The 125,000-nt window shown below is 45.5% G+C and overlaps 8 protein-coding genes across 8 annotated transcripts in view; 3 read left to right on the forward strand and 5 right to left on the reverse strand.

Moving 5' to 3' along the window:
• The window catches only part of LOC308157377 (germ cell-specific gene 1-like protein), a gene marked incomplete at both ends in the record, with an annotated part of 13,332 nt that extends 5,973 nt beyond the window's left edge, over positions 1-7,359 (reverse strand). Inside the window, 3 exons of the mRNA XM_080530925.1 lie at positions 2,961-3,008; positions 4,562-4,756; positions 7,164-7,359. Of these exons, the coding sequence (XP_080387051.1) occupies positions 2,961-3,008; positions 4,562-4,756; positions 7,164-7,359 (439 nt within the window). The remainder of the gene's footprint in view (positions 1-2,960; positions 3,009-4,561; positions 4,757-7,163) is intronic.
• An 11,855-nt stretch (positions 7,360-19,214) lies between these two features.
• epn1b (epsin 1b) lies at positions 19,215-29,862 on the reverse strand (the record flags this gene model as incomplete). The annotated part of the gene is made up of 9 exons (XM_080531913.1): positions 19,215-19,351; positions 19,899-20,060; positions 20,647-20,793; positions 22,321-23,071; positions 23,471-23,646; positions 24,322-24,442; positions 26,812-26,940; positions 27,732-27,887; positions 29,794-29,862. 9 exons carry the CDS (start codon positions 29,860-29,862, stop codon positions 19,215-19,217), a joined length of 1,848 nt encoding a protein of 615 aa, XP_080388039.1.
• Positions 29,863-45,201: 15,339 nt separating this feature from the next.
• Positions 45,202-53,487, reverse strand: cdca8 (cell division cycle associated 8; the record flags this gene model as incomplete). Its single annotated transcript, XM_080531914.1, has 11 exons — positions 53,426-53,487; positions 53,061-53,149; positions 52,827-52,964; positions 52,374-52,411; positions 51,994-52,060; positions 51,649-51,719; positions 50,487-50,566; positions 50,290-50,379; positions 46,715-46,844; positions 46,202-46,288; positions 45,202-45,237 (listed from the first exon to the last, which is right to left on the reverse strand). The coding sequence occupies exons 2-11, from the start codon at positions 53,140-53,142 to the stop codon at positions 45,202-45,204; spliced, it is 819 nt and encodes a 272-aa protein (XP_080388040.1). The 5' UTR covers positions 53,143-53,149; positions 53,426-53,487.
• A 354-nt stretch (positions 53,488-53,841) lies between these two features.
• Positions 53,842-55,886, forward strand: airim (AFG2 interacting ribosome maturation factor; the record flags this gene model as incomplete). The annotated part of the gene is made up of 4 exons (XM_080532692.1): positions 53,842-54,110; positions 54,424-54,603; positions 55,036-55,154; positions 55,270-55,886. The coding sequence occupies 4 exons, from the start codon at positions 53,842-53,844 to the stop codon at positions 55,299-55,301; spliced, it is 600 nt and encodes a 199-aa protein (XP_080388818.1). The 3' UTR covers positions 55,302-55,886.
• An 811-nt stretch (positions 55,887-56,697) lies between these two features.
• On the reverse strand, positions 56,698-57,390 carry cldn35 (claudin 35; the record flags this gene model as incomplete). Its single annotated transcript, XM_080530538.1, has 1 exon — positions 56,698-57,390. One exon carries the CDS (start codon positions 57,388-57,390, stop codon positions 56,698-56,700), a length of 693 nt encoding a protein of 230 aa, XP_080386664.1.
• A 10,936-nt stretch (positions 57,391-68,326) lies between these two features.
• On the reverse strand, positions 68,327-93,130 carry ago4 (argonaute RISC component 4). Its single transcript, XM_080530982.1, has 18 exons — positions 93,097-93,130; positions 81,233-81,407; positions 79,349-79,469; positions 78,956-79,137; positions 78,017-78,153; positions 77,288-77,422; positions 76,443-76,530; positions 75,568-75,715; positions 75,224-75,343; positions 73,980-74,108; positions 73,149-73,282; positions 72,840-73,024; positions 71,527-71,686; positions 70,492-70,807; positions 70,072-70,206; positions 69,696-69,797; positions 69,298-69,497; positions 68,327-68,823 (listed from the first exon to the last, which is right to left on the reverse strand). The coding sequence occupies exons 1-18, from the start codon at positions 93,113-93,115 to the stop codon at positions 68,715-68,717; spliced, it is 2,595 nt and encodes an 864-aa protein (XP_080387108.1). The 5' UTR covers positions 93,116-93,130; the 3' UTR covers positions 68,327-68,714.
• Positions 93,131-98,139: 5,009 nt separating this feature from the next.
• Positions 98,140-112,297, forward strand: clspn (claspin; the record flags this gene model as incomplete). Its single annotated transcript, XM_080531915.1, has 23 exons — positions 98,140-98,166; positions 99,179-99,293; positions 99,498-100,009; positions 100,330-100,476; positions 100,680-100,745; positions 101,335-101,407; positions 101,818-101,920; positions 102,248-102,756; positions 103,274-103,468; positions 103,822-103,985; positions 104,489-104,658; positions 104,998-105,050; positions 105,737-105,921; positions 106,258-106,727; positions 107,798-107,876; positions 107,964-108,118; positions 108,274-108,435; positions 108,924-109,045; positions 109,192-109,322; positions 109,443-109,578; positions 109,771-109,853; positions 110,057-110,218; positions 112,178-112,297. The coding sequence occupies 23 exons, from the start codon at positions 98,140-98,142 to the stop codon at positions 112,295-112,297; spliced, it is 3,939 nt and encodes a 1,312-aa protein (XP_080388041.1).
• Positions 112,298-115,259: 2,962 nt separating this feature from the next.
• c19h1orf216 (chromosome 19 C1orf216 homolog) lies at positions 115,260-117,515 on the forward strand (the record flags this gene model as incomplete). The annotated part of the gene is made up of 2 exons (XM_080530547.1): positions 115,260-115,297; positions 116,405-117,515. The coding sequence occupies exon 2, from the start codon at positions 116,430-116,432 to the stop codon at positions 117,513-117,515; it is 1,086 nt and encodes a 361-aa protein (XP_080386673.1). The 5' UTR covers positions 115,260-115,297; positions 116,405-116,429.
• Positions 117,516-125,000: the final 7,485 nt, after the last annotated feature.

The following is a 125,000-nucleotide window of genomic DNA, read 5'->3' on the forward strand; positions in this document are numbered from 1 at the left end:
CTTGCATATGAGTTGACCAGTCTCTCCAGCTTTTCCACCTTTGAGAGAGGAACTTCATAGAGGGTTAGTGGCCACAGGAGACGTGGAAGTAGTCCATACTGCATGCACCAGAGCTTCAGCTTGCCAGGAAGCAGGGTTCTGTCGATGTTCTCCAGGCCGCTGGCTACCTCCTTCCTGAGCTGCTCTACTTGCTCTTTATCTTTGAGGGAGGCATCATACCAACGACCTAGGCTCTTCACAGGCTTCTCGGAGACCGTTGGAATGGGTTCTTTGCCAATGTGGAAGCGGTGGTCTGACAGCTTCCCCTTGACAATGGAGATGCTTCTGGACTTGCTCGGTTTGATCTTCATGCGAGCCAACTCAATGTTTTCCTGGAGCTTTCTTAGTAGCCGTACTGTGCAAGCCTTGGTCGTGGTGAGTGTTGTGAGGTCATCCATGTAGGCTCTGATCGGCGGCAGCCTCAGCCCAGGTCTTATTCGCTGTCCGCCAACCACCCATCGAGAGGCCAGAATAATGACCTCCATGGCCAGGGTGAAGGCCAGCGGGGAGATGGTGCAGCCGGCCATGATTCCCACTTCCAGATGTTGCCATGCTGTGGTGTACTCTGCTGTGGTCACGCAGAGCTGGACGTCCTGGAAGTAGGCCTTGACAAGGGTTGTGAGAGCTGGTGGGATCCTGAAGTAGTCGAAGGCTGTCCACAGGAGGTTGTGAGGGACTGAGCCAAAGGCATTCGCGAGATCCAGGAACACCACGTGGAGATCCGTTCCCTCCTTCTTGGCGACCTGGATCTGATGCCAAATGACACTAGCATGTTCGACACACCCTGAGAAGCCTGAGATGCCTGCTTTCTGGATTGACATGTCAATCAGGTTGTTTCTTTGCAGGTATCCTGCCAGCCTATGAGCGACCACGCTGAAGAAGATTTTTCCCTCGACATTTAGAAGGCTGATCTGCCGGAACTGTCCGATCTGTTGAGTCCTTTTCCTTGGGGATAAGGATCCCTCCGGCTCTCCGCCAGGACGTTGGTATCGCCTTCTTTTGCCACACAACTTTCATCAGCTTCCAGAGGAATCTCAGGACATCTGGTGCGTTTTTGTAGAGCCTGTACGGAACTCCGTTGGGACCTGGGGCTGACGCGGCCCTTGCTCTACGCACAGTGTTGTCTACGTCACTCCACCTGGGTGGACTGATATCTAGTTCGTGCTCTGGTGGATTGACTGGTGGCATGTCAGGTGGGAGCGTGACCTCTTCCTGGTGTCGGTCATCTGTGCAGCCCTTTTTCAGATGTTCTTCCAGGTGGGCCTTTGCCACTGAGAGACTTCCGCTCTTCTCCTTTGTGAAGAGAGTCTTCACAAATTTGAAAGGATCTTTGTAGAAGCGTGATCTTGTTTGCTCCTTCCTCCTTGCTCCTAAAATAAGTAAAAACGTCTTAAAACTAGTGCAGTCAGACAAAAAACAAGTCTAGATTTTGCCTTGATTTAAGATATTTTATCTTACTTAGATTTACTTTTTGCAGTGTAGCACGTCTCTATCCACACTGATCTGTGTGATTAGAGTGGTATAGTAGAAGAGTGGCACCAATGAAGGGGTCCGTTTTCTATTGGCTAACGCTTATAGACTCAAAGAGTTCCTTCATGCAAACTTATGGAGCAAGTAGCCAGTCTGACAAATATCGCTGGCTTAGATTTTAATCTTCACACTGAATAGATACTGCAATTTCATCAGGGAGGAATCTTCTGAACTACGTGAAGTCTCTCCAGTAATTTCATTGGCGCCACTCTTTTAATATGCCACTCTCCTGTCTCTGAAATCGTGGAACAATTCATGACAATATGACAGTTGGTTTTTAAAGACGTAGGTGGGCGGGGCTAACAAAGCTGCAGACGAGGAAAACGGTGGTTGCCTGGCAACTTGCTCCACATGAAGGAACTGTTTGAGTCTCCATAAGCGTTAGTGTTGTGGATTTAATTGATTCTTAGTAGATTGAGTAGAACTTATAAAGCACAAAGAGCTTAAATCAATTGACTCAAAAGAGGCCTTTATTCAGCAAAGATACATGAGCTCAGTGAAAAAGTAGCAGACAAAAAGCTCCCAACGTCGGGCGGGACTCATATTTATACAGCTGTCCTTGGTCATGAGGTCGCTATTCTTGGGAACCAATCATATTATACACATCTGTGATTGCACAAGTTATGGGCACCGTCCACAGTCAGAATTAATTACTGCGCCACAGTTCTTGGCACATCTCTTACAGGAAGGAAATGGGCCTTCCTTGAGTGCTAGATTCGCCAAAATGTAGAGAGACTTCAATTCTCAGTATAAAATGATATAAAACTACAACATTAGCCTTAGAAAATGTAACCCTTCATTGGCAGCACTCTTCTACAGTATCTCTCTGGACAGGCAGTTCAGGTGAAGCAGCTTGAATGACAACACCAAACGTAGGACGATGGAGTTATCCATCAGCACCAGGGGAGGCTGGTGGAGGTAGAAATCGGAGGACGGGTTCAAAATAATCACACATTACCATTCCTTATTCCATTCCATGTATTACAATGAGCCCATCTTCTGATCTCTACCCAGGGTTCCCACACCTTCTGAAACATCAAATTCAAGCACCTTTCAAGCACCTTTCGAGACTCAATTCCCTCAAATTCAAGGACCCAACACGGCATAGTTTGAGACAGAACTAGTTGACGAGCTAAGTAAACATTTTTGAATATATATCTTTTTTTTTGAGAGAGAGAGAGAGAGAGAGAGAGAGAGAGAGAGAGAGAGAGAGAGAGAGAGAGAGAGAGAGAGAGAGAGAGGGGAAATCAAGCACATTCAATGACCCATGTCTATTTGTCAAAACTTTTAAATCATTGATTTCTTTTTCTCAAATTCACAAACTTTCAAGGATTTCAAGGACCCGTGGGACCCCTGTCTACCTCCACCGGCCTCCCCTGATCAGCACCAACCTTGTGTTTCTCCTGGAGTCAGTTCAATGAAGCTGCGGCATTTCTCTTCTGTGGACAAATATAACAGAATTAACAAGATTCAGAAATCTGTATATATTTCCATGTAAAAATCTTTCATCATGGAGAACATTGTATACGCTATGTTTATGGTTACGTTGAGCTGGTATTCAGAGAGTTGAGGCCCGGAGCAGGCACGCGGGAAGGTATTTTGACTGGGGGTGCTGAGGTGCTGTCTATATACGCTACAGGGAAAAAAATTGCCAGGGAAAAAATTATAACGATTTCTCTCCCTCCCTCTCGCTGATTGCTCGTTCGCTCACACGCACACAGTGGCATAACGACGGGCCCCAATGCACGGGCAATAATAGTTAAGCACGCACGCATGCACCCACACACTACAAAGACGTAACGTTAAATATTTTACCAACAATGTGTTGGAATTTACAGTAATTTCCACTCAGCTCACAGTGTCCCACAATGTCCACAAACATGATGTTGACCATTATTACAGACAGCACTCCATGTCGATTGGTATTGCATCTTAACGGAAGCCCTTCGCTGCCGAAGAATCGGATGGATCTGAATATCAGTTCTAATACGTTTCTGGCCGTCTGTTGCTCTTTCTCAACAACGTCCGACAGTAGAGCATTAATGGGAGTGTTGTTAAGCGAAGCAAGCAATCTCACCGATTCTGAATGTATGTCAGACATCTCGTGTTGGCTAAACTTACAAAAGCCTCCTACTGTAAATGCACTTGTCTTTCTGTCGTGGTGACTTAACCCCTTCTCTATATAGCTTTACTGCAAGAGAAGCAAAGAACAGGGTCTCTTTCAGTGACATAATGCAACCATTTCCACCTGGTAAACCAGCTTTTTAAAAATGAAATGAAACTCGAATGTCCCTGTTCCAATTTTCCTCCCTGGAAAACGTATGTCTGGTCGACACGGCTCGTCAAACGGGGGTGGGGGTGGGGGTGTCAAGACTCGGATGTCAAGTCCCTAGCAAGATATGACCATGTGATCACTAACATTAAAACTAACACATTTTTACATTTATTACAAAAAACACATTTATTTTTATTCCCAAAAGCAACAATAGTTATTATATTGTTTTAAATTATTGTTTGAATAATATTTTTATTTTTAAAATTCAGGCAGGAGGAGCTCCTTCTGCTTGCCGCTAGGGGGTGCTGCAGCACCCTCAGCACCCCCCTTCCCGCGTCCCTGGCCCGGAGTTACATAACTGGAACATTTGAAAGCTGAAATTAACATATTTGAACACTCCTGGAACCTGGCTCCTCTGGGTTCCCTCTCCTTACCTCAGTGCCATGGTAAGACGAAGGTACTGTCATGTTAGAAGCAGTATTTTGTGAATGTTGTGCGCACCTGGTTGCTCCATGTATGCATGTGCAACAGCCAGGACGGGCTCATTGTAATGCATGGAACGAAATTAGGAATAGTATCAAACATTGATACAACATTCCTCATTCCGTTCCATGCATTTACGTGCCCCGTTCCTGGCTAAAACAAGGGATTCAAGGACCAGAAATAATGTGAATTCTTTGGGGGTTTATTTTTCCCTGGTCGTCACCCAGCACTGACCATCGATGTGTGCCTCACAGGACTGCCAGAAGCCTGTGTGGAAGTAGCGCAGCATGTACTTGTCCTCTCCCGTCTCCCAGATGTAGTGCACAGCGTTGGCCATTTGCTTCTTCCGAACTCTCGCCAGCTCCTCCTTCTGCAGGGGCGATATGGTGACGTTCGAGGGCGGCTTTTTGGGGTCAGGGGTGGGACTCTCTGGAGAAAGAGAGAGGGAGGGAGAGAACGTTATTAGAGGGGGAATGTCGGTTGGGTCCTCAATGATTCAGGGCCCAATTATTTGATGGTTAATATTTTGTATTGAATTTCACACAGAGACATGTACACAACAGGACATCAGAACAACTAGTGTCCGTGGGGAAGGTTATTGTCCCAGGTATGAGTAGAAAACTAGTTTTGAACTTCCTTATATGCAGTACATTGTCGATAAACAATAAGAGAGCATGTTGTTGTTGTTTTTTTAAACAAACAAAAAACACAAACACAAACAAAATAAAATATTTAAAAAAACAGGTGGGGGGGAGGCCATGTCACATATCAGAAATAAACAGAAAACAGAAAATGACACAACAAATGCCATAGATACCCTAATATATGGGGGGATCACCCCCATCGTTTAGGATGGTAAGACAGGGCCCAGTATTTAGAAACGTTTAATCTGGATCCTGGAATGATCCCGAATCTTTTGTGCTATCCAGGATCAGATCGAGCTGGCTGATTTCCCCCAATGTTACTCACAATCTGCCAGAAAGATTTAATCTTGGAGAGAAAAGAATACAGATCATTCTGATCTAGATTAAACTTTTTGAAATACTGGGCCCTGGTGACTGCAGAGATGGCTGTTAATCCTTTATTTCTGTTTCATTTAATTTTGGAGGCCCTTCGAGGACATGCAACATAAACCCATTGGAATCACTTGAACTCAGCACTCAAATTGAGGGGGGATGAGGGGGGATGGCATACTAAAACTGCCATCCCCCCTTTCCATCCCTTATGTCATTTATCAATGAATGTGGTATTATGAATGAATGAATGAATGAATGAATGAATGGTCTTTATTGTCATTGCAGGTACCAAACAACGACATTTAGGAGGGGTGGCTCCCCTGGTGCTAGGAAAGAAAAAAAACTAAAAAAGACAAGAAGGGAAGGAGCTGGTTTACATAGATAAAGGCTATGTACACTATCCACTATACTATACTGTACAGATAGACGACTAGGGTTGTCATATTGCACATAGTGTTATTGCACATTCATTTAAAGTGTCGCAGTTTGCAGGCTTGAAATGTACATATTTGTGCCTCAGCACTACACCTGATTTTTTTTTTCTCAGTCCAGCAGCTGCCATCAATCCGTCCAGACTGTCCAGGGCCTAGAACCTAGGTCTTTGCTGTGTTCAGGGCCTGGATGGCCCTGGGGTAGAAGCTGTGCTTCAGTCTGTTTGTCCTTGCGGCCATGGTCCTGTACCGCCTTTTCGAGGGCAGCCGGGCAAAGTGTATTACTGCTATTTCAACATTTAGTTTTGCGCATATTTAGTCAAATACTGTGGGCGAGGGGGCACGCACACATGCAATGACATTTTTACCAAGTCACTGACACTGAAGTCACTGACGCTGTGGGGATGCTAAAACTGTCCCCATATGATAAAATCCACCATCCCCCCTGATGTTCTTTTACAACTTGAGTACTGCTTGAACTGTAGTATCAGGCATTTCAGCAACATCACTATGTAAGGTATGTACGTTTAAATATTACTGTGCGTCTTTTGTGTAAACTCCATAAACAAACACAGGGTCCAGCCATGTTCTTCTAAGACATTACAATACCAGGACTGTTGGGTTTGGAGAGCATAACTATGCTAAGCTAGCTGTCAATAGCCACACCACGTTTAATCCTCGACAGTGACCTAGCTCCAGTGTTCCCATAAACCCCCAATCCCTAGTGTGTTGGAATTAATAGGCTCCAATCGCTCGCAGAATCTTCCACAAATCAGTGTTAATCCCCCTATACAGTATGTAGGAAAAATTGCATATTACACAGCGGCTTAAACCAAACCATAACACAAGTGTTGTAATCCTGACCGTCGGCTGCAGAGGTTACGTGGGCTTACGTTACGTTGCATTATGTGGACTACAGCATGTAAACAAAGGCTGTAAGCATTACGGTTTAGGCTCCTTTGAATGCTTTACAATGCACTGGCAGCAGAAGTATTATTTATAGTATATTTAGGACCCCCTCGAAAACGAGATGGCTCATCTCAAGGGGTTTTATCCTAATAAAAGAAATGTACAACAAGTGTGGGGGGAGGTGGGCAGCATTGTTTAGATAGTAGGGCCCCACGTACCCTCTCTCAGTCTTTTATTTACATTTTATTTGACCATTATTTAACCAGATAAAATCGTTTGAGAACAAATTCTCATTTTCAATGACGATCTGGCCAAGAGTGTGGGGGGGAGGGGCATGCATGTGTGTGTGTGTGTGTGTGTGTGTGTGTGTGTGTGTGTGTGTGTATGTGGGGGGGGGGGGGGACAGTCAGCAGGAACAACAGTCAACTATGATCTGCTGAAGTTTATTTTTGAAAGTGGTGAGTCAACAGTCCTCCTTACCTGTGGTGTACGGCTGGCTGTTGTTCTGCCCGCAGTTCTTCATCTTGACAGGGGAGAGACAGAGGGGCTTGACCACCTTGTGGGTTCCTTCACACCAGTAAGAGGTGCAGAAGGCCAGAATGGACAGGGCCAGGGCCAGCGAGGTCAGGGACAGGGACACCAGGGACCGGTTACGCCGGGACATGTTCTCAAGCATGGTGGGTTATGGGTAAAGGGGGCTGAAAGCCCCCCCGAGGAGAAGGAGAGGAGACTAGAAGATAGCTAGCGGCAAGGGACAGAGGGAGGGAGGGAGGGAAAGGAATATGTGAAAGAGACTGGGAGATAGTGAGTGACCAGGGAGGGAGGGAGGGAGGGAGGAAAGAAGTGAACAATGGGGAGAGATGTCGACTATATCAGTAGTTTGGAGCAAATTATGATAAGTGGTGAGAAGGCTGGTGAGAAGGCTGGGGACTGAGAGGATGGGGACGGGGATGGGAGAGGATGGGGATGGGAGGTTCGGTAACGATGGGGGAAAGACACTTGGGGAACTCAATGACGTAGGGTAGGATGTAGAGAATAGAACGGGCGGGACAGAACAGCAGCGGGGGTCATGGGGGAGGCATGGGGGAGGGGGGGAGGCAGATTAATACGGTGGTGGGATTAGGAGGAGATGTGAGGAAGAGAACGAGAGACAGGGAGGGCGAGACGAGGTGGGTCAGGGGGCGGGGTCGAGGGCGGGGCGGACGATGGAGATCAGTCAGGGGTTCAGGGGTCAGTGAAGCGGAGAGAGATGAAGTTGGGGGATTTAGTCGCCAGGGAGGAGAGAGAGAGAGAGAGAGAGAGAGAGAGAGAGAGAGAGAGAGACAGATGGGAAGGCTAAGGGATAAGGACTAGCCCTGCCCCTGTCTCTGTCTGGTAGGTTAGGCCTCTCAATATCGACCTTTCTTCACACGCACGGCAACGTGGCTCTTCGTCTTTCTGCGGGAGCAGTCGTGGAACTGAGGCGGTGTGGCAGAAACCATTCCAGAACTAGATCCCGGGACTCCGTGGGGAGATAGTGTTCCGTTCATTTTCCATTTCCCGTGAGATTGTGATCTCACTATCCCATGTTTTGAGTGTATCGTGAATGGGATCTGAGCCTTCGATAGATAGATGTGTTTTCGTGGTACACAGTTGTCCTGCAAGATACAAATGCTTAAATCTTACGACGGCTTATGCGACTAATCTGTGTTCCGTCTCCTCTGTGCTCCCGGGACTCATTCCGTTCCTCCCGTGTACCTTGCGTTCCTCTAGGAAGATTGTGATTTCATGTAATGATTAGTCCAATCTCTCTCTATCCTTATTAATCTGTCTTAATCTCCTTGCGCTAGGTGAATCTGGTTAATCCCCCTTGATCTCATGCTCTCTGTGTCGGTCCAACCGCCTAGAGCAAAGACAAATAACATTAGGAAGAGTACTGTCTGTCGTCGTCGTCATCATCATCATCATCATCATCATCGTCATCATCATCATCATCATCATCATCAACTCACTGGCCTTGCGGTTAGAGTGTCCGCCCTGAGATTGGGAGGTTGTGAGTTCGATCCCCAGCTGAGTCAAACCAAAGACTATAAAAATGGTACCCGATGCCTCCCTGCTTGGCACTCAGCATTAAGGGTTGGATTGGGGGTAAGACCCTGCGACATACCAGCGTCAGATACCCCACCATCACCAGAGATACCCCACCATCACCACAGAGATACCCCACCATCACCACAGAGATACCCCACCATCACCAGAGATACCCCACCATCACCACAGAGGTACCCCACCATCACCACAGAGGTACCCCACCATCACCACAGAGGTACCCCACCATCACCACAGAGATACCCCACCATCACCACAGAGATACCCCACCATCACCACAGAGGTACCCCACCATCACCACAGAGATACCCCACCATCACCACAGAGATACCCCACCATCACCACAGAGATACCCCACCATCACCACAGAGGTACCCCACCATCACCACAGAGATACCTCACCATCACCACAGAGGTACCCCACCATCACCACAGAGGTACCCCACCATCACCACAGAGATACCCCACCATCACCACAGATATACCCCACCATCACCACAGAGATACCCCACCATCACCAGAGATACCCCACCATCACCACAGAATTACCCCAGAACCACCAACATGAATTGGGGCATTCACACAGTTACCACGTACGTTGATAACTAGTTGATAATTGGGGCATTCACACAGTTACCACGTACGTTGATAACTACATCAGCGATTAGTTGAAAAGCCTGGTTCGAGCTAATCTCGACTGTGATTTAAGACTCAACTGATTCCAATAATCCAATTCCAGCTTGTCTCCTCAATGATAACTCAGTTCTCGCTTGGACATGATGGCTTTGGGCGCATGTACAGAGTAATAAGCAGGCCAGAACAGCAGATTGTCGAAAAGAAGATACTATGGCCCGATCCCAATTCACCCCTACAGCTCAAAGCAAGAGACAGGAGCACTCATATCTGCGCGCTTGTCACAGGGTGACAGTCACCCTGTTCCTCTGCAACAAACGCAGAGATTGTATGAGGGCCCCGGCGTCCCAGTCCAATGGAAGCGCCAGGCACAGCCTTCCCATAGAAATACACCATGTCATCGGAGCGCGATTCACATTTCTGAGATGTACAATCCTGTAGGTAACCAGGCTAGTTCTGAGGCAAAAGTTGCCATGGTAACTCAACAGCAATTTCTTTCAGCCACATTCAGGGAACGGAATGAACTCGGAATGAAATTATCGTGAATAATCAAAATAAGCCTGATTTTCCTTTATCAGTGTTCATGGAATACTTCCCTGGAAGATCAGACGATCACTGTCTTTGTTTCAGCCACATTTAAATCTACTTAAATCACATAGCTGGAGCCAACACATCTGTCTACAGCTGCATTTGTATTCATATGATATTATGTTATTATTAAACCCCCCTGAGCACGTTCTACTATTCATACCATGTGTTCTATGACTATACTTACACATGGATCATAAACTTGACTTGACTCTTAAACTTTGACTAAATACTTTCATTGCATCAGTGTTACTAACACAGGTACATAAAAACATCATATTCCAATTGAAAAATACAGTCGTTCTCTCCCATTATCCTGACTACATCCACAACCGCTTGCGTTTTTTTATCTTAATGCTGTCCTCACAACTGTGCGTGGATAGGATAACTATGAAACAGATACCTGCGACTGATTGATTGAAGCTGGAAAAAATCCATTTAAGACACAACTCACCGAATATGGATCTTCAAAGACATCTACCCTCTCTACCTCTTCATTCCCCCCATCTACAGTTACTCTACCTTTCTGTTCTCTCTCTCTCTCTCTCTGTTCCTTTCTCTTCTTCTTGGGTCAGTGTCTCTCTCAAGCCCATCCAGATGGGGCTTAATCCTCACATGTCCATCTGCTGTTCTTACTCCCTGTTGCTGCCTACATCTGTCCATCATTGACATACAGCGTGCTCTCTCTCTCGCTCTGCCTCTCTCTCTCTCTCTCCCTCTCTCTGTCTCTCTCTCTCTCTCTCTGTCTCTCTCCTCTCTCTCTCTCTCTCTCTCTCTCTCTCTCTCTCTCTCTCTCTCTCTCTGCCTCACTCTTTCTTGTGTTCTACCACACAGGAAAATCCATGTCCCTGGCCTGTGTCCAATATTGATTAATGTTGTGGCATGTGTCGACCTCTGACCTCTGACTGCTGTGTCATGTCCTGTAGTATGGTATGGTGTGGCGCGGTGTTGTGTTACCGTGATGCACAGTGAAGTATGACGATGCCCTGGCTGTTCTGACGATCTTCGCCTTTGAAATCGCACCCGGCCGGCACACCATGTGCTAATCCACTGCATTGATCAAGTTTCAGGGGGTATTGTATCACTTGTCTCGCAGAATAAATATAGTCTAGATTACTATATTATAGATTACTTTAGAGTGGGGGGAAATTAGTATTTCACCCCCTGCTGATTATGTGAGTTTACCCCCTTACAAAGAAATGAACAGTCTATAATTTTAATGGTAGGTTCATTTTAACAGTGAAAGACAGAATATTTTTTAAATCCCAGAAAATCACATAATATGAATTTTGAAAAATGATTTGTGTTTTATTGAGTAAAACAAGTATTTCACCCCCTAGCAAAACATGAATCAGTACTTGGTGGAGAAACCCTTGTTGGCAAGCACAGCGGTCAGACGGTTCTTGTAGTTGGTCACCAAGTTTGTGCAGATCCCAGGAGGGATTTTGGCCCACTCCTCTTTGCAGATCCTCTCCAAATCCTTACGGTTTGGAGGTTGTTGCTTGGCAACTCAAAGCTTCAGCTCCCTCCACAGACTTTGTTAGGGAAATCGAGCCAAAATCTAATCTCTAATCTAATCTGTCCGGTTTTGGCCCGATTTCCCCCCTTCCGAACAAGGACAGCAAACGCCCGATTATCAGATGGCTCTAAAGATTATCCTACAAGATTATCCTGTGGTGTGGGGTGTGTTATGAGTCAATTTCTCCCGAACAATCTGCTCGGAAAATGGTCGGGGCAGACGATCGTAAATGTTAAACGTGTTCAATATTTACGATCAAAAGTCCTCTCGTGTGTGGGCGGAACTGACAACTTGCGAGTCCGATTGTGACATCATGGAATGGAATGTAGCCTGTCCTCTCTAGTCTCCCTCTGGAGAATCCCCCGTCCGTCCCTGATGAGGTCACAGCCTCTTCCAGCTCCAATCCTTAGTAGTGACAGAATGACAGCTGTTTGAAGGGGATAAACAAACCTACTGTAGACAATTGACTATCATCCCCAAGCACAGCCCATGTATACAGACCAGTGGCGGCTGGCCAATAGAGGGCGCTAGGGTGCCGCCCCCACCTTCCAACGCGGCCCCACTTCCTAGTTGCTACTTGTAAAATATTTTTTTAAATAAACATTGTTTATTCATAAAATGCGGCTGATATTCTGTCGGCGCCTATCAGCATTCATTAAAAATCCTCCAATACAATAAACATTTTATCTGTGTGTGTGTAAAATTCACTGTGAAAATACATAGGGTAGGGAGTCGGGGACGCCGGCCGAATGGGACTCTATGGCAGTCCAAATACTTTTGGCTTACACGTGAGCTGGAGCAGCGCTCCAATTGGCTGTCTCCTATTTCCCGGTCGGGGCGCAGAAAAGTGCGCCCTGAGCATGCGCAGATTATAGGCTTACCTAGGCTGCAGCCTAGGGCCACTACCACTAGGGGGCCACGACGGCCACCTAACATTGGATACAAAAAAATGGGAAAATGCGTGAGACTTGAGAGCCCTGAATATCCGGTTGTTAAGTCTGACGTCAAACGTGACGTTTTGCAATTTCCGGGTCCAAACCAGAAATTCTCCGCACCAGAATACCAGTGTACTACAGCGGTAGAATGACAGTTTAATCGAGCAACAGAGATAGTTCAGGATGATAACAAACAGTTCAGTATGACAGAGACAACTAATAGAAAGACAACTGTATGATTATAGAGTTTACATGTTCAAGGAAATATTGTATGATAATAGAAAGGTACACTTTAATTTAATTAAAGAAGTAACAAAGAACACATTTATTATCAAAATTGCATTGTGTTCCATGTCTTTCTCCATTGAATAAATAATGCCTAGTTGAATGGCTAAACAAGACAACTGTCTGGACAGTACTGCTAGAATTATTCACCTTACCGCTGCACAGATAGACAAAGGGTATAAGTCCATTCTGTTAACATTAGGTCTACTCTGCTAACAAAGACTATTCCAGTTGATTTGTCAGTTGTTGTGCATTATATTTTTGTTGTGTTTGCAGTTTGCCCTTATATAAGTTATATATAAAAATAATTAAGTTATATACAGTATATATTCTCATGCTAAAATCGACTGTAAATCCAGATTTTAAAGTTGATATTCTTCCCCGTGGAGCATGCCCCCATAACCTGTGCCCCACCCAACATTTTTTATCACCAGCCGCCACTGATACAGACTACCTAACCTTCAGCTCACAGTCACTTTACTCAATACTATCTCTCACACCCACTGCCACCAAGTGCAACACTCATGACATTCTACTTGTACTATTTTATTTATTTTACTCTTCGCACTGCTAATCGTATCCTGTCTATTTGTCTCCCACAACTGTCACTTGTCCAAATGTTTCACTTATGTTTTATACTATTGTCACTCTATTTTATCTTGACTTGCCTATTGCCTTATGCTGCAATGTCCCGAACCGAAGCCTAAGAATTTTACTCTCTTACATTTGTAATGTGACGTAACAATAAAACTTGAACCTTGATAGAAGGAAGAGGATGGCTGACAATCATGGGACACAACTAGGGGCGGGTGGTGGAGGTAGAAATTGGGGAATGAAACCAGAGGAATGTATGGACAGAATGAGGAATGGTATCAAACAGATAGGAGACCCTAACCCGTTGTCCTCCGATTTCTACCTCCACTAGCCTCCCCTGGTACACATGTGTACATGGAGCAACCAGGTTCACACACACACAAATGAAATTAATGAAAGGCTTTAACTGCAGTCTTCTTTGAATGCATCTTGTTGGTCTTGTCATTACATCATCATTTATATATACTCCATAAATGTCTAAAACCTAATTGGTTACAAATTAGTTACGTTTGGGTTAGGGCTGGGGTAGTGGTTATGGTTAGGGTTAGTGGTTTCAGCTCATGTGCCTCAAAGCGTTTTGGTGTGCTGTATATCTAGCCCTCTAGTGGCCATTTCCTGTAGGTACAGTGTGGCCCAAAATCTTGAAAACAGTCTACAACTCACATTTCTCTGGTTGTAATTCAGGCTAACCGTTACGGCCTCTATCTGTGATATTTAATGATAACTAGTAATACTTTTCAGCTCTTAATATACATAAACATGCCTAACCTGTGCTGTCAGTTTCATTGAATCCCAAAGAACTGAAATAAATGATTCGGTAGTTAAGATATTTATAATGGCCATTTTACAATGCAATTTCCTAAATGCAAGGTAAATAGCAGGCTGTAGAAACTAGAACAAGAACGAGAAAACTAGAAGAAACATACTGGAGGCAGACATCAAACTCGATTGAATAATTGTATTTCTCAAATGTGTACAGTTTACAACATAACCTTGACATACACAAGAAAATAAAGATTTATTTATTATACAAAATTAAAGTATAATAGTAGCTACGATAACAAATATTATTGTAATAATAAATGTCCTATATAATTCAGATAAATTAAACGTGTGTCTTCCAGTCCATTTTTCATTTCGCTTCCTTTACATTTTTGCGCACTCCGTTTTCTCTTGCGTTTGAGGACAAAGAGTCAAGCATCAAATATGGTTGATGGCCCATCAATAAATACAAACACGATACAATATCAACATAACAATACAATGAATGGAATACAGCATTTAAACACACGTTTTTTTGACAAAAAAATTAAGACTCTCAACCCACTGAGTTATGATATGTCAAATTCAGCTTTCCATACATTGTGCTTGCAAATAGTTAAGTAAATAAATAAATGGTCAGAATATGTTTGTATACAATGAAAAACAGGAAATAAAGCCACTATTGGTTATTATGATAATAATATGATAATGACTGGGGTTTATCCAATCCAATCCATGTTTTATGATTATTATTTTTTATAGTTCTCAACTCAAGTGATGTGTGTTCACCACAAGAAGTCTGGGTGACAAGTAAAGCAAACTATCAAATATCTTTATCAATGCATTGACTAATGTTAACTCAAACTATGATGGTGTGTACAGTAATAAATATAAATAATAAATTAATTAATTAAAAAAGAAAGTTAAAAAAACTATACATAAATAAATAAATAAGTAGAGATATAAATAGAAAAAAAACATTTTTGGGGAGTATTGTGTTGTTAATACTTTTCTTCAAGGTGTTGTAATACTACCTTAAGCATTGACACACACACACACACACACACACACATCAAGAACCTTCAACTGATGCCCTCTATTTGCCTTAAACCTGGGCTCTGAATGCACTCTTGTAAATCTACAGACCACTTCTCTATGAGTCTGTACAAAAAGGACTGGAACGGCACATCAACCACATCACATCAGGAAAAAGGGCTCAAATCTGCTTGCGCAAATGGTGCGGAGCAGAACGAAAAATACCTAACAACTCTCAGAATACTCCCATTGGATTGTGTCTCATCGTGTCTATTAGATATATTACGGTTAAGATGGCCGACTTTGCTCATTTCTTGGCACTTTTATTGCACATGCAGATTGGGGCCCATACTGAACATAATCCTCTCAATTTCTCACTCTCGAAATAATCTAAATGAAAATCGAATTCACGAAAAAAAAGAAATCAATATTTTTCCAAGAATATACAAAGAAACACTTATTGAGTCTCTCGTCATTTTCTTTACATATTGTTGCATACGACCAGACGTTATACTGACAGCTGGAGAGAGTTCAAGGAGGCGAGCTGGGTGCGTTGTAGGCTTTCATAACAGGAAAGGATTGTCGCTCTGAGTACACTCAACTAACCCACTCAGGACCACGGGTGGTTGCAAAGGAACCCCCTCTCCCATTGGACGATCAGACACTCCCAAGGAGGCCAACCCTCCCATTGGTGGAGGAGCAGACACTCCCAGGGAGAGCCCCCCTCCTATTGGACGATCAGACACTCCCAAGGAGGCCAACCCTCCCATTGGTGGAGGAGCAGACACTCCCAGGGAGAGCCCCCCTCCTATTGGACGATCAGACACTCCCAAGGAGGCCAACCCTCCCATCGGTGGAGGAGTAGACCCTCCCAAGGAGGCCAACCCTCCCATTGGTGGAGGAGCAGACACTCCCAGGGAGAGCCCCCCTCCTATTGGACGATCAGACACTCCCAAGGAGGCCAACCCTCCCATCGGTGGAGGAGTAGACCCTCCCAAGGAGGCCAACCCTCCCATTGGTGGAGGAGTAGACCCTCCCAAGGAGGCCAACCCTCCCATTGGTGGAGGAGTAGACCCTCCCAAGGAGGCCAACCCTCCCATTGGTGGAGGAGCAGACACTCCCAGGGAGAGCCCCCCTCCTATTGGACGATCAGACACTCCCAAGGAGGCCAACACTCCCATTGGTGGAGGAGGAGACACTCCCAAGGAGGCAAATCCTCCCATTGGTGGAGGAGACACTCCCAGGGAGAGCCCCACTCCCATTGGTGGAGGACCAGACACTCCCAAGGAGGCAAACCCTCCTATTGGTGGAGAAGGAGACACTCCCAAGGAGAGCCCTCCTCCTATTGGTGGAGGAGCAGACACTCCCAAGGAGGCCAACCCTCCTATTGGTGGAGGAGGAGACAATCCCAGAGAGGCAAACGCTCCCATTGGTGGAGGAGCAGACAGTCCCAAGGAGGCAAACCCTCCCATTGGTGGAGGAGGAGACACTCCCAAGGAGGCCAACCCTCCTATTGGTGGAGAAGCAGACACTCCCAGGGAGAGCCCCACACCTATTGGACGATCAGACCCTCCCAAGGAGGCCAACCCTCCCATTGGTGGAGGAGACACTCCCAAGGAGGCCAACCCTCCATTTGGTGGAGGAGGAGACACTCCCAAGGAGGCCAACCCTCCTATTGGTGGAGGAGGAGACACTCCCAGGGAGGCAAACGCTCCCATTGGAGGAGCAGACACTCCCAAGGAGAGCCCTCCTCCTATTGGTGGAGGAGCAAACACTCCCGAGGAGAGCCCTCCTCCTATTGGTGGAGGAGCAAACACTCCCGAGGAGAGCCCTCCTCCTATTGGTGGAGGAGTAGACACTCCCAAGGAGAGCCCTCCTCCTATTGGACGATCAGACACTCCCAAGGAGGCCAAGCCTCCCATTGGTGGAGGACCAGACACTCCCAAGGAGGCAAACCCTCCTATTGGTGGAGGAGGAGACACTCCCAAGGAGGCAAACGCTCCCATTGGTGGAGGAGCAGACAGTCCCAAGGAGGCAAACCCTCCCATTGGTGGAGGAGGAGACACTCCCAAGGAAGCCAACCCTCCTATTGGTGGAGGAGGAGACAATCCCAGGGAGGCAAACGCTCCCATTGGTGGAGGAGCAGACAGTCCCAAGGAGGCAAACCCTCCCATTGGTGGAGGAGGAGACACTCCCAAGGAAGCCAACCCTCCTATTGGTGAAGGAGGAGACAATCCCAGGGAGAGCCCCACACCTATTGGACGATCAGACCCTCCCAAGGAGGCCAACCCTCCTATTGGTGGAGGAGGAGACACTCCCAAGGAGGCCAACCCTCCCATTGGTGGAGGAGGAGACACTCCCAAGGAGAGCCCTCCTCCTATTGGTGGAGGAGCAGACACTCCCAAGGAGGCCAACCCTCCTATTGGTGGAGGAGGAGACACTCCCAGGGAGGCAAACGCTCCTATTGGAGGAGCAGACACTCCCAAGGAGAGCCCTCCTCCTATTGGTGGAGGAGCAAACACTCCCGAGGAGAGCGCTCCTCCTATTGGACGATCAGACACTCCCAAGGAGGCCAACCCTCCCATTGGTGGAGGAGCAGACACTCCCAGGGAAGCCAACCATCCTATTGGTGGAGGAGACACTCCCAAGGAGGCAAACCCTCCTATTGGAGGACCAGACACTCCTAAGGAGAGCCCCCCTCCTATTGGTGGAGGAGCAGATACTCCCGGGGAGAGCCGCCCTCCGATTGGTGGAGGAGACACTCCCAAGGAGGCGAACGCTCCCATTGGTGGAGGACCAGACACTCCCAAGGAGGCCAACCCTCCTATTGGAGGAGCAGACACTCCCAGGGAGAGCCCCCCTCCCATTGGACGATCAGACACTCCCGGGGAGAGCCGCTCTCCCATTGGAGGAGGACCAGACACTCCTAAGGAGGCCAACCCTCCCATTGGTGGAGGAGGAGACACTTCCAAGGAGGCCAACCCTCCCATTGGAGGAGCAGACACTCCCAAGGAGAGTCCTCCTCCTATTGGTGGAGGAGTAGACACTCCCAAGGAGAGCCCTCCTCCTATTGGTGGAGGAGTAGACACTCCCAAGGAGGCCAACCCTCCTATTGGACGATCAGACACTCCTAAGGAGGCCAACCCTCCCATTGGTGGAGGAGTAGACACTCCCAAGGAGGCCAACCCTCCCATTGGTGGAGGAGTAGACAGTCCCAGGGAGAGCCCCCCTCCTATTGGACGATCAGACACTCCCAGGGAAGCCAACCCTCCTATTGGAGGAGGAGGAGACACTCCCAAGGAGAACCCCCCTCCCATTGGACGATCAGACACTCCCGGGGAGAGCCGCCCTCCCATTGGTGGAGGAGCAGACACTCCCAGGGAGGCCAACCCTCCTATTGGTGGATGAGACACTCCCAAGGAGAGCCCCCGTCCCATTGGACGATCAGACACTCCCAATGAGAGCCCCCCTCCTATTGGAGGAGGAGCAGACACTCCCAATGAGAGCCCCCCTCCTATTGGAGGAGGAGCAGACACTCCCAAGGAGGCAAACCCTGCCATTAGAGGACCAGAAGCTCCTAAGGAGAGCCCCCCTCCCATTGGTGGAGGAGCAGACACTCCCAAGGATGCGAACCCTCCCATTGGACGATCAGACACTCCCAGGGAGGCAAACCCTCCCATTGGTGGAGGAGCAGACACACCCAAGGAGGCAAACCCTCCTATTGGAGGAGGAGACACTCCCAAGGAGAGCCCTCGTCCCATTGGACGATCAGACACTCCCGGGGAGAGCCGCCCTCCTATTGGTGGAGGAGACACTCCCAAGGAGGCAAACCCTCCCATTGGACGATCAGGCACTCCCAGGGAGGCAAACCCTCCCATTGGTGGAGGAGCAGACACTCCCAAGGAGGCAAACCCTCCCATTGGTGGAGGAGCAGACACTCCCAAGGAGGCAAACCCTCCCATTGGTGGAGGAGCAGACACTCCCAAGGAGGCGAACCCTCCCATTGGACGATCAAACAGTCCCAGGGAGGCAAACCCTCCCATTGGTGGAGGAGCAGACACGCCCAAGGAGGCGAACCCTCCCATTGGACGATCAGACAGTCCCAGGGAGGCCAGTGCAGAGAGTCCAGCCTGAGGAGTCTCCACCCCAGCCCCATAGGAGGGAGCACCCTGAGGCCACACTGCAGGCATACCCAGACCCGGCGGAGGCATGGTGGTACGGGGGGATATCTGGGATAAAGGAGCGCCCCCTACAGGACGGGGGGATCGGGGGGATCCCAAGCCTGGGCGGGTAACACTGTAGGCCGTAGGGCGGGAACCAAAGGGGCTGGAGGAGGTTATGGGGGTTGTGGTGGTAGGGGACAGTCCTGCAAGGGAAACGGATGTGCCCTTGAGCCCAGCCAAACCCAGGCCTGGTAAAACCCCTGGGAAGTTAGGAAAAGCAACAGAATTGGAGGGGGGGAGTTGGGGGGGAGGAGGGATTTACACAGAGCGAGCATTTCAAGAGAGAGAGTGTAGAACAGAAAGAGGTGTGAGAAGATTACATGTTTGAAATCTTTGAGGGTAGACACTAGCCATGACAACAACTACAGATGCTCACACCCATACAACAGTTACTCACTACAGGGAAGTCTAACTACAGGGAACTAGTCATAACACTGAATCACAAGCACGGCTTTAAATGAACGAATAATATAATACATACTTCTCATATTTATTATCTCATTCTCGACCCACTCTCTCTCTCTCTCTGTCGCTTTGATTTAACCCTCCTTACCCATGGCAGGTGTTTGCGAAGTAAGGGAGTTGAGGGAGTTGAGGGGGGGTTGCTTAGGTTTGGGTTTGGAGGAGAGGAGTGAGTCCAGGTCCACCAGCGAAGCCCCAGCTCCCAAGAACGACGCCGGAGATGTCGGCTCCTCCCCCGGAGTCGTTACTCTCTCTGCAGAGAGATGAAGAGAAATAAATTTCAGTGGCATTGACGTCAAACCACACTGGGATGTTATATAACTTTTTTTTTATTACCACCTAGGGTGTCAGTACTCCAGGGTTTATTGAAATACATGGAAGCAACATTGGGGATGGCTACATAGAACTATTAACTCTATTCCTTACACTTTACTGTATTGCTGTAAATACTGCTACTTATCACTGCAACATAAACATAATTGCTATTTGTTGCACTTCTGGTTAGACGCACAATAATTTTGTTGCATTGTCTTGTACTATGTAATGACAATAAAGTGAATCTAATCTAATCTAATCTAATCTAATCTAATCTATCCAATCCTCTGAGATCGACAGTGGAGCCTGAAGGACAAGAGGACTAGGGGTTGATTGATGCAGGCGAACACACAAACAACCAACCAACCGACCAAACAAACACAACATTGCGTACCGCGGTGGAGGCTGGTGGAGGTAGAAATCAGGCTCATGTCATGGAATGAGCCATTCCTCATTCTGGTCCATGCATTACAATGAGCCCGCCCTCTGATTTCTACCTCAGGTCTGTAGACAGGTGTACCTACCTGTACCGTTGCTAGGCGTTCCCCACGGGTCGGAGCTGGCAGCGTCTGTCGTGGAAGCCCCTCCCCCCCAGGGGTCGTTGGTGGAGGCTGTGTTTGAGGGGGCTGCAGGCGCACCCCAAGGGTCATTGCTGCTGGGTGGAGGTGCACCTGGAGGAAAGAAGGAGGGGGTAAGGAGGTTTACACACATTTACAAGAGGAACTGCAATGGACCTATCGCTAAGCCACAAATAGAAATTGTCCAATCATATCACAGCAAAAGTCACTACAGGCAGAAATCTTGGACAAGCAACTCACTAATATATTATGGTGAAAAACTTCTAGATTAAACATTCTTGTCATCTTTAAAAAAAACATGTCTATTACTTGCTGTGGTAAATCAGAAATTTGCCAACTCACACCATTGAAGTCATTGAAGTCAGTCAGTCAGTCACTGTCAGTGAAGCGTTGTTTGTTTGTCTGAGTTTTCAAAGGGGGTGTGGCTTAGCGATAAGTCCATTAATAACAATAACAATTTGTCATATTGTTCTTGCCTTTGAGAGTAGATTAGATGACATTGTAATTTGTTTTGCCTCACATGCTCCAACAAGAATACCTCATATGTCTATTCTGTCATGGTTATTACAGTTTTTTGGGTTATTTGTGCAGTATCTGGCCGAACCTTTCCTTGGACTAATGCTGGTGGAAATGTGTAGGGCTGGTGTAGGGCTAGCTCCATGTTTTAAAAGGCATGAAAATGTGCTTCAAGCGACTCCAAAGTGACATAGCAACATTATGTTGTTGAGGGTTATAAGAAATTATATTGTACATCCTGTAAGCAAGTTGACAATGTGACTTGACAATGATTTCATAAACCTTCTGATGGAACTGTTTTCCTTTACAAAATAGTTCCACGTAAACAGTTCCATTAAAAGACAGTTGAATGTCAAAGCACGGGTCAGCTTCACACCCCAAGCTTGGTTGCTTGGTTGCCAACACATCCAAACATCCAACACACACTAGAGGGCGACGTTTGATAAGAAAAGCAACTCTGGAAAACATCTATCCTTGAAACTCTATTTCCTCTCCAGAGGTGTCAATTACACTGGTTGCCAGGGTGATTGCCGGTCATGTGACATACCGACATGATGCTCAGAGCCTGGCTGAGCAGGGGGCAGTTATAAACATTGACATACAGAAGACCTAAATATTTGTTTATCTGAAAAGCACTATTTTACTGTAATAAATACATACTTTAAATGCCAGCACGATCCTCTCCACGCGCTCCATGGCTCTCTAAAACCCTACATGCTTGTAGGGTTCTCCTGAGACATCTACTAACCCCTTGTACTGTTTCTCCGGGTTTGAGAAACGACTGCCAATGGCCCCTGGCCTGAGCTAGATTACTTTTCCTGCCAAGATTGGTGGATAGATGATTCACCTACTTAGTCAAATGTATTGATTGTAAGTCGCTTTGGAATAAGGTGTCTGCTAAATGTAAAAAAAATGTTTTTAAATGTAAATATACAGTATAGATACTGCATATATGATCACAATACATTTGATCATGTCGCTTCCGTCAAAGTAATATCAAGCAGCCTCAAATCTGTAACAGGGTTGTACAGTGTTGTAAACTTTTAAATGTAGGCAGTGGCATTTTTACTTCCCAAATAATCTACAAATACATAAATCTCTCACCTGGTGATCCCCATGGGTCATTGTCTTCCTTGGACTCATCTCCAAATGGATCTGGGTCTGAGGCGGCTGTTGTCCCCTCCCCTCCCCAAGGATCCGGCTTCTTCTTCTCAGGCAGGGGTTCAGACGGCCCCCACGGATCTGAGGCGGAGGCAGGGGCATCGGTCGGGGCACCCCATGGATCTGAGCCGTCTGTCGGAGGACTTGAAGGGGCCCCGAAAGGATCAACCTCCTCTTTTGACTTGTTGGAGGGCGCCCCGAAAAGGTCTGCGCCATCTGCTGTAGCTTTGGACGGTGCTGAAAAAGGATCGGAACCATCTTTTGGTGCTGAAAACGCATCTTTTGGTGCTGAAAACGGATCGGAACCATCTTTTGGGGCTGAAAATGGATCTGAACCATCTTTTGGCGCTGCAAAAGGATCTGAGCCATCTGCCTTAGCTTTGGACGGTGCTGAAAATGGATCAGAAGCATCTTTTGGTGCTGAAAACGGATCGGAAGAATCTTTTGGTGCTGCAAAAGGATCTGCGCCAACTGCCTTGGCATTGGATGGTGCACCCCAGGCATCTGTTTCCTGTACTGGAGATTTGACTGGTGCACCCCAAGCATCTGTTTCCTCTGATGGGGGTTTGGATGCACCCCATGGGTCTGGGGCGGCCTCAGATGATTCCTCAGTGGAAGGGGCACCCCAGGCAGCAGAGCCCTTTTCTGCTTTCGCTGCATCCTCCCATTGGAGCTCATCTTCAGTTAGCTTCCCCTGAGAATCAACAGAGATCAGACACTTATGACGACACACACACACACACACACACACATTTCCCAAATCATTAAAGTCGGACTGAAATGGAAATCCCGAAACGATGCTCATAGTAATGCCCTAACCAGTTTTTTTCTATTGTAATTGTTGACTTTCAATGGCCAAGTTATCACACTCGAAAACAATCAGCTTGGCGGAGGTGAATGTCACCGGGCCCCTCCACAGGCCGTTTCACACGGCTGTTACTGTCATTATTCTCCTGTAACAACATACCTCCTCGTTCGTCATCCCTGACTTACTACAAGTGCACAGTGGTGTGTCGAGACGAGGCATCTATGAAAGTCCAGACAAATAGAGGAACCTGATAACTGAGGATGGCAGTGAGGATGTAGTACCCACCCTTCTCTCTGCCTCCTTCTTCTCAGCCACTACTCTTCTCTGTTCCTCCTTCTTCTTCTCGAAGCTCGCAGCCAGGTCAGCCACGGAGGGGATGTTGTCCAGGGACGGGAGCCCGGTGGCTCCCGGGATGTAGGCAGCTTTGTAGTTGGGGTCCATTACCGGGTCAGTGGAGGAGGCTGGGGGGGAAATACGGAACCTGTGTTAGGAAGCCATCAGTCCCCACACAGAACTGCCTCATCACGAACATTCTCATTCTCACAGAATCATGACGACTTGTCGCCTGTAAAACAAAAACTTGCACTCACACAGATTAACAACTTTACACTATATGGACAAAAGTATTGGGACACCAGAACATCACACCCATATTTTTGTTATTGAACTTCTCATTCCAAAACCATGGGCATTAATATGGAGTTGGTCCCACCCACTGCTATAACAGCTTCCACTCTTCTGGGAAGACTTTCTACTAGATTTTAGGATATGGTTGCAGGGATTTGCTCCCATTCAGCCACAAGAGCATTAATGAGGTCGGGCACTGATGTTGGGCGAGAAGGACTGGCTTGCTGTCAGCGTTCCTATTCATCCCAAAGGTGCTCGATGGGGTTGAGGTCAGAACTCTGTGTGCAGGTCAGTCAAGTTCTCCCAGACCAAACTCGGCAAACCATGTCATTATGGACTTCACTTTGTGTATGGGGACTTTGTGTACGGGGACATTGTCATGCTGAAACAAACCATTAAAACAGCCTCAGACGATAATTGTGTCCACATACTTTTATCCATATAGTGTATATCAGATCACTAAAGTGTGTGTTTTGTGGGTTATGGTGCGAGATTACTTTGTTGCTCACCAGTGGCGTTCTTAGTGACCTTTTCTCTGGTCTTGAGTGTAAAAGCTCGCTCTTCCTTGAGTTTCTCATCATCTTCCATAAGAGTGAGTACCACCTTGGCCTTCTCCCTCACATTCGCACCCTGTGTAGGACGGCATGGGGAAGACATCGTTAGCACTGCGAGGCATCTCTGCCAGCAGCATAGTGCTTCTCCGCACTGTCGCTACTGTTACACGGAGTTAGCATTGCAAAGCTCAGTATCAAAGACAGGTCAGAGTTAGCTTAGCTTAGCTAACTCTCGCCCCTGGGGTTAGCATAGCACATACCGTATTTTCCGCCCTATAAGGCGCACTTAAAAGTCCCCAAAAAAAAAAAAAAACGACAGTGCGCCTTATAACCCGGTGCGCCTTATATATGGATCAAAATGTAAAAATTACATGACCAATATTTTTTTTTTAATAATAATACAATGTTTCAGTACGACTGGTAAACTACAAAGCCGCACCGCTTGCAGCATTACGGTAATCAGTAAACGACGGCCGCCATCTTGGAATCTCCGCGAATGCTATGCTTGTGGTGGGTTAACATAATTCACCCCCGGAACTAATAGTTGGGAGTATTGTTCCGTACGGAGGGTTAAGTGGGTGGTACTGAGTTTTAGTTCCTGTTTTAAGTGTGTGATAACAACTGGTTCATGTCTGTCAATAAACGTCTAGCTGTGACATTTAATACGCCGCCTCCGACTCCCGTCTCTCGGCACTACATGCTATTGTTATTCTATCATGTGCTCTGAATGGATGCCGTACTCACCCAACTGTTCAATTCGGACACTCACACCGCTTGCAGCATTACGGTAATCAGTAAACACCGGTGTTGTGCTTACTTACAGTCCCACACCACAAGACCCCAAGTTAAGAAGACTAAACAGAGTTTCCGAGGGAACAAAGTGAGATTCTTGGTGCTTTCAACTTGAAGTTTTAAAGTACCCACTCGATATAATAAACAACAGTTTAACGATCACTAAACACTTATCATTTGTGTATTGGATTCATTATTCTCGTTTGCCGGAGGCTACCGGTAAGGGAGGGTTGATTTGTAAACATACTTTCGTTTTAGCTCGTGTTCAAAAGCAAGAACTGTGTGTTCATCTAGTTATGTGTAGTTATGTGTTTTTAGCATGTCGATGTTCTCCCAGTATGTTGTCATGTTATTAAAATACAGTTTAGACCTTCGTAGCGATGTGTTTTGTTAGCTGTTAGCCGCTAGCAGCGTTTGTTGTGGGTGTTTGAGATGAACCAATTCAGTGTTTGAGATGAACCAACATTCAAATACGCCTGTCGTGTTCAATCTTTCTCTGATTTGAATGTATGACACATCATTTGAAAGCTTACAATCTGTAGTTTAAGCATGTGTAAAAACTGAAAAAGTACGTTGCACATTTCACCAGGAGCTGTCACATATTGGTTGTTGGTTATAATTGTATAGCCTATTGGTTGTTTTCTGGTGTTGTTTTGCTCTGTTTGTAGTCTACTTGATGTATTTTTATCAGCTGTTAAATCACCACAGCGGTTAATCCACTAATAGAGATAATAGCAGATTGAAAATGCTTGTAGCTAACTACTCTATATCTCGTGGTTGCAGCTATTGCGAATTGCTATTCACGCGAGTCAGCTGTGAATCACCGCAGGTCCTTGACGCTTGTTGCAAAAATGGATGACGAACGGCTGATACTTGAGGTGGAAAAATATATATTTTTGACAGTGGAGCAGGTAGAACGTTGATGGTGACAACGCTCAGGTGGAGCTTGGACAACGGGAAGTTGACACAACACCGATGGAGAGGTGACGCAACGCAGTAGGTGGAGCTTGGGCGTAACGCAACCCCAGTCAAACGTTTGACTGCAGTATCTATTCTATGCGCCTTATAAGCCGGTGCGCCTTATAAGCCGGTGCGCCTTGTATATGAAAAAATTTCTAAAATAGGCCATTCATTGAAGGTGCGCCTTATACTCCGGTGCGCCTTATAGGGCGGAAAATACGGTACTAGGAAAATATGAAGAGGAGAAGCTTTAAAAACAGTACTCTGGAGATCAGGGGAGACTGGTGGGTAGAAATCGGAGGACGGGGCTCATTGTAGTGCGTGGAATGGAATGAAGAACGGTATCAAACATTCATTCCTCAATCTATTCCATGCTGTGACGGCCCTCTGGCCTCGTCTGGCCTGTTAACCTGTGTCTGTCCAGGTAGGCTATACCTGGTGGGCGGGGCTGGAGCCCAATCAGGCGGATTAGGGGCAGCTGACGCGACCTCCTCGACCTGGTTTTGCTTAAAAGAGGCTCCAGTCTCCAGCTCTCTCTTAGGGCTTTCACACCGGCAAAGAACCGTGCCGGTTCGCGTTCGCCTTTTTGTTATGGCCCAAAGCCAGGTCGTAACAATGCATTATAATGAACCCATCCCTTTCATTTCTACCTCCGCCCAGCCTCCACTTGCTGGTAGATGTGGACTTGAGTACCTGATCCTTCCCGTCCTTGTCTGTGCATCTGAACTCTGTGAGCGCTTTGACGATGTAGACGTTGTCATTCAGGTTCTGGAGCACACGGTCCGAGCCGGTCTTTAACAGGTACTCTAGCAGGGTCAGGGACTAGAGCAGCACATTAAAAAATAAAATAAAAAAAATATCTAGATAAGCAGAATGATCCGGATTCTTTTTTCTCTGATCCAGGATCAGATCTATCTAACAGATTGAGTAGTATAGGGGAAATCAGCCAGCTCGATCTTATTCTGGATAGCAAAAAAAGAATCCAGATCATTCCGATCCAGATTTTGAATTACGGGGCCCTGCTCCTCACCTACATTCTAAGTAACTTGATCACGTCCCGCTGCAATCAGCAGACTAGTGATGCATAATTCATGATAATGTAAGCGTACACCATAGTGACATCCATTGCATGTTTAATAGGAAATGGCATTTACAAATACAAGAAATTAGAAGAGGGTTATAAATGTATAATGTTTACCATGAACATTATGCAGAAACCCAGAAAATATGATTGGCAATAGATAGACACAAAGCTAACTTTGAGAATATGCTGAAATGTGAGATGAAATAAAGATGAGATTTGTAATACCAGATTATTAATGTTTGTGAAATAAGATTTTTGTTTGTCAAAGTAAACTATTACAAACTTTACTGAACCAAATTCACCAATCAACTTCAATAATTCCACTGTAGTATGACTTGTTCCATTGTAGCACGACTACCATCATTTATTACTTTATCACTTTATTACATTATTATTACTTTATTATTACTTACTTTACTTATTTTACTTTACTCTATTATTGTGATTTTGTATCTTGCTGCAATGCCAATGTTGAAGAACCTCCCCATCTCTTCCCCTTCTCCTCCCCTTCTCCTCCCCTTCTCCTCACCTTGTGGACGTGCCTCCAGTTCTTGTCGTCTTTGAGGCGTTTCCAGAGCATGGTCATGATCTCGTTGCAGGCCACCACGTTGTAGGTCAGATCGGAGATGTCGGCCATCTGAGAGCTGGAGGGGCCCCAGGGGTCGTTGGAGGTGGCCTCTCTGACCTGGGAGGAGGGACACAAGGGTGTTAGACAGTTAGAGACGTATGGGTGTTAGAGTCAAATGGGTGTTAGAGTCAAATGGAGTCAGTTAGAGTCATATGGGTGTTAGAGTCATATGGAGACAGTTGGAGTCATATGGAGACAGTTAGAGTCATATGGGTGTTAGAGTCATATGGGTCTTAGACAGTAAGAGTCATATGGGTGTTAGAGTCATATGGAGACAGTTAGAGTCATATGGGTGTTAGAGTCATATGGGTCTTAGACAGTTAGAGTCATATGGGTGTTAGAGTCATATGGGTGTTAGAGTCATATGGGTCTTAGACAGTTAGAATCATATGGGTGTTAGAGTCATATGGGTCTTAGACAGTTAGAGTCATATGGGTCTTAGACAGTTAGAGTCATATGGGTCTTAGACAGTTAGAGTCATATGGGTGTTAGAGTCATATGGGTCTTAGACAGTTAGAATCATATGGGTGTTAGAGTCATATGGGTCTTAGACAGTTAGAGTCATATGCGTGTTAGAGTCATATGGGGGCCTCAGGGAGTACTGTGGACCGGAGAGATTAGAAAGACACCGTTTCTGGAGGCAGGATAAGGACATTATGAAATATAACGAAATTCGCCACTGGCAATAACTGTAACAGGGTTTCTGAGGATTGTGTAATGTTTTTAGTCCATAGGCGTCTTTATAACTCCTATAACAATTTTTTACTATAACTCCTATAACTATTTACTATCAACATATTGTTGGGCAGACAATGAAAATTGAGGAGGAGGAGGAGGAGGAGGAGGAGTCAACAACCTGCCACCTGCCCCCGGAGACCAGTATGAACTTTGACCCCGACTGCTTCCTGAACAACCCCAAGCAGGGGCAGATGTACGGGGGAGGAGGAGGAGGAGGGGGAGGGGGGAGGGGCAGGTCTGGGGGGAGGGGTGTAACGGGGACACCACCGGCGGCGGCGGGGGGCTGCTACACTGCCCTCCTCAGTCGCTAGCCGCGGCTAACAACGGCTATGTCAGCTACAACGCGGCGCTCATCAACAACAGGAGTAGGAACAATGGGGATTGAGAGAGAAGAGACATGCATGACAAAGGACAGAACATGAGAGATGTTGGGTCACTGGTCTCCGTTACCTTAACCTCAGCCTCAGAGAAGTTCTGTTACCTTAACCTCAGCCTCAGAGAAGTTCTGTTACCTTAACCTCAGCCTCAGAGAAGTTCTGTTACCTTAACCTCAGCCTCAGAGAAGTTCTGTTACCTTAACCTCAGCCTCAGAGAAGTTCTGTTACCTTAACCTCAGCCTCAGAGAAGTTCTGTTACCTTAACCTCAGCCTCAGAGAAGTTCTGTTACCTTAACCTCAGCCTCAGAGAAGTTCTGTTACCTTAACCTCAGCCTCAGAGAAGTTCTGTTACCTTAACCTCAGCCTCAGAGAAGTTCTGTTACCTTAACCTCAGCCTCAGAGAAGTTCTGTTACCTTAACCTCAGCCTCAGAGAAGTTCTGTTACCTTAACCTCAGCCTCAGAGAAGTTCTGTTACCTTAACCTCAGCCTCAGAGAAGTTCTGTTACCTTAACCTCAGCCTCAGAGAAGTTCTGTTACCTTAACCTCAGCCTCAGAGAAGTTCTGTTACCTTAACCTCAGCCTCAGAGAAGTTCTGTTACCTTAACCTCAGCCTCAGAGAAGTTCTGTTACCTTAACCTCAGCCTCAGAGAAGTTCTGTTACCTTAACCTCAGCCTCAGAGAAGTTCTGTTACCTTAACCTCAGCCTCAGAGAAGTTCTGTTACCTTAACCTCAGCCTCAGAGAAGTTCTGTTACCTTAACCTCAGCCTCAGAGAAGTTCTGTTACCTTAACCTCAGCCTCAGAGAAGTTCTGTTACCTTAACCTCAGCCTCAGAGAAGTTCTGTTACCTTAACCTCAGCCTCAGAGAAGTTCTGGACCAGATTCTTCAGCTGTCGGCGAAGCATGGAAGACGTCATGGCTCCGGGTGGGCTGTCTCAAACCACACGGGTCGGGTCAGGAAAGAGACTGCGTCCACACACACACACACACACACACACACACACACACACACACACACAAACTGTCAAATGCTCCTTGTTTTGGGGTGGATAGTGAAACATGCATTGTAAGACGCTGGCAGGTTAGACTATAATACAGACTTCAACAGACTTCCGTCGGAGACTGAAGACCCATCTCTTCAGGTTACACCTTAACTGCTCCTCCTGAGACTTCTACTGCCCCCCTTGTACTGTTTCTCCAGTGTCTATATAAAAATAAAAAATAAAAATAAACAGGCTTTTTCCTTCTATCACGGAGACTGCCAATGGCCCCGGGCCTGAGCTAGATTACTCTCCCTGCTGCAGCTGGTGAACTGATGATTCACTTGCCTAGTCAAATGTATTGATTGTAAGTCCCTATGGAATAAGGCATCTGCTAGATGCCAAAAATGTAAATGTCAATGTAGTAGGCCCTTTACCTTTTTAGTATAGCCCTTTCACCAACTGTCTTTTTGTATTAATTATAGAGATGTTACCGGATGTTTGTCTGGTGATATAATGTTAATGCATTTCTTATCTCATAGACCACACAGTCCTCAGTTGAAGGCCAACAGACTTTAGCAAGATACGCTTTTGCTCATGGGAGCGGGGTGTGCCCCTCTCTGTCCAATTACCTAATTTCTTGACAATATTTCGGCCTATTTCAGGGCAGTTTTGGGCTTGTGAGCGCTATTTAGTATAGAACTCTTTTACGCGTTATTATAAAATAACCCTGTAGTAGTATATCTTTTACATTTAGTCCCCTACACTAAATGAAGGCATCTCCAGAGTGAACAACCATACCACCCGTGGTTCAGTTCTGCTGTTGCCCTGGCTTACTAGTCTTACCTGCTGAAAGAAAACTACTGCTGGTGCCGTCAAGGAATTCTGTCTCTCTTTTGAACTGGTCTCACTGACTACTCATTCTGGTCGTCTCTCTCTCTCTCCACCGCAGCATCGGGTCCCAGCACCTCGAGATAAAAGATCCTATAAAGAAACAAAACAATGACATGACATTCATTCATCCTACGGCTGCTGTAAGATACAAGTGCAGACTATTCTTTTTTAGGCTTAAAGAACCGATCAGGGGATTATGAGAAATGAACACTCATCTCGAGATTAGATTAGCCGGTGTTATTGTGAATAAGAACTGGGTCTCAATATAGACTCAGACATAATATAGACATAGTCTGGTAAAGAATGATTAAATAGCATTATGGATAGAGACAAATAATGTATGATTTGGACAGGGGTGTGAAGAACCCTGTAATGAAACAGTCAGAGAGATGGAGAGTGTTGTTGTCTAGTATTCATGGACACGCTGGTGAGCTAGCTGCTGACTATGCTAAGCTACTCTCCAGTCCTCCACATTACAGCCAACATGTAACGTCCTGTTAAAGACCTGTTAAAGTCATGTAACTACATGTTAAAGACCAACTAAATGCCTGAAGGGAGCCATGACATTACATGATCGTGTTTAATTTAATTAATTTAATTGCGACAAATGTCAACAACACCAGTAATGTTTGTTAGCACAGGCTAGCCAGCCAGCCAGCTAGCGAAGAGAACCGATCCAGTAGTACAGCTGCTTTAAGATCTGCAGTGTGAGACCCCAGGGCACATTTAGCAAGCAATCTAGTGTAAAACTAAATAAAAATAAGGATAATAAGGTTATCACGCAAGCCTCAGTTGTAGTACCACCTCAACCAGGACCGTGGACAGTAATAATAGGATAGCGACATTCAGACTCAGACATCAGGACCTTGGACAGCGACCGTAGCTTAGCATAGCTTAGCTTAGCACCATCTCCACCATCTCGACCGTAGCTTAGCTTAGCACCATCTCCACCAAGGCTACATATTCATTGTCGTCCAAATCTGCCCAGGCTGTGGGATCTAACTTAATGCAATTGAAGTGATATAATAATACAGCCTTTCGTATACAATTATCCCCACTGACCAGTCGTTAATTCATATGATTAATGCTGGTGTTTCAACCATACAAATTGAATTGTATTACTAACCGTTTGAAGCCTTCAGAGATGGTAGACAGACCACAGTGATGTTCAGCTCCTCCTACACCTGTCGCACAGACCCCTCCTCCATCATCACATGGACTTGAATAATCATGTAAAATGTTGCAGCTGTTTCATCTTTACTGTGAATACTAGCAAGATTCTCGTGGCTCTGAGTGTCTATTCACTTAAATTGTTGTTATGTTGAAATGATGAATGTTTCTTTTGTTAATTGGTCTGATGGTGCGTTCGTTTGGTTCTCGTGAACTCGCAGGTCCCAGTTGGTGAAGTTTGAACTCCGGCATGAACTATTCAGCCAATTAGATTTCGTTTGTAATTCATAATGAACGTTAACAAATTACACACATACATTATAGATACACGTGTGATTGTAAACAGTCACGTGTTGAAAGTGTACAGAACAATGAATACTGTTTATTAATTTATGATTTGATGAATGTGTAAAACTAGTTTTGAATATCTATGAATGCTGGTGGGTTTGAATACTGTTAAGTATGTCCTTATGTATGGATCTTATGATTGACTGGACTTACAGAACTTAATTAATTGCTATAGCCATGTAAAAGAGATGTATTTGTGTATCTTTTCTATCAATTAGTAATTAGCAGACAGTCATTTCAAATAAGTTTTTGATAGAGGTTTTTGAAAAAGTTTTGTCTAGCTAGCACCTTTACCACAGAAACATTAAACATTCCAAGTAAAAAAAATAACATTTGCAGAAAGACAGATAGTTTCTATTACCATTCTTGACTAGATCTGACAAATTTTGAGGTTGGGATGATGGTTGGCCGTTTGACAGACAAGACACGGTTTCTTGGCGGTCTCAGACAAGACTAATTCTAGCCTAAAAAGCATTTTAACCGACCCTATAAGTAACAAAACCTCTAGGTGTGTGAATGCCACTGCCTGACTAACACCAGACTTTAGTAAGCACTTTGATTGGCCCAGAACACAGAAGCTCTCTTCACTGAACATTCTTTATCATGTGATCTGACTCCTTGATGGCTGCAGATGTATCACGGCCATGAAGCATTGATTTTCACGAGATAATGACAATGATGGAGGTTTATTCACTGTTTTCATATGTACAAAATTGAAAAAGTATAAAATCTAAAGCCATCATTGGAAACAAATATTGCTGCATGTTTGGGCATCTCTGAAAGAAAAAAAACCAACCTCTTCAACACAGACAAAAAGTATGCATGTAACATCTTTGAAATATGTTTTTTGTTTTTTTAAAAAAGAGAAAGAATAACCTACATTCACTTTTTACCAATCCCAGAGAAAACACCTAATGATACAGACTAAACACCTAATGATACAGACTTGACATCTATAAACATAACTAGATCAGAAATATACAATTATAAAATATCAATGTTGAGAGAAATGTGTATAGAATAATGTACAAAAAAGGGGAGGGTCTGAAGAGGGTCACTCAGATGTCCCACACAGAGTTGTGAGTCGGGTCTGTGGAGAAGAAGACAAGAGGAACAGTGAGTCTGATGGGAGCAGCAACTAGTCACTGCCTGACCAGGCTAACGTCTGGTTTAGAAGAGGTAGGAATCTAAACCAGATATTACACATACAGGAAGTTTACAGTCATGCACAATGAAGTTCATGGTTTACGGAAAAACCACTAACTACTTGTGAGCCAACTAATACATCATACAAACAGCAACAGTAATGACAATCAACCAGCAGATTAAGGCCCCATCCCAACACACCCCTTGCCCCGACCACTTAGCCCTACCCTTCCATTTTGTACGTTCACACGTAGGGGAAGGGTTTCCCGATTCTTGTTGGGATAGAGGGGTAGGGCCAAGTGGTAGGGCTTACATGGCCCTCCAAACTGAGGTTTTCCAGAGGCACACTCAAAATCGAGTGTTATGAGATATCTCCCAGAATGATGTTGTGGCGAAAACCACAAATGTAATTATTTTCTTTGTTATTAAGATGTTAATATTATGATAACCATCGTATTATCTTAGTTTAATGTCGTTTCAATGTATTATAGTCCTTTTCTTTATAACAAGCATAACAAAAAAAATTACAACATGGTTTTAAGGCTGATTTGTGCACAACAGTCCCTCATTTTAAGATATTTCCACGTTGCATTTCCCCCCTTTGATGGAATATGACGCCCAAAATTTCGTCCAGCAGTGAAGCTGTTACTGCTCCCTAATATTACTGCAGACTGGCAGGGTAGCACAGGTTGCTAGCCTACAGAGCACCGCTCTGTCATGAACTGGCCTGATAATGAAGAATAGTTGTTTTTTATTTGATGACTTATAAGCGCCCCTTGACAACACTAACCTTCTTCACTGTAGTCTGACTGTTCTCATCAACCTCTGAGCTGCTCCCGGCTTCACCCTGCTTCTTCAAGGCTGAAGGGAAAAGCACAATTCTGCGTAAATAGATAAATAGTGGTCGGGCTGATTTCCTTGCAGGATCTAATTTGTAAGACCTAGTACCTCATTTTTGGGCCGAATAACTGAAATGGAAGGCCTTTTTAGGCCTTATAGATCAGATTACTGGATTTTAGACTTTAGGGCTTTTTAAGACCAGCGTGGGAACCCTGTATATAGATGTAGTATTGTATAAGTATACAGAGGTGGCACTGTGTACGTCAGTGAGGAGCACAGCGGTGTTGTGACTTACGTTTTTTGGCAGGAATGGTGTGGACTTCAGCCATGACACTCTGAACCTTAGCAGCTTCCGCTTTAATCTACAGGTGAACAGACAGAAGCATTGAGTCACTGTGGGCAGCTGAGGGACGGAGGGACTTGCACGGCTCCTACAACAGACTGTCACTCACGTAAAAGCTGAAGAGAATTGTTTTTATTTCTCTGATAGTATAGTGTCTTGAGACCTTGGTGAAAATGTACTTTAAAAACTAAAACTTGAATGTGATTTTGTTGGAGCATGTTGTTTGGAGCATCATTTCTACACGGTCAGTGTTGGCAGCCAACATAATATATTATATCAACAAATAGAGTGAATTGTGTCCGCTTGCAGAATGTCATGCAGTATGCACCCACCTTGTCGTCCTCCACAGGGGCCTTCTCTGCACAGGGGCCTTCTCTGCACAGAGGCCCTTCTCTGCACAGGGGCCTTCTCTGCACAGGGGCTTTCTCTGCACCTGACGGGGGAAAGAAGGAGAGGAGTCAGTGTGCCTGTGAAAAACAACCTCCAGCCTCCTGCTGGATGTAGAACTGTATGGATATGGATATGGATAACAGGCATTATTTCAGTGGAACCTCACTCACTATAACACTGTATTTACATCCCAATTATGATACCAAGCTCACTTATTCTGAGTCTGTCAATGAAAGCACTTCATATCTAGCATTGTGTTGATGCCAAAGTAATTAATAATTATCAACAATAAGATGTAAATAAATAAATAAAATGTATAAAAAATAATAATAACAAGTTATCATTTCTAAAGCACGTTTCAACTAAACACTAGCTATACATAAAGGTGATTAGATCTAACCATAACACTGTTGTGTTATTATTAACAGCCTATCTTTTCCACTTATAATGCAGGAGCATGACACAATCTGTCTCAAGTATTGCCATTGGATTCTACTCACCATTGTTGCAGTGCTGCAGCCAGTTCATCTGTCTCTCTGCCTTCGGTAGTTTGATCAAGGCCATGTTGTATAAATTGTCTACATCTTTCAGCATGCTGTTGGTCCTCTCCTTCAGCCTCTCGATGACGGTTTCCACTACACAAAGAACATCGTTTATCAATACGGGTCTTGCAAAAATGATCACATCGATCGGTAAACCTTACGGGTAACTTTGATAGCCTTCCTGTTCACGTACCCTCACTGTCGAAGTCCGCCAGGAAGGCCTCCAGCTTGTCCATCTTGGGGTTGTTCTTCTTGCGCTGTTTTCTGGGTGCCATGGCGACTCTGTGAATTCAGATACCAAACGATTTGTGGCATAAACGTATCTTATTAACGCTGAATATATAGCTAAGTAACTACTAACTAGCTAAGTAACTACTAACTAGCTATGTAACTACTAACTAGCGAGCTAGCTAACAAGTGAAGTAGCTAGCAGCAGCCTCGACGTAACTTTCTAAATGTCAACGGTTATCGTTCTAAGATAGTTAGTAGCTAGGTCTATTACGACAAAAAACAACAATGATACATTCCTGTTAGTTTATGTAACATTAATTATAAATTATATATATGATTTACCTGTAGTGATGATCCTTTTAATGAGCTAACTGGCTTACTAGTCTTACCTGCTGAAAGAAAACTACTGCTGGTGCTGTCAAGGAATTCTGTCTCTCTTTTGAACTGGTCTCACTGACTACTCATTCTGGTCGTCTCTCTCTCTCTCCACCGCAGCATCGGGTCCCAGCACCTCGAGATAAAAGATCCTATAAAGAAACAAAACAATGACATGACATTCATTCATCCTACGGCTGCTGTAAGATACAAGTGCAGACTATTCTTTTTTAGGCTTAAAGAACCGATCAGGGGATTATGAGAAATGAACACTCATCTCGAGATTAGATTAGCCGGTGTTATTGTGAATAAGAACTGGGTCTCAATATAGACTCAGACATAATATAGACATAGTCTGGTAAAGAATGATTAAATAGCATTATGGATAGAGACAAATAATGTATGATTTGGGCAGGGGTGTGAAGAACCCTGTAATGAAACAGTCAGAGAGATGGAGAGTGTTGTTGTCTAGTATTCATGGACACACTGGTGAGCTAGCTGCTGACTATGCTAAGCTACTCTCCAGTCCTCCACATTACAGCCAACATGTAACGTCCTGTTAAAGACCTGTTAAAGTCATGTAACTACATGTTAAAGACCAACTAAATGCCTGAAGGGAGCCATGACATTACATGATCGTGTTTAATTTAATTAATTTAATTGCGACAAATGTCAACAACACCAGTAATGTTTGTTAGCACAGGCTAGCCAGCCAGCCAGCTAGCGAAGAGAACAGATCCAGTAGTACAGCTGCTTTAAGATCTGCAGTGTGAGACCCCAGGGCACATTTAGCAAGCAATCTAGTGTAAAACTAAATAAAAATAAGGATAATAAGGTTATCACGCAAGCCTCAGTTGTAGTACCACCTCAACCAGGACCGTGGACAGTAATAATAGGATAGCGACATTCAGACTCAGACATCAGGACCTTGGACAGCGACCGTAGCTTAGCATAGCTTAGCTTAGCACCATCTCCACCGTAGCTTAGCTTAGCACCATCTCCACCAAGGATACACATTCATTGTCGTCCAAATCTGCCCAGGCTGTGGGATCTAACTTAATGCAATTGAAGTGATATAATAATACAGCCTTTCGTATACAATTATTCCCACTGACCAGTCGTTAATTCATATGATTAATGCTGGTGTTTCAACCATACAAATTGAATTGTATTACTAACCGTTTGAAGCCTTCAGAGATGGTAGGACCCCAATTGAAATAAGCCAGTGGCTTTCTTGGGTTTTTATCCTGTTAGTTGACCTTGTATGTAATATGTACTTTCATGTACCTACTTCTGCAAATCTTCTAATAAAGTTTTCAATCAATCAATCAATCAAGACAGACCACAGTGATGTTCAGCTCCTCCTACACCTGTCGCACAGACCCCTCCTCCATCATCACATGGACTTGAATAATCATGTAATATGTTGCAGCTGTTTCATCTTTACTGTGAATACTAGCAAGATTCTCGTGGCTCTGAGTGTCTATTCACTTAAATTGTTGTTATGTTGAAATGATGAATGTTTCTTTTGTTAATTGGTCTGATGGTGCGTTCGTTTGGTTCTCGGGAACTCGCAGGTCCCCGTTGGTGAAGTTTGAACTCCGGCATGAACTATTCAGCCAATTAGATTTCGTTTGTAATTCATAATGAACGTTAACAAATTACACACATACATTATAGATACACGTGTGATTGTAAACAGTCACATGTGTTGAAAGTGTACAGAACAATGAATACTGTTCATTAATTTATGATTTGATGAATGTGTAAAACTAGTTTTGAATATCTATGAATGCTGGTGGGTTTGAATACTGTTAAGTATGTCCTTATGTATGGATCTTATGATTGACTGGACTTACAGAACTTAATTAATTGCTATAGCCATGTAAAAGAGATGTATTTGTGTATCTTTTCTATCAATTAGTAATTAGCAGAGTCATTTCAAATAAGTTTTTGATAGAGGTTTTTGAAAAAGTTTTGTCTAGCTAGCACCTTTACCACAGAAACATTAAACATTCCAAGTAAAAAAACAACATTTGCAGAAAGACAGAGTTTCTATTACCATTCTTGACTAGATCTGACCAATTTTGAGGTTGGGATGATGGTTGGCCGTTTGACAGACAAGACACGGTTTCTTGGCGGTCTCAGACAAGACTAATTCTAGCCTAAAAAGCATTTTAACCGACCCTATAAGTAACAAAACCTCTAGGTGTGTGAATGCCACTGCCTGACTAACACCAGACTTTAGTAAGCACTTTGATTGGCCCAGAACACAGAAGCTCTCTTCACTGAACATTCTTTACCATGTGATCTGACTCCTTGATGGCTACAGATGTATCACGGCCATGAAGCATTGATTTTCACGAGATAATGACAATGATGGAGGTTTATTCACTGTTTTCATATGTACAAAATTGAAAAAGTATAAAATCTAAAGCCATCATTGGAAACAAATATTGCTGCATGTTTGGGCATCTCTGAAAGAAAAAAAACCAACCTCTTCAACACAGACAAAAAGTATGCATGTAACATCTTTGAAATATGTTTTTTGTTTTTTTTAAAAAAAGAGAAAGAATAACCTACATTCACTTTTTACCAATCCCAGAGAAAACACCTAATGATACAGACTAAACACCTAATGATACAGACTTGACATCTATAAACATAACTAGATCAGAAATATACAATTATAAAATATCAATGTTGAGAGAAATGTGTATAGAATAATGTACAAAAAAGGGGAGGGTCTGAAGAGGGTCACTCAGATGTCCCACACAGAGTTGTAAGCCGGGTCTGTGGAGAAGAAGACAAGAGGAACAGTGAGTCTGATGGGAGCAGCAACTAGTCACTGCCTGACCAGGCTAACGTCTGGTTTAGAAGAGGTAGGAATCTAAACCAGATATTACACATACAGGAAGTTTACAGTCATGCACAATGAAGTTCATGGTTTACGGAAAAACCACTAACTACTTGTGAGCCAACTAATACATCATACAAACAGCAACAGTAATGACAATCAACCAGCAGATTAAGGCCCCATCCCAACACACCCCTTGCCCCGACCACTTAGCCCTACCCTTCCATTTTGTACGTTCACACGTAGGGGAAGGGTTTCCCGATTCTTGTTGGGATAGAGGGGTAGGGCCAAGTGGTAGGGCTTACATGGCCCTCCAAACTGAGGTTTTCCAGAGGCACACTCAAAATCGAGTGTTATGAGATCTCCCAGAATGATGTTGTGGCGAAAACCACAAATGTAATTATTTTCTTTGTTATTAAGATGTTAATATTATGATAACCATCGTATTATCTAAGTTTAATGTCGTTTCAATGTATTATAGTCCTTTTCTTTATAACAAGCATAACAAAAAAAATTACAACATGGTTTTAAGGCTGATTTGTGCACAACAGTCCCTCATTTTAAGATATTTCCACGTTGCATTTCCCCCCTTTGATGGAATATGACGCCCAAAATTTCGTCCAGCAGTGAAGCTGTTACTGCTCCCTAATATTACTGCAGACTGGCAGGGTAGCACAGGTTGCTAGCCTACAGAGCACCGCTCTGTCATGAACTGGCCTGATAATGAAGAATCGTTGTTTTTTATTTGATGACTTATAAGCGCCCCTTGACAACACTAACCTTCTTCACTGTAGTCTGACTGTTCTCATCAACCTCTGAGCTGCTCCCGGCTTCACCCTGCTTCTTCAAGGCTGAAGAGAAAAGCACAATTCTGCGTAAATAGATAAATAGTGGTCGGGCTGATTTCCTTGCAGGATCTAATTTTTAAGACCTAGTACCTCATAGTTGGGCCGAATAACTGAAATGGAAGGCCTTTTTAGGCCTTATAGATCAGATTACTGGATTTTAGACTTTAGGGCTTTTTAAGACCAGCGTGGGAACCCTGTATATAGATGTAGTATTGTATAAGTATACATAGGTAGCACTGTGTACGTCAGTGAGGAGCACAGCGGTGTTGTGACTTACGTTTTTTGGCAGGAATGGTGTGGACTTCAGCCATGACACTCTGAGCCTTAGCAGCTTCCGCTTTAATCTACAGGTGAACAGACAGAAGCATTGAGTCACTGTGGGCAGCTGAGGGACGGAGGGACTTGCACGGCTCCTACAACAGACTGTCACTCACGTAAAAGCTGAAGAGAATTGTTTTTATTTCTCTGATAGTATAGTGTCTTGAGACCTTGGTGAAAATGTACTTTAAAAACTAAAACTTGAATGTGATTTTGTTGGAGCATGTTGTTTGGAGCATCATTTCTACACGGTCAGTGTTGGCAGCCAACATAATATATTATATCAACAAATAGAGTGAATTGTGTCCGCTTGCAGAATGTCATGCAGTATGCACCCACCTTGTCGTCCTCCACAGGGGCCTTGGGTTTCTCTGCACCTGACAGGGGAAAGAAGGAGAGGAGTCAGTGTGCCTGTGAAAAACAACCTCCAGCCTCCTGCTGGATGTAGAACTGTATGGATATAGATATGGATAACAGGCATAATTTCAGTGGAACCTCACTCACTATAACACTGTATTTACATCCCAATTATGATACCAAGCTCACTTATTCTGAGTCTGTCAATGAAAGCACTTCATATCTATCATTGTGTTGATGCCAAAGTAATTAATAATTATCAACAATAAGATGTAAATAAATAAATAAAATGTATAAAAAAGAATAATAACAAGTTATCATTTCTAAAGCACATTTCAACTAAACACTAGCTATACATAAAGGTGATTAGATCTAACCATAACACTGTTGTGTTATTATTAACAGCCTATCTTTTCCACTTATAATGCAGGAGCATGACACAATCTGTCTCAAGTATTGCCATTGGATTCTACTTACCATAGAAGTTACAGTGCTGCAGCCAGTTCATCTGTCTCTCTGCCTTCGGTAGTTTGATCAAGGCCATGTTGTATAAGTTGTCCACATCTTTCAGCAGGCTGTTGGTCCTCTCCTTCAGCCTCTCGATGACGGTTTCCACTACACAAAGAACATAGTTTATCAATACGGGTCTTGCAAAAATGATCACATCGATCGGTAAACCTTACGGGTAACTTTGATAGCCTTCCTGTTCACGTACCCTCACTGTCGAAGTCCGCCAGGAAGGCCTCCAGCTTGTCCATCTTGGGGTTGTTCTTCTTGCGCTGTTTTCTGGGTGCCATGGCGACTCTGTGAATTCAGATACCAAACGATTTGTGGCATAAACATATCTTATTAACGCTGAATATATAGCTAAGTAACTACTAACTAGCTAAGTAACTACTAACTAGCTATGTAACTACTAACTAGCGAGCTAGCTAACAAGTGAAGTAGCTAGCAGCAGCCTCGACGTAACTTTCTAAATGTCAACGGTTATCGTTCTAAGATAGTTAGTAGCTAGGTCTATTACGACAAAAAACAACAATGATACATTCCTGTTAGTTTATGTAACATTAATTATAAATTATATATATGATTTACCTGTAGTGATGATCCTTTTAATGAGCTAACTGGCTTACTAGTCTTACCTGCTGAAAGAAAACTACTGCTGGTGCTGTCAAGGAATTCTGTCTCTCTTTTGAACTGGTCTCACTGACTACTCATTCTGGTCGTCTCTCTCTCTCTCCACCGCAGCATCGGGTCCCAGCACCTCGAGATAAAAGATCCTATAAAGAAACAAAACAATGACATGACATTCATTCATCCTACGGCTGCTGTAAGATACAAGTGCAGACTATTCTTTTTTAGGCTTAAAGAACCGATCAGGGGATTATGAGAAATGAACACTCATCTCGAGATTAGATTAGCCGGTGTTATTGTGAATAAGAACTGGGTCTCAATATAGACTCAGACATAATATAGACATAGTCTGGTAAAGAATGATTAAATAGCATTATGGATAGAGACAAATAATGTATGATTTGTACAGGGGTGTGAAGAACCCTGTAATGAAACAGTCAGAGAGATGGAGAGTGTTGTTGTCTAGTATTCATGGACACACTGGTGAGCTAGCTGCTGACTATGCTAAGCTACTCTCCAGTCCTCCACATTACAGCCAACATGTAACGTCCTGTTAAAGACCTGTTAAAGTCATGTAACTACATGTTAAAGACCAACTAAATGCCTGAAGGGAGCCATGACATTACATGATCGTGTTTAATTTAATTAATTTAATTGCGACAAATGTCAACAACACCAGTAATGTTTGTTAGCACAGGCTAGCCAGCCAGCCAGCTAGCGAAGAGAACAGATCCAGTAGTACAGCTGCTTTAAGATCTGCAGTGTGAGACCCCAGGGCACATTTAGCAAGCAATCTAGTGTAAAACTAAATAAAAATAAGGATAATAAGGTTATCACGCAAGCCTCAGTTGTAGTACCACCTCAACCAGGACCGTGGACAGTAATAATAGGATAGCGACATTCAGACTCAGACATCAGGACCTTGGACAGCGACCGTAGCTTAGCATAGCTTAGCTTAGCACCATCTCAATGTCACTTCGACTATGCCGTAACATCATGGTACTATAGAACCACAAAGGCCCATAAAACAAGACTCCAGACAGCCCAAAATAAACTGGTTAGGCTTCTGCTAGGCCTCAACCCTAGGACACATCTAACCGCTGCTCATTTTTTGAGCCTTGATTGGCTACGAGTAGTTGACAGAGTGCAGCAGCTTGCACTGGGCCTGGTCTTCAAGATACGCTACACCACAAAGACACCCAAGTACCTGTCAACATACTTCCAAAAAGTGAACAACGTCCACACATACAACACCAGAGGAAGCTCCACGAACCACGTTCAACCGCGTTGCACCACAAACAAGGGGTTAAACTCGTTTGCAAACTATGCAGTAAAAATGTGGAACGCCCTTCCGATAATCTTAAAGGAGTGCAAAACACTGCCCACCTTCAAAACCACTCTCAAAAAACATTTACAGGGGGCTGCAATCCGTAACTGGACCCTCTCAATCAAAAATCAGATTAAAAGACCCGAACTACCCACTGTACATACTTTGTGTTTTGTCCCCCGCCCCCACCTGTGGTGTATGTCCCCACCTGTCCTACCCGCTGTACATACCTTATGTTTTGTATTGTTCTTCCCATGATGGATGTATGTTTATCTTGTAGATAGTAATAGTTATTTGTCTGTATTATCTTGTAGATAGTACTAGTTTTTTTTGTCTGTCTTACATGTAACGATGAATTGAGAATCAAGGACCCCAATTGAAATAAGCCAGTGGCTTTCTTGGGTTTTTATCCTTTTAGTTGACCTTGTATGTAATAGGTACTTTCATGTACCTACTTCTGCAAATCTTCTAATAAAGTTTTCAATCAATCAATCAATCAAAATCCACCATCTCGACCGTAGCTTAGCTTAGCACCATCTCCACCAAGGCTACACATTCATTGTCGTCCAAATCTGCCCAGGCTGTGGGATCTAACTTAATGCAATTGAAGTGATATAATAATACAGCCTTTCGTATACAATTATCCCCACTGACCAGTCGTTAATTCATATGATTAATGCTGGTGTTTCAACCATACAAATTGAATTGTATTACTAACCGTTTGAAGCCTTCAGAGATGGTAGACAGACCACAGTGATGTTCAGCTCCTCATACACCTGTCGCACAGACCCCTCCTCCATCATCACATGGACTTGAATAATCATGTAAAATGTTGCAGCTGTTTCATCTTTACTGTGAATACTAGCAAGATTCTCGTGGCTCTGAGTGTCTATTCACTTAAATTGTTGTTATGTTGAAATGATGAATGTTTCTTTTGTTAATTGGTCTGATGGTGCGTTCGTTTGGTTCTCGGGAACTCGCAGGTCCCAGTTGGTGAAGTTTGAACTCCGGCATGAACTATTCAGCCAATTAGATTTCGTTTGTAATTCTTAATGAACGTTAACAAATTACACACATACATTATAGATACACGTGTGATTGTAAACAGTCACATGTGTTGAAAGTGTACAGAACAATGAATACTGTTCATTAATTTATGATTTGATGAATGTGTAAAACTAGTTTTGAATATCTATGAATGCTGGTGGGTTTGAATACTGTTAAGTATGTCCTTATGTATGGATCTTATGATTGACTGGACTTACAGAACTTAATTAATTGCTATAGCCATGTAAAAGAGATGTATTTGTGTATCTTTTCTATCAATTAGTAATTAGCAGACAGTCATTTCAAATAAGTTTTTGATAGAGGTTTTTGAAAAAGTTTTGTCTAGCTAGCACCTTTACCACAGAAACATTAAACATTCCAAGTAAAAAAATAACATTTGCAGAAAGACAGAGTTTCTATTACCATTCTTGACTAGATCTGACAAATTTTGAGGTTGGGATGATGGTTGGCCGTTTGACAGACAAGACACGGTTTCTTGGCGGTCTCAGACAAGACTAATTCTAGCCTAAAAAGCATTTTAACCGACCCTATAAGTAACAAAACCTCTAGGTGTGTGAATGCCACTGCCTGACTAACACCAGACTTTAGTAAGCACTTTGATTGGCCCAGAACACAGAAGCTCTCTTCACTGAACATTCTTTATCATGTGATCTGACTCCTTGATGGCTGCAGATGTATCACGGCCATGAAGCATTGATTTTCACGAGATAATGACAATGATGGAGGTTTATTCACTGTTTTCATATGTACAAAATTGAAAAAGTATAAAATCTAAAGCCATCATTGGAAACAAATATTGCTGCATGTTTGGGCATCTCTGAAAGAAAAAAAAACAACCTCTTCAACACAGACAAAAAGTATGCATGTAACATCTTTGTTTTTTTGTTTTTTAAAAAAGACCTAAAATAACCTACATTCACTTTTTACCAATCCCAGAGAAAACACCTAATGATACAGACTAAACACCTAATGATACAGACTTGACATCTATAAACATAACTAGATCAGAAATATACAATTATAAAATATCAATGTTGAGAGAAATGTGTATAGAATAATGTACAAAAAAGGGGAGGGTCTGAAGAGGGTCACTCAGATGTCCCACACAGAGTTGTGAGTCGGGTCTGTGGAGAAGAAGACAAGAGGAACAGTGAGTCTGATGGGAGCAGCAACTAGTCACTGCCTGACCAGGCTAACGTCTGGTTTAGAAGAGGGAGGAATCTAAACCAGATATTACACATACAGGAAGTTTACAGTCATGCACAATGAAGTTCGTGGTTTACGGGAAAAACCACTAACTACTTGTGAGCCAACTAATACATCATACAAACAGCAACAGTAATGACAATCAACCAGCAGATTAAGGCCCCATCCCAACACACCCCTTGCCCCGACCACTTAGCCCTACCCTTCCATTTTGTACGTTCACACGTAGGGGAAGGGTTTCCCGATTCTTGTTGGGATTGAGGGGTAGGGCCAAGTGGTAGGGCTTACATGGCCCTCCAAACTGAGGTTTTCCAGAGGCACACTCAAAATCGAGTGTTATGAGATATCTCCCAGAATGATGTTGTGGCGAAAACCACAAATGTAATTATTTTCTTTGTTATTAAGATGTTAATATTATGATAACCATCGTATTATCTTAGTTTAATGTCGTTTCAATGTATTATAGACCTTTTCTTTATAACAAGCATAACAAAAAAATTGTACAACATGGTTTTAAGGCTGATTTGTGCACAACAGTCCCTCATTTTAAGATATTTCCACGTTGCATTTCCCCCCTTTGATGGAATATGACGCCCAAAATTTCGTCCAGCAGTGAAGCTGTTACTGCTCCCTAATATTACTGCAGACTGGCAGGGTAGCACAGGTTGCTAGCCTACAGAGCACCGCTCTGTCATGAACTGGCCTGATAATGAAGAATCGTTGTTTTTTATTTGATGATTTATAAGTGAACAAATTGCAAGTGTCCATGCTTTTCTATCATACTACTGATGACACATGAAGGGCACTTGAGAAAGAGAGGTAGGGGTAAAAATAAGAAAGCCTTAATTAAAGTACACTACAGCTGTGTGGTCAGAAACAAACCTGCAGCAAGCGGATGCTCCGTAGGGCCGTCTCATCCAACTGGCTGAGGTCCACAGAGTCCATCTGACTGGCCAGCAGCTGAATAGACTGGATCCAAAACAAAAACACCTTGTGAGCAAAGCCTCGTTCCATGTCAGCGAATCAATATCAGACTGGAAATCATTGGACACACAGCTGTTTACGCAATAGACAAAGTCGACACTGAGCTCAGAGGGATCCAGACATATTTCAGACACATCCAAATGGACAGTGAGGGTCCCTATCCAAGTCTACAGACACCGGCTCAGACAGAGGTGCTAGCATAGAGGGGGTAGTATAGAGGAGCTAACATACAGAGGTGGTAGCATAGAGGTGCTAGCATACAGAGGTGGTAGCATAGAGGAGCTAACATACAGAGGTGGTAGCATAGAGGTGGTAGCATAGAGGAGGTAGCATAGAGGTGGTAGCATTGAGGTGGTGCTAGCATACCTGCTCTGAAGGGACCAACGGAAAGGCTGCTAACAGATAACTTACCTCTCCGTTCCCCACAGGGACGTTGATGACGATGTCCTCTCCTTGCCCAGCTATGGGAGAGCCGTTGACAGAGATGCTGTATACCCGCTCCTTGTGACGAGGTACCCTCACTGCAGGGGTCTTTGGCAGTCTGGGATATGACAAGGAAGGAAGGAGTGTCCTCTTAGCTCTGAACTACAGTTTGAAGACTGATTGGTTGATTGATAACATCGTTCAGTACCAGTGTTTCCCCTAGGTTTGCTGCTACCCTCAGGGGGTAAGACCCTGCGACATACCAGCGTCATGTCCAGGGGGTGTACTAACTTGTACATTAAGCCGCCTCACGCTACGGAAACAGGAGATAGGCTCCTTCCCTATGGGCCATTAGGCTCGAGAACCATCGGTTCTCAAGGCTACTTACTTATGTGGTCTTGATTACCTGTCCACTTTCTCACCTGGTTCTTGCTGTCTCTCTCTCTTGTGTGCCGACACCATCCTGCTCTCTCTCCTTCTCTCCCTCCCTATCCTCCTCTCTCCCTATTTTGCTGTCAACCAAAAGGCAAACATAACAACCAGAGTATTTATAATCTAATAAGAGGTATAAATTGATCCATATAAATTTATAACATAAATATATATATATAAATATATAATTGAATTTTGGATTGCTGTGGGCAATGCAGTCAGATAATGTCATTTTGACATTACTCTCTCACCTGAAAAAAAAAACATGTCCAACTATAAAAAACTGACATTTCAAATGCTTCAATCCACTGTCCATGTACTGTAAATATGCCATTATGGTATTACCATGAAGCCCAATTCTAGCAGAATAAGAAATATAGTATATCTAATTTAAGTAAAATAATAAAGTGCATCCAGTTAGCTCTTTAGCTGGCAAGTGTGCAAGCAGACTAGCTCATCTAATCACCTCTGAGCTAGCTAGCTTGCTAGTTCTTTGACACTATTTTCTTTGACACTCTTGGAATTATAGTCATTGTCAAGTGTCAGTCAGACACTTTCTAGTCACAATAATAACGACCAATTTTAACCAACTTTCTCTGTCAGAACACTCAGCAATTATATTTGCTAACGTTTCAACTTGCTTACTTTCTATCTGAAAACATCTCACCCGGCAAAAACTCGCGCGCACAATGTTGTATTATTCTCCAGCGCGGCACAGCGCGAACCGAAGTGTGGAGAGATAGGTCTGGCTATGTGAAGTGTGGAGAGATAGGTCTGGCTATGTGAAGTGTGGAGAGATAGGTCTGGCTATGTGAAGTGTGGAGAGATAGGTCTGGCTATGTGAAGTGTGGAGAGATAGGTCTGGCTATGTGAAGTGTGGAGAGATAGGTCTGGCTATGTGAAGTGTGGAGAGACAGGTCTGGCTATGTGAAGTGTGGAGAGATAGGTCTGGCTATGTGAAGTGTGGAGAGATAGGTCTGGCTATGTGAAGTGTGGAGAGATAGGTCTGGCTATGTGAAGTGTGGAGAGATAGGTCTGGCTATGTGAAGTGTGGAGAGATAGGTCTGGCTATGTGAAGTGTGGAGAGATAGGTCTGGCTATGTGAAGTGTGGAGAGATCGGTCTGGCTATGTGAAGTGTGGAGAGATAGGTCTGGCTATGTGAAGTGTGGAGAGATAGGTCTGGCTATGTGAAGTGTGGAGAGATAGGTCTGGCTATGTGAAGTGTGGAGAGATAGGTCTGGCTATGTGAAGTGTGGAGAGATAGGTCTGGCTGTGTGAAGTGTGGAGAGATAGGTCTGGCTGTGTGAAGTGTGGAGAGATAGGTCTGGCTATGTGAAGTGTGGAGAGATAGGTCTGGCTATGTGAAGTGTGGAGAGATAGGTCTGGCTGTGTGAAGTGTGGAGAGATAGGTCTGGCTATGTGAAGTGTGGAGAGATAGGTCTGGCTATGTGAAGTGTGGAGAGATAGGTCTGGCTATGTGAAGTGTGGAGAGATAGGTCTGGCTATGTGAAGTGTGGAGAGATAGGTCTGGCTATGTGAAGTGTGGAGAGATAGGTCTGGCTATGTGAAGTGTGGAGAGATAGGTCTGGCCATGTGAAGTGTGGAGAGATAGGTCTGGCTATGTGAAGTGTGGAGAGATAGGTCTGGCTATGTGAAGTGTGGAGAGATAGGTCTGGCTATGTGAAGTGTGGAGAGATAGGTCTGGCTATGTGAAGTGTGGAGAGATAGGTCTGGCTATGTGAAGTGTGGAGAGATAGGTCTGGCTATGTGAAGTGTGGAGAGATAGGTCTGGCTATGTGAAGTGTGGAGAGACAGGTCTGGCTATGTGAAGTGTGGAGAGACAGGTCTGGGGCTATGTGAAGTGTGGAGAGATAGGTCTGGCTATGTGAAGTGTGGAGAGATAGGTCTGGCTATGCGAAGTGTGGAGAGATAGGTCTGGCTATGTGAAGTGTGGAGAGATAGGTCTGGCTATGTGAAGTGTGGAGAGATAGGTCTGGCTATGTGAAGTGTGGAGAGATAGGTCTGGCTATGTGAAGTGTGGAGAGATAGGTCTGGCTATGTGAAGTGTGGAGAGATAGGTCTGGCTATGTGAAGTGTGGAGAGATAGGTCTGGCTATGTGAAGTGTGGAGAGATAGGTCTGGCTATGTGAAGTGTGGAGAGATAGGTCTGGCTATGTGAAGTGTGGAGAGACAGGTCTGGCTATGTGAAGTGTGGAGAGATAGGTCTGGCTATGTGAAGTGTGGAGAGATAGGTCTGGCTATGTGAGAAGTGTGGAGAGATAGGTCTGGCTATGTGAAGTGTGGAGAGATAGGTCTGGCTATGTGAAGTGTGGAGAGATAGGTCTGGCTATGTGAAGTGTGGAGAGATAGGTCTGGCTATGTGAAGTGTGGAGAGATAGGTCTGGCTATGTGAAGTGTGGAGAGATAGGCCTGGCTATGTGAAGTGTGGAGAGATAGGTCTGGCTATGTGAAGTGTGGAGAGATAGGTCTGGCTATGTGAAGTGTGGAGAGATAGGTCTGGCTATGTGAAGTGTGGAGAGATAGGTCTGGCTATGTGAAGTGTGGAGAGATAGGTCTGGCTGTGTGAAGTGTGGAGAGATAGGTCTGGCTGTGTGAAGTGTGGAGAGATAGGTCTGGCTGTGTGAAGTGTGGAGAGATAGGTCTGGCTGTGTGAAGTGTGGAGAGATAGGTCTGGCTGTGTGAAGTGTGGAGAGATAGGTCTGGCTGTGTGAAGTGTGGAGAGATAGGTCTGGCTATGTGAAGTGTGGAGAGATCGGTCTGGCTATGTGAAGTGTGGAGAGATAGGTCTGGCTATGTGAAGTGTGGAGAGATAGGTCTGGCTATGTGAAGTGTGGAGAGATCGGTCTGGCTATGTGAGACTACTGGCGGACTCATGTCACCAACGAGCCTATGGTAACTATGGTAACTATGTTACCAACGAGCCTATGGGCTTGCCACTTGCCAGTTTGGGTGCGTTTAATAAAACGTGGATATTTTAGCTCGTCAGATGTTTGGTGTTTATGTCCGTAATAATTCCTCTTTCTTGGGGGGGCGGGTGGTTCCGTTGGGGGGGCGGCCAAGGCAATGGTAGGGGAAACAGTGAGTACTGTCGTTGCGGAAGCCCGCTCACCTGGGGTCGAAGCGCGGGGTGATGAGAGGGGTCATGAGGCAAGAGTCCATGATGCCGCGTGCAGGAGTGACCAGAGGCTTCCTATTGGACCTGAACACAACAAGGGTCACATTAATTAACACCACCTTGTGTATCACATCACATCACACGTACTTCACCACAGTATGAGACGAATAGGACTGCGGAAAACATCTTACTTCCTGACAGAGCTGTTCCGCGCGTTGACCGAGAGGGCCTTGGCTCTCTTGGACGCCATTGGGGGTTTCCTTGATTTGCCCTGTTGACACGAGATGAATGAGGCACTCGTTATTTTCTCCAGAGGATGACATGACGTATGGTCCTTGCCTGTCTTTGATGACCACTGGGGCTGTAGCAGTGGTGGACTCAGGCTGTTTGAAGGGCAGGGGCGAAAAGAAAAAAAGGGCACCTACTGCACAACATGGGACCCCATCAGTGCACATGGTCAAGTTTAGACCATTGGAAGGGCAGCCAATAGGGCACATCCTCTAATTTTGCCACACAAAAGGGCACTTTAGTGCAACGTTTTTTCAACTGTGGGGGCACATGGTCAAGTTTAGACCATTGGAGGGGCACCAATAGGGCACGTCCTCTCATTTTTGCCACTCAAAACTCGAGACGTTTTTCAACCGTGGGGGCACCAGGAGGGGCGGTCGCCCCCCCTGCCCCCCCCCTTGCCCCCGCCAGTGGGCTGTAGTGTAAATGAAACACTAGAATATATATGTCCCAGAAGACACTTTGTGGTCTTGCAGTGTCTTATTTTGGTTGGTTTAAGATGGTTTGGATGATAGACAATGCAATTGTAAACAAACAGTATAGCTTCAAAACATGGTTACATTTTTCTTTTTGTTCATGGATGGTTAGTCCTTGCATCCATAGCTGTCTAGGAAATGACATTTGAAGTGGTTACATTTCTCCAGGCCCCATACCTCAGCTGCTTACCAAAAAAGAGACAGGGAGCCCGCTTTGTTGTTTGTTTGAATTACAGATTGCAGCTTTAAAGGTGTACACAGGGGGGTATTCCATCAATGTCACTAAAGGACAATCCAGGCTTATTTTGATAAATCCCACGAGATTTATTTTAAAATCCATGCTTATTTTGATACGTCTCGCGTATCAAACATTGCAACATAGCAACATTGATGGAATACCCCCCAGGCGTATGGTACATCAGTTGCGATCCCCCGAACGGTTATGACAGTTATATGCCTTATCCAATAGGGTTCAACCACATTGCTTTGATCAATCAAGTACGTTGATTCAGATAAGATGGCACAAAGGAAAGAAGACAGGTCCACATGGTATCACATCTGCACAACAGCGCCCCTTGACAACACTAACCTTCTTCACTGTAGTCTGACTGTTCTCATCAACCTCTGAGCTGCTCCCGGCTTCACCCTGCTTCTTCAAGGCTGAAGAGAAAAGCACAATTCTGCGTAAATAGATAAATAGTGGTCGGGATGATTTCCTTGCAGGATCTAATTTTTAAGACCTAGCACCTCATTTTCGGGCCGAATAACTGAAATGGAAGGCCTTTTTAGGCCTTATAGATCAGATTACTGGATTTTAGACTTTAGGGCTTTTTAAGACCAGCGTGGGAACCCTGTATATAGATGTAGTATTGTATAAGTATACAGAGGTAGCACTGTGTACGTCAGTGAGGAGCACAGCGGTGTTGTGACTTACATTTTTTGGCAGGAATGGTGTGGACTTCAGCCATGACACTCTGAACCTTAGCAGCTTCCGCTTTAATCTACAGGTGAACAGACAGAAGCATTGAGTCACTGTGGGCAGCTGAGGGACGGAGGGACTTGCACGGCTCTTACAACAGACTGTCACTCACGTAAAAGCTGAAGAGAATTGTTTTTATTTCTCTGATAGTATAGTGTCTTGAGACCTTGGTGAAAATGTACTTTAAAAACTAAAACTTGAATGTGATTTTGTTGGAGCATGTTGTTTGGAGCATCATTTCTACACGGTCAGTGTTGGCAGCCAACATAATATATTATATCAACAAATAGAGTGAATTGTGTCCGCTTGCAGAATGTCATGCAGTATGCACTCACCTTGTCGTCCTCCACAGGGGCCTTGGGTTTCTCTGCACCTGACGGGGGAAAGAAGGAGAGGAGTCAGTGTGCCCGTGAAAAACAACCTCCAGCCTCCTGCTGGATGTAGAACTGTATGGATATAGATATGGATAACAGGCATAATTTCAGTGGAACCTCACTCACTATAACACTGTATTTACATCTCAATTATGATACCAAGCTCACTTATTCTGAGTCTGCCAATGAAAGCACTTCATATCTATCATTGTGTTGATGCCAAAGTAATTAATAATTATCAACAATAAGTTATCATTTCTAAAGCACGTTTCAACTAAACGCCAGCTATACATAAAGGTGATTAGATCTAACCATAACACTGTTGTGTTATTATTAACAGCCTATCTTTTCCACTTATAATGCAGGAGCATGACACATCATCTGTCTCAAGTATTGCCATTGGATTCTACTTACCATAGAAGTTACAGTGCTGCAGCCAGTTCATCTGTCTCTCTGCCTTCGGTAGTTTGATCAAGGCCATGTTGTATAAGTTGTCCACATCTTTCAGCATGCTGTTGGTCCTCTCCTTCAGCCTCTCGATCACGGTTTCCACTACACAAAGAACATCGTTTATAAATACGGGTCTTGCCAAAATCACATCGATCGGTAAACCTTCGGCTAACTTTGATAGCTTTCCTGTTCACGTACCCTCACTGTCGAAGTCCGCCAGGAAGGCCTCCAGCTTGTCCATCTTGGGGTTGTTCTTCTGGCGCTGTTTTCTGGGTGCCATGGCGACTCTGTGAATTCAGATAGCAAACGATTTGTGGCATAACGTTATCTTATTAACGTTGAATATATAGCTAAGTAACTACTAACTAGCTAAGTAACTACTAACTAGCGAGCTAGCTAACAAGTGAAGTAGCTAGCAGTAGCCTCGACGTAACTTTCTAAATGTCAACGGTTATCGTTCTAAGATAGTTAGTTAGCGTACTGGTAGCTAGGTCTATTACGACAAAAAAAACAACAATGATACATTCCTGCTAGTTTATGTAACATATATTATAGTGATTTACCTGTAGTGATTATCCTTTTAATGAGCTAACTGGTTATCTCTCTGCTCCCTCCACTTTCCTCGTCTCGAGCTACAGTTGAGAAATATTTTTTAAAATGTACGCGCAGCGCAGGAAGAACAGATCAGCCAATAAGGATTCACGTTTGGTTGAGGTCATCACGTCACCCATTTCAACCAATCAAATTCAATGTTTATAGCAGCAGACCGGAAGTTGAACACAACCGTATGGGCAACGTGTGGTGATGTCGGAGTAGGATTCACAGTTTTTAATGTGAAGTTGGATCATTTCTTTATTTTTTGCTGAACATTTGGTGATGTAAAGTAACCATTCAAGCAAATATTATTCGTTGAAAAATATTTAAAAGTGGGCTCCGTTCTGCTGAGTATTGAGCTGTATCGTTTCTTTTTTTTTTTAAAATGTCCACGCCGGCATTGTTATCACTTCAGCAAGTCTTGAAAAAATGTTTCCATAGCTTGGAGAACAATCAGAAAGTATGGAACTCAGTGTTGGCGGAATGCACTGCCTTGATGGTTTCACTTGGAAACCTCGCAGAGCAGTTACGGGCTCTCCATAACGTGCACATTGTGAACACCCCTCTCCACACCTTCACAGACCTTCAGGAACGCCTACACTTCAAGCTCCTGCAGGCAGTGGATGTCGTCTTGACTAAACTCATGGAGAAAATGTAAGACGCATGTTGTTTAACTTAACTCAACTTAACTCAATTTCAATAATTTTGTCTCTATGAAAATATGTCTCAGCCTACTGTCTATTTTTGTCTTGAAACCATTGTTGTCCATATTTTTACTGTTGAATGTGTGGGTGGTGATGAGGCAGTACTGGTGGCTTAATGTGGTGGTGGTGGCGGCCCTAAAAAAAAGATTTGGGGGGGGGGGATCAAATCATACTCTCGCCTAGGGCACCTAAATGCCTAGGACCGGCCCTGATTGCATCCAATGCATTACAATAAGCCCGTTCTCTCAATTTCTTTCTTACAGGTGTCACCTCCAGTCAGTACGAGATGCCGTCAGTAACCAAGTGTCTGGTGCCTTCCAGTTGTATGAGCAGCACACAGACAGCCTTGACCTCGCGGTCTGCATACAGAGGTCTGCCACAACGGCATCCATAGCTGACATGTTGGAGTGGCTGGAGGACGCAGAGCGATACTATCGCCGACAGTATCTTTGAGCACGGTCCAGGGCACAGGATTTCTAAACTTTTAATCTAGGTCAGAGTGATCTATCTATCTATCCAGGGTCAGATCTATCTTGCATGTTGTTTAGTCATATAGGGGAAATCAGCCACCTTGGTCTGATCTTGGATAGCAAAACAAGAATCTGAATCATTCTCATCCAAATGACGGAAGTTCTGAGATACTGGACCCAGGTCATCGACTGCACTGCCGGATATCAGGTTGCTATGTCATATGTTACGGTTTGGTGGTTAAACACTTATCCAGATGAGATATGTGAGGTGAATGCAGTGTGTTCAACCTAGAATGCTGCTTTTCTATGTCTTTATGGTCAGTTCCTTCTGCGTGCATATCGGTCCACAATAAATTATATAAGAGAGAAAACAAAAGTGATACTTTTCCTCAGCTAAGTGTCCAGATATATTCAGAGAAAGAATCTGCTTAAGACATTGAGGCCCGAAGACTTCACCCATCTGCAAACGGCTCCCAGGAGATGGGAGTCCCTGGAATCAATCAGTGATGAGGAAAGCATCTCAGGTAAGCCCATCTCTGTTTATACAGCCCTCTCACTGTTTTCACATTGCTCAACGTGTTCCTGAGTACAATACATCAAAGTTGGACGTTGTAGTCTTTTTTTTTTGTCTCATTTCAGATACACTGTTTAAAGTGTCATTCATGGAGTGAAACGAGACAGGAGTGTGTGTCAGAAAGCACTGCCTAGTGGATCTGAAGGCGAGAGAGATGGTCTGCAATGACTAGACTCTGCAATGTGTTCAAGATGAAAGATCTCGGTGAGATTTCCATAATAATCGCTGGATGCATCTCGTTTGAAAGAGAAGGCCAGGAGTTGTCCTAACGAAGGAAAACTCTAGGCTCCTCTGATTGGTTCACCTGACGTGACTAGGATAACAAAGGAAAGGACTCAATGGATAGACATCCAGATAATAGACAACAACAATGGCCATATGTGGATTACACTGTTGCAGGGGTGCAAACATGTCACTTATCTGCTAAATTAGCCGCTTTTACCTCAAAATCATCCATGTGAATCGTGTAGATCTGGGGAAAAAAAGTCTCATCAAAGTCACATGATGCTGCTGTTGAAATAACTTTTAGCTTAGTGCTAGCGATATCCATTTAGCACAATTAGTGCTAGTGCTATCCCCCCCGTCAAAAATGTTCTCCTCTAAGGTTAGCTGCACACTGATCATTTTCTTCGTTTTCAGGCAAAAAAAAAAATCACCTTTTTGGGCCATCACCAGTTTGCACCCCTGCTGTTGTGTATTTAAGTTTAATAGTCTAATCTGGAGATGGTCCTAATGAAAGAAAATAAACAGTGTTAAAACATTGGTGGCACCTCTTTACCTTCTTTTACTCACTAACTTATGTTAACAGAAAACTTGTATTCTTCCCTGCGCTACTGAGGATTTGCTGTTTTGAACTAAGGGAGCAAAATACTCTGGCCAACTGCAGCAGGGACCATTTTGATAGGGGCGTCACTTTTTGAACATTAATCAGGTAGAGGTTAAGGTTGGTTATTTATTAAAACACCCTTTGGAAAATGTTTTATTATTTTACAATTTCAAACTCTGTTGAATAGTTGTGACAACAACTTTGTGAAAATAATAAAATGGTTATCTAACAAGAATTGTGGAAAGAAATCACTACAATTTTCACAACACAATTCAAACCAAACGGTAATATGTGAGTGATGACGGACCAAGAAGGCCGCTACGACATTGATTTGACAGTGTGATCAGTCATCATCCAAAGGATGTCTCTGCTTACTACAAACGACCTATTATAGTGCAATAAAGGCCAGTCTAAAACAGACAATAGACAATGATAATGGTCTTGCAGACTTGTCTCAAAAGAATAAATAGACGTGTATATATATATATATATATTTTAAAAAGTTGAATTGAATAAATACATTCGGCAAAAAAACTGTAAATCAAAATCCTTCAGGCTCACAATCAAAGAGAGGTAACTGCAGTAAAGAATCAAAAATCCACTTTTTCATATTCTCATAACCTTCAAGTGACAACCTCCCCTCCCTCTCCGTCTTCCACTTTCCTGACTACACATACTCCTTCATGGGCAGGCTGCTGGAGGAGATGGGTTTAGGAGGGTCGTGCATGGAGGGCCGCGTGTTAGCGAAGCTTCGGCCCATGTAGCCCCGGCGGTAACCCCCCCCTCCTCCCTCCATGTGGGGGCAGGTGCTGCTCAACACGGCCCCGCTGATCATGAGTATAACCGCGGACGCCCAGCCCAGGTAGATGGCCTGGCCCAGCTCCCGCTTGTGCATGATGGGCACGTTGGGGTTGTAGAAGTCCTGGACGACCGTGTTGGCGGTCCAGGAGACGGGCACCAGTACGCACAGGCCCGTCAGGATGAACAGCACCCCTCCTGACAGGGCGATGCCTGCCTTGGCGCGACGGTCGTCCCCGGCGCAGGTGGTGCACTTCATGCCGCAGCAGGAGACGGTGCAGGACAGCCAGCCCAGGAAGATGGCCACGCACATGAGGGCGCGGGCGGCCTGGATGTCGGGCGGCAGAGCCAGCATGGAATCGTAGGTCTTGCACTGCATGTGACCCGTGGTCTGGTAGATACAGTTCATCCAGATGCCCTCCCATTTGATCTCCGAGGTGAGGATGTTGCTGCCGATGAAAGCGGTGACCTTCCACTGAGGCAGGGCCGTCACGGCGATCGCCATGACCCAGCCGGTCACGGCACATGTGAAGCTGATCAGCTGCATCCCCGTGTTCACCATGACTGACCCTCCCTGACGTCTAGGATCCCTACTGGAACAAGACTAGACTGTAGCTACTAGTAGTTACTACTGTAACTAGACTAGACTGTAGCTACTAGTAGTTACTACTGTAACTAGACTAGACTGTAGCTACTAGTAGTTACTACTGTAACTAGACTAGACTGTAGCTACTAGTAGTTACTACTGTAACTGTCACTAGACTGACTGGACCACTTCTTGCTTTACTCTCGGAAGTCGAGTCTTCCTTCTCTACGTGTCCCCTTCCCTCTGCTCTCTCTCTGGGCCTTTCACTTTCCTGTTTTGGTAACCCCCAACTTCTTAGTCACCCCCCAGACTTTGGAAACCACTTGCCCTTCTTTTTTCGGGGTGTGTTTTTCTGTCTAACATCCAGCCAGATGTTTTCAACTTCACAGACCATCCAAACACTCACTCCGCTTTCCAGTGTCGTAGTATCCTCTCCTCCTCCAACATCCGTCACTCCAAGCTGATTTACTTTCTCCCTCTTTCTCTGTTCAACTGATTAATTATTGAAGAGCCAATAACAGCGCGGCCACTTGTGGCAGCTCACTCATGCCGTTATTGATCGAGCTTCAAATACGTTGGCACCACCGGGCGCCGAGTCTGTCAGCAGTACTGGCGCTTTAACCTCACGCTAACCCAAACACTGGGCTGACCGGGAGGATGGGTGTCTCAGTTACTCTCCAGGTCTTTGGTGTAGCCTTACCTAGATGGATCGGGCCGATAAAATTTGATACCTTGATTCAGAGCCGGTGCCGTTGTAATCCTAATCCCTGGGTGGAAAGAACTGTAGTCCGCAAAATATGAACAAAGAAGTCCACGAGAGATATAAGACATACAAACGAATTTCCAATGAAGCACCCAAAAAAATCTGCCAACTGATGGAAGTACAGTCAATAAAGGATGTTGGTATTTGGTCAGCCTTCAAAATTCACCTCCGTTCACAAGCCATCGTGTCTCTGCCGGTGCTCCGGCGTTGTTGTACCACCAGCTACAACGTAAACGGCGGTTGGTTGTGTCGTCCGAAAGACACTCACCGTCTCAGAGAGTGATGGATGGAGGCAGACCTCATCAGCCGCGGCCGTCGGTTGAAGTGTCTCGTCACAACGAGCACAAAGGGGTCCGAGCCTGCAGAGGCCACTTCAGACTCCACGCAGGTTCAGCTTCCCTCCCCCTGCTCGCGCCAAACCCAAAGGGTCAGACCAGCCCCTGTTTAGACAGTAGATAACTTAAGATAGTTAAGACAGTCAGAGAAGTAGAGCGGCTGTGTCCCTCCTATCTTCACAACAACACCCGTTCACGGACAACCTCAAGTGCTACACTGTGCCTGATGAGAGAGAGGGGGGGTGAGAGAGAGAGAGAGAGTAGAGGGGGTGAGAGAGAGAGAGAGGGTGGGGGGGGGAGTCAGACAGTGGTGTCTGTAGGTGGAGCAATTAACATAAAGACAATCTAGGGGGCCTCGACAATAGGGATTTAATGCTCTAAATTAGCTTTTACAAAAAAAATCTGCTTTCACTCTGCTTTTTGTCTGCGACTGCAATGAAAGGTAGAAGTGCTAAAGCGCGGGCTAGGTGGTGTGTTATGTTTGTTTGTGGGGAGTAGGGGGAGCAGACTGGCCCTGACTACAAAGCCGAAAACAACACAAAAAACATTGCAGGTAAAAAGCAAATTCCTTCAAGTGACAGAATGCAGCAGGGACACCTCATAACAGACTTATGAAATCAAGTCAAAACTGTTAAAAAGTACAAGTTCACCATGAGGTAGAGATTTCTGGTTTCGATCAAAATGAGAGATATATCCAAATAGTTGTGAAAGAAAGATCTACTTCACAGTAGCACGAGAGTGCTGTCCATCCACGTGAGGCGTCCGATGGCTCGACACGTCATCATTCACTGGGGAGTGACTGGCATCAATTATCAATTACAAAGTTCTATGCTCTCAAATGACCACTGTCAAAACAGACTTCCACTCTATATTCTGGAGCATCAAGAACATCTCACATCCAAGTTATGCTTGCATATAGGGTATTGTATGTAAATATTGAGCAAAAATGTGTTTTCGGTTCGTAATTTATGTGAAAACAATGAGAACACGTTTTTGTTGTGAGGGTTGTGTTATTGTAAGGGGGGAGGGGTCTTTCTGTTACCAACAATGTGCCAAAAAAACACCTGTAATTTTGTGACTGTGAGCAAGCTCTGTATTTTGCTAACAATGATATGTTCATCCGTTGTCCCTCTCTCACTACATGGAACTTTGGTGTCTATGGTAATGAATTAAATATTATGGCAACAAGATCTATGGTTCGGGTTTCCTTTCTTGTGTGGCCTCCTCTCCTTGGTAACGGTGGCCATGACAACAGGACGGGACACAGGAAATCAGAGAGGAGGGGTAAAGACACAAAGAGAGGGGGGGCGGGGCCACAGGCAGCCATCCATTTTGATGAATAGACATGTCTGCTTGTTGTCAAACAGCACACAGGTGTAATTGACAGCCAGAAATCAGTGGTATGCACTCAAAAATGCAAGAAATGTGTGACACCCAATTATATAGTTTTTTTTATTTGTTTACATTATATAGGCTTTGTCATCTGCTGCTCCTTGTCTATGGAATGTTCACTTCCACACTGTCAGAGCTACTGCTACTTAAGCAATATCACACGAGAGGGAGTGTGTTATACTGAATATCAGCACGGCTGTGATTCGGTCATAGGTACGAGGCCGCAGGCCTCACAGCCGTGCTGATATTCAGTATAACAGCACGACCTCGAGTGTGATATTGCTTTTATACAACAGTTCTACAGCCCGATTTATTAGTTAACAGTAATAAGCGACAACAGATAATGATTTGTTTGTTTATTTAATCATAAAAATAAACAAAAAATAGTTCCGCAACTGAACTTCAAATGGACTGTTGCCTAGTAACCTGAACACAAACATGTAGTCTAATTAACGGTCATTTAGTAGAACATCTGTGCGGCGGAGTGATACATATAGTTAAAGGTCCCAGTGCTGTTATACTGTATATCAGCACTCATGGAATGCCTCTTGTCCAATCAAATTACTTGGTCTGAACTAACTGTTGTATAAACTCTTTTAAGACCTTGCTAAAAAGTCACCTGTTCAGGCAGGCATTGAATATACAGGTCCTCCTATATTTTATTTGTTATTTTAAATGTTTTAATATTCATGTTAAGCGCTTTGAGTCCATGAGAGAGTGCTATACAAAGGTAATGGTATATTTTCTATAGATTATACAATTTTAGTTCAGCTTAATCTGTGTCTGGGAAAGCAGACCCTATAGCATTATCATGAATCACATATTCATATAGGTCATTATCATGAATCACATATTCATATAGGTCTGTATCATGAATCACATATTCATATAGGTCTATCATGAATCACATATTCATATAGGTCATTATCATGAATCACATATTCATATAGGTCTTTATCCTGAATCACATTCATATAGGTCTTAATCATGAATCACATATTCATATAGGTCTTTATCCTGAATCACATATTCATATAGGTCTTTATCCTTAATCACATATTCATATAGGTCATTATCATGAATCACATATTCATATAGGTCTTTATCATGAATCACATATTCATATAGGTCTTCATCATGAATCACATATTCATATAGGTCTGTATCCTGAATCACATATTCATATAGGTCTTTATCATGAATCACATATTCATATAGGTCTATCATGAATCACATATTCATATAGGTCTTTATCATGAATCACATATAGGTGACACTATAGGTCAGGGGTCGGCAATAGGCGGCCCGCGGGCCATTGCTGGCCCATCACCAATAATATTTGGCCCAGCAGAATATTTGGAGAATCCACTTTTTTTTTTTTTTATTTTTTTTTTTTTTTTTTACAATATCCGACCGACAGTCCCACATATAGCGCCTATAATGTCCGAATAGAGAATCTACCTCCACCTGAATAATGCTTATTGTACTTTTATCCATGTTGAGAGTGAATGACACAGGGACAGATAATCAGGCAGCGGGGTGCACCGAAGCGCACTGACGCTGAACCCCTCATAGTGAATCATAAGTAGGTGGACAACGTGTAGTGCTGAAATAGCCGTGTGTGGTTTGAAAAAAATAACACCAGCTCAGTAAATAATTCAAACGTAATGTTTACGTATATGTGACTGCAACACACATATGAACAGTAACAAAGCAAATTCAGTTTAATATTCTGAAAAACATTGACAACAAAATCGGTGAAAAAAAGAAAAGAAAGAAAAGTAATCCGCTTATGCGAGGGGTGGTGGTGCATAGGCCTATGCTCCTGAAAAGACAGAGCAAACACGCTATTAGGGATAATAATTACAATGAGCCATTCATTCAAAATATACAAAATACAATTAGGTTATTAAATACAATAACGACAGGCTTGGTACTCACTTAATGTGAAAAGTGGCATCTCCCATCGGTCAGTATTTGCTTGATATCTGGTTATATGGACGTCACTTTAATCCGCAGGCAGTTCTCAAGGTTTTTTTTGCATCAATCGATTCCTCTCGTGCGTCTTTATCACATTCATTGAGGAAAAGGACGACTCGCATGTAAAGAAAGGGAACATTGTGAGCACGGAAGATGTGAGTCTCACAACGGCTTTGCGTTGATGAAACCAGGTAGGATGAACATTATAGTTCGCTGTCCATTCCTCTTTAAATGCCCTGTTTTCACCGTCAACTTTCCTCTTTACACCTTTGGAGAGTGACATGATGTTTCTCTTGCTAGTTAGCAGGTTAAATGTTTAGCTAACTTCACCCGGCAGGCAAACAACCAATCCAATAATAATGTGACCTTGTCTGGGAGGAGGGGGGAATCATTCAGAATGAAAGTATGTTAAATAATTATTAGAATAAGCTAGGCTGCGCTACATCGTCAGTCCACACATTTATTATTCAAAACTATGGAAAAGGGTGAAACTACGTTTCAACGTTGTTGAGAATCACAACACAAACTTGCTAGTCAAGCCAAAATACTGCAACGTAATGGATTGGACTGCTACCTAGTTAACTACAACACTACTTTACATTGTTACCTAGTTAACTACAACACTACTTTACATTGTTACCTAGTTAACTACAACACTACTTTACATTGTTACCTAGTTAACTACAACACTACTTTACATTGTTACCTAGTTAACTAGAACACTACTTTACATTGTTACCTAGTTAACTACAACACTACTTTACATTGTTACCTAGTTAACTACAACACTACTTTACATTGTTAGCAGGCTCACAAAACAAGCTGTGTTAGTTGACTAGCGATGTGTACATTTTTCGAAAGAAAAGTCAAAGCATTAGAATGTGTCACATTTTTTAACAATCAATTACTTATGAATGAATTAATGGAATGAATGAATGGTCTTTATTGTCATTGCTACAGTACAGGTACCCAACAACGAAATTTAGGAGGGGTGGCTCCCCTGGTGTTAGGAAAAAAAAAAAAAAAAAAAAAAAAAAATTCGGGCCCGCCATCTAGTGGCTCAAAAAAAAATTGGCCCGAGGCCAAACCTAATTGCCGACCCCTGCTATAGGTCTTTTGATAGTTCTTCCTGCTTCAGACTATTCTCACGCATACTTATCACTGTGCTTATTTCAGTGAAGATTGTTGTTCATCATCATACTTGTTCAGATTGTTTACTATTTATTAACAATAACATCTGTTATAGTATGTAGTAGTACATTTGTTTTCATTGTGATAGTGGCCAAGGCGGCCATTGGGAGCTTTGTGGTCTCTTACTCTTCCTGCTCAGCTGATGAGCCAATGGCTCTCTTCCCAATGAAACAACGCCATCTAGTGGCACGCATGTGGCAAGAGCTCCTGTTGAAATTGAAAGGCAAGTTCCCCCTACTCTGTACATATCTAGTAGGCCCTTTAACCATCATCATGTGTTAACAGAATTGATTATTATTATTATTACACAGAACAAAAATATAAACGCAACACTTTTGTTTTTGCTCCAATTTTTCACGAGTTGAAATCAAAGATCTAAGACTTTTTCTATGTACACAAAAGGCCTATTTCTCTCAAATTGTGTTCACAAATTTGTTTAAATCTGTGTTTAACTCCATTGCCGAGATAATCCATCCACCTGACAGGTGTGGCATATCCAGATGCTGATTAGACAGCATGATTATTGCACAGATGTGCCATAGGCTGGTCACAATAAAAGGCCACTCTAAAACATTCAGTTTTTCACACAGCACAATGCCACAGATGTCACAAGTTTTGAGTTTCCCTCAAAACTTGCGACATCTGTGGCATTGTGCTGTGCTGCACATTTTAGAGTGGCCTTTTATAGTCAATAAGCATGCTGTCTAATCAGCATCTGGAAGTGCTCACTGACACAGATTGTGAATTTGTAAACACAATTTGAGAGAAATTGGTCTTTTGTGTACATAGGCCTTGTGTACACAAGTTGCGTTCAGATTTTTGTTCAGTGTATTATTGAAACATGTTTTTTTCCTGGGACTAAAATCTAGAAGTAGCCCAAGTCCTTTGTGTAATGCACAAACCTGTGTATAAAGGTAACACATACACACACACACCTGTGTATACAGGTAACACACACACACACACACACACACACACACACACCGCCTTGTGTATACAGATAACACATACAAGGAATGATGAGGAGAACCACCAGCGTAGATATAGGCATAAAATACCAATTTATTACTTTGCACGATAACACAAATATTCCCTGCAGGCTAAAAAAACAAAAAAAAGAAGTATTTAAACGTCACGTAGCAATACAACAAGTGATTGGGCACCCTTGTAGGAGGGGCCAGTGGAACCCCCACCCCTCCCCAGCAGGTCAGACAGGGTACCTTTCTATTGCTATCAGACAGTCACACAGCTCAGACCACTAGCAGAAAACAGCAGAGCTACACACCAGAAATAGGAACTAAAAAATTTAAATTACACTTACACAATGTCAAATAACAAAGTCTGTAGGTATATATATATAGATATATATATCAAAAGAGGAATTAAAAAATAAAATCATGCTCTCTTTCAATCGGGGGGACACAGAAAAGAATGGATCTTAAAAAGGTGAAAAAGGAGGTAATCCTGAAGCCGTGGTCACCTTGGGCCGAGGCCCCTCACAGAGGAGGAAGTGCGCTTGTGTGGGACCAGCAGGTGGCGCCACAGGACAGGAGAGCCCCGAGAGGCGTGGCAGGGGCACAAACCAGGGAGTGGCGACTGAACAAAATGGACGCCACCACCCTGAGCTGCCACGGCGGAGGGGGGGTCGGGTCTTGGCGGGCTCACGTTTGAACAAAGTACCTCGTTTGAGTTTGAACACGACGCCAAGACTCGACCCCCCCCCCCGCCGCAGGCTGCCCTGTGCCCTCCGTTTTTTACTGACATTTGTGTAGGAATCTTTAAAATACGTCTTGAAGAGACTGGACAATATTGCTAAACCTAAAAACAGTCTCACTAAAAATTAATAAACATTTACCCAAAAGTGTATTTTTTTTTTTTTTTCTCTCTCTTTCTGTCTCTTAATAAATATGACTAAAGAAGAGAGATTTAGGACAATACTCTGGCATGCAGGCGGGAAAGTCTAAACGTTATTAATGTTTTTAAAAAAAAATCTCAACAGAGCCTAAAGAGCTAAGAGAATGCACATACCCACTGATTGATACAAGCAAAAGAAAACAAGTACAGAAACACAAAACGGCGATATAGAGAGCAGACCAACATCCACATCAACAAGACGAATTATAGCTTTTTTTTCCTCATTCGAAAACTGGATTTGGGTTAATATTGCTTTGCAATGATAATATGTTCAAAAGTGGGAGCCACCGTCTCTGTGTCCCCTGTTAGGAGCCACACCTGGCCTAGGAGCCCCACCTGGCCTCAGTCTAACCCAGTAACACTCATCCACACCCACGGGGACGTAGCCATACCCTGCTTGGGGCAGAAGGGGACATGGCCCCTGGCTCCGTCTCAGAGCCTAGCTGTGCTCTGAAGCCCACACACCGTGTTTTTAACATCGGCTAATATAAAGGAATCTGTTGAAAAGAGAGTTGTGATTTTCGGCCATTGGTTGATTGAATGATCTCATTTGACAGTTAACCGTCACGGCGATGGAAAAATCACAACTCTCTTTTCAACAGATTCCTTTATATTAGCCAATGTTTAAAAACACGGCGGACGGGCTTTCAGAGCACAGCTAGGCTCCGAGTCTGAGCCAGGTCATATCTGCCGACTGCTCCATACTTGGACTAGAAACACAACAGGTTGAAAACAGTCACCGTGGGAAAACCAGTGCACAGCTCTGCCCCCAAACTTATTGCATCCAATGCCTGAACCTCTCACCCCCTCCCCACTGCTGCTCCCCCTCCCCCCCCCACCCCCCCTCCTCCTCTCCCACAGGTAGCGCCCACGCCCCGGACAGGTAAGGCGCTCAAACTCATTCATAGCAAACCTGCTGCTTTACCGATGGTTTATTACAAAAGGGTTTTTTCTTTGAGCCGCCCCCCCCTGACGAGGCGTGTGCGCTTCCGATCCCCCCCCCCCCACCCCACTCCCCGAGCTTTCAGGACGCAGCCTTGCACAGCCATGACCATGACTGTAATGACCTAAACTGAGACATTATCCAGGACAACCACCTGTCATAAGTCCGAGGGCAGTGCTGATGCTTTTTATCTGTTCAGGTCCGGAGTTAAAACCTTTTTATCTGTTCATGTCCGGAGTTAAAACCTTTTTAATCTGTTCATGTCCGGAGTTGAAACCTTTTTATCTGTTCATGTCCGGAGTTAAAACCTTTTTATCTGTTCATGTCCGGAGTTAAAACCTTTTTTTATCATGTTCATGTCCGGAGTTAAAACAAATTTATCTGTTCATGTCCGGAGTTAAAACAATTTTATCTGTTCATGTCCGGAGTTAAAACAATTGTATCTGTTCGTGCCCGGAGTTAAAAAACCTTTGCGTTATATATAAAAAAAACTAAAACAGAAACACCATAAGTAGAGACTTAGATAGATATACTTGTTCAAATACACACAAAACATTAATAGAAACACATTTGAAGTCTAAAAAGTCAAACTCGTTGCCTATTGCATACCTCTTTTACAACTCCCTCCACCCCAGTTTCCTCCTCCTCCTCCGAGCCCTGATTGTCGCCACTCTTCCACTGGAACCACGACCTTGCTGCCCGCCATGCCCATCTGATGAACACAGACACACACACACACACCTGTTCTACCTGTCAGGTGGTGGTGATGACCACAGACACACACGTCTGTTCTACCAGTCAGATGGTGGTGATGAGCACACACACACATACCTCTGTTCTACCAGTCAGGTGGTGGTGACGACCACACACACACACACACACACACACACACACACACACACACCTGTTCTACCAGTCAGGTGGTGGTGATGACCACAGACACACACACACCTCTGTTCTAACCAGTCAGGCTCCACACCACCATCTCACTAGACACCCCTTCTCCTTAACACCAGAAATAACGACTGTTACTGAGAAGCATCAGGGAGCATCCTAACACCCTCATCCTAACACCTGGGGCTGCCTGGGGGGGTCTACACCTGGGGGGTCTACACCTCGGCCACTCATGCTACAAAAGTGTCTCCGACCTCCAGAAAATCTCCTCACAGCTCCAACCGCCGTCGTGTCCTGGTCTCATAAACGACACACATAAACGTCGCTGCCGGTCTGGTAATCATCGTTGCAAGAACAACATTAACAACAACAATAACAACAACAACAACATCATCATCAACAACAACATCAACAACAACAGTAAACTACTCCTCTAAAAACAACAGTTTAAGATAGCCACAAAATGTTTTTATATTAAACTCTTACAAATCTGCTTTTTGATTCTTATGTATAAATGCATAAAGGTAAGAGAGAGAGTGCCCTCAGTTGCTTGCCTAGCGTCCCGGGTCAGTGCAATGAATTGGCCAGTAGCAAAGGAGACCTCAAAAGTAAGCTCATGTTGACGGCCCCGCCCCCGCCCCAAATATCAGACGACTAGCGCCTTGCTAAAAAAACGTGCTACGCCCCACAGTGTCATAACCGTTCAGACCATCCAGACCACACCCCGCCCCCCCCCTCTTCTTCTACACGGACCGCCAGGCGGATCAACGTCCACGTCAACGTCCACGTGAAGCCCCACAACCCCTCCGACAGCTCCCGACACCGCGTCAGTCACCCAGGCCCCCCCCAACCACGGTTGCTACTGCTACACAAACACACCCCCACCGGCCTCTGTGAAGCCTGTATATTCATCTGTTCAAAGTTGCTTTTTATAGATGTAAATATTTATATATATGTATGTGAGAATATAAAAACATCCAATCTGAGGCATTTACAGCAGTTATCTCCTTGATTTCCCTTTACAATTCAGTGGCCTGCCATGAAACACACTCTCGCACGCACGCACACACAGACACACACACACACACACACACACACACACACATATATATACAAAGACACACGTTTAAGCACTTAGTCTTCGCTAAATGGGAGAAGAAGAGTAATGGGTATGGATACCCAGGTCACCTCGCTTTGTAAAAGACCGAAAAAGGAGAAAAGGTTAAAACACGATCATAAAAACAAAACAAAAATATATCATATATCATTCTCAAAAAGGTCGAACCCCACCCCCTCCCATCCCCTCCCACCCCACACCTGTTTCCATGCAACCTCCCAACCCCCCAACCCCCCAAACCCAAGACCTTGTGACAGATTTTTCGCCCAAAGGGGCTTTGAGGTAAAAGTAGACAGAGTCCTGCTTAGCTGGGAGAGCCGGAGCTGGGTTCCGGCGGTGGGCGCCAGTCCTCCGCTCCAGGCTCAGTGTATCTTACAAAAAAAACAAGAACCCAAAAAATAAAATAAAAAGACATTCAAACTGAAAAAACAAACTCAAAATAATGGCTCAACTTTTGTGTGATTATTTTTTTTCTTTTTTCTCTCTTGTTTTGTTTTTCTTCTTCTTGGTGCACATTGGGAAACCCCCCCACCCCACGACGGGGGTCTCTCCAGTGCCGGATTGCTGGTTAGGAGGCGGCTGGACTGGGAACGCCGGTCGTTTGCCGAAACGGGACTTGACGACTCGGCAGACTCCACTGGCTTCTAGCCGCTTTGGTGCAGATTCAAGACGCAAAAGAGAGAGAGAGAGAGAAAGAGACTGGCAAAGACAGAGTGACAGATAGAGAGAAAGAGAGAGAGAGAGAGACAAGTGCGCCCTCTGCTGGCGTCCTCAGGCGAAGTACATGGTGTGCTGGGTGTCGTAGTGAATCTGGACCGCCTTGGCCAGGGCCTGAGGGTCCCGACCGTTGCTCTGGCCAGACACGTGACTGCCCTCCGCGCTGCAGGGGGGAGACAGGGTTAGAACAACAACAACAACAACAACCACCCTGCAGGGGTGAGCCGGGGTTAGGCTGGAGCTGCTACAACAACAACAACAACCACCCTGCAGGGTGGTATTCCATCAACGTCACTAAAAAGTCTCGCAATACTTAATGCATACTAGCCACCTCCAGGTGAGTTGGCATACGACACATTAAGGCCCACATTTTAACCCTTGTTTGGAGTGTGCCTCTGAAACAGCCTCTGTTTGGAGGGCCAAATAGCCCAACCACTTGGCCCTACCCACTTAGGGATAAGTGGTCACAGAGATGTCGTCAGTGGAGCTCGATGTGCCCAACATAAACAGGCAAGTGAACGTTCAATGTTCCATGTTCCATCCAATCTATTGCATTTGTACTTGCAACAACATCCCATCTGCCTGAGCCCTTCAGCCCCCCCCCACCCCCCCACCCCCCCGGTACGGGTGGTCTCACCTGTCGTGGTCTTTGTCCACCAGGTGGTAGCGGGCGCGGAAGGCCACCAGCCGGGCGTAGTAGGCAGGCGCGGGGATGGAGACGGAGCGCGTGCAGCGGACGTAGGTGTGGCACAGCTGGTAGGTGAGCAGCTGCAGCTCGTCGGCCGTGAAGCAGTTGTCATCCCACAGGACGTGGTAGTGGGAGGGCCGGCTGGTGCCCTGGAGGGGGGGGGGGGGAGGAGAGGGTCAGTCATGATAACCTTCAACAGCACATGTACAATCGGTGGCCAGCGATATATATATATGAAAGACGCTATAATACAATTGAACCTGTGAACCAAGTATCGGAGGGAGATGTGGTGCAGCGTGAGGGTGTGTATGTGTGTGTGTGTGTGTGTGTGTGTGTGAGAGACCTACCTGGATCCCTGCATGGCTACACAGGTAGAAGTCAAACTCGGAGGGGTGTGTGATGGTGCTGTCCACCGTGGTGCCGGCCGGGACGTTGCCACTCTTCCCCACCTGCGTGTCGGAGGGCCAGAAGAAGAATGAGGAAAGGGACTAGCAGCTAGGCTAACGACGCCAGCAGATAGAAAAACACTAGCAGATAGAAAAACGCTAGCAGATAGAAAAACGCTAGCAGATAGAAAAACGCTTAATGCTTATGAGGGGGGGGGGGGGCCTGTGAGGGTGGGGGGAGGCTGGGAGGCCCTGTGAGGGTGGGGGGAGGCTGGGAGGCCCTGTGAGGGGGGAGGGGGGGAAGGCCCTCTGAGGGTGGGAGGAGGCTGGGACTCACCCTCTCGGCCTTGTCGGAGCAGAAGAGGCGGGTGTGGTGGCGCTTCTGCACCACGATGTAGGTGATGCCTGGCCGGTAGTCCTCCTCCAGGCTGATACACGCCTTCCTGATGGCGATCAGCTCCGGCCACGCCACCTACACACACGCACACGCGCACACACACACACACACACACACACACACACACACACACACACAAAATGAGGGACAGAAATAATTAGATTCACTTTGCAATGAAGATATACAACTACAACCTTTGTACTTGGTTGAGACAAAAGTTGAAAATGTCTAAACCAGCCTCCCCTGCCCAACACCCATCAGTGCCAGTGACCCCCCCCCACTCCACCTCCCCCAGGTGTAACCACCCCCGGCCCCCTCACCTCCCCCAGGTGTACGCCTCCGCCCACCCCGGCTACTCACCTGTTTCATCTGGCCCTCGGACACGCCCCCGCGGTAGTAGATGATGCGCGTGGGCTTGAAGCGCGTGGACTTGTAGAACTGGATGAGCAGCTCGCGCACCATGTTGGTGAGGTCCTGGATCACCTCCTGGCTGTACAGCTGCTCCTGGGACAGGTCCTGGCGGGACGTCTGCACGCGCACCGTGGCGCAGTAGCGGCTGGGGTGGCCGTCCATGCTGCCCACCACCGCCGCGATCGACGGCTTCTTCCCGTCGCCCGCCGGGGGGTGCGTCACGTCCGCCCCCAGGAAGATGACGGGCTGCTGGAACACGGAGGGTCTGGGGAGGGGAGGGAGGGAGTGAGGGAAAGAGGGTGGGAGGGAAGGAGGAAGAGAGAGAGAGAGGGAGGGAGGAAGATAGTTTAAACAGGGATTAAATAGTTTAATCAAGGACCAAACACGGCATAGTTTGAGACAGAACTAGTTGATGAGTTAAGTAAAACATTTTTGAGTATATATATTTTAGAGAGAGGGGAATTTAAGCACTTTCAATGACCCATGTCAATTTCCACCTTGATTTCTTCTCAAACTTTCAAAGATTTCAAGGACCCATGGGAATCCTGTTTAAAGCACGATAACATACAGCAGAATACAAAAACCTATACTAAAATACTTTACTAAATAAAACACTCCCATAGCCCCTCCCACCACTGCTATAGAATAATTAAAATAATTTTGCCATTTAGCAGACGCTTTTATCCAAAGCGACTTACAATTACGAATTACAGGGACATTCCCCCTGGAGTAACTGAGGGCTAAGTGCCCTACCCAAGGGCACACTAGTAGTGGTGTGGCTTCAGGCGGGATTTGAACTCACAACCTTCCGATCACAAGTCCAACTCACTATCCACTAGACTAGACCACCACTACCCCTATAGCCCCTCCTACCACTACTATAGCCCCTCCTACCACTACTATAGCCCCTCCCACCAGCCCATAGCCCCTCCCACCAGCCCATAGCCCCCTCCCACCACCCCATAGCCCCTCCCACCACCCTACCTCTGATGGGGCACCAGCACGTTGTTGATGCCGCCCAGCTTGGCGTTGATCTTCAGGCAGAGGTTGGAGAGGGTCTGGGGGGACGTCTTCACCACGTTCTTCACCTGGACACACTGGGTGGCCATGCCCAGCAACGTGTCCCCCACCCGCTTTACCTCAGCTGGAGGGGGGGAGAGGGAGAGAGAGACAGAGATTGAGAGAGATTGAGAGAGAGAGAGGGGGAGAGAGGGGGAGAGAGGGGGAGAGAGAGAGAGAGAGAGAGAGAGAGAGAGAGAGAGAGAGAGAGAGAGAGAGAGAGAGAGAGAGAGAGAGAGACAGAGAGAGAGAGAGACAGAGAGAGCGAGAGAAATTAAAAATACATAATTGTAATTAGAGGCTATAACTGGGGGTAGCGAACTTATCTGGCATCGTCTGGTCTCACAGTGGCGCAACAAAGGTTATTTAAGGTGACTTGAACTGCAGCCAGATTCACTAGTGTCTTAGGAATAAGTATGTAGAAGTAGTAAGTATGTAGTAGTAGTGCCCGAGTAACTATCGGGCACTTAGGTGGCGTAGTGGATTAAGCGCTGACCATGTACCGCAGGGCTCCCGGTTCAATTCCATCTGGGGACATATCCTGCATGTCATCCCTTCTCTCTCTCTCACCCATCCTTCCTGTCATAATCTCTACTTTATCTGTCATTAAAAAGAAAAATATGAGTGGGACTGCCCCACTCAGAAAAAATAACTTTAGAAAAAAGGAAAAAAAAGAAGTAGAACTGTCTCTAGTCCAGTGGAGGCTGGTGGAGGTAGAAATCAGGAGGACAGGCTTGTAATGCATGGGTTAGAATAAGGAATGGTATCACCTCTACTGACACGAACACAAATCTAGTGGATCTGATCGGAACGCAAAAAATATGGCTGCTTGACAACCAGCTGTGTGTACACCAGTAGCCTTCCATGTTGCATCTTGCTAAACTGTTCTGTTTGACTGTTTGAGCTTGCTCTAGTTTGCGATTGTATGGTAATTGTCTGCTGTTGTTAGTTGTTGTCCAGGTTTGGTCATTTGTTTTGTAAGTCATTTTTGTTATCTGTCTTCTGAGTTATTGGTCCTCTTCTTGATATGTTATCTTCTATATTTGGTAGCGTATGTATGTATTTTAATATTTTGAGATTTTAGGTTGCCTCTTAAAATCTGGCCAGGGACCGCAGATGAAAACTAGCCTGCTAGGCTAATCTGGCTCATTTACAGCATGTCTGTTAATCAATGTGCATCGTCCCTATTTTGGATAAATCATAAACACTCTCTCTAAGCTCTGCCCCCCCGGTCTCACCGTAGACCGGCGTTTTCCCCGGCAGGATGACGACGATGAGCTGCAGGCCGACGTAGGACATCTTGAGGTGCTTGAACATGGGCTCCACGCTGTCCGCCCCCTGGGCGTACTTGCAGAAGCAGGGCTGGCCCTGGATGGGCATCCCCGCGTCCTTGGAGATCTTCCTCAGCTGGTCCGTGAAACTCCTGGAGGAAACGGACACAGACACAGACACATTTAGCGGTTTTTAAGATTGTGGACTGTTGGGCTGGAAATTGTCAATCCCATCTGGCAACCCCGAGTCCAGGGCGGAGGCGGGGCGGGACTCACTTGAGCAGGTCCTCCCTGCACTGTTTCTGCGGGGCGAAGCAGGCCACGGCCCACACCTTGATCTCTATGCCGGCGTAGAACTGCTTCCCCCTCATGTCCCACACGCCCTGGTTGGGCGTGGCCACCGTCTTGTTCTGCGGAGAGAGTCCCTACACTCTTAGTGAACCCCCCAGTTTGACCAGCCAACACGTCAGATGGTACTACCCTACCCCCCCCCCCCCTCCCCCACACACACACCCCCGTACGGACAACCCAACAGTGATGGAGACCAGGGAAGGGTGGCTGAGGTAGAAACCGGAGGACGCTAAATAAAATTTGTATTGTAACGGTCTCCTTACTATCAAACATGTGATATCATCCCTCATGCTCCTGGAACAAACTCCCTGAAGAAATCAAACAGGCCCAAACCCTTAAAATATTTAAATCTAAGCTAAAAACCTTCATGTTTTGCAGCAGTTATGATTAAATACAAACACTTCTATCAATGTTTTTTTTCCCCCATTAACTATTGTCTTATTAAATGTTTTATCTATTTACTTCTTATATTTGCTTTTATTCATTGTAATTTTTATTTTCTTACTATGCTCCTCTTGCTGTATTTTTAAATAATGTATGTAAAGCACTTTGAATTGCCCCTGTTGTATGAAATGTGCTATACAAATAAACCTGCCTTGCCTTGCCTCATTCCATCCCATGCATTACAATGAGCCTGTCCTCTGATTTCTACCTCCACCAGCCCCCCTGGTTAGGGGCTAGGGTTGGATACCCCCTGGTTAGGGGCGAGGGTTGGATACTCACCCTGCCACAGTCCCTGCCGGTGTCGGTGCCGACCCGACCGCCGTACTGCAGCATGGGGGCGGGCAGCACCCGGCCCGTCACCTCCGTCATGTCGTTGTGAACCACGATGCCAAACTCCTTCAGGTACGGGTCCGGACCCCCCACCATGCTGTTGCTCTTCACCTGGGAGAGGGGGGGGGGAGACAGAGGGGGTTGATTAAATGTTGGGGAAACACAGATTCACACAGACACACACAGAGATACACACACAGACACACATACACACACACTAGTGTTGTTCCGATACCATTTTTTGATCCCGATACCGATACCTGACCGTGCAGTACTTGCCGATACCGAGTACCGATCCGATACCACGGCGTTTGAAAAAACAAAACAAAAAAACATGTTTTTTGAGCCGCATACTCACCTCGATGTAAAATTATTGCTAACACTTAGTCTGGCACTGCTCAAAACCTTTGTAAAACAGGAAAAAATGCTATAGAACTTTTTTTTATTGTCTACCTGGTATGGTGACAAGAAAATCAACCCCTTATAAAACCTGAAATGTGGCTCTCACAGATGCCAATCAGTGCAATATCCATTTAAGATATAAAACAGTCGTAGTAGTAGTGCAACAGCAAGTGAACATTTACAAACAAAATAACTTTAGTACTTAAAAAAAAAATAATAATAATAATAATAATTAAAAAAATAATAATAAGTTAGTACTCGCCGATACCGATACCAGCATTTTTGGGCGTATCGGTGGCCATGCCGATACTAGTATCGGTATCGGAACAACACTAACACACACACACACACACAATGTGAAAGATTTCCACCCGTGGTCCTCGTTGGAAAACACGCAAGACAGACAAAACCAGAAAATCATATATCATATCCTATAAAAAAAGGATTAAAAAATTTTTTTTTGCCAGAATTACGAACCTTACACAAAAACACACAAAGGAAATAGGGCTATAATAACAGGGGTTAGGGAAAGCGACAACATCTGCTTCTGGCATATCCTAACATCCTAGTAGTGACGCCAGAGGGTTTCAGGGCTAGTTTATTATCATTAAAAAACAGGCGTCTTTTTCTGGACCAGACGTCAAGCGGTTTCAGTCCCGTCTCTGTGCTCTGACTACAACTGTGACATACATGGTGACTCAAAAGAAAAGAACCCCCCCCCCAAAAAAACAGCCACTGTCTGCCACACACTGTCTGCCACACACTTCCTCCCCTGCCACTCTCCTCCACACCACTGGAGGGCGCTGTTACTACAATCTACTCACCAGTCTGCTGATCTCTTCCTGCCTGTCGGGGGCCGAGCGTGCCGTGGCTTTGATCATAGTGGAGGTCTGGTTGTCCGTCAGCTTCTTGATGCAGCGCTGCCCTGCCACGATGTTACAGACCTGGGGACGGACAGACGGACATGACACGGCCGGCGGTTACTGAACACGGTCGTCAAAGAGACACCTCTTTTGGCTGTCATGTGTACTGGGTATACTGTACTTACAGAAGGGTTCAATTTAAAGAAGTGTGTGTGAGTATTGCAGCTCTGTGTGTGTGTGTGTGTGTGCCTCTGTGTGTGTGCGTGTGTGTGCGTGTGTGTGTGTCCTAGTCGCCGCCCTCTCACCTCCAGGGGCAGGTAGGTGTGCTTCTGTTCCTGGCCTACTTGCAGGCAGGGCAGGTGGGGGTATTTGAGCTGCAGGCTGTACTTCTGCTTGAAGTACTGCGCCACGGTGCACTCCATGGCCTGGCCGTTCTCTAGCTGCAGGGGGAAGCTGTGTGGGAGGGCGCACGGAGAGAGGCGTGAAGACATGAGACATCAACAACAACTCACAACCCTTTAACTAACCAGATAAAGTCAGTTGAGAACAAATTCTCATTTTCAATGATGATCTGGCCAAGAGGCCCCGGCAAGAATAAAAACAAACATATAAACAGAAATACTGAGGGTCAACATAGAACAATACATACAATACATGAGAACTGCAAAGACAGTGAAGATACATGAATAAAATCAAATAGTAACAAAGTCAACTAACCTATGTGTGGAAAGAGAGCGGGGTGTGTGTGTGTGTGTGTGTATGTGGGGGAAGAGGCAGGTAGACAGGTAGAGGCAGGTAGACAGGAAGAGATATGTAGACAGGAAATGACATGTAGACAGGAAGTGACATGTAGACAGGAAGTGACATGTAGACAGGTAGTGGCAGGTAGACAGAAGAGGCAGGGAGAAAGAAGAGGCAGGTAGACAGGAAGTGACATATAGACAGGAAATTACATGTCGACAGGAAGTGACAGACAGGAAGTGACATGTAGACAGGAAATGACATGTAGACAGGAAATGACATGTAGACAGGAAATGAAATGTAGACAGGAAGAGGCAGGTAGACAGGAAGTGACAGACAGGAAGTGACATGTAGACAGGAAATGACATCGACCGGAAGTGACATATAGACAGGAAGTGACATGTAGACAGGAAGTGACATGTAGACAGAAGGCACTTACGTTTGGTGGCTGGCAGGGCGGCGTGTGACATTGCACACACGATACTTTCTCTTCATCTGACCACAGTGTGTGACCTCTACTTTCAGACCTGCTCGTGCACGCACAAAAAGACAGAGACAGACAGACAGACAGACAGGGTAGAGAATATCACTGGGGAGGCCATGGAGAAGGGGCGGAGGGGGGGGGGGGTTACAAGAAAAGATAAAACTGACATCTTTAGAACACATAAAATAAAATACAACATTTTAGGAGGGTCAGCTTTTAGACAGTTGGGATGGGGTGGGATAATTCATTGTGGACTATTGAACAACTACATTTGTTTGTGAGGTTAAAATTCCCTCAAATTTGAATCCACACCTTGAGATTGAAGAGCACAACTAAAAGATCTCATGAAAGCATGAGGGAAGTAGAGGTCAAAGTTCATATTGGACCCCCAAATCTCAAGCTGGGATTCAGTCCTAATGTGTGAGTTATGGAGGTACAGGGTTGGGGCCAAATCCAGTTCAATTCAGTCCCAATTAAGAAGATTAATTGAAATTCCAACTCCCGTTTCCTAATTGAAACGTGTCGTTTGTCAATTAGAACTTCAATTGGCTGAATGAAGAGAGTTTAGAAATGATGAGGGGAGGCTGGCGGAGGCAGAACATCGGAGGACGGGCTCAGTGGGAATGGAAACGTGTGCTTTTGATATGCGTTAACAATGAGCTCTGTCCTCCGATGTCTACCTCGGCCGGCCTCCCCTGCCCCCAGTCCTGAAGGTGGTGTGTGGGGTGCGGGGGTGGGAGGGGGGTGCGTGTGTAGAAGCATGGTAAGGACATTGATCTGACCTGCAGGTCCCCACCCACCTCGGATCTCCTTGGTGAATTTGACGCGTTGGGAGTCGGTGAGTGGCTTGGTCTGCTCGTTGATGTTCTGGATGTCCAGGACCTCACACATGAACTCAATGACGGGCTGGGCGCGGTAAAACGCAGTGGCAGACACTGTGGGGCACAAAGGGGGGGGGGGGGGGGGGGTGAGGTCCACAGTCCAGCTTTCACACATACATACAAACGTGCGCACAGGTCTTCCTTCATTGATCAGAATTTCTCTACATGTTTTAGCTGTACATCAACAAGCAACACCCACACATGGAGAAATGTTGTGAGGTTTCTAGACAACGCCTATAAATGTTGTGGGGTTCCTAGACAAACGCGTATAAATGTTGTGAGGTTTATAAATGTTTGGAGGTTTCGAGGCCAACACATAAATGTGAGGTTTCTATAAACATATAAATGTTGTGAGGTTTCTAGACCAACACATATAAATGTTTGGAGGTTTCTAGACCAACACATAAATGTGAGGTTTCTATATAAACACGTATAAATGATGTGAGGTTTCTATATAAACACGTATAAATGTTGTGAGGTTTCTAGACAAACACGTATAAATGTTGTGGGGTTTATACATGTTTGGAGGTTTCTAGACCAACATGTATAAATGTTGTGAGGTTTCTAGACCAACATGTATAAATGTTGTGAGGTTTCTAGACCAACACGTATAAATGTTGTGAGTAAGATGTTTGGACGTCATCGTACCATCGATGTTGAGCATCATGTTCCACATGGCAGGACGGACGGACTGATGGAAGCCGAACCACACCTCCCTCCCTCCCCCCAGGGGGTGGTAGTAGCCCTCCGGAGGGGAGAAGAACGAGCGGCCTACGGGGGTGTACCTGGACACACACACACACACACGTTAGTGATTGGTTGTATGGCATCACCATACACAAAACAAGAGCCAATGTCCAAAGAGATGTCCAAATAGGCTATTACCTGAAAGATTACTCTTTAAAAAGTATTTTTTTATATACCTATGACTGTTTTCTAGTATTTCAGCACAGGTAGAGATTATTGCTAAGGAACTGGAATATATTTTTTAAAATCCCAACTAGTTTTCTTCCTTTCCCGAGCACTGTGACTGCCCACGGCACTTGTCCCTATTGCAGAAGGTGTTACCTTCTGTGACCGACTTCCCGTTGATTCGCTTACTCTGACAGATGCATTTATTGTGAGTCACTCCGGATAGAAGTCAGGGTTCGACATTAACGGTTGCCCAACTGCCCGGGGCAAGTAAAACATTCGCCGGGTTTGTTTGCGCGACAGCGACGACGCTGCTGGATCCTGAATCTGTGTATCGGTGTGCAGGAAGAGCAACGGAGGGCGCAGGCGCCAGACCAGACTAGATGATCGTGGAGTGAAGATATTATTAAAGCGTACACGCCTGTCCACCTGTCTGTGGATCAGCGCGTACGCGATCATCTAGTCTGGTTTGGCAGCTGCACCGTCCGTTGTTCTTCCTTTACAACGCTACACAGATCCAGGAGCGTCGTCGCAGTCACGCAAACAAACAACAACCAAAACCGGCGAATTTTTTACTTGCCCCGAGCAACCAGGCAACCGTTAATGTCGAACCCTGGAAGTGTCTGGCTAAATGCCTTCAGAATGGAAGAGCGATGGGTGGGAGTGTTGCTGTACCTCATGGAGGGCAGGTGGCGTGTGATGACGTCCAGGGCCTGTACGGAGTCCTCGGGGACCTCGTCCAGGTGCCCAGACAGGGCGTCCAGCAGCATCTGGAGGGACACCACCGACACCCACTGCAGAGACACCTTGAAGGTCTGGTCCTTGCCCTCGCCTGGGAGAGTCACCTCCAGGTCCACCTGCACGGCGGGGATGATCAATCAATCAATCAATCAAATATATTTATATAGCACATTTAAACATGACACTTGCCATACTGCTTTACAGTAAAAGTACTCCTAAAATGTAAATAAACAGAAAGTAAACAACCAACAGAAACAACAGAGGAACAGAACACCACATCAAAACAAACAAGGCAAGAGTCAGAGTCAGAGGGTGAGGAGGACTCACCCGGTCTCTCCCGATGGGCAGGGGGTGGGCGGTGTACATGTTCCTCTTCCCATCGTAGCCAGGTTGTCGATCCCCAAAGATCTGCATCTTGAAGTGCCGAACCATGGTGTCCACCACCTCCCTGAGAGAGACACAACCACCATGAATGACGCCCAGGACACACCCAGACCCACCCGGACCCACTCAGACCCCCCAGGACACACCCAGACCCCCCCAGGACACACCTAGACCACCTAGGACCCACCCAGAACCCCCGGGACACACCTAGACCCCCCCCAGGCAGGGTTTCCGTTAGAAAAATTTGCCGTCGGACATCGTGTCCGGGAAGAATTCGATTTACCGGACAAACGTGATATATTCCGGTCATCATATTAAAATATAATAAAAAAAAAAAATTTCAAAATCATATTTCTTTTTTTCAAATCTAATATAGCTGTTTGTCGCGGTGATTACTGTTGTGTAGCGGCCTATATATGCCATTTAATGTCTATTTCTCATCCGATACGATTAGATGCGAGCTATATAATATATAATAATATAACATGATTTGACGCATGCGCGCTATGCCATGCGTCAAATCCAGCGCTGAACGGGCGCCTCACTGGGAACTGAACAGACAGCATCGATCAATGAACGGACTCCACATTACGTTAACTGAAGTTTGTTAAATTGTTTGGGATTAATGTGAGTTTTCTATTTTCTCTTTCCAGTTTTACCCTTTTTTTTAAATCAATAAAACAACGTCATTTCTATAACCAGGTCTCGCTGGTTGGGAAGGCATTTCGTTTCGCTCGGGAGTATGACAATGGGGAGAACATAACTGTTTATTGAGAAACAATTGATAGGCAGTCTGGGATACGTATATAAAGAAATACCACAATGTCTAGATGTATAACATTTTATTGAACAGTAACAGTGCAAGCATGTAGGCTTCTGGCGTGACACGGCTAGCCTAATTTCCGTTCATATGCCTTTTATCAGATAAAATAAAATAGAATAAAACTCTTTGAAAATAAATAGGCTTTAAATTAACTTGCAATGCGTATAGGCTAATTTCCGTTCGATGTTACAGCCTAGGCTATGCCTTTTCTCAGATAGATAGGGGATAGCCCTGTAAGCTCATACGGGTCTGTATGTCGTCCTGAAGACCGGCTGTTAGATCATATCGCTGAAGTTTGTCTCCATCTTAGTGTAAATGTTGTCCGTTTTGTTTGTTATCCTTGTTATTGTGCGATAAAGTTAAAGCGCTCCGCTTCGGGACACCATTTTCAGCTGAGCACCAAACACACACACACACTCGTGTAACACTGCCCGAGAGAGAAGGACCCGCCCCCTTTAGTTAGCCTATAGCCTATAGGCTAACTAAAGGGGGCGGGTCCTTCTCTCTCGGGCAGTGTTCTGTGTGTGTGTTTGGTGCTCAGCTGAAAATGGTTAGAGGGAATTATTTTCACCGGACATTTATGTCCGACGAGTTTTCAACTTGTCGGACTTCCACTAATTTTACCGGACAAAGACCGGTAATTATCGGTTAACGGAAACCCTGCCCCCAGGACACACCTAGACCCCCCAAGACACACCTAGACGCCCCAAGACCCTCCCAGACCCCCCAGTAACCTGTCTCTCTCCCCCCCCCCAATCCCAGTAGTGTTTACCTGTCTCCCTCTCTCCTCACTGTAGGTAACCTGTCTCCCTCTCTCCTCTCTGTAGGGAACCTGTCTCTCCTCTCTGTAGGGAACCTGTCTCTCCCTCTCCCCCCCCCAGTCCCAGTAGTGTTTACCTGTCTCCCTCTCTCCTCTGTAGGTAACCTGTCTCCCTCTCTCCTCTCTGTAGGGAACCTGTCTCCCTCTCTCCCCCCCCCACCCCCCCAGTCCCAGTAGTGTTTACCTGTTGACCCTTCGAGGCCGTTTCTCAGGCTTGATGTCGATGTCGTAGTGATAGACATCGATCTTGGGGATCTGCACCTGGAAGTGGTTGGCCAGCAGGCGGATGGGCTTCCCCACGGTGCCCAGGCCGGGCCGCCGTGGGGGCTGGAAGAGGGAGGTAGTAGGGGCAGGCGGGCCTGGGGGGGATACAACACACACACAACACACACACACCACTGTTAAAACCCATTGATTTTAGATGCTGAAGTGCCTCCTCAACAAAACCCAAAAACGTTAAATGTGTATTTTTGATGGATTTTTTGTATAAACATTTTTAATTGGTGAGAAGCATGAGCAAACAACAATGTTTACATTCACCCTTTTTTCACATTTTCATTTTTTTTTCTTTTCAAAGGACAAGGTTGTAGATCTTTATACAATATTGTCGAGAGGACGTAAAAAATTAAAACCAGTATGTTCTAAGCTTTGGCCTTTTGGTTTTCTTAACCAGCAAATATTTTTTTAAATGTTGGCAGCCCAGTAGTAGTACATACAATTAGGAAGCGCGAGGCCTCCACAATTCCTTGGTCTCTGCAAAATAACGTTGCTGATTCTAGGAACCTCCCCCCCCCCCCCCCCCCCAAATAAACGTAGTGATTGCCTGATCTAAAGTGTGAAAAAAGACTTGGGTAGAAATAGAGGAAGGCATTGAGAAACATACAAAAAGCTTGGGTAAAATGGTCACCTTGACACATTGCACTTTTCCTGAGAGTGAAAGGGGTAGACTGCTCCAACACTGAAAGTCTGACTTCATGTTGGCTACTAGTGGGGCGAGGTTGGATTCAAAGGGAGGGGAGTGTGCGGGTAATCTTGATCCCCAGATATTTAAAGCCCAAATTAGACAGACGAAAGGGAATTGAAGACTGTTTGATTGTTTTGGGCCAGAATATTAACTGGAAAACATAAGAGTCTAATCCCAGAAACAAACATGTGACCAAGTCCACATTTTCATAAAACTGTAAATAAATAAATACTCCCACTCGGGGCGCTTAGGTGGCGTAGCGGGTTAAGCATTGACCATGTAACCGCAGGGTCCCCGGTTCGATTCCGGCCGGGGACATATCCTGCATGTCATCCCTCCTCTCTCTCTCTCTCTCCCATCCTTCCTGTCTAAAATCTCTACTGTGTCTGTCAATGGAATGAAGAATATGAGTGGGACTGCCCCACTCCAAAAAAAATAATACTCCCACTCAACACGGTCGGAGGCCTTCTCTGCATCTAAAGAGGCCTCAGGAGGGAGAGAGGAGCCTGAGGTGAAGATCACATGTAAGAGTCTGTTGGAAAATGAATGCCGTCCCCCCCTCACTTTTGCAATACTTTTACTTTCTGTGTTAAGTAATGAAATTGGGCGGTACAAATGCACTCTGTGGGGTCCTTGTCCTTTTTAAGTAGTAGTGAAATAACTGCTTGAGTGAGTGTATATCATCTTCTATGACTCATTAAACATATCTAATAGAGTTGGTGCAAGCTTGTCACAAAACGCCTCCCGGGCATGCTTGCACTCTCTCAGGGTAGAGAGATCTTACGCCTGTGGAAACTTTTTCCTGCTATGACTGGTGGATAGATGATTCACTTACTTCAGTCAAATGCACTTGTTATAAGTCGCTTTGGATAAAGGCGTCTGCTAAATGTCAAAAATGTAAACGCACACAATAACCTTTCATAAGCAAATCATGGCTTTACTGCTGCTTCCAGCGGAGAAGCAGAGAGCAGCGGATCAACGCACAGAGAAATCTCGCATGTCTTCTCTGCACAACAAAACGTATTTTAAAAATATGGGGCTTTTATGGGGCCCAATTATTGATTATCTCAAAGTTTAAAGAATTGTTGCTTATATCCTGTAGTGATACAAGCCTGTACTCTTTCTTATTTTATTTTACTTTGTATCCTTGTAACACCTGACGATGTTACATTTTGAGAATTGCTTTGAAACAAATCATACTAGACATGCATGCCTGGCAGCTTGTTGTTTGTTTGTTTGTTTTTTGTATAAAACTGAAAATAAAATCTATGATGTGTCTTGTTGTCACAACTTTTTGTGTTTGGTCTGTCAAAAAATATGCAGACGCGTCATACAAGCTATAAGGAAATTAGGAATATCAAGACATAAGGGTCTGAAAACAGAGATATACATACACCTCACCTCAGACCCACTTCAGCCCACCTCACCCCACCCCACAGGACCACTTCACCACCACCTCACCCCACCCCACCTCACAGGGCCACCCCACCTCACAGGGCCACCTCACCCCCACCCCACCTCACCCCCCTTCACCCCCACCTCACCTCACCCCACCCCACTTCACCCCCACCACACCCCACCGGCCCACTTCACCTCATGACATTACATTTCGTTTGACTTTGTTTGTCACATGTTAAATAGATAACAAGCTGCTACTTTATCACCTTTCTCAAGCAAAGTTTGCAAACGGATACCAGGCGTTTGTGGCATAGCCTGAGCGCTTTAATCAGAAAAACCGGCATCGATAAAAGGAATGGATAACCTTGGAGGCGTACGATTCAGATGGATCGAACAATTTGGAACCAGTTCGCCAACCCCCCCCCCCCCCCCAGACAACGACCAGCGCATCCGAGAGAGACAGCAGGAGGGCCAGATGGGGGGCTACGCGGACTTGGATTACCATCAACATCTCTCTCTCACACACACACACACACACACACACACACACCAGCTTGGTAGTGTTGACACTCATACAAAGTCACACACACGATGTAGAAATATCTGGAAGATAGATCCTAAGATCCTACATTACATTTGGGCTAACAGAGGACCAATAAAGGTTTTCAATCAATCAAAACCTGCAGATTAAGCGTTTGTTTAACAGGGTTCCACACCATATGACGGCTTTTTGTCATCCTCGAGGTGATGAAATTAGGGATTTCACTGCCATACAGACAAAAAAGGAAACAAATTGCCTTTTTTTGGGTTCCAGCTTGATTCATTTCCGTGTAAATAGATGTGGTCGGACTGATTACCTTGCAGGATCTCGTTTTTAACACCTAGCAGCACCTAATTTTTAGACCGAATAACTGAAATGTAAGACCTTTTTATGCTGGATTTTCGACTTTAATGCTTTTAACTCTTTGACTGCCAGCCATGTTCAGAGCGGAGAGCTCCACACTGCCAGACTTTTGGGGCATTTTCGCTGAACTTTGAAGACCCACCAAATATTGACTTTTTGGACTACATAAACATTGAACATATCTACCAAAACTTTAGACTCTCTTCTTTCATCAGAAAAAGAAAGTTTGTTTCTAGCCTCTTTGAGTGTTTAGAAATCGGCCGTAGAACATAGGGTGGTTTCAGCAAAAACACCTGATTTTGACCAATAAACAGAGAAAACTAGCTTTTTCTGCAGAACTTAAAAAAAAAAAAAAAAAAACTGCACTTTTTCTGTATCATCCGACTCTGAACTGTTTGAAGAGTCGGGCGATGGCCGCGATGCTCCGCAATGCTCCGCCCCGCAATGCTCCGCGCCGCGTTTGGCACATACCCTGATCCGTTTCGCCATTACTATAACCCACAGCAAGCCACTTCCTTCTCCAGGCTTTTATCGAACTACTGCCCCCATCTGGGACCGAAATACATTACACCCAAGTCTGAAATTCAATCGCTAGGTGTAGAACATGTCAATAACGCGATCCCCGCGGAAAAAAAAAAAAATTCTATAAGACGCCAATTGGCGTCTTTGGCAGTCAACGTTACTATTCTATAAGACGCCAATTGGCGTCTTTGGCAGTCAATGAGTTAAAGACCAGCGCGGGAACCCTGTTTAATGACACAATCAACAGCCTGAGCATGGAGGGGGAGGGGGTGGGGCGTCTTGGGTGGTTCATTAAGGGGGGGGGGGGGGGGGGGGGTGTAAGGATGCTTACTGCTTTTGTCAACTGACAACAAGGGGTCTGCAGGGGTCCTGAACCCGATGCGCCAACATGCTCCAGTTAGCAAGTGAAGCGTAAGAGGCAGGCAGGCAGGGGGCAGTCGGGGGTGGGGGGGGCAGGGGGTAATCAGGACCACCTTCTTACCCACTGTGTCCCTCTGCAGGATAAAGCAACAGGAGCGAAAACAACAACAGCCCTAGAGAGAGCAGAGAGAGAGCGTGTGTGTGTGTGTGTGTGTGTGTAGGTTTCATAGAAAGAGGTCCATGCACGGTTAGGCTAGGTGGCGGCCTGCTCTATATATAACCCCTCAGCTGCTCCACCGGGACGGGAGAGAGAGGGCTTGTCAGCGTGTCGCTGGGCGGAATGTCAGGACCCCCCCTTTCTCTCAAACCAGCATGTCTCACCCCCCGATGCCCCCCCCCACACACACACACACACACACAACCACCACAGGATTGTCTCAACCCCCCCCCCCACACACACACACACACAAACACCCCAGGGATGTCTCACCCCCCCCCCCCCCCATAACCACCTCAGGGCTGTCTCACGCCCCTCAACTATCATGGAACAGAGGTCTCTCACCCCCCAACCACACACATACATACACCACGGTTGTGTCTCACCCCCCGAAACCACTCACTGGTACCCCTCACTGGTACCCCCCACAACCACCAGACCCACGCCACATAACACTCCGGTTCCAACTGCACTGTCCGATCAAGCCGACGCCAAAAAACGCCGCCACGGTTCCTAGGTGGACCACATGGGGGACACTTGTTGATTTCAGAAGATGTGTTCATAAAACTGTGTTTGACGGGGGGGGGGGGGGGTGAAAAGCTTTTTTTTCCCTGTCAAACGAAACAAAACCATAGCTTTGTCCGTCTGTGTGGTCGTTGGTCACTTGGTAAATGTGATGGAATAAGTGACGCGTTCCTGAGGAGATGAGGGGCACACACCGCGCGGCACGCCCTCTGGGGCGACTATGGCTCAGGAGGTAGAGCCGCCGTCTAATGATCGCAAGGTTGGCAGATCGGCGGTTCGAGCCCCGGCTGGCCACATGTCGAAGTGTCCTTGGGCAAGACACTGAACCCCAAATTGCTCCCAGTGAGCGGGCCGGCCGGCCCCTTGCGTGGTAGCTTGCCGCCATAGGTGTGTGAATGTGTGTGTGAATGGGTGAATGAGAGGCCGTTGTAAAGCGCTTTGGATAAAGGCTCTATATACGTGCAGTCCATTTACCATTTACGCCTGGGGCCTCATTTATAGAACGTGCTTAGATCAAATTTTTATCTTACCCGTGTCGTACGCAGAAATCCACGTCAACGTAGTGATTTATACAATTTCAACGTGAGTCGATTTGAACTTGGAAAGGATCAAATCTCTACGTCATGTTTTCGACTTGCGTACGCAAATCACCTACTGGCTATGCAGTTATTACAGCCATGTGAGACGCTCTGCCTACTGTCATTCATGCAAGTGGCTCGTAATAAAATTAACGATGTTGTTATCAGCCGAGAAAATGAGTTTAATTCAAGATTTAAAGGGAACTAATGTTTATGATTGTATTTCAGTCTTTCTTTATATCCCTCCGGAGCTGTCTATCTCTCTTCAACATGCCTATATATAAGCACTATACTAATTTAATATAATGTAGGATATGATATATTATATAACACTATAGTGCGCTCCACAACGGACCTTGCCCGGCCACGGCCATGAACGTGGTATTACTGCCCTCTCCCGCTTCCAGACGCACGCCTACCCTATAATATAGTATTAACACCCTGTGATAGCGGCTCAAATAGCGGCTGAATGAAGCCAAGTGCTATAATATAATATAATACAGACAGTATATAATATTGTCAGTATTGTCTGTCTGTATTATATTATATTACAGCACTTGGCTTCATTCAGCCGCTATAATTGAGCCGCTATCACAGGGCGTTAGTACAAACCTCATTCACCTGCGTTCAATTCCAAGTATGTTTGGTATTTATAGATGGAAGCACGTACGCAACTTTAAACCATCTCAGCTCGTTTTATAAATAATGCTTACGTCCGTTTAGAAAAATGTGCTTACGTGAAAGTCAAAGATGACGTTCAAGTACTTTTTTTATAAATGAGGCCCCTGGCAGGGGTGCAAACTGGTGATGACCCAAAAAGGTGACACATTTTTTTTGTGGCTAACCTTAGGGGGGGTAGCGCTAGCACTAATGGTGTTAAATAGATACCGCTAGCACTAACGGTGGTCTAACAATGATGCATGTGTAAGTAGCGGCAGCCCTGACCTTAACACCTGCAGAATTACTTCGAAAACAGTTTACCATGACCCCCCCCCACACACACACATTTGTTTTGCAGATCTACATGATTCACATGGTTGGCATATTTTGAGATAAAAACGGCTAATTTAGCAGAAAGGTGACAAGTTTGCACCCCTGCCTGGCCTTTAGAGAGAGAGGACTCGTGTGTGTTTTAACGACACACTGGAGAGTGTGATGGTGTAAGGACGCCGGCCGGCATGCAAATGTCCCCTACGGATACGACGCAGTGGTCGGCCATGAAACGCACAGAAGCAAAGCTCCGCTGGGGAGTCTGAGGCAGTTAAATCTGTTGGACGGTGTTCAGACCTCTTCAGGGAAAGGCGCTGGGGCTCACGGCTGTTAGTGGCAGACAGATACAGACAAACAAGCTCACTCTCTGTTTCCATACTAGGCATCAAGTCGACACCTAAGGTTGCGATGCCAAAGATCAACGCAAAGCCGCGATAAAAAAAAGACGTTGATGCTGGTCCTCTCTGGTGTGTGTGTGTGAGAGAGAGAGAGAGAGAGAGAGAGAGAGAGAGAGAGAGAGAGTGTGTGTGTGTGTGTGTGTGGTGTGTGTTACTGGCGTGTGTGTGTGTGTGTGTGTTCCTGTCGTGAGTGTGTGTGGTGTGTTCCTGGCACGTGTGTGTGTGTGTGTGTGTGTGTGTTCCTGGTGCGTGTGTGTGTATGTGGTGTGTTCCTGGCGTGTGTGTGTGGTGTGTTCCTGGTGTGTGTGGTGTGTTACTGGCGCGTGTGTGGAGTGTTACTGGCGCGTGTGTTCCTGGCACGTGTGTGTGTGGTGTGTTCCTGGCGCTTGTGTGGTGTGTTCCTGGTGTGTGTGTGTGTGTGTGTGTGTGTGTGTGTGTGTGAGACAGTGGGGCCTACCCTGGGGGACAGGATGGACTGGGTGGTGAGTCAGTGAGACAGTGAACGTGGGTGAGACAGACATCAGACACGCAGTCACCTGACAACTCATGGATGACTACGGTCGGCAGGGGAGACTACTATTACACTATTACACTACAACTAGACTACTATTACACTACTAATAGGGTACTACTACTACTAGACAATTAATAGGGTACTACTACACTTCTACTACACTGCTACTACACTACTAATAGGTAGGGGTGTAAAGGATCACCTAACTCACGGACGGGATCGTGTCGCGGTTTCTGAGTCGCGGATCAGAGTTTTTCGGATCAACACAAAAAATATATATATATATATATATAAAACCTGCTTTTTCCTTGAATTCTGTAAAAACACCACTTTTATTGTGTGAAACAAAAAAAACATTTAAGATGTCAAAACTGGTCAAATAAAAACCTGACATGATTGTACAAGTTGCTGAAACTGAATTAAAAACTAAGTAAAGTCAAATGGTCAAATATATATAACATATTCTACACAAACATTACATATTATACTGAAATACACATTCAACTTAAATTATAGTGCAATAGGAGAGAGGGAGGAGGCGCCTGGTTGCAGACGAAGTAACATGAAGTTGTCGAGCTGCCTTTTTCGTGCCTCCCGTCAACACACCAGGATGATGCTGTGACGTATTGCCTCCCTCATACGACTTTCTCGTTGCACAACGCCTACACACGGTCACTTTTTTATCAACCACCCTTCTTCCATCATTGTTATAATTGACAGAGAAGCCAAACTGCTCCCATACATGGAATTTAAATACCGCCAACGTTACTAGCACTCGCCATGATACACTTGTTGTTGTAGATTCCCAGCTTCACGTGTAGTGAGTAAACAACAGATTTTTTTTTTTTCGCGCATTAGCAACCTATCATTGCGATTTAGAGTAAAACAAAGCAGGCAACTGTCACGTCTATCTTTTCATGGCTTTAGAAGAGATATTAACTAATATTAAGTCATATTATTACTTGGTTACATTTTGCAATTGATCCGCGGTACTACTACACTACTAATAGGGTATTAATAGGGTACTACTACACTACTACTACTACACTACTTCTAGGGTACTACTTCTACTACTACACTACTACTAGGGTACTACCAGACTACTACTACAGTACTAATAGGGTACTACTAGACTACTAATAGAGTACTACTACACTACTAATAGAGTACTACTACACTACTAATAGAGTACTACAACACTACTAATAGAGTACTACTACACTACTAATAGAGTACTACTACACTACTAATAGAGTACTACTACACTACTAATAGAGTACTACAACACTACTACACTACTACAACACTACTAATAGAGTACTACTACACTAATAGAGTACTACAACACTACTACAGCACTACTAATAGAGTACTACTACACTACTACTACACTACTAATAGAGTAGTACTACACTACTACTACACTACTTCTAGGGTACTACTAGACTACTAATAGGCTATTACCAGACTACTAGTACTACAGTACCAGACCATTACTTCTAGGGTACTACTACCACCAGGGTCCAGAAATATCTGCCCTCCTGGTTTGCAGCTTAGCGAAGCCCTGTGATCACTGTGCAATGCAGCGCATCATGTAGGCTACATTGATGCAGGTGTTGCATGGTCGAGCATCTATTCTGCTGGAGGACTCTGCAGGGAGGCCAACCTGCCCCTAAGGGATCATTAAGTCCCTACGACTAGTAGAGAAAGGCTCCGGTGTCTACCGCGCGGAGGGATGCCACTGGTGAAAAGGCACATTTTAAGAGAGAGTTTAAGAGCAGGTTGTTCCTGTTTATTAATGTCAGACGATCATACTGTCAAATGGGGGGTAGAATATGTGACATGTGGCTTGATGGGACGAGGGTTCCGTGACACCGTGACAGACGTTTGAGAGTTTAAGCTAGTTCCACAGAATCACATTTTACATTTTAACCATATAGCAGACGCTTCTATCCAAAGCGACTTACGATTATTAAGAGATCACAGGGACCGTCTCTCCCTGGAGTAACTTAGGGCTAGGTGACTTACTCAAGGGCACCACTAGTGGTGGTGTTCACAGGTGGGATTTGAACTCATGACCTTCTGATCACCAGTCCCACTCACTATCCACTAAGCCACAACTAAGTTCCCACTCGTTTTTCTTTTTATTGCACAGAGACAGTTTAGATAGACAGGAAAGCACAGAGAGTAAGGAGAAGAGAGCATGTCAGCGGGGCATGGGCCGGATTCGAACCCATGCCGACATGGGCATATGCGTGCACTGTAGGCCGCGGTGCTAGACCACTGGACCACCCACAGCCAGGTGTGTTTACCCCTATGACAGAACACTTGTTAGACACCTGCACATGCAGTTGTTTTAGTTGGGATGATGAGTCAGAAGTGTGGGACTGTTTGGGTATCCCCAAAATTCCAAAGGGCTCATCTCAAATCATTCATACAATAATATAAATATGGGGGGGGGGGGGTAGTTCAATCTGATCACAACCTCATAATTAACCTCATAGCTTGCACATGCCGATGATGGACAAAAACAACACTCCAAATTAACCAAATACAAAGTCAATGTAAAGGCAGGTGTGGATCCAGTGTAAGACAAGCAGTCTAGTAAAGACTCAGTCCAGTAAAGACTAAGACAGGGTATTTATTTACCAAGCTACAAAATAGAATAGGGCTAGTAGTATATACATTATAATTCACATAATAATAATAAATTATATTAATTAAATTAATTATATAGCCATTGACTCTTGACGAATATACGCTAGCCTAAGTTATAATAAATGCCTCAAGCGATTAGTTCAACTGTCTTACCCCCTCAGATCCAGAAACAGCAGCTGTTTTTCCTCCACTGTTTGTAAACAATGAAACTGTAAACACACTGCATAGCTTTAAAATATGTTGACCTCATGGGCGGTCGTGCTTGCACCCATATGCTCCTTCTATAAGTGAGAGTCGTTAGCCTACATTTCCCCTGCCTTATCTCTCCTGCTGTTGACCAAAGAAATATGGCGGGGAGACCGCTTTGCTGTTGAATCCTAGAGTGCCCCGTAAGCAAACACAGCCTGGCGGAGTACTACAACTCATCCAAATCACAAGTACACAAACAACATAAGTGGAAAACCACAAAAACAACACAAGTATGAGTGATTCAGTTATCTTCTTGTGTCTGCTGATTCTGCATGCCCATGATAACAGTTTCCCATTGAACCAGGCAGCCAGCCAGCCAATGGCTGTGCAGCATTCAACAGATCTTACAGTTTCCAGAGTTAGAGAAGATGTGATTACAAACATAAATCGTTTTTTCAAAAAGGGGACAGCTGAACTGCAGTGTATCCAAACTGAGTGGAAGTGACAGGCGTGTTAGGAAACACTGGGATGAAACAAGGACTTGGTGCAGAGAGGGCAGATGACTACCTGCTTACATCAACATCAAATCTCCTGGGACGAAGAGGTGGTATTATAAATAAAGTAAAGAGTGGAATTGAGATAATCACTGTTACTGACGTCCTAGGACGTATAGCTATATCAGAGGTGAAAGGTTCCAGTGTGTGTGGGGCACATTACAGGCCCTCCTGCATGTCAAAATCATCAGATCAAACGTCTATCAACGCACCACAGTAAAACAAAAACACGTCTATGTTGCTATGATGCTATGGACCCTATAGTATAAGGTTAGCGGGATGGCTGGCTTTGCAAGTCGGATCGATAAGAAGGGCAGATCGCCTCCTATACAGTGATCACTCCCTCCTGCATGCACAGGCTCAAGGAGGAGTCCCTCCCATGCATGCAAGCGACGGTGGCGCGCCGTGGAGCTACTAAACCACTGACAGAAATGTACAATGTTGTCCAGAATTAACTAACGTGGAACGATTACAGCCAGCAAAGTAAAGAGCCTACCAAAGCAAATGGTTCAATATGTCTAAGTAATAAACAAAAAGGTGGCAACCTTATTGAACCATTTTGTAGGCTGGCTGTATTATATACTTTGCTGGCTGTATTATATCGCCTTGATTCGGTTTAGAAAAGGACAGAGAGAGAGAGAGACTGTACGGGTCCATGATTCCCCCCAGCAGCAGGCTTCAACCACACGCATTTAGCTCAGGTTAGACCCACACACGCTGCAGAGCATGCTGCCAGCCACTTCATACTGCTGCGATTCGTTAAACGTGATATTAAAATGCATTATCATATATGCATTATCATATTTTGCATTATCATATTTTAGCCAATGGCTGGCTAAAATATCACATCATGCAAAACAGACAAGCGTAAACACACGACACACGGAAGGAAGGAAAGGTCCTCCTTGGTTAAATCCCTCACACACACAATGCCTTGCAAGCCACTCCGCACGAGCGGAAGAGGGGGGGACAGAAAGAAAAACAAAACAAGTCGAGATAAATAAAATAAAAAACAATACTCATTTTTTGTTGTTGTTGTGGATTACGTAACACGTGGTTATTAGACCAGTTATTAAAACACTGTGTCCGTGTGACAGTCTGTGTCACCCAGGCTGGGGCCTGATATGGGGCTCCGTTTGTTTTTTTTCTCCCTCTACGGTCTTTTCGAGGGCCTAGCTTTGAGACCACGGCCCCCAGTTGAAGCGACGCCCCAGACACACACACACACAGCCCCGGACACGGGGGTTTCCACGACTCCGTTTCCCGTCTCCTCTTACCGGGTCCGAGCGCTTCCATGGCCGAGGGCTCTCTCTCCGTCTCTGTCCCGGCCTGGCGGCTCCGTACCGACACGGATATTGGGGGCGGTATCTCGAAGCTTAAGGGTGGCTAATTTTAAGAAAAGGGGAATAGATGCGTAGATGTCCGGCGGTCTTGAGGATGCGTTGTCTTCTGAGTGTTTTAAAGCAGATCCTGAGGATTTGCAAAGTGCGCATGCGCGGAGGAGGCGCTATAAATTATAATGTGCGCATGCGCAGACGGATAGAAAGAGTCAGTGGTGGTAAAATGCGCCACCCATGGTGTGTGTAGTAGTAGGTTACATTCACATCTCAAGACTCAAGACTTTTTGAAGAGACTTGTTTTATTTCCCCCTAACTATCCTACAGACAGTAATTCTATAGGTCTCTCACCTAAACCGTCCCAATTTAGGTGAACAGTGGGATTCGACATTATTTCCCCCCCTATTTATGTCTATTTATGTCTCATTCATTCTTTTTTTTCTTTTTTTTATTATCTTAGGACTGTGTTTGATTGTTAGCAACTAGGGCTTGCATTTACATTTCGTTGTACCTGTTACAATGACAATAAAGATCATTCATTCATTTATTATTTATTTATCCCAATATCTAGATGCTACAATCGTGGGTATTTTCGGATGTGCCTGCTGGCCTGGGCATAGGCTAAATGTCTTTCCCTGGCAGGGTCAGAGGTCACGTACCCTACCCTAACCCACTCTATCCCACCCTATCCCTAGCACCTCCACTTAGTAAGACATATTTCTTGCAGGACTCTCCCCACCTTGCTATTTGCTTGCTCTCTGATCACCTTGCTATCAGATATTGTAGTGGCCTGGGGTGGTCCGGTGGTCTGGCACCGCGGTCTACGGTGCACGTGTGTGCCCATGTCGGCACGGGTTCGAGTCTGGCCCATGCCCTGCTGGTGTGCCCTTTCTCCTTGCTTTCCTGTCTGGCTTCACTGCATCTGTCCAATAAGACGAAAAGTATGAGTGGGACTGCAAAAATAACTACAAAAAAGATATTGTAGAATGTCCATCTCACTTCATTTGTCTGGTTGTCTGGTCTGTTGTCTGGTACTACACTGTTTGTGGCTTTTATAGCTACTGTATATATATATATATATATATATATATATATATATATATATATATATACAAATATAAGTGTTCAAAGATAGCAAGAAGTATCAGAATATTAGGCAAAACAAGATGCCTTTTGAATCAGAAAATATTGTACACACTGTAGCCTATTGGACACTTATTGTATCTGTCATATTGTATTGAAGTGTGGGGGAATACTTACAAAAGCAACCTACAAAAGATATGCACATTGCAAAAAAGAGCCATACGCATTGTACATCATGCCAGATACTTAGATCATACAAATTGTCTGTTTATAAAGAGCCAAACATTGACATGTATGGATTTAGTTAAATTCAAAACTGCACAAATTATGTTTAATGTTATGAATAATATGTTGCCAAGCAACATTCAGAAAATGTATATGGGTAGAGAAGGTGGTTATTATTTAAGAGGGACTTTGAATCTAAAACAGCCGAGTGTTCGAACGACTCTGAAAAGTATGTGCATCTCTGTTTGTGGGGCATCCCTTTGGAATGGACTAGATGTGAGTGAGTGCAAAACTGAGCAAAAATATGAATAAATTCAAAGGCTATTATAAACAAGTGTTTATGGACATGAACAGGACAGAGGACTGAGTAGTAAGGTGACTGTAATACATCTTATTTACTTTTCTGCATTTCCTATTTAAGTTGTATATGGATATTTATGTTGTATTTAGTTTTAGAAAGAGACTCTATTTTTTAAATGTTGTAATATATTGTAAGGAAGGGGCATGAATAATAAATGCATACATGAGTAAAAAATGATCAGTATCATCCATTTTTATATTTGCATTTTCTTTCTTCACTGGTAATCAGCAACAGTGGGCTGGCTGCTGTGCTTGATTGCTATTGTGACATCATCAGCAGCACATGTCCCTGTAGGCTATGGAGTCTGTAGCAGTCCTGGACTACATTACCCTACATGCTTTGTAAATCATATCTCAGTTGTCTGTGAAGTGAGGGAGGTTTTATTAAGAAGTGTTTACTATGTAGCCAGGTTGCAAAGAATTTGTTTTCTTTTGCACTTCCTTTGTTGACAGTCCTCCTGCGCTGGCCAGCTGGCAGTCATGTCAGAGTATATTGATCATATTCACAGGATCCAGGATGTAAATTGTAGCATGAAATGTTTACTTTGCAAGTTCCCTCTTAGGACTGCAAATACAATGTCACCATAAAAATACAATGATAACACAATAGGCAATAAGTGTTGCAGGAATATGGCAAGATAAGTGTAAGATAACGTCAGTAAAATAATGTGTGTGTGTGTGTGTGTGTGTGTGTGTGTGTGTGTGTGTGTGTGTGTGTGTGTGTGTGTGTGTGTGATAGGAGAGAGCAAGTGTGTTTAAGGTTGATGTGCAGATAGTGCAGGTGGGCAGCTACCTATGACTTTGCACCGACTCTGCACATCAACCACGCACACACACACACACACACACACACACACACACACACACACACACACACACACACACACACACACACACACACACGCACACACACTATTCGCTATTTATTACTGTATTGCTCACTTATGGTTATATCATACACCTATTGCCTTATTTACATGTATGTCTTACACTTATTACCATATATGTTATTATTGTATTTTTGTACGTGTAAATATTTGCACTGTTTTTGTACGTGTCAATATTTGCACTGTTGAGAGGAAGCAACGTATGCATTTCATTGTGCAATTTACATCTGTATCCTGTGACTATCATCAACAAACTTTGACTTGATTTCACATAATCCTAGATTTGACCCTCACCAGTGTTGCTAGTTTGGGCTGTTTTCCCACCCATTCGGGCAACTTTTTATGTCATTGCGCTGGACAAGAGAATGTGTTGGGCTGGTATGGTGGATATGTTGTGCTGCTCCTGCTACTTTGGACGGGCAGGGGGCTTCGGAAGAGTTTATTATAACATGACAATTTCCAATCACACGAGTCTCTCACCATGACAAAGGCAATCCCAGTGGAACGCATGGACAGACATGGACCGCTCAGTTATGGAAGCTAGGGGGCAGCGAAACTACTGGAAACGTTTCCAGTATAGATGTGCTTCATGTTGCTTGCCTTGCGCATAGTGCGGAGTTCACCCTTTATGACCAATATAATGCGCAAGAAGAAAACCCTGTCCATTACATATATATAATAATATAATAATATTTATAATATTTTTAAAAATATATTATTATATTATAAAATGTATTTATAATAATATAATAATAATAATAATAATAATAATAATAATAATAATAATAATAATAATAATAATAATAATAATAATAATAGGCACCCGAACCTAATGAAATCGGTCTTGAAATCGGGCTACTTGTTTGGAGGAATTCAGGGGGGGTGGGCTGTGACCTGTCAAATAAATCAGCTGTGATGGCCGAGTGGTTAAGGCGTTGGACTCGAAATCCAATGGGGTTTCCCCGCGCAGGTTCGAACCCTGCTCACAGCGATATTTATACGGTCCTCTCAGCTGGTAGAGCATGGCGCGAACAACGTTTAGATTGGTCCCGCAGCGACCATGTGCTGAAAGTGTATGCACTCACTGAAATGTATGGCTTTGGATAAAAGCGTCAGCTGAATGCCATATATTATTATTAAATACCAGATGATATGGACGCGAGGAGAACAGGAGAGGGGATATGACATCATAATTGCCACAGGTCGGCCATCTTACAGTTCTAAACCATCTATGTAACAGGAACCTATGGCAGATGTGGCATGCATACAGTAGTATTTATAACTGATGTATTTCCTAAATAAGATATAGTCAACAATTATGCACTGCAAGTGTGTGTAAACTCTGCCTTCCAAAAATACAATAAAATATCCCCATTTTAAGTAATAATAAATCATTTAAATAATAACACACCTACATCAAATAAAATGCTTAGGCTATAGTTTAAGAAGTAAGAAAAAAAAAAGTATCAAAAAGCTGTATTCAGGTAGATTAAGTTGATCTGTACCTTTTAAAGGTGGGTTGGGACAAGAATATGCACACTTATTTGGTACAGTAATAAGGGTAACTGTTAGGAGATGTAGGCCTATCTTTCAGGACCACGTTGTAGTTCCTTCATTATTTAACAAAGACATTCACATTTCGCAGAGAGTAATCGTTTTGAAGTTTGCAGTTCACACTTTTGGAAGATACTGGTTAGATTAATAATCCAAACTGTAAGCATCCGTTGAACACCAGACTTAGAAATTAAGAATGAATAGAACAATAACTGTATATACTTGACAAGATACTCAGATAACTCATACCATTACCTTTCTTAATAATCAAGGCATCTTTAAATTGAGGTCTTAGCTAAGTCTAACGTTATTAATTGTATTAATGAAGAATAAAACATTTTGTCTCATTGAATTCCAGTATAGGCTAAAATAAAATAAAAATCCTAAGCCCAAACCTGGAAAATGCCTAAAAATGTGCTTGTTTATCGTGTGTTTTATCACTGTAAATATCTTTGTAAGTGATAGTGGTCGATAGAAGTATCTCCAAAATACACTAATAAAAAGAAGACAGCAAATGTCTGTAACAATAATGGAATGCAAACAAGGCAAGGCTTCTCAGTGGACTTCCGGGAATCTCTCAGTGGACTTCCGGTTCGGGAAACCTCTCAGCGCCACTTTACGTCAGGCGTCACAGCAGCTGTCAGCGCGCGAAACATCCAAACTTTGTATGTGTGTAAAAACAGGCGGGAGGTGAAGTGTCGCAACTCAACGGCGCCTTTACCCAACAATAACCTATAACAACGCCACACCCGAGAACAACAGCAACCCCACAGTCACTTAGACGGATGTTTTGAAAAGATTTGAGCGAGCAAAAGCATTAAAACAACCCTGTTTCCCGGCTTTTAATGACGGTTCTCCTCACGACGGACTGAAGATGAGTCTGGTCTCCCAGCAGCAACAGGTAGGAAGTCCTCTGGTAGATGTCTAGACACAGATTTCTAGACTTAGAGCTAACCTAACGAATTACAGACAACTGGAAACACTAGTAAAAGCCAGATGTCTTCACAGGTTTAGCTTATATGACTTGTTTAGCTCGTTGTATGGCCTCTCTTGCTTGGTTGGGTGGGTGGCTGGTGTGGCGCCTTACAACACTGCTGCTTTGGAAAGAAACCACCACCTAGTAGAGAGCTGCTAATGATTTATTTGCTTGATTTCTTTTGATTCGGAAGGAAACATAGACATAGAAACACCGTGGTGTGTTGTGAGAGAGAGCTAACAAAGCTACTAGTCATTAGCTACATAACTGGGGAGCTAGCATCACAGCTAACATTTAGTCCATGAACTGACTGTCCTTTGTTGACTCTCAACGTTTGACACAACTTAAGACATTCTAGTTAGTCTGTGAGTGTTTTGTTCAATGTAACTTCACTTAAAGACAGTCCCATTGCACTTTGGTGAATGTCACCAATCAATGTGTCTCTGGCTAGCTATTGTGACTGAGGCGTTTTAAGGCGCCACACCAGCCACTCAGCCACCCACCCAACCAAGAGAGGCCAGACAACGAGCTAAACAAGTCATATAAGCTAAAACCTGTGAAGAAATCTGGCTTTTTACTTGTGTTTCCAGTTGTCTGTAATTCGTTAGGTTAGCTCTAAGTCTTGTCGTCAAAAGCCATAGATTACATAATAGATACATTCTCAGATTCCTACCGATTACTTAACCCCCTATTTATATCCCCTTGTATTTATGTCTATTTATGTCTCATTCATGTTTTTGTTTTTGTTATCTTGTGACTCATATCTAGGACTGTTTTATTATCTTAGGACAGTTTAGATTGTTAGCACTTCATTTAAATTTCGTTGTACCCGTACAATGACAATAAAGATCATTCATTCATAGGGCACATCATGCACGATTCCCTTCATGGCTGCTTATACAGGATAGGATAACTCTCTTGTTGTTTGTGTGTCCAGGCAGTACAGCTCCCACCAGAGGTCCAGATATCAGAGAGCGACTCAGACAGCGGGATGGGCTCTCCAGCGGACCAGATGGTGACTGAGACAGCGAACGCCAGTGAACAGCAGCCAGGTACAGTGATCCAGTCCTAAACCCGACCGGGGCCGTTTGCACCCCGATGAGAAACACCTCCGTTTAGGTCCTTGGCCGTGAACAAGTCCAACCATCAAGCACAGGCTGATTTACTGTGAATAAATGAATGTTTATTAATTGTATCCAAAGCCACCAGGCCACCTCTCTTTTTTGACGAGGACGACTTGACGTTTTGTTTTCCAGATTCAGACGATGATGACATCACAATCACAGGTCACCGGCGGAATCGCTGTCAGAAAGCCCTGAGAGACAGTGACGACGACGATGATAATGAGGAGCAGCAGGAGGAGGTGGAGGAGGAGAACGGGGCGGAAATGGCCGAAGCGCTGGTCTTGTCGGAGTCCAGCGCTGAGGAGATGGAGACCGCGGAGGAGGAGAGCAGAAGAGGAGGAACGGAGAAGAGCAAGAGGGTCGTCCGCGCCCCTGTAGACAGTGATGAGAGCGCGCCGGAGCCGGAGAGAGAGAAGGAAGACTCGGTGAAACCGAAGGAGAAGAAGAAGGAGAAGAGCAAGAGGGTCGTCCGCGCCCCTATAGACAGTGACGAGAGCGCACCGGAGCTGGAGAGAGAGAAGGAAGACTCGGTGAAACCGAAGGAGAAGAAGAGGGAGAAGAGCCAGCGTCACAGAGAGAAGAAGGAGAAGCGCCTGGCGGCTGTGGATCAACTGAAGAAGAAGGAGAAGACGAAGGTGAGGGAGGTGTACTCGGTTATGGAGGGAAGGTGTAAGTAATGTTTATTTATATAGCCCAAAGTGCTTAACAGAAAACACTAGTAAAAGAGAAACAACAGATAAAAATACACTAAAACAAGGTGCAATACAAAATAGTGTAGAAATAAAAGTACAAAAAGTGCAGTGTCGGGAGGCAGACTCGATGCTCTGGGCGGATCTGACGTGGAGGGGGAGGCTATTCCAGAGCCTAGTGGCTGCTTTAGAGAAGGCTCTTTACACTATATACTGTTTCCTTCTCTCTGTCTAAATGGTGAATAAACCAACTGTTTCCTTCTCTGTGTTTGCAGGAGACTAGTTTGCCTGGATCTCTGAACGACAGCGGTTGTCTCCTAGGCGACACAGATCTGTACGACGCCGGTCTGGATGATGAGGAGGAGGAAGAGTCCCTGGACGCCATCAGAGCAGCAGTCAGACAGAAGGTCAAGAAGCACAAGGTAGGTTCCAGAGTAGAAGGAACGGCTGCATTATTATATCAGTGAGCGTGTACCGCAAGGCTATGTTTGACGGCACTGAACACATAGATACGGCCAAAAGAAATCATGTGTCATCGTGAACACGTGTGCTTTGTACATTTCACAGCCTGAGTGTCGTGTGTGTGTGTGTGTGTCTCAGCACTCAATTTCTTGTATTCCCACAGGGCCCACATCTGGATGACGATGAAGAGGATGGTGATGAGGAAGGTGGACAGAAACAGCGTCCACAAGTACGGAAGGAGACATTTTTGTTTACCTTTTGCCAGCAACTTGTAGTTTGTTCCGTAACTCCCTAACTGTCAAATAATTCAACTTGTAGTTTGTTCCTTAATTCCCTAAAGACCAATGCACACGCCGTGTGCGATTTTGTCGCACGACAACATTCGATTCTCAATTATTTTAATTATTTCAATTGGTGTGAATGGAGAATCGAATGTTGTCGTGCGATAATATCGCATCGCACGCCGTGTGCATTGTCTCATTCAAAACAATGGAATCGGCGGTGCAACAAAATCGGGGCCGTGTGCATTGGCCTTAACTGTCAAAGAATTAGTAGTTTGTTCCGTAACTCCCTAACTGTCAAAGAATTCCGGAACAGCGCCTAGAGGGCCACGTGTTTTTATGTGGTATTTTGTTTCCTCGTAACAGCACTTTGATTGGCTACAATAAGAAGCATCATAATCGATTCATTTTTTTTAAACAAAGTCACTTGTGGCACTCTAGAATGTTGACAATTATCTGGCCGGCTTTATTCACCCTAACCCTAAATGAGTTAACACGCTCGCCACGTAACTGCCGTTAACTGTTGTGTCTGTTCAGGAGCGGAAGGCGGCGCGGGCCAGCAAGGAGGCCATGAAGCAGCTGCACAGTGAGACCCAGAGACTGGTCCGAGGTCAGATCACGCTTCTATTCACTTTACTCCAGTCTGTCACTATGGAGAGAGAGAGCATAACGTCGAACGTTGAGTTTTGATTGAGCTTCGGTCTTTAAAAAACTGACTTGTGTGACGGGGAACATTTCTAATTGTGAACATTTCTAATTGTTGTCTATGTTGAACATTTTTGTAAAAAAAAAGAAAAGGGAGACAATTTAAATGTAATTAAGAGAGGGAGGTGGGGGGGTTATTTCATGTTTAGAAAAAAACAAAAGTCATCTGTGATATTTGTGTATGCTACTTTTATTTTACTATTATTGTGTATATAATATGTACTCTTTGAATAAAAACTTTGTAAAAAAAAAAAAAGAAACGTACAGAGTGCTGGGTGATGTGAGTGACGTGTGTTTGTTCCCTGGTCCTGGCAGAGTCCACCCTGGGGTTGCCCTACCACCTGCCTGAGCCCAAGAGCATCGACCACTTCTTCAAGAGGAGAGCCAGACCCGCGGGATCAGCCATGGCACTACTCAAGTAAGTACACACACACACACACACACACACACACACACACACACACACACACACACAGGCCACGGTGGGTACACATACGCACACACACACACAGGCCACAGTGGGTACACACACACACACACACACAGACACAACCCCCCCCACACACACACTCTCACACTCTCACACTCTCTCACACACTCACACACTCACACCACTCTCACACACTCTCACACACACACACACACACTCTCACACACACACACACACACACACACACACACACACACACCGTGCTTTGTTCTAAGTCGTTTAAAGCCTGACCCTTTCCCCTCCTGTGGCCCGCAGGTCAGCCCAGTACCAGTCTACCAGACTAGAGGCAGCTGCCCCGGAGCCCCTCCCCACCCCCCAGGCTCCACCTCCACCTCCACCCCAGACAGGGGCCGCGTCCTCGTCCTCCCCGCAACAGGAGTGCCACGCCGGGGCTGACCAGGAAACCTTACTACCCGGACTCACCACCCTCACGCAGGAGACCGAGACGCCAGAGTTGGACGGCGCCGAACACCGCACGACCCCCGAGGCCGAGGGAGGGGCTGCTGCGTTACCGGAGCAGAGTGACGGGGTCACGGGGTCGTTAGATCCCCCCCCCGACCTGAGGCAGGGAGAGGCTGAGGCAGCGGGGGCGGGTCAGCTTGACCCTGCTGAGCCAGTCAGCGTGGAGCCACGCGCGCCGAGACCCACCAGGCCCAGGAGGGACAAGCTGGCCCGGCTCAGGGAGCTGGGGGTGGACCCGCCCCCCGTCGCCAAACTATGCTGCTCCGCCGACGGAGCGTTCGTTGACCTGGAACCCAACCCAGGTGAGTGGGTGAGACGTTGGACTGTACCGTTGGACGGTGGTCCAGTGGTCTGGTACCATGGCCTGGGGTGGTCCAGTGGTCTAGTACCGTGACCTGGGGTGGTCCAATGGTCTAGCACCACGACCTGGGGTGGTCCAGTGGTCTAGTACCGTGACCTGGGGTGGTCCAGTGGTCTAGTACCGTGACCTGGGGTGGTCCAGTAGTCTGGGGTGGTCCAGTGGTCTAGCACCATGTGCCTGCAGTGCACACACACACACACACACACACACACATCCATGTCAGCATGGGTTGGAACCCGGCCCATGCCCTGCCCCACATGCCCTCTCCTCCTTCCTATCCTGTCTTCACTATCTCTATCCAATAATAATAATATTTTTAAAATAATAAAACTACCCCACCCCAAAAACTAACTCCCTCCGTGGATCCTGAAACGATGGGAGAGTCTTGTTTTGTTGGTTCTGCCGTTGGTGTTTCGTGCTGTTCCGTCTTAACGCCGGTCTTCCGTCCCGTGTCCCAGGCGTGGAGGCCTTGAAGGAGCGCTACCTGCGCCACGTCCAGCCGGCGCCCCGCCCCCGGGGAGAGAGCACGCTGCAGGTCAGCATCGTACGCAAAGACACCAGCGCCCCCTCTGGCCAGGAGGAGCTACGCCTGGACTCTGTCACCGTCACCGTCAAGGACGGGGAGGAGGAGGACGTCGCACCCGCCAAGCCTGGTACGGACACGGACACACACACACACACGTGCCAGGAACACACCACACACACACGTGCCAGGAACACACACACACACACACACACCAGGAACACACCACACACACAAGTGCCAGGAACACACACACACACACACACGCGCCAGTAACACTCCACACACGTCCCAGGAACACACCACACACACAAGTGCCAGGGACATAGGGACACAGGGACACACACACACATGCGACAGGAACACACCACACACACACACCAGGAACACACTCTCTCACACACACACACACACACACACACACACACACACACACACAGAAAAACAGAGTTGACCCCTCTTCCTGTGTGTGTGTGTGTGCAGGGGAGCGTCTGTCTCTGCTGAAGTCCCGTCTGCAGGTTGCCATGGCGGCGCGGCGCCGGGAGGAGAGGGACCGCAAGGCGGCGCTGCATCGCCTTGACAACGAGGACTGTGGAGAGGAGGAGGAGGAGGAAGAGGACATGACGGACGAGTCTGAAGGGGAAGAGGTAAGACGTGTGTGTGTGTGTGTGTGTGTGTCTTTTTTCAAAATACATATCAGATCTCCTCTCACCCTGTATTCCTGCAAGGTCCCTAAGGTCAGCTAAGACTAATCAGCTAATCATTCCAAGAGTGAAAACAAAACACGGTGCAGCAGCTTTCAGTCATGTTGCCGCATGCTCCTGGAACAAACTCCCTGAAGAAATCAAACAGGCCCAAACCCTAAAAATATTTAAATCTAAGCAAAAAAACCTTCATGTTTTGCAGCAGTTATGATTAAACACAAACACTTCTATCAATGTCTTTTTCCCATTAACTATTGTCTTATGAAATGTTTTATCTATTTACTCTATTTTGCTTTTATTCATTGTAATTTTTCTTATCTTACTATGCCCTCTTGCTGTATTTTTAAATAATGTATGTAAAGCACTTTGAATGGCCCCTGTTGTATGAAATGTGCTATACAAATAAACCTGCCTTGCCTTGAACGCCTGTTCTTATCACTCCACAGGGAGTTGACGAGCTGCTGGGTGGTGGTGGTGAGGAGGAGGAAGAGGATGAAGATGCGGCTGAAGAAGACGGTGCGGTCCACAGGCTCAAGGGCCCCTCCCCCCCTCCTGACCTGCTCAACAATGACGGGACCCTCATGCTGTTCACAGGCAGCTCCTGCTCCCGCACAGAGTGAGTGTGTGTGTGATGGAGGGAGGGAGGGAGGCAGTGAGTGTGGGAGGCAGTGAGTGAGTGTGTGTGTGTGTGTGTGTGTGTGTGTGTGAGTGAGTGAGTGAGACACTGACACCGTCTCGTCTGAAGACTCTAATCCAGAGTGGACACGGCCGACAACCCGGAAAAGACAGAAGACATAAAAAAAAAAAAAATATATAGCCGTTCCGATCGATAAATAGAAGTGCATTACAGTTGTACGCCCGCAGCGTCTTGCCTCGGCTGTTGTGTCTGGTGATGACCAGGTCTCTGTGCAGCTGACGCTCAACCTGTCTCTTCTTCTTCTTCTCTTCTTCACAGAGACGGAGTGAGGCGGCCGGGCCCCGCCGGTCCAGACTGTGACAACAAGATGGGTGGGTGGAGGCGGAGCAACAGTCTCTCTCTCTCTCTATGTATCTCTCTCTCTCTATCTCTCTGTTTCTCTCTCTCTATCTCTCGCTCTCTATATATATATATATATATATATATTCGCTATTTCACTGACACACCAGGGTCATTTGGCAACCATTTGAATGATAACAGGGTATCTGCGGTGTCTTGAAAAGTATTAAAAGTTGATAAAAAAAATTGGGGAAAATCAAGACCCTTAATAAGTATTAAAAAGTCTTATCACGATTTTATGAGGTCTTGAATGTTGTAGGTATTTTTCTGAATTAGACTCTGTCCAAAGAGTTAGTCCTAAAAGCTTTTAGTAAATGTTCGTGAATTTATTAGTTTTATTAAAAAACAAAGATGAACCGGAAATTGTGTTGTATGATAGTGGTCTAGTCTATTGCAAACTAAAGCTGTTAAGTTAAAGGTGTCACTGATGTAAACGGTTACAGCTCAAAGTGGAGGTGAGGTCTGGAAAAATATTGACAAGGTCTTTAAAAAGTCTTAGAAAGGTATTGAAATTAACCTCAAGATTCCTGTATATACCCTGGATTAGAACTCTCTCCTATCGCCAAAATAAAGGAATGCTAGGTAGATGGTAGTTGTGCGTGTGTGCTGCTGGGTCCGTGTCTGACGGCAGCTCTGCTGTGTCTCTTTGTCTCTCCAGAGGAGGAGGACTCCCTGAGCCTGGCCAGAGAGAACAGCGACAACAGCAGCTTCGAGCTGCTGGGCTTCCCGTCCTACCAGCTCGCCAACCGGGGCCGCGCCGCGTCCTCCTCCGCCTCCACCAGCGCCTTCCGCTCCCCTTCCCCCGTCTTCTTCAGACCCAGCTTCCTAGGCTCCGCCTCTAAGGTGAGTCGGGGGGGGGGTGGGCTGCGGGGGGCAGATGTCACCGTGGAGATGGAGCTGTAGAAAGGCGCCTTTGGTTAACCCCAAAAGCCTGTCTTTTTGTGTCTCGTTATTATTTGTTGTACACATGTCATTTGTTTCTTGTTTTTATTTTCACTTGTTTACCTATTTCTTTTAACCTGCTAGTACTTTTGCTCTTTAATTATATGTGTATAGCCTATGTAAAGCACTTTGTGACCGCTGGTCTGTGATAGGTGCTATATAAATAAACTTTACTTACTTACTCCCTTCTCTCCTTCCCTCTCCTCCCCCCGCCCCCTCCTTCTCTCTGTCCCTCAGAGTTCAGGCAAGCTGTCAGAGCCCTCCCTGTCCCTCCCTGTGGAGGACTCCCAGGACCTCTATGAGTCGTCTGGTCCTCTGGGGTCCGGAGGAGGAGGGGGGGGGCGGGACTCCCAGGGCCGCTTCTCCCTGGAGGAGGACACCCACTCCCAGCTCCTGGACGCCGACGGCTTCCTGAACGTGGGCCCCCGACCCGGAGGCCCCCCCCGCTCCTCCTCCTCCTCCCACAAGAGGCAGCTGATCCTGGGGAACATGGACGAGAACGCCATGGACGCCAACATGGGGGAGCTGCTGGGGCTATGCTCTGGGGGGTTCGGGGGCTCTGGGGGCTCGGGGGGGAGGAAGACCACCAACGCAAGGTTGGGGGTCGTGGGCGGGGGGCTGGGGGCGTCGCAGGAGGACGAGCTGTTGGGCATGTGCTCCGGGGAGTTCCCCACCTCCACGCAGGCCGGGGGGGAGGAGAGGAAGGAGGAGGAGGAGGAGGGGATGGAGATGGAGAGAGACATGGACCAGCTGCTTGGGCTCTGCTCTGGGAAGTTTACAAGTCCAGGTTAGTGTGTGTGCGTGTCTGCGTGTGTGTGCGTCTGCGTGTCTGTCTGCGTGTGTGTACGTGTCTGTGTGTGTGTGTGTGTGTGTGTGTGTGTGTGTGTGTGTACGTACGTGTCTGCGTGTGTGTGTGTGTGTCTGACCTCCTCAGTTTGAACACTTCACGTCTTCAACATCGCTGGTGTTCAAATGAGGCTGGAATCATGTGCGTGCCTGAGGTCTTTGAATGTCTATACATGAGTGAGTGTGCGAGGTGTGTGTCCACAGGCAGTAACAATGTTGTTGTTTACATCGGTGCCCCTCCCTCCATACAGGTGTCTCCCCCTTACGGCACATAAGGCCTGCCCCACACACCTCCGCATCCGACGACAGGTACAGCGATTTTATTATTATCATTATTTTATGAATCCTTTATTTAACCAGGGTAGTCATATTGAGACAGTAGCCTCTTTTTCAAATGAGCTCTGGCCAAGAAGAGCAGCACTTAATTACAAAAGACACCACATACAGTATAAAAACATAATATATATACAATATACAACATAAAATAACAACAAACAAGCAACAGAGAGCAGATACAGGCTATAAAAGATAACCTATAAGCACATTTGCATATATGGGGTCAAAGTCTCTGTAACACACAGTTTAAAGTCAGAGAGTGGAATGAACGTGCTACAACTTTTTCTGAAGAACATTCCAAGTTAAAGGAGCAACTGTAACAGAATGCAGTTTTACCAAATTCAGATCTGACATTTGGCACATTAAAGAGAATGCTGTTATTAGACCTGAGGTTATACTGTTTGACATCATCAAACATGACATCATCCGTGTGTCGTAGGAGTGGTCGTAGTAGTAGTAGTAGTCGTTGTTCTCGACCCCAAAATGTTCTCGACCCCAAAACGTCTCTTTCAAGTCCTAAAGCCTAAATGTGTTCAAAGGAATCCCAGTGTGTGTCTGCGAGAGACTAAACAGGAAATGTCCTTTGATGTTGCAGTCGTAAGAAGCTAGCGGAGGAGGAGGAGGAAGAAGAAGATTGTGAGTTTCGACTCCTGTCAGACGTGGAGAGCGAGCAGGTAAGGCGTGAGTGTGAGGTGGACGGCTAGCGAGTTTGTGGTGTAGCGCAATGATGTTAAAACAAGTTAACTCATTTTGCTTGACAGGAAGACAATGCCGAGGAAGAAGAAGAAGAAGAGGAGGAGGAGAAGGAGGTTGGGGAGGATGGAGAGAACGAGAATGAGGAGGAGGAGGAGGAGGATGAGGAATTGCAGGCTGTGTTTGCATCCCGTCTCGGAAAGAAGAAGAAGAAGAAGAAAATGTAAGTAAAGCCTAAAACGACCGCTCCTTTACGGACACACATCCCTGCTGTTGTTCCCTTGACGACGGTGCTTTCTAGAAAGGAACAGGGGGGCTCAGAGTTCATCCTTGGTGAAGCCCTAAATTTGGTTTATTTGGACTCCTCCGTCTCCTCAGGCGCCTGGCGGAGTTCGTGGACTCTGAGGCAGAGCTCTCAGGCAGTGACCGGGGGAGTGATGACGAGGACGGCGACGGGGGGAGCGAGTACGAGGAGGAGGAGCTGCTGGACGACCTGCCCTCTGACGAAGAGCTCCAGGACCAGGTCAACAAGATCCACATGTGAGTACCAGTCACACCTCACTGATAACAAGATCCACATGTGAGTACCAGTCACACCATATGAGTACCAGTCACACCATATGAGTACCTGTCACACCTCACTGATAACCAGATCCACATGTGAGTACCGGTCACACCTCACTGATGTCATATATTCATAATAATGTGGCCTGGGGTGGTCCAGTGGTCTAGCACGGCGGTCTGCAGTGCACATCATCCCAATAAAATGGGAAATATGAGTGGGACTCTCCCACACATATATTTTTTTTTATATATATATATTCATAATAATACTCTCTGAGCATGCTAACGCTCTTAAATGATAGAAGCTATATCTATCTCTACTGCTGAATTGTGGTACAGAGAGTACAGACCCCCCGGAAATGCAGCGAAATGACGTTCCTGTTTAGGTAGCTTAAATGTGATGTGATCAGACGAGGTTGTGATTGGACCGTTCTCAAGCCCCTCCCCCTCCCTCTCCTCTACAGGAAGCAGGTCCTGGACGACGACAAGCGACGCCTGCGGCTGTACCAGGAGCGTTACCTAGCCGACGGAGACCTGCACTCAGACGGCCCCGGCCGAGAGCGCCGCTTCCGCTGGAAAAACATCGGTGTGTGTGTGTGCGTGTGTCAGGGTTCCCACGGGTCCTTGAAATCCTTGAAAGTTTGTGAATTTGAGAAAAACATTTAGTTATTAGAAACAACTGCTGTCCTGTCGGACGTTAACCAGGCGTGGTTCTGTGCGTCTCTCCTGCAGACGACGGCTTTGACGCAGACGGGACGGGAGGAGGCGAGGGGGAGGAGGAGGAGGGGGAGGAAGAGCTGGACCAGGCCGAGACGCAGAGACGGAAAGAGAGGCTGGACAGGGAGCAGTGGCTCAGAGAACAGGTGTGTGTGTGTGTGTGTGTGTGTGTGTGTGTCTGTGTCTCTCTCTGTGTGTCTCTCTCTGTGTCTCACTCTGTGTGTCTCTCTCTGTGTCTCTCTGTGTTAACTCTCCTCTGTCTGCAGTCAGAGTCCCAGGCCCAGAAAGGGCAGGACGCGGAGGCTGACGACGATGACGACGACGACAAGCTGGGAGGCGAGGAGGACAGTCAGTTCATGAAGCTGGCCAAGAAACTGACGGCCAAGAAACTCCAGAAGCACGGTGAGCTGACCGCCTGCAGACTGAGCTCACTGTCACACACGGGACAGAATCACACCGCACCGCTCCACATTCCGTTCCGTGCGTTAACAATGAGCCCCCGGCCTCCGATTTCTACCTCCACCAGCCTCACCTGGCTTGGTTATCTTCTTCCAATGGTTTGTCTCTAACCCCTCCTCCTCCTCCGTCCCCCAGAGCCCCCCCCCGCGGCCCCCCAGGCTGACAGGAAGGCCTCCTCCGCTCTCAACCCCTTCCAGAGACCCTCCCAGCCCACCCTGGTCAGTGTGACACACACACACACACACACACACACACATGGATAGATACACACACACACAGATACACACACACCCCTTCTCCTAACAGTTGTTTCGTACCAGATTCAAGCCTTTGACGTTGATCTGCCAACAGCCCCCTAACCCCCACCGCCCCGCCACAGCCCGCTGTGTTATGTGTTAACCTTTGACCTCCGGCCCCCCAGGTGAGGAGGGGCTCGTTGCTCAGTCAGCCGCGCGCCGTGCTGCAGAAGCTGGCCTCCATCTCGGAGGGAAACCTCCTGGCCCCCCGGAACTCCCGCGGCTTCCTGTTCCAGACCCTGTCCCCCGAGAAGGAGGCGTCCGCCGCCGAGGCTCCCCGCAAACAGGTCAGGACCGGCGGGAGGGAGGGAGGGAGGGTCCCAATGGAGCTATCGCTAAGCCACACCCCCAAAATAGAAATTGTCCAATCATATCACAGCAAAAGTCACTACAGGCAGAAAACTCGAAATATTCTTGTCATCTCTATTACTTGCTGTGGTAAATCAGAAATCAGAAATGTACCAACTCCCGCCATTGTAAGTCATTGAATGTCAGTCAGTCAGTGTCAGTGAAGAGTAGTTTGTTTGTGCGAGTTTTCATAGGGGCCGTGGCTTGGCGATAGGTCCATACCGGCACAGTACTGACCCAGTAACATCTGTGTATCGGTGTGCAGGAAGAACAAGGCGCCAGACCAGACTAGGTGATCGTGGAGTGAAGATATGATTAAAGCGTACGCGCCTGTCCACCTGTCTGTCGGTCAGCGTGTACGCTTTAATAATATCTTCACTCCACGATCATCTAGTCTTGTCTGGCGCCTGCGCCGTCAGTTGTTCTTCCTACACACTGATGCACAGATCCAGGATCCAGCAGCAACAAACCCGGCACATTTTTTACTTGCTCCGGGCAATCTGGCAACCGTTAATGTCGGACCCTGTCTTCAGACAAGCAGGGTACTTTATAAAGAGCTTGTGACATGTCGGTGACCCCTCTCATGACAGTCATATGATGTTGGATGCATCCACTGTGTAGTACTCGTGTCTCACCAACGGGTGGCGCCAAAGGCCATAGTTATCAGGATGACACAAAGTTGTTGAGCTGCATCTGGTCTTTGTTTGAGGTCTAACCCTCTGGTTGCATCCAGAACACACTTGGTTTATCCATACTTTATTATAATAGATATATTTGATGTCTTCAGCTGTGTGTGTGTGTGTGTGTGTGTGTGTGTGTGTGTGTGTGTGTGTGTGTGTGTGTGTGTGTGTGTGTGTGTGTGTGTGTGCGCGTGTGTGTGTGTGTGTGTGCGTGTGTGTAGGTATATTTGATGTCTTCAGCTGTTCAGGGAAGAAGTAGAAGCTGTAATCATATTCAGAATGTAATATTAATTTTGTGTCGGACATTGATATCACTGATTTTTGAATAAGCTTTAACGTAATTCATTGTGGATTCATTTGATTATGATTATTTTTTGTTATTACATTTAATGACAATTCCAATAAATGGAATTCCGTCCTTGGGTCTGTGTCCTATATTAGGCACTGTTTGAAAACACAACAGTAAGCACTTTTAGTGTTTTTTCTGAGTGGGGCAGTCCCGCTCATATTTTTCATTTTATTGGACAGATGTAGTGAAGACAGACAGGAAACTAAGGAGAAGAAGGGAGAGAGAGAGAGCATGTCAGCAGGGCATGGGCCGGATTCAAACCCATGCCGACATGGGCACGTGTGCACTGTAGACCGCGGTGCTAGACCACTGGACCACCCCAGGCCACGTAGTGGTTGTTTTTGAGGTAATCCTGTAGGCGCCACGTTGGCAATGGAAACGTATGGTTCAAAAGTAACAACTGTCTCTTAATAGATTGTTATTTAACTATTTTAGTTGTTAGTTGCCACTAATATATTTCACCACTGAAAATAAATCAGACACTGAATCTTGACTCTCTGTTGTGTTATCAACCGTGTGTTCCAGTGGCCCTAAAAAGCTTAGAGGGAGAGGTAAGCTTTAAACGTGCAACAAAGAACTGGCTAGCCAGTGAAATGACAGAGTAGAAACACGTCATAGGTAGGGAGTGCAGGGAATTTGTGTAACTATCTATGTTTGGTTTTTTATGGTTTTTATCATGTTCTGTAAATGTGTTTTATGGTAACTGTCTGTCCTGTCCTCAACCAGGGACCATGATGGAAATAAGCGCTTGCGCTTTATCATGTTTTTTTATCCCTTGGAAACTGTCTTTTTAATTCCACAATAAATCAAATCAAATCAAAAATGTGACTGGTGCTGACGTTGGGATGTTGGGATGTCTCCTCTCACAGGTGAAGAAGAGAGGCCAGGCGGAGGCGCTGAACCCCGCCGCTAAGAGGCCGTGTCGGGAGAACAACCCCGGTCAGGCTAAAGGACCCCAGAGAAGCATCTTCAGCTTCCTGGAGAACTGACACACACACACACACACACACACACACACACACACACACACACACACACACACACACACACGATCCAGTGCGTGCTCTGCAATCAACTCCGCAGAGAGTCGACGTCGTTTTACAGAACTTTTAAAGTTGACGACTTGATGGATGATCATGTAAATAGAGTTTGATTCGTTAATTAGATTTGTGTTTTTTTATGGTGATTTGATTTAAGTTGTATGTGTTTTTTTCAGATGTAAATTAAAGTGTATTTTAAGACATACTCTGGGCTTCGTTCATTCAGACACGGGCTAGTTTCTGCTAGGGAACACTGGCACCACTGAGCTAGCAGATGTTTGTTTAGGTCAAATCCACTAAGTGTTGAAACTGTGCTTTAATATCAACTGCAGGGTTCCCGCGCTGGTCTTAAAAAGCCTAAAAAGTCTAAAATCCAGCAATCCGATTTACAAGGCCTAAAGAGGTCACAGGCTTCAGTTATTAGGTCTAAAAGATTAGGTGCTATGTCTAAAAAATGGGATCAGCTTGTCCTGCAAGGAAATCAGTCCGACCACATCTATTTACGTGGTAATTAATCAAGCTGGAATCCCAAAAAATGCCAATTCGCTGCCCCTGGGAGAAATTATTGGCGAACGAAGCTTCGGCAGGATGACAAAAAGCTATCATGGTGTCGCGAACAGGTCTTAAATGATAATCAAATAGGTCTTTAAAAGGTCTTAAATGTGACTTGTTGAAACTTGTAGGAACCCTGCAACTGGCGAATGGTGCAAATGTTTGAGTTCTACACTCATCTCTGGTCTATGGACCACACCATCGCCTCTCTTCCTCTGAACCTTCCTTGGGATCAGCCTTCTCAGAAGAGCAGGGCAGGGCGACGAGGAGCTTAGGTGGCGTAGTGGGTTAAGCGTCAACCATGCAACCGCAGGGTTCCCGGTTCGATTCCAGCTGCGGACATGTCCTGCATGTCATCCCTCCTCACTCACTCACCCATCCTTTCTATCATAATCTATACTGTCTATCAATAAAAAAGAAAAACATGAGTGTGACTGCCTTGACTGACTCGAAAATAAATAAAAAAACAGGGCAGGGTGGAGCGGAGATCGGTGGAGACACCGCCGTCACCAACCTGACTAAGTCTGGTCCTCAGAGCCCCCCGCCCCACCCCACCCATCCATCCCCTGCTGACCTCGGCTTGGGGGGCCACTCTCTTATTCCAGGGTTCAGATAATTGCAGTTTAAACTAATGAATTGATAAGTGGCTAATAATGTGGCGACTCGTTAAGAAGACTTTTAATGACCCCCTTTTTATCTCTCCATCTCATTAAACTATGGTGATTATCATCAGCAGGTCCCAGGGTTAGGGGGGTACAGAGAAGGCTCATTACACGTCATTAGGGGGGAAGGCAGAGGCAGAGGGGCTGGAATGAACCCCTGTTCTAGCTTTAGGGGGCGACGACTCCTAATCCTGGTTTTGTTTATTCAATCATAACATTCCTTCTCCTTCCCCAAGTTGAACCGCTCCTGAAAGACGATGGGGCAGAAGGTCACGTGGCTAGTAGGCCCTCCTGACCACAAAAACTATCTTCAGGACAAAGCTCTTTCCGACCAGGGGGGGGGGGGGTAGAAGTATCCTTGACATCAACTCCCTTTACTCTTCGTGACGCGCCCCCACGGGACTCGGGATGTTGTTTTATACACAGCATTACATGTCTGGGCAGATTTGACTAGTCTTGGAGAGCGGAAAGCTGGAGGTCCGCTCCGGTTTTTCTTTACAGTGTCTGCCGCTATGCATCTTGGTGTGGCGGGCTGACGGTACCGCCGAGGGTCGATCCCCGTGGCCACTGTCACAGCAGTGAGCTGGTGGTCGGGGAGACATGGAGCTGAACTGAGCGAAGTGGGTCATTACTCCTCCGGGGCAACTAACATATAATATAACATGTAATACACAACACAACTAACAATTTATTGTTCAGTAGTAGGTGAGGCAGGCCGTTCCGTTTTGGTTTATTTTAGAAGGCGGTAACCGCAGCTTAACGGTTCCTCTATAATAAACTACGCACAACCGTTCCATCACCCCTAGGCGTCTGACGGATGACCTTGGCTCTGAACATGTTAGTTCATGCTCTCTCGCTGTGTCTCGATGTTCATTTCTGTTTCGGCCTTCTTCTCTATCATCCCCTTGTTCGGTGTTAGACGATGGAGATGATTCTGCATACATGTGACGAGGCCCGCGGGCCGCCGCTGTGTGTTTGATGTATTTTTCATGCGCTCAGGCTACTGTTGAACGACGGGGAGAGGAGGGAAGGGCCCGGGACAGCCTGGAGGAGGAGACGCACTTGAATGGGGATGTTGTTGAAGTGGAAGGGGGGATGAGGAGAGAGAGGGGGGGAGGGGGGGGGGGGGGGGGGGGGGTCGTGCGCTTTTCTGCCCCGCAGCGATTGTATGTCAGGGGGATGAGAGGGAGTGTACAGTACTTGAAAAGTCTCTCTCATCTGTAAAGGCCTACCACACAATCTCTATCTCTGTCTAGATCTCTCTCTCTCGCACACACACACACACACACACACACACACACACACACACACACACACACACACACACACACACACACACACGCAACATATGCGCTCCACGCAGCCTCATAGAAGTACAGCCTACAGTCCTTCGCCTATTTTGTCTGATCTATTTGATTAAAGTGAATTTAGAGAATGAGACGTTCCCAAGCTTTTAGGACTGTTGAACGGGTTCCAATGCTTTCTGCTCACCTCTTGTCATTTCCCCCTTTCCTACTGTTTCCTACCGTCCTTACTGCCCCTGCCCAGTTTGGGAAGTGAGTCATTGGGTCGGTTAGCGGTCCGCCGAGAGAGAGAGTGGATGGGAAGAGAGGGGGGAGGGAGAGGGGAGGAGGGGGGAGATAAACATCACATAGGAGGGCCGACCGGAGGAGGGGAGAAAACAGGGTGGGCGCCGAATCGTGTTTTTCTACCCTATTAAGCGCAGAATATAACGGTAAGACAAAGTCGATAAGTCTATTCAGAAATGTCATTAGCCTATCAATCCGAGATTTTATGTAACTGCACATAATAAAGGTGTATCAGGTTGTATTGGATGAGAAGAGAGCAGCAGAGACATGGGGTGAGCTTTTAGCGCAGCTGTTACGTAATGCACATCCGCGGTTAAAGCATTTGTTTCTTTTTTGGGCGTTTTTATTTGGGACAAATAGCCTATATTATTGGACTATAGGCTACATTATATTTCACGATGTTTTTTATTAGTGATGATGAAGTCGCTTTCATCGGACATCGTAGCCTACTTCATTCGATTATTTGTGGACTATACAAATCGCACGTCTTTCTTTCTTTATTTTTTTGCAAGGTTAACTCATTCATAAGAAATAATGTTGAACAAGGTTTTTATTAATATGATCTATTTGTTATAGTATGTCGTTCAGCAAAATTAGCATATGCATTGAAAGCAAAAGGACGCATCCTGCCAGTGACAGCTGGAGCCATTTATTTAGCCTAGAAATAAGGTTCCCGGTTTAATGAATTGGTTATGCATTGCACAAACCACATACGAATACGTGCCGACTGTGCATAATATCGGACTGAGATTAAATCACAAGTGCTATGGCAATTTAATCAGATAACTTCGTTCGCTAATCGCGTCGGCTATAGGCTATGAATCAGTCAATCACGCGCCCGCGCGACCTGGGATGTCGGCGTCTGTCTGTGTCCTTCAGCGCACCACGTGCCCGCGCAGGGACAGAGGATGAGTGACAGTCCCCCGGAGTCAGGATTAGAAACATTTCCTTTCATTCATCACAGTTCCATGTAAATGTGTCATGGTAATGTGGAGTGCAACTGGAAACACTGCAGCACCCCGACGTAGCCTCGAACAAGACAATAAATAATGCGAGTTTTGGGGGTCTCAGGAATGTTGTTGTGGACATAGTCTTAATATTTAACTGTTTTCCAAATCAGAACCAACGACGACCTTATATCAGAACGAGGAGTGAGAGTTGCGTCAGATTTGACCTCAAGGATGAACCTTGAAATAATCCTTGAAATAACGTATTGACATGTCTCTCTTTTCTCTCTCTCCCCTTTATCCAAGTGAATCTCAGTCACGGTCAACAAAAATGCTCCACCAAGATCGGCCTGCGAACCCCGCGTACGGGGGGGGCCAGGGGGGGGGCCGGTCCTCCTCTCTACGTCTCCTCAGCAACAGTCAACAGCAGCAGCCCAACAGGAAATGCGACAAGGACGGCAACTTCAACTTCCTGGGGGGTGAAGTGGAGGATAGAGTGTTGGGCCTGGGGGACGAGAACCGTAACCAGGTGCTGCACCACCCCCGTAACCTGGGACCCCTGGGTCGCGACCCGCCCCTCCCCTCCTCCTCCTCCTCCTCCTCCTCCACCCTGCACTACAGCCCCGGACCCCTCTCTCCCCTCTCCCGCCTGCCCTGCTGGAGCCCCCTGGAGACCCTGCAGGAGATCGAGAGCGGGGACGACGGCTACGGGAGGGTGCCCCCCGACGGAGCGGAGGAAGGCAAGATGGAGGAGGAGACGGGGGGGAGGATGAGCGATGACGACAAAGGGAAAGAGGCAGGCAGGCAGGGAGTGGAGGAGCAGGAGGAGGAGGAGGAGGAGGAGGAGGAGGAGGGGGAGGAGGGGGAAGGGGAGGAGTGGGGCGACAGCGACTCTGAGTTTGAGTTCAGCTACAGGTCCGGTGGCAGCCTGTCCTCTCTGAACATGGAGAGCGGAGGCGAGGGGGCCGGCGGGGTGGGGGGGTGGGACCGCATCGGTGTGGGGGAGCCCGGGAGCGACCTCCCTGGGAGTGACCTCCTCTCCGACCCCGCCAGGGTGAAGTGGGACGGGGGGGAGGGCCTGAGGGGCAGGAAGACGGGGCTGCCGGCGCACCTCCTGGACAACGACTCCGGGTCGGACACGGACCCGTGCGCGGAGCTCCCGGAGATGCTGGGGGACGCCGTGTGGACCCTGAGGGACCGGGAGCGCTTCAAGGCCCAGGAGATGGAGAAGCACCAGGTCCAGCTGACCATGTACCGCAGGCTGGCGCTGATCCGCTGGGTGCGCACCCTCCAGGGCCGGGTCCAGGAGCAGCAGAACCGGCTGCAGTCCAGCTTCGACGTCATCCTCACAAACAGGAAGGAACTGCTGCGCATGGGGGCCACCACGGCGACCGCCGCCGCTGCCAGCCAATCATAGAGGGGCGGGGCGGAGGGGGGGAAAACAGGAAGTGTGAAGTGTTCACCAGAGACCGGCCAATAGCTGAAAAGGAATACAAAGGCATTGTCATCGGCTAACAGATGTCACGTTTATGTCCCTAAACGTTTTCCTAAATGAGACAATCTCCCATGAATCCGCTGAAATCCCACTCTGATGTTGTGTTTCGGTTAGTGATCTCATTTTGTCTGGGGTTTATTGGCGTCCCTACACTGTGTTTATGCAAAATGTATCTTATGTAAGTTAACTTTGTACGCGAGAGGACCTATTGAGAGGACCGAGTGCACCCACCACCAACATAGCCAAACAGAATATTGAAAAAGTATGAGATGAAAAGTTTATGAAGAGTTTAATATATGTTTATATCTACAAATGTCTACTTCTATATGTGAATGCTATATCGTTTTGTCTCTGCATGCCTGAAATATTAAGAATACAACATTTGAGATGTAATTCTTTAGATACAGCTTGTATAGCCTGTCTTTAAATGATAGCCTATATGTCTTAATGACATCATGTCTGTCTCCTCAACTGACTTAATAAAATCATGTCTGACAGTTATATGTGTTGTTTTGTTAATTATAAGAGTGAATAAGAAGTCTTATCACATTATCTCAAGAAGATGCTTTTGGACTTTTGGCTCTCTTGTCTGAACTAAAGTTTAAGACAGAAGTTTAAATTTGGCATGAAACAAACCTTGGCCTATAGAATGTTGCTATGTTTGTCGGAGTAGTTTATTGGTGAATGCATATCTTGCTTAACAGAACGCCTTTGAGAAATTGTTTGCGCATATGTTAATTCTGACCCGGGGACCCCCCCCCCCCCCGTCATTCATTCAGATATGCTTTTAACCGCCCTTACATGAGACATGAATTCCTATTTGGAGTCTTTGTTGAGAACATGGATTTCACCCTCTGGTTCTGTGACCTTTAAGTTACAATCGCCTCTTTATCTGTAAAACAAAGTTGGTTTGTATCGCCACATCACACGCGCTATGCCAGTGTGTTCTCTGTTGACACTGTTGCAGGGTAGGGTGTTGGTTTGGTTCTCCACAATGCGTCAGCCAGCCCAGGACACGTACTTATGTTAAAGCACAAGATTTATAATGTAAGAGACCAGAGTCTCAAGCTCTCAAGCATGGTTAGCCTACTGCTGAACTATTGCCGCGGGCAGAGTTGCTACGTCTTTTCCTGTGTGTTTGTGTGTGTTCACAGAGATACCAGCGTTTCGCCACCTAATCTGCAGTCGTCTGAGTGGAGCTGGTCCTCCAGGATCCGCGTCCCCGGGGGAGTCTGTTCATTTGCGCCCCGGGGCCCCCGGTCCTACCCCGGCCTGGTGAGCAGCCGCCGGTCCAGTCGCGCAATAGGCTAGGAGCCAAACCCCGAGGCAAGTTTGGGGATAATCCTCCGTTATGCCTCCGAACTGCGGGCGCTAAAGCTTATGTTCTAAAGCTTATCGCCTCGCTTGGACGCCAGGCATGACAGTGGAAGTGTGAGAGCATATTGATCTGTTGTTTTTTGGCTTTAGCTGATGTAGTAGGCCTATATATATGGGGCATCTCAGCCAGGAGGAGGTGGGAGGGATAACAGGTTTAGTCCGTTGTCCCTGTTGAACGATGGACCAACACCCGTTTCCAAAAAGCGCATTAAAAAAACGGTTCCACAACGGGACGTTGACAGAACTAGACCCTCCTTGATGGTAACATTGCACCATGATAATTACACATAAAGTTGCAGAGAAAACTGGTTAGGCCCTCAGTGTGAATAAATGACCACAGCCTGTAGCCGAATAGGCCTGCACGCACTGGCGGACTCATAGGGGGGGGCAGGGGGGGCGACAGCCCCTCCTGGTGCCCCCACGGTTGAAAAACGTGCCCTTTTGAGTGGCAAAAATGCCCTTTTGAGTGGCAAAAATGAGAGGACATGCCCTATTGGTGCCCCTCCAATGGTCTAAACTTGACCATGTGCCCCCACCGTTGAAAAACGTCTCACTAAAGTGCCCTTTTGAGTGGCAAAATTAGAGGATGTGCCCTATTGGCTGCCCTTCCAATGGTCTAAACGTGACCATGTGCACTGATGGGGTCCCACTGATGGGGTCCCCTTTTTTTCTTTTCGCCCCTGCCCTTCAAACAGCCTGAGTCCGCCACTGCCTGCATGTCACCTTTTTTTTCCATGGACCTTAATGGCAAAGGACCAATTCAACCAAACGGGTCGGTGTTGCCTCCGTGTGCACTGCAGTGCCCAAAGTTATCTTGGATGCGCACAAAACTTAACTCCTTAATCTGCAACAGCGTCTTTAACGTTAAACACCGTGTCTTCACCCCGAACACGTCTGTTAAGTCTCACAAGGAGGAGGACACTGTATAATACTGCGCAGCGCACCGCGGGGCACCAGGCAGAGTGTGACGGAGAGCCTGCTGGGTGCGAACAGCGGGCCCGGTGAAGGAGCGCCCCGCCAGGGAAGACTCGCGGCAGGGTAAAACCGCGGGACGCGCCGCAGAACTGCTAATTCTGTCGTTAAAAACGAGAAAAATCGAGAGAGAGCAAGGTGCGTACAGATGGCCGCGTCTAGACTCTCGAGGCACCCGAACGGTGTCAGGTGTTGTGGCAGACACTGCGAAAACAGTTAACCTGCTGATTAAACTACAAACTACCATAGAATTGACATTTTTAGCAGATCAGGCAACTCCTTCACTTTCAGTCAGCCGCTCGAACAGAGTAGGCTAGTGGATCTCGAGCTCTGCGGCCAGTTGCATAGCCTATAATGTGTTAGGGTTATAAATGATAAGCAAAGAACATACAAACCTTGAGTCCCAACTATCAAGTTACTTTCTGAAAGGCGACGAAACCCATGAAGCTGACCAGAATGTAGAGTTGAGTGCGATTGGTGGATGTTTTTTTACGCTCTTGGTCACTACAATAGCTTTGATGAAAGTTGCTGTTTTCATATCCCAGAGCCTAAATGTAACAAATATGTTTTGTATAGGCCTAGTTAGAAGATCCAATGCTCGAAATCCAACGCTAGCCAATGTCCACCCCGGACAGATATGCAAACTGAGTGACACGTTTCATATTTCCTAATATACATTTATGACAGGATCTGGTGAAAAAGTCCTCAAGTAGGGCAATGTCATTTTTCAGTTTTCTAGATTATGAAAGTGCAGATTTATAAGCTATAAAAGCTTTTAAGCTTTAAAATGATGTGTCATACATTGAAATCTGAAAATAGTTGAAGGAGATACAGTATGTTAATTTAAATATTGGTAGGCTACACACGTCAACCCAAATACCAGAGAAACTCGCTCTGAATCAAAACTCACAGCTGCTAGTAGCTAAAGGAACATCGCTATGAACATCTAACTGCATGTTTAGCACATCACAACATGCTGAAAGAATATTAATATGCTAAAAACACATAACTACACATAATTAGATGATCACACAGTCCTTGCTTTTGAACATGTCTTAAAATGTAAGTTTGTTTACAAGCTATGTACTGTACCCAGTAGCCTACGGCACTATTTAGTGATCCTAAAACTGTTGTTTGTTATATCGAGTGGGCACTTCAACACTTAAACTTTCGTAATATGCAAAAAAAACTGAAAACTTTTCTATTTTTTTAAAAGAAGAAAGAAGCTTTTTCGTTGTTTGCGTGACTTCGGCAGGCTATCTGCAATTATTCACAAAGGCAGAGAATCTTTCAAATGTCATAAGACCCTGTACATTACACATGTTTAGCTTGTTAAGTAATAAACAGCTGTCCTATTGTTTCCCATCATTGAAAATACAGCTCAGTCCTTATTTCTCCACAGACTGCGGATGAAGATGGATGCCGAGTGAACCCTCTGGTTCCTCCTATCTCTGTTCCAATCCGTCTTTTCCATTCAAGTGAGTTAAACATGCAGTTCCTATACAGTGGCAGCAGAGGGCGCACCTCAGTAAGGAGCAAACAGTTAACATTGAAATAATGCAGCTAAAATGCTAAAAACGATCTCCAAATAATTATTATTTTTAAACGTTGTGCCTTACCTTTAATTTTCCTAAATCATCTTTCCACTAATAATGAAATATAGACAATTGTCATACTAACAGACTATCGTCTCGACTACACTTTTGATTGTAAAACTGGTTAGCGTTATGCTACGTGGGGCAGCCTTTTTACCAATTCCTGACTAAACATAATCCAGTAAAAAATAAGACAAAAATATTATTTGCGTCATATTAACCAGATACTGTCCTTGGAAATAAGTCAGATTGTCTTTTAATATCTAAAACAATTTCCGAGATCCAGTGTTTGGAAAATCTCTATTGTTTCTGTTCTTTCGATTTTCATTTTAGTTAAATTACTTAATGTGATATGACCCAATTTAAGGGAAATACTTGAGTAAGTTTGTTTAGCTGTTAAGGATGTTTACCTTAATATCCTGTAATATAGACTTTAGATTTATTGTAATATATTGACTTGTTGTAGGCCTGTGTAGGCAGGTGTAAACATGCTTTGACCGGAAAGAAGAGCAAGTTTTCACTCATAAATAATGGTTACATTTCAATGATTCCTAATGTTATTGGCGTAGGCTACTTTGGAGAATGGCTTTATTGATCCTTTCAACCGTCATATACAGTGGGGGAAATAATCAACACGTTTGTTATGTTTTGTTTGATGTGTTGAATACTTATTTTCCCCAATGAATATGTCACATGACCAAGAAGCGCGCAGGTGAAACTGCATGACACTATGGGAGGGACAGATGCAAGGAATTTCAGTCCGGCAGAGGGCGGCATTTCATCACACAGCCTCCTTGGTCACTTTGTACTTTGATCAAATCGCGTGTTTATAACGCAAGGGGGCAGTCTTCTGCACGGTCCGACAAAGTCGATGCACTCCCTCTGTTTTTTGGAGTAGTCTGCTATAGCCAGTTCTGTCTGATGATCAGTCCATATAGAGCAGACTCTCTCTCTCTCCTCTCTTCTTTTCTCTCCCTTTCTTCCCTCTGCCTGATGTAGTGTGACAGTGCACTAGCCCCCAGCACTCTGCTGGCGTGGAAACAATCAGCTTTGACAGAAAGGGGGTGGTGGGGGAGAGAGGAGGGGGGGCAGAGGGTTGCGGCCTGCGGCCTGTGTATGATGAACTGGATAGAAGACCTGTCGCCAAAGAGAAAGATAAAACATACAGTAGATAGATAGATAGATAGATAGATAGATAGATAGATAGATAGATACACACATACACACATACAGTGTGTCCTGTGTAAATGTTTGGACAGTGAAATATGTATTCAAACATTTAGATTTAAAATCGATATTAGATCATTGATATGAGGTTGAAGTACAGATTGCAGGTATTTGTATAAATAATGGTTTCACCATTTAGAAACGACAATGACCTTATACATAAGGGCCCAATTGGCGTCCGCTCAAGAGCGCTACACCACTAAAACCATGTGCAAGTATTTGGTAATTTGGTGTCACCGCAAAGTGCATCCAACACAAACTTTATCTCGGCAGTTAAGTGGAGGTGTCCAGAGGGTTGGCAAGGGGAGGAGGACAAGTAACAGTTTTCTATTCTGTAATTACCAAAATGCGAAAACAGACTGTTATTTGATTCGGGGATAATCTCTCAGTAGATTAATTGAATGACCAATGTTGTATCCGTCGATCGTCGCTCTGTGCCAATTACTGATGAAATCATGCAACCGAACCGTGCATGTATTTGGTGTATCAAATGAAATATGAGAATATCTCAAACATTGTCACAGACTACAGAACAATTCATTCATAGAAAATACGTCTGGAGACCCAGTTACGCACGAACTAAAAAGATGGTTGTTTGTTAGAATCACCCTGAAAGTTGTCAAATTCCACTTCTTCAATCATGGCTAATATTGGGAGGGGAGATCATAGACTACATAAGGCGACCCCCACGCATGAAAGCCCCCAATGATCATTTGAACTGTGCGCATCAAAACTGCTTCGTGAGCTCGACAACGACCCAGCCTCCTGACTTTCAGGGAAAGTCTCTTTTTACGTTAAATGTTGTCCACGATTGGACAATAATTAAACGGGTCCTAAGCAGGCCTAGGCTACAGTTGGGGAAAACATTTTAATTCAATTAGCCTAAATAAAATGCATGAAGGCAACTGAAGATTAAGATTTAGGACTAAATCACAGAGCACTTGATAATGACGTGCGAGAAGGATATAGTCGCGACAGTTTAAAGTAACGGTTCTCCAGGGGATGCCATGCAGGTGGAATTTGGCGCCGACTATGCTTGCTGTGTGGTTAAATTATGATATCATAGAGACGTTATTGCCATCAACTGCAACTAAATTGTGTGTCATACAGATAATTATTGGCACCTTAATCGGTGCATCCACAGTTTGTCAAAAGAGAAGTCCTGTACAACTTTGGTGTACTTTAAGTAAGTATAGAAAAACATGAATGTATTTTAAGCATATTAAATCTTTAAATACACTTAAGTATGTACAGTTCAACTTGAGGCTTGATGCATCAATCTGTTGTTATTCTGAGTCTTAAGTCTGATTCGGCCTGTCATCATGGGGGTTAGTGTGATTGATATGAAACCTGTTGATATGGCCACGCTACAAAATGAGTAAATTAGGCCATGCACTGCATGGAGTTGGCAACCTGTGCATGGAGCTATATTTCAATTTAGCTTTGACATGGCCGTTGATAGAACCTTCTGATGGGCAGGGGGCACATAGACCTACTCACTTGTCTGCCTTTCTGCTTCCCCGAGTCTGACGCTTCACTGTGGGGTGTTATGGGGGGCTACCAGGGCTGCTGGTGGGGGTGTCGGGGTTCAGCTGCCTCGGCTGCTTTAACCAGCTAATAAATATGAAAACAGCGGGTTAAAACTTGTCTTCGTTGCTGTGGCTTGAAAGGATTATACACTTCTATAGAGTGCCATGTTAATCCCGAAACCTCATAATGCCCAATGTTGTCCCATAAAACTGTGTCGGACAATAGGGGGAGAAAGGGGAGCTTTTTCACGCATAAGGGGTTTTCACAAGAGCACAGAGAGAGAGGGGTCCCGTCCGCGACACGCCCAGGGATTAGGAGACGCGCCTGGGAGACGGCAGGTGCGTGTGCCAGACACGGGGGTCGTGAGGGCCGGCCCACCGTCAGAGAGCCGACTATGTCGAATGCGCGCAGCTGCCGGGAGGAATTTAGTTCAGAGATTGTCACATCCATTTAACTTGCTCTTTTTCTCCCCCCTCTTGAGATGAAGTGGTCTCTCGTGGCCAGGTCCCCTCTCTCTGTGGAGAGACTAAAGGACCGCTAAACGGTGACACCCCTCTCGCACAAAAGCGCGTGGGAGCACAGCCCATCCCCGCCTCAACACCGTGAAATTGTGGATTAAAGCGATAAACGGTGGCACTGATACCGCAACTCGCGTCTCTTGGAAAAATGCTAATTGAATGCCGAAATCTAGAAGGCAGGTTAAACA

This window comes from Nansenia antarctica (assembly GCF_963989245.1).
Source record: "Nansenia antarctica genome assembly, chromosome: 5".
NCBI lineage: Eukaryota > Metazoa > Chordata > Actinopteri > Argentiniformes > Microstomatidae > Nansenia > Nansenia antarctica.

Bases quoted from the DNA above. Each gene is read 5' to 3' on its own strand.
- ago4 (XM_080530982.1), bottom strand. The intron at 76,531-77,287 runs GTGGGTGGGGAC...GTGCACGAGCAG, and splicing joins ATTCACCAAGGAGATCCGAG to GTCTGAAAGTAGAGGTCACA. The intron at 70,207-70,491 runs GTGAGTAGCCGG...GCGTGTGTGTAG, and splicing joins CCGAGGGCCAGATGAAACAG to GTGGCGTGGCCGGAGCTGAT.